General features: G+C 37.8%; 3 protein-coding genes across 5 annotated transcripts; 1 reads left to right on the top strand and 2 right to left on the bottom strand.

Moving 5' to 3' along the window:
* Nucleotides 1–11,966: 11,966 nt before the first annotated feature.
* LOC127646889 (ubiquitin carboxyl-terminal hydrolase 10-like) lies at nucleotides 11,967–45,920 on the bottom strand. 2 transcript variants are annotated; one of them, XM_052130839.1, is made up of 15 exons: nucleotides 45,672–45,920; nucleotides 34,269–34,337; nucleotides 33,298–33,343; nucleotides 32,894–32,953; nucleotides 30,845–32,011; nucleotides 27,316–27,407; nucleotides 27,099–27,208; nucleotides 26,418–26,476; nucleotides 26,233–26,336; nucleotides 25,660–25,756; nucleotides 24,352–24,532; nucleotides 22,031–22,196; nucleotides 20,676–20,820; nucleotides 19,751–19,816; nucleotides 11,967–16,112 (listed from the first exon to the last, which is right to left on the bottom strand). In XM_052130839.1, the coding sequence occupies exons 1-15, from the start codon at nucleotides 45,693–45,695 to the stop codon at nucleotides 15,925–15,927; spliced, it is 2,574 nt and encodes an 857-aa protein (XP_051986799.1). In that variant the 5' UTR covers nucleotides 45,696–45,920; the 3' UTR covers nucleotides 11,967–15,924. The 2 variants fall into 2 exon arrangements, with proteins under 2 accessions (XP_051986799.1, XP_051986808.1); XM_052130848.1 differs by lacking the exon at nucleotides 32,894–32,953.
* LOC127646901 (MARVEL domain-containing protein 3-like) lies at nucleotides 42,619–53,654 on the top strand. 2 transcript variants are annotated; one of them, XM_052130873.1, is made up of 5 exons: nucleotides 42,619–42,752; nucleotides 48,549–48,684; nucleotides 50,358–50,640; nucleotides 50,768–50,856; nucleotides 52,754–53,654. In XM_052130873.1, the coding sequence occupies exons 3-5, from the start codon at nucleotides 50,417–50,419 to the stop codon at nucleotides 53,359–53,361; spliced, it is 921 nt and encodes a 306-aa protein (XP_051986833.1). In that variant the 5' UTR covers nucleotides 42,619–42,752; nucleotides 48,549–48,684; nucleotides 50,358–50,416; the 3' UTR covers nucleotides 53,362–53,654. The 2 variants fall into 2 exon arrangements, with proteins under 2 accessions (XP_051986833.1, XP_051986822.1); XM_052130862.1 differs by having other exon boundaries at nucleotides 50,399–50,640; nucleotides 52,754–53,653.
* Nucleotides 53,655–61,697: 8,043 nt separating this feature from the next.
* Nucleotides 61,698–143,422, bottom strand: LOC127649234 (PH domain leucine-rich repeat-containing protein phosphatase 2-like). Its single transcript, XM_052134246.1, has 19 exons — nucleotides 143,283–143,422; nucleotides 138,437–138,714; nucleotides 126,614–126,747; nucleotides 103,035–103,225; nucleotides 100,181–100,306; nucleotides 94,484–94,638; nucleotides 89,375–89,521; nucleotides 84,661–84,891; nucleotides 75,867–76,069; nucleotides 75,032–75,092; nucleotides 74,657–74,752; nucleotides 72,466–72,621; nucleotides 70,268–70,468; nucleotides 69,712–69,874; nucleotides 67,983–68,113; nucleotides 67,673–67,786; nucleotides 64,596–64,790; nucleotides 63,891–64,122; nucleotides 61,698–62,966 (listed from the first exon to the last, which is right to left on the bottom strand). Exons 2-19 carry the CDS (start codon nucleotides 138,706–138,708, stop codon nucleotides 61,698–61,700), a joined length of 4,077 nt encoding a protein of 1,358 aa, XP_051990206.1. The 5' UTR covers nucleotides 138,709–138,714; nucleotides 143,283–143,422.
* Between the last annotated feature and the right edge of the window lie 757 nt (nucleotides 143,423–144,179).

The raw sequence follows: 144,179 nt of genomic DNA, 5'->3' as shown, positions 1-144,179 counted from the left end.
TCAGGATAGGAGTCCCGAGGTTGTGACATGGAAATAAATTGAATTATATTAGCACAGATGCCATTACATTTTTTGCAGATTTATAAATCATGATCAATGTTTCAGGTTCCGGCAGACCTAACTAAAGCAGCCTAATTGTGTCGTGAAGGATAAATTAGGTGTATGCCTGGCTAAATAGATGAGTCTTTAGTCTAGACTTAAACACAGTGAGTGTGTCTCCATCTCGAACAGTGTTAAGGAGACTATTCCATAGTTTAGGAATCAAATAGGAAAAGGATCTACCTACTTTTTTTTATATTATAGGAACAATTTTCAGGCCAGAAATTTGTGATCGTAATGATCGTGATGGAATATAGCATGGTAGAAGATCACTTAAGTACTGCAGAGCTAGATCATTCAAAGCTTTGTATGTAGTTTAAAACTTTTTTTTTTTTAAATTAACAGGTAACAATGTAAAATGTAACAATGATAAAATGGGGCTAATATGATCATATTTCTAGTTAGCACTCTGGCTGCTGCATTTTGAACCAATTTAAGTTTATTTATTGAACTTGCTGGACATCCTCCCAGTAATGCATTACAATAATCTAGTCTTGAGGTCGTGAACGCATTAATTAGTTTTTCGGCATCAGCAACAGATAGAATGTGTCGTAATTTAGCAATATTTCTTAGGTGGAAGAATGCTGTTCTACAAACATTGGAAATTTGAAATTCAAATTACATATTGGTATCAAATATAACACCCAAGTTCTTCACTGTTGAAGACGATGTAACAGTACATCTATCAAAATATTTAACGACTTGTTTTTATAGGTTTTTGAGATAGTATCTCTTTGTCGGAATTGAGCAGAAAGACATTTTTGGCCATCCAATCATTGACTTCATTGATACACTCTACTAATTTGGAGAATTGTGAAATTTCGTTGTGTTTCAAAGAAATATAAAGTTGTGTATCATCAGCTTAACAATGGAAACTTATTCCATGATTTCTGATAATATCTCCCAGGGGATGCATATATATATAAGTAGAAAAGCAGAGGCCCTAAAACTGATCCCTGTTGCGCTCCATAATTTTGTTTGATTTGACAATTCCTAGTTTACACATACAAAGTGGTAGCGGTCTGCTAAATGGACTTAAACCATGCTAATGTATGTCCACAAATGCCAATATACACTGGTGGCCTTAAATTTGGAATAATGTACAGATTGTGCACTTATAGAAAGAAATCGGTACTCTTATTCACCAAGGTGGCATTCTACTGATAACAATGTATAGTCAGGACATTAATAACATGAAAAATTACGATTACAATTTGAAAATAAATAAATAAACTAATTCAAAGACAGCTTTGCAGATCCTTGGCATTCAAGCTGTCACTTTGTCCAGATACTCGGGTGACATTTCACTCCACACTTCCTGTAACACCATAGATGTGGCTGTCTTGTCGGGCACTTCTCACACACCTTACAGTCAAACTGATCCCACAAAAGCTCAATGGGGTTAAGATCCATAACACTCTTTTCCAATTATCTGTTGTCCAATGTCTGTGTTTCTTTGCCCACTCTAACCTTTTATTTTTGTTTTTCTGTTTCAAAGTGGCTTTTTCTTTGCATTTCTTCCCATAAGTCCTGCACCCCTGAGTCTTCTCTTTACTGTTGTACATGAAACTGGTGTTGATCGGGTAGAATTCAATGAAGCTGTCAGCGGAGGACATGTGAGGCGTCTATTTCTCAAACTAGAGACTCTGATGTACTTATCCTCTTATTTAGTTGTACATCTGGCCTTCCACATCTCTTTCTGTCCTTGTTAGAGCCAGTTGTGCTTTGTCTTTGAAGACTGTAGTGTAATTTCAAAAGTTAATTTATTTGGCCTTTTCAAGCATTGATAGCCTTCAGTCCTCAAAACAATGATTGTCTGATGAGTTTCAAGTGAAAGCTGTTTCTTTTTTGCCATTTTTGACCTAATTTTAACATTAAGACATGCCAGTCTATTGCATACTGTGGCAACTCAAAAACAAACACAAACACAATGTTAAGCTTCATTTAACAAACCAAATAGCTTTCAACTGTGTTTGATATAATGGCAAGTGATTTTCTAGTACCAAATTAGCAATTTAGCATGATTACTCAAGAATAATGTGTTGGAGTGATGGCTGCTGGAAATGGGGCCTGTCTAGATTTGATCAAAAATGACTTTTTTCAAATAGTAATGTCCTGACTATACTTGTGATCAGTTGAATGCCACTTTGGTGAATTAAGTACCAGTTTCCTTCTGAAACAGCAAAATCTGTACATTATTCCTTTTGGCCACCAGTTTAATTATCTAGCCTATTCAACACGATCTATTGTGTTGAAAGCAGCACTAAAAGCACAAGAAGAGAAATGCTGCCACGATCTGATGATAAGAGCAAGTCATTAGTAAATCTAAGTGCAGTCTCTGTACTGTGATGGGGTGTAAATCCTGACTAAAATTGTTCATATATACTATTTCTCTGTAGAAATGAACATAATTGGGAGGACACAACCTTTTCTAGTATTTTTGACATAAACGGGAGATTTGAAATCGGTCTATAATTAGCCGATTTTCCAGGAACAAGTTGTGGCTTCTTAATAAGCAGTTTGATAACTGTCATTTTCAAGTTTCTTGGGACATGTCCTAAGGATAGAGTTAATAATATTAAGAAGAGGTTCTTAGATTACAGGGATTACCTCTTTTAAGAGCTTAGTTGGTATTGGATCAAACATACAAGTTGTGGCTTTTGAATTAGATTTGTTAGCTCTTCATGACCTGACAGCAAAGGATTGAAGTTGCACGTGAGGAAAATTATGAGACACTGAAGATTGCATAATTCCATTGTGATACTGATTATTTCAATTCAGTCAGTAAATTTTGCCACTGTACTGAATAAACACTTAGGATTGTTGTTGTTATTTTCTATGAGTTTGCTCAAATATGCTGACCTGGGACCTGATCATTCCATGCACCGCGAAATTCCTCTAAATTTGTACTCTTCCACTTGCGCTCCTTTTTCCCAGCTGGTCTCTTGAGAGCATGAGTGTGATCGTTGTACCAAGGTGCAGGGCTTTTTTCTTTCTTTTTTTAATCGAAGGGGGTCGACACTATCAAGACTGCTAGAGATGACTTTATTTATATTTTCTGTTATTTCATCAAGTTCTTCTTGGCTTTGGGGCTTACTGAGTGTATGAAATAGATCTGGAAGATTATTAGTGAAGCTATCTGTAGTGGTTGGAAGAACTGTTCTACCTGAACGATAGCGTGGTGTAGATTGAGTAACATTAGCTGATCGCAGCATACAAGAAACTAGGTAATTATCTGAGATGTCATCGCTCTGCGGTAGAATTTCTATATTATCAACATCAACTCCATATGACAGATTTAAATCTAGCGTATGATTATGGCAATGAGTTGGTCCCGTCACATTTTGTCTGACTCCAAGCAAATTGAGAATATCTATAAATGCTAATCCCAATGTGTCACTTACATTATCAATTTTAATGTTGAAGTCACCAACAATTAAAGCTTTATCTACATTAACAACTAGATCTGATAGAAAATTTGCTAATTCACCAAGGAAATCAGAATAAGGTCCAGGTGATCTATATCTGACTGTGTCACATTAAGCATTATAAGTTCAAAAGACTTAAACTTATATCCTGTCCTCTGAGTAACACCAAAAAAACTTCACTGTAAATTGTAGCAACACCTCCTCGACCCTTCAGACGAGGCTAATTTTAATATCATTAACCTGGGGGAGTTTTTCATTTAAACTAATATAGCCATCTGGTTTAAGCCAAACAGAGCACATCCAAACTATGATCTGTAATAATTTAATTTACAATCAGTGCTTTGGTTGAGAGTGCTAATGTTTAGTAGCCCTATCTTTATTACATTTACCTTAAAAAAAGATATATATATATTTTCTCCAAGTTTGACCTTAACCAATTTTTTTTTCTAAATGATTTAGTGAGGGGGTTTGTTTGGTAGTTTGGGGAACAGACACAGTCTCTATGTGATATCTAGGTGATACAGTCTCTATGTGTTGTAGTTTATGTGACCTGTGTGACGTCTCAAGGCAGCTAGCAGATGTTCGGATTAGCCAATTTTCTGCTTCCTGACCTGGGCCCCATATGTCAAATACTATCACTATTAAGACTATGTCCATCTCTATTTAGCAGGTCAGGTCAACCCAAAAACTCTACCAATTGTTTATAAATCCTATGCAATTCTCCAGACACCACTCAGATATCCAGCCTTTCAGTGACACTAATCTACTATAAACCTCGTCACCACGACGACCACTAATACGAGAAATAATGAATAACTGAATTTAATTTGAATATGCTGTGCCCATGTACATGTGCTTTACACATGCTCTGCGCATGCATAAAGTGCATGGAAATATAATCAAGTTTTAAATTGTGAGTGCACCTAGGAGACTGCAAATGGTAAAATGTATAGTGAAAAGGGACTGTTCTGTTCTCACAAATAACTGATCACATTGCTTCAGAAGACATGGATTTAACCACATGAGTCATATTGATTACCTTTATGCTGCCTTTATGTCCTTTTTTATGCTTGGAAGTGTTGGACTCCATTGAGTTACACACATCTTATCTCAATCTAAATATATAAATATTGCGATATGGCAGGTGTGGGTGAGAAACAAATGAAGTCCTTTTTTATTGAATTCATTTCACATTTTTCACCCTTTCAAAACTTAAAAAATGTTAACACTTTGCAATAAGGTTCCATTCGTTAACATTAGTTAATGCATTAGGCATCATGAACAATTATATATATATATATTACAGCATTTACTCATGTTTGTCAATATTAGTTTATAAAAATACAATTGTTAATTGTTAGTTCATAGTGTACACACCAATGTTAACAAATACTACTTTTGATTTAAAAAATGTATTACTATAGACTGAAATAACACTAACCAAGATAAATAAATGCTGCAAAATGTTCATGCCAACTAATATTGTTAGCTAATGTTAACAAACGAACCTTATTGTAAAGTGTTACCAAAACTTCCCTTATGAACACCTAGAATAAATAATTCTCTAAATGTTTTCATAGCTAAGCAATGCTTGGCCTTGAAGAAAGTACAAATTAGAATTGGGTCTTACTAGTAAAATAGTACATTAAATACATAATGTTCATTTTGAGTTGTGAGAGCTGTGCCAGGATCCACACTGTAACATGTATAGTAGAAACAATTTGTCTGTTTTGAATATGTAGTTCTCCTTGGGCTGAGGCACATGTTTAAGATTCCTGTGCACTCCAGACTCAATGCCTGCAGTTTGTTTGAGGGAGCTGGTTTCAGTGCCAACTCTGGATAGGGAAAAAGGGGAAATGCTCAATGTCAGGCAAATGCGAATTTCAGTATGTGATGGTAAGCAAAAGCAATTTATTGTTGTAAGAACATGTAAAAGATTTTTCCTCTTTCAAAGACAGCATTCTTTTCTTTAAGCTCTATTCAAGCAGCCAAGATAATCATAAAGTACTGTAATACTACATCATTATAATATCATCAGAGCCCATTGTATAACTCTGATGGTCAGTTTTCAAGTTGCAAGTCAGCAAAATTCCAAGGAATCTCTTAACTTGAAATGCAATCCGAACATCTTTTCATCTTTGGCTTGCTTAGTTGGGGACTAAAGCAAAAAAATAAAAATAATAAAAAGAAATGAATCAAATAAGGCATGATTGTCAATTAAGTTTTTCAATGGGGACATTAATAGCATTAGAGACACTATGATTTTCTTTAAAGCTGGTTTGAAACGATATGCATTGTGAAAAGTGCAATACAAATAAAAATGACTTGACGTTCCTTGAAAGTAATAAATACTTAAATATATTTAATAATACAACTAAAGATCTCTTAGTTATTGATTTCCACTGAAAGTATTTAGATTCATCTCTCAGTTTATGAATGCACATTTTCGGTATAGTTTTGACCAGAGAAGTCTATGGAGCTCCAGCATTATGAATAAACTCTAACACAATTTCAAAAGTATAACCATTATACTTTAACATTACCCAAGTTACCATGACACTGGTTTGATAGAATTGCACATCTGTCTATGCAATGTTATATTCATTATTTCAATTCTTGTTAGGACCATGTAAACTGGTAACATTCTGTTGTCTGTAGAAGGATACCAAGAAGGAACATGATTTAATTATCTGTAACGCACTTTAAACATGGAACAAACTCCGCCTACAGGAATTTTGTAGAGGTTATCCTTAACCAGAAGAAAAGTGGTCCCACTTGCAATGGATGATTAAGGAAACTTAAAAGCTCCCATCTAATTTTTTTCACCTTAAGAATTCATGTAAATGCTTTATAGGAATATTCCTGGTTCAATAGAAGTAAAGTTCAATCGACAGCATATGTGGCATGGCATAATATTGATTCCCACAAAAAATTATATTTACTTGCCCCTTCTTTCTTTAAAAAAAAAAAAAAGAAAAAAATCAAGATTACAGTGATGCTCAATAGAGGCGAATGGGGCAAATCCAAAAACATTAAATTACTAACCTTTTTAAAAGTATAGCCACAAGACATAAACAATAAGTGTGTTAACATGAAAATCACTTACTAACCTTTTCTGTGTAAAGTTATATCCATGATGATGTCAACAAACCCTAAAAACCCTTTTATAGTGCTTTCAATAAATTGTTGTGACTGTAGTTTTATCAGCTTGTTGCATCTTTTTATATGGTTGAGAATTAGGTTTAGGCATACAGGTGTGGTTAGGTGCTCAAAAATATAAGTGTAATCTAAATTAAACGATTGTGACATTTACCTGCCTGTTACACATTTTATATTGTGAGGTTTAGGTTTGGGGTTGAGTTAGGGGATCTAACATATCAATAATATACAATAAAATGTATCTAAAGATCTCTTTTGCTGTGTTACTCATTGGCTACCACTCCTTGTGTTCCTGGGACAAAATGACCAGCCCATTTAAATAGATTATGAACCTCACATAATCCACATTTTGTCATTAACTATTGCATTAGATCTTTTTTTCAACTTGATTTCTAGTAACTAGAACAGGTTTTGTACCTCTTTTTTATTATTATTTATTGACAATAGGCCTAAATTACCTGAGCTAATGCAACTGCATTAAAAAAACATTTTTTGTGGATATTTTTTACTATATGAAATACCATACATACAATTTTCTGTCCTGCTTATCACACTATTTTTTATGTTTTTTTAATGTTGAACCAGAAATTATTATTTTATATATTTTATTTTGTAAAAAAAAGAAAAAATATATAATAAACTGGCAGAAAGTCACGTGTGGTGTTCCTGGTCAAAAGATGACTGGCCCATTCAAATGCATATAAATCTCTCATAATGAAAATACTTTTACTAGGTATTGCATTAGATCTTTCTATTAACTTGATTTCTAGTAATTAGATTTTGTACTTCTTTTTGGCACTTATTGATAGTAGGCTTCATTGACCTGAACTTATACAAGAAAAAGCCTCTGTATATCAGTAAACATTGTTCCTACTCTTTGTGAGAATGTGGAAGTTCCCAAAACACATTGTTATAATATTTGTTCCTGTGGAGTCAAGCATACTTCAGATGCGGCCCAGGATATCACAGGGCGTGTGTGTGTGTGTGTGTGTGTGAAAGTTCCCAAAACACATCATCATAACATTTTGTTCCTATGGAGTCAAGAAAGGTTCATAAGCTGCCTGGGATGTCAAAGAATCAAAGCGGGTGTGTGTGTGAGTTAATGTTCAAGCAAGCACACATGCACATATGTGCTCATCTAATAGTTGGAAAGGCTCTAAAACAAATCTTTTTTATTTTTTGTAACCTCATCCATTCATTCATTCCTAATTGCCGGTCATTTCTGACCACCGGGTACATCACTGGTGTGTGTGTGTGTGTGTGTTTACATGTCCAAACACACACACACACACACACACACTCACTCACCATGCACCCTCACATGCCCTTTGGATTACCAGGCAACCTCTGAACCTTAGTAAAAATCACATAAAATTTCAGAGCTTACCAAGGAATCCAAAGGGTGTGTGTGTGTGTGAATCTATGAGTGTGCACACATGTATGAGAACTTTGAGTGCAAGTACACATGCACATACTTTATGTGCTCATCAAATATGGTTGGACAGGCTCCTGAACACTCAATTTTTGTTTTTGTAGCACTGCCTATTCATTTCCAATGGCCGGTCATTTTTGACCGGGAACACAACAGGTGTAACAAAGTGAAATAAAACCTAGAATATGTCAAGAAAATGGTCCACATATATTGTGTGTGTGTGTTTTCAGATGCCATATGTAAACAAAGTCAAGAAATCTTATCCCAATTGGATTAAAAATATGTTAAATAAATGCAGGATCAAAATGACTGCGACACAACATACAGGTTAAACATGCTTAATAAATCTGAAGATTTCCAAGCTTGTGATGGAATCTGAGTGGAAGGAATGACAACATATTCATGATGAGGGTAAAAGTCGATATGGTGACGCTTTTTTTAAACTGCGTGACAAGTTAAAATTATTTTCTGTGGTAATCAGCAACATACCACAGATTTTAATGTTTCCAGTGAAACTGTACAACTATATAGTAGGCATTGTATTTTGAGCACTCTAATATGTGATTATGCACTGTACAATCATCATGATATGTACAGTTTTTGTCACAAAGCTAAAATTGTAAACTGTAAATATGAACATAAACATTATTCCACTACAACCAAAAATACGCACCCAAATATACTATGAACACTAAAGATTGCTTGCTTTGAAAAACATCAACACATGTAAAGATTGAAATCAACGCCAATGGCTCCTATACCATTATCACAGCAGAACAATTTTTACTACATTTAGGTGGTCTCTTGCAGTTTCCTTCCCCAAGTAACATCACTATGTTTAAAATCCTCAACAGTCTGATGGTATTAACAATGAAATTACAACATTTGATTGCATGTTTGAGAGCAATGACCATACTTGCGTTCCTACAGCCTCAATGAGATCACCTTTACAAAACAAACAAAGAGGCCACCCAGCCCAAAAACGGCACACTGGACTAGCAGGCAGCCAATTAAGCCACAAGTGCAGGCAAAACGGTCAGAACGAGAATATAAGCACAAAGCAGAAACTTTATATAACTCGGAGCGGGTTACAAAAGCAATTTTGAAATTCATCCTTCTTTGGTTAGTCTACAATACATGCTAACGGGGTACTATTTAATGTTTGCTTGAGGTTACGAGGCACAAGGCCAATAGAAAGTGGGTAATGCGCACAAAAAAAAAATGTGTTTGTACAAACTCGTTTGAAAGTCTCTGGACTGATCTGATTTAGAAATAACTCTTCGCCACAATTTATTTTGTTTTATTTGAACAGTTGACAAAAGAATTAAGATGGCTGAAGACCGGGGATGGCACACAGCATACAGAAAGTACAGTGCCGTGATTATATTGAAGCAAAATAGTTATCCAACACCTATATCACCCATGTGAAAATCTAACTGCCCCCTTAAACTTATTAGCTGGTTGTGCCACCTTTAGCAGCAACAACTGCAATCAAACGCTCCCAATAACTGGAGATCAGCCAGGTCAACAACACTGTGGTGGAATTTTGGCTCAATCTTCTTAGAAAACTGCTTTAGTTCAGACACATTGGAGGGGTTGAGCATGAACTGCCTGTTTAACCCTTGTGCATCCTTGTGGACATTTTTGGCTTTTTCAGTTTTGGTTTTTTGATAACTTTGTCTGTGTTAATGCTAACTGCATAACATTTTCCACAGGTGTGAATATTTATTGGAATTTTAATATTTCACCCTATTTTCTTTAAAAAAATTTTTTTTGCACTAGTTACACAAAATACTCCCTCTTAGCGTCGTTTTGGACAAAAATGCCCCATTGAAACCCATTCAAACTGCAATTTTTAATCCCAGTGCCATTTAACTATAAAATTATGCAATCTTGTTTAACATGCTTTCATTATGTTGGCAAGGCTTCAAAATTTACATTTTAAATATTTTTTACCAGATCGTGCCATTTTTTCAGGTTTGGCATATCATCGCTTTTGTTGTTGTTTTCTGCTGTTTTTGGCTTATGCATATTATAGAGCCAATTAGATACATTATGAATATATAATTGTGTGAGTGTGTTGGTATGGATTTCAGAGTGTGGTTTGTATGTGTCTGAGGCTCTAATAATAAAAATAAAAAAAATTCTGTTTAGCATTTATTAAATTGAAAATAATTATAATTATTATATTTTTTATAAAAAAACAACAGTGGCATTATGTAAACAAACCGGCGTAGTGTTAAATTCTGAAAATAAATGAATGTTTGGTAACTATGATTAGAACTGATTCTGGTTAAAATATAAGTCAGTGAAAGTAGAAAAAAATATTATTCTATAATATTTTTATGACACTTTTTTGACATGGCCATTTCTGTCCATTATGGACCTAAGTGGTAGCTTTTTTTTAAATCTGATACTGCATAAAAAATATGAAAGCATCAAAATGAATGTTGTTGTTAATCATTGACATATCCGAGGCTCTAATAATCAAAGAAAAACAAATCTGCTTAGCATATATTAAATTGAAAATAATTACTATTTTTCATTTTTTCCTAAAAAAAACAACAGTGGCATTATGTAAACAAACCAGCGTTTAAAGGGTTAAAATTCTAAAAATGAATGAATGTTTGGTCATTATGATTAGAGCTGATGCTGGTTAAAAAAATTATGTCAGTGAAAGTGGGAAAAAATTAAATCTATAATATTTTTATGACAGTTTTTGGACATGGACATTTTTGTCCATAATGAACCTATGTGTAACTTTTTTTAATTGATGCACAAGGGTTAAGGTCCTGTTACAGCATCTCAATCAGGTTTAAGTCAGGACTTTGACTAGGCCACTTTAAAATTTGTATTTAGCTTCTTTTGAGCCATTTTGACCGAACGCTCTCCTTTAGGATTTTCTGGTAGAGAGCAGAATTCATGTTTCCCCGCAATTATTGCAAGACGCCCTGACCCTGAAGCAGCAAAGCATCCCCACACCATCACACTACCACCACCATGCTTGACCGTAGGTACGATGTTCTTTTTGTGGAATTTGGTGTTTGATTTACACCAGATGTAACGGGACCCATCTTCCAAACAATTCCACTTTCGACTCATCAGTCCATAGAACATTCTCCCAAAAGCGTCAAGGATCATCAAGGTGTTTTGGCAAAATTCAGACGAGCCGTAATGTTATTCTGGTTTAGCAGTGGCTTTTGCCTCGCCACTCTTCCATTTTTGGCCAAGAGTCTTTCTGATAGTGGAGTCATGAACTGATATTTATTGATGCGAGAGATGCCTGCAGTTCCTTGGATGTTGTCCTTGGCTTTTCTGTGACCTTCTAGATGAGTCGTTGCTGTGCTCTTGGAAGAATTTTGTCAAGTCTGCCACTTCTGGGAAGGTTCACTACTATGCTAGGTTTTTTCCATTTGGAGATAATGGCTCTCAGTGTGGTTCTTTGGAGTCCCAGAGCCTTTTAAATAGCTTTGTAACCCTTCCCAGACTGATATATTTCAATCACCTTTTTCCTCATCATTTCTGGAATTTCTTACATCCTTGACATAGTGTGCTACTGGGTAAAACCTTTTAGCCAAATTCATACTGCTGGAAAAGTTCCATTTAAGTGTTGATTTGAACAGGACTGACAGTAATCAGGCCTGAGTTTGTCTAGTCCAGCTGAACCCCATTATGAATGGTGTTTCATAGATTTTGGGATTTAGTAACTTAGGGGGCAAATAAGTTTTCAGACATGCCCAGTTGGTATTGGATAAAGCACTGTATTTAACTAAAAATCCCCAATGCATCATGTTATCAGCAGACACAAGGGTTAGGAAGCACAAACTGAAAAGGCAGACATCTTTGAAGCTATACATCAGGACTTTCCCTGACCGATATTTATTCTGAAAGAAGAGAAAGAAACTGTCTCAAAGGTGGCACTAATACAAGAAAAACCTTCAGATCTTCACCTTGAAACAGAGGAGAGTAACAAGACATGAGTGCATCAGTTATGACCAAATAAAGTCAACACATTATAATCAACACTTAGGAAAGGTGATTTTCTGAATGTTCCTCTTCATGATGATAAGCATATGTCAACTGGTTTCAGGTAAAAAAAAAAAATTTAAAAAAAAAACGTATTTAGTGGTATATAATGTATGAAGACATCAAAGTTTGGGGGAAAAATACTTTTACATTTTATCTTAGAGCAATTATAAGAGGCAACAGTGTCTATTAATTCAAGTTATGTCCTTTGGTTTCACTTGGTGTGGTGGGGACACACTCCTTGTGTCCTGTGGATTCAAATAAAAAAATTAAAGTTCAAAAGGACACATGGGTAAAATATTACTCAGCATTTGTAATTACATAAAGAACTGAACAGAAAATACAAAATATCATGTAAACCATCAAAGTCTGACATTTCAGGATTATACAGATTTGGTGGGAGATTTAAACTGTGTTCAAGTGCCACTAGGATAAAATAAGCTCATTCAGATGGATGTGAAATTTATGGTTGTTTTTTTTCCCAGCTGTGGGAAAGAAAAGTTCATTCTAGTCTAACTGGTGGTCAGAGACAGGACTGTGCGAAGAGCTCAGCACAAATGATCCCTTCCCAGAGGCTATGAACCCCACCTTTTACAATTGCAAAACGTGTGCATGCTTATGTGGAGTGACCTACATCTAATTGCATGTGTAGAAAGTTTGGATTTACCAAGAGTAAGCCTGAATCAATAAAAATTGAATTAAGTAATTTTCACCCAAATATGAACATTCAGGCACCCTTATGTCGTTCCATCCAAACCAGACTTTCTAAAGCAGAACAGCTTGAATATAGCGGGCTGTAATTTCAACATAATGGTGGAGGATAGTGAGTCAATATGAAGCTTAAAAAAAGAACACGAATGTCCATGCAAATGTGACAGTCAGGCTTGAAGTCTTTAAGGATCTTTACTTAAATATGTTTTGAGTAATTTTTCCAGTGAAAATGTGGTTCACAAGTACAAGAGAAAAGCTTATTCACAGTGGCACACCTTTACATGGGAACTCGCATTGTTTTTCACACTGCAACAATTCAAGCCTCTTCTCTCATCGCTCAAAGGTGCAAAGTACATCAAGATTTGCACTGAAAAGTGACTTCAATTTTAGGTTCTCTCCAAAACCGTTGTGTACCTTCTATAAGAAGACTTCAAATTTGATGCATGAGTCGTACGGATTACTTTTAAGATACTTTTGGGTCCTTTAAGCATTAAAGTGAGGCACTATCCACTGACAATGCATTGACCAGATGGACAAAGACATTTATTGGAACATGTCTTTGTTATGTCGTTTGGTACAGGTTTGGAACAGCATGAGGGTGAATAGATTTGTTGGTGAACCATTCCTTTAAAATAACTGGGGAATTTTGATAGAGGTCTGATAATCATTTAAAGGGGTAAGAGAAGTTCTGCTAATTGCTGCATTAGTTATTAAATAGATATAAATTATCTTGGTCAATTGTACTTTTATTTTATGGAAATGTAAATTTTAATAATAATAATAAAAAAAAAGTCAAATAAAATAAATATGGTCAAGCATAGTACTTGTACAACTTTATTCAATGTTGTGCTTTAACCTTGGGTCATTTTCTTTCAAAACATCAAATGGAACAAACGGAATGAAGGAAAAAAAAAAAAAACTCAACATCAAAAATCAACTGAATACAATCAGGTATAATATTGATGATGATGCAAGGTCTCCAAAACAGACTCAAACATGATTCATTGTTTGTGCGCATCTGTGGTTGCATTTAGGTAAGAGTTGGATATCACCTCGTGACAACACAGCCATTAGCTATAGGAGACATTTCTTGCAACCCATTCTGAGGTATTATCCTCAGAGCTGCACACAAAGCCTCAACATGTACAATACAGGCTGACTGCTTGGAGCGGGCTAACACACAGAAAGGGAAGCTGACCATATTGTGCACCTGTCTCAAGACTGCTCCCTCTTTATACTTCGCAGGAGTGGCTCAGTTCTTGCTGCTCTACTGACATCAAAAGGCAGCCAGCAGATAAACATATTCTTATGATACAGAAATGATCTAACAGAAGAACTAATGAAAAATGTGTCAAAAATAAATGTGGGTTAAAAGAATAGTTCTCCCCAAAATGAATTGTCAACTCAATTTACCTTCATTTTTATTTCATACCCATACAATTGTTCTGTACTATCTTTAACACAGTGGTAGTCGATAGTGACTCACTGAAAAGCCTGAAAAAGACACAAAAGAAATGCAAGTACTCAATGTGACTTGTGTATAATATTCCAAGTCTTCTGAAAGTATATCCTAAACATCCTACATTTTAAGAAATTTTCTGGGAATATCTTGATTTCTGTTGAGCATTTATAAGAACAAAGAGACGCTTGTTCAAAGAGGCACACATGAGAACTTGCGTTGTCTTAGTCATAAACCCTAATCTCATCCTATGCTTTCAAAACACTTTAAATATGACGAACAAGTTACTATTAAGTGGGTCACCATCAGCTACCATTGAATTCAAAAGACAGACCGAAGCAATCATTGAAATCCAAGATGAAATGAGATGAAAATCTCCTTTTGTGTTCCTTGTATGAAATATGAGTTTGGAACGACACAAACAGAATTTTTATTTTTGGGTGAACTACTTTAATGTTTATGATGGAATCTCAGACATCATAGGTATCTTATCAGCATTAAAGTGTGTGTGTGTGTGTGTGTGTGTGTGTGTGTGAGAGACAAAGTACATAGAATGCCTAAAGAACAAGCGCAACCCAGGAAGCTCAAGGTGAATGCCACCAAGATTCAGATTTTTGCATTTCCTTTTTATAATATTTTTTAAAACTTAAATATCCGCAACAAATGTGCAAAAAGCACATTCTTATTTTTATTGACCAGTTTTATATGCACAAAGCTTTTTTTTTTTTTATCATTTATATCCTAAAGCGCATTAAAATGGTAAGATAGTCATTCTAATCCTACACCCAAAAATCACAGAGGTTCTCTCAAACAAGAGAACCTGCATTTTCTTTCTCGTTTTAACACACCGCAGCACCCCTTCTCCAGCCGGATACCTTATTTTCCCCCACGACTCATGTAATTTAGATCTGAAAGTGTTAGGATTGTGAGAGAAATGGGGGAGAAAGAGAAGTTGTTGGTGGAGTAGAGTGTCTTGCTTCAGGAGTCGACAAACTCGTACATTGAGTTCTACACAAATATCGGTAGCTTGCTGGTGCTGGGCCTCATTTATTCTCTAGTCAAGAATTTAACAGGCCCCACTTCACTGCTGACAAATCCCCTTGCTAAAAGGCAAAACACATCAGATTTTTTCTCTATGCCATTTAAAAAAAGTAGATTAAACAAAAAATGAATAATTTTCTCCAGCAGTCCATCAGTTTTCAGCCTCAACTGGTTTGAGTTCTTTTGGTGGGTGTCCACTTGGGCCAGTCAACATGAGGCTATGGACATTAGCAGTGCTTCAGGTCTGTCTCTCAAAACCGTAGCCTTCTCCAGTGCTAAATTTCTCCTCTTAACCTCTTCCAGACCATGCGTGGAGGGGCGGATGCCATTTCGTGAAAGTCTTTAGATACATCTGTTGTCTTTTTCTCTCTTGAAAAAAATAAAAAATAAAAATAAAAATCAGAAAAGCTGGCTCTCAGGAACAGCAGGGTTGAGGGAGGAAGGACAATCGTGAAGTTGGGCAGTGTTCTTGTTGAGACACATGTGGGTGTTTGTGTGTGTGAATGGGTGCATGTCTGTATGTAAACGTGTATGTGTGTGTGCGCATTTATGTTGTGCGTGTACAGATTCTACAGCAGGTCCACTCGACGGTAGTACAGCAGATAGGCAGTACGCTCTGCAGTCTGCTTCACCACCTGGTGCTGATTGATAATCTTCACCGCCTGGTCATCAATGCGCAGCCAGCCATTCAAACCGATGTGGAAGACATCTGTAGTGTAGTGGCCACCCGTGACACTGTTCCCATGGTGATAGACGACTGTGGAAAGACAGGATGGATCATGTTAAAAAAAAAAAAAAAAACTATAGATGCTTCGGTACCAATTCAATATTAGTCAATAGATTGAACGTACGTGCAAGTAGTATCTAGAAATATCTAGTATCCAGAAATGGTCTTCACACCATTGTTTTTAATTAGTTTATATTAATATTAGGAATGTCAATTTAACATTAATTTAGGGAAGACAGCGTGTCTCAAGAAACTTCACAAGTGGCGCAGCCACACAATAAGAGGCAGGACGTGTTCTTGACTGCTGGTACAACAAAATTCAGGGATCGAGATGTGATTATCAAAGTTTCAAACAACTTTTAATATCACACTGTGTCCAAAATAATTGCGGCATTTATGACAATGAAATCCAAGTCCAAAAGCGTCCGTCTGACACAAATGTACACAGACCAACAATTAAAACAATTGTGTAGAACGCAGGAACACTGCATCCTGTGAGATAAGGACAGATTGACTAATTCAATTGCTGTCGACTGCAGGCTTATATTTAAAGGGAATAGTTTACCCAAAAATTAAAATGCTCTCATTATTTACTTACCCTGATTCCATCTCATTGTGTATGACTGAACGTCTTCAGCAGAACACAGAGCTCGGTCAGGTCCATATAATCAAAGTACTTTGACGGTCCATGTCACATTTAGGCAGCATAAAAGTAATCCACATGACTCCAGTCGATCAATTAATGTCTTCTGATGTGAATCAATAGGTTATATGTAAGACAGTCGATAATTAAAACTTTAACTTCAAATCTGTACTTCTGTCCAGGGCTCTGATGCTGTTTGAAGTGGCCGAACTCTCGCATGACGTTCGTTCTTCTGTTGTAAATAAGCTCCTCTTCCGCATTCTTGCGTGAACTCGCCGATGCGCTTGCATCACATGACAACTGATCGCTTTTTAAAAGTTAATGTTTTAATTATTAATTTATTTTTTTACACAAAAAGGTATCAATTTGCTGCTTAAAACATTCATTGATCGACTGGAGTCACATGGATTACTTTTCTGCTGCCTAAATGTGACTTTTGAACCGTCAAAGTGCTGGCACCCGTTTACCTGGAGGTGGTCTATCTTCTCAAAATCTTAATTTGTGTTCTGTTGAAGACAGACAGTCATACACATCTAGGATGGCATCAGGGTAAGTGAATAATGAAATTATTTTCATTTTTGGGTTAACTATTCCTTTAATGATAAAATAATCAATATATTGAACAAGGACTAAGACCAAAATGTTTTTCATTTTGGTTCGTAATGAAAAACATTTCAAAAACTGTATTTTTCCGTTCAGGTTTAGTAGTTCTGCAGCCTCCTTTCCAAATGGTTACCGGTTAGAACATGATAAAAAAAAAAAAAAAATTTAAAAACGGTTAATAACGTTATTTTTAAAATGACAATTCTCTGCGCTAAGGAGTGGGTGAAATACTAATTGCAGTGTTACCAGATCTCACAAGAGAAACAAACAACATGGTCTGAAAAAATAAGCCCAAAATAAACCACTTGCCTCACCAAAATAAGCAAAAATGAGTGATTATATTTTCTCTGTGTCATAAACTTAGTTAAATAACAGTTTTGTATAATTTTACAGATCTGCTCAGTCAAAACCCGGCAGCATCATATCTGTATTAATGCATCATAGCTAACAATAATTCAGTGAAGACTTGGAAACAACTGAGAAATTTACTTCATACCTCTAATAATGTTTTCCTTGTATCTGGATTAAACCATGCATGCATATGTAGTAATTATACATAGTTGTTAAAAAGTTGTTCTTGCACAGAAAGTGTCATCCACAATGGTCAATTAGGCAAAGAAATGTTTGATGCAGCAGGATCAAAGCATATTTACATTTTTTCGGGCAACATGAATTGGTGTAGTTCCAAAAACTTCGATAAACCCTTTGACCTTTAGTTTCATAATGGATGCCATCACAAAGTGGACAAAGACAGGCACACAGCGCTTTTTTCCATCTGTTTCATGGTTTTATTTATTTGTTTGTGACTGAAGTGAAAAAGGCCCAAGTTTAGTTCTTAAGGACTCAAGTGTGAACCCTCAAAGAATAGCTTTGTTATTGACAGAGCATGGGCAAAATATTACCAAACTTAGCTAAAAATTAATCACTCCGATATGATTAAAAAAAAGTTCAAATCGGAACGTTTTTCAAAATAAATCGCAATTTGACTATCCAAATCTTGCAGCCCTACAAAATACATAAAGAATAATTGACGACGGACCATTGAATTGTTGAAAAATAATGAGGTGGTAATGCGGTCACAACGTGCAGCACCTCGGGTGTGCATTATTTTTCAACAATTTAACAGGACAGAGTCAATTATTCCGCTTATACCACGGTTACCACACCTTAAGACACAGTTCAAGATTTTATCTCCAGAAATTCTGGTTTTCTTCCTAAAACACTCGAGTAACTACTTTCTTCCACCACAGATTTAGCATCTTACCATGATACAGCTTAATCCTTCGTTGCCAATTTGAAAACGTCACGTTGCACCACTTTACTCGAGGACTTACTGAGATGCAGGAGTGCGCTGACATGACGACTTGTTCCTATCAAATTATGTTTGGGCCTTAAGTGTGTGCATTACGCGTATGTGTGTCCATGAGTGTGGGAGTGTGTGTGAGAGTGGGGGAGCATGAGGGATTTTACCCACAGATATTTCAGATAATACAGAAACAGTGGTATTGATCAAGTGTTTCTAGCTATGATACAGCTCAAGCGTATCAAACATAATTATCGAACTAGCAATGAAGGATGCTCTGCTTTTGTGTGCGTGTGTATTTGAGAAAGCGAAACTGTACTTTTGAAGTGCTTTCTACTATAGCTATGTGAGGCTGATTAGAGCGAAATACATTGAAACATTCAAAGTTATTTCAGATAATTTAAATGTTGCATTGATCAAGTCATGGGTGGGGGGGGTGGCTCTATTTGTTGTTTACGAATAGAGTCTGTGTGTGCGCGCACGTACGTATGTGTGAGAGAAAGTGATATAGAATCGTTATGCGTTCAAGAACTGGAACTACTTCATAGCTGTGCGTTTTCCTTGAAAAATAATTGCACACCTTAGAATGTCCGTGAACCAATCAGAAGCAAGCATGCAACAGACCCATGGTATAAGCATTTTTATTAAACTTCAGTGAGTAATTATTTTTAATTGTTTCTCAGTGTCATTCAGATGTAAAATGTTGTCCAGATCGCTACTGAAGTACCACACAGTTGGCACGGTCATTACCTTTTACTTTCCTCAGAGCTAATCGGGATGGATCAATCCAGATAATTTCGGTAATTTTAAATAGCATGCAGGGTTGGACTTCCACTTGATTCTCAAGAATGAATAGTTGGAATTAAATAGATGTTAACAAAACTACTAGTGTTCTTTTTAATGTGCCAGTGTTTCCAATAAGACAAAAAGCATCCTGAAATTTTAATCATCTCTCATAATGCATTTGCAGGAGCTACCTGAAGGGAACTAAACCAGCAACCTTATACCATAGATAATTCACGATTCTTTGTCCAACCACTAGACATTCTGTGAACTATTTATTGGTTAATTAGATCAAAGAAGAATCCTCCTATTTTTATCAGGGGATTAAACACATACCTGCAAAGAGCCTGTAGGTTCTTTGGCCTTTGAAGGTTTTGCTCCGCACTCCCTGTGACAAAAGATCTGAAAAAGAATAAAAGAAAAAAAAAAAAAAACACACCATGATCAACAGTGTACCAAAGAGAGCTATTAACATGATCTATTTGATCGTTCTGAGAAAAGAGAACAAGCATTAAAAAGGGAAGAACCTCTTAGTATTTGTAGCAATTGTAGTAAATTGAATCCAGACTACTTTTTTCAGCAGAAAACCATTTATAATAGAAAGGGCTTTGTGCTGCTCCCTCATTAGTATTCTTGTTTATTTTGGTCATGTTCATATTTTGTGGGGGGATCGAGTCTCTTTGAGGGGTGTCGCATTGAGAGCAAATGCATGCAAACACTTTCAAACTCACCCCACTGCAGAGTAATGACTGACCCAGTTGGAAAAATACATTAAAACATGAAGGTTTCTCAGGGGGAACTGGGTGAGAGATCGCAAGCTCTCAAATAGAGACTAGGCTTGCACTGTGAATGAGCACACAAGAGTCAGAATGTTGAGACCAGTGTTCCCACACTTTCTGACCTTTCCAATCACTTGTCATTAGTAAAGGAGGTTGTTTGTTTTTGTTGTTGTAATAATTCAGACCGGTCTGCTAATGAATCATTCAGACTAACTTGTGAACTAGTTCAACTGATTAATTGAAAAGAACTCAGAAAGAACAATTCATTCACACATCACTAGTTTTAATATACACAGGAGCAGCATCTAGTCGATCATAATTAGAACAATTTCCATGATTAAGATCTTATTAATTCCCCAGACTTCTTTAGGATTTCCCATGGTCATAGGAACCCTTTAAAACTCCAAAACATCTAAACAAGGAAATCAGATAAAGTCATGTTTTAAGAAATATATTAGCAGAGTAGTTTCAGCGACAAATACCTTTACTGATCTCTAGATCAACGGGGTATTCAATATTTTTAACCAGTTTTTGACATCCACCGGTCTTCTCAAAGACAAATCTCTTGAGGTGAAGCACCAGCACTGGGGGAAGCTCTTCAAGAGTCATTCTGCGGCTGATCTCAATCTAAAAAGAATCAAGACAAACAAACAAACAAAAAAAAGAGCCATGACTCACAAACTTCACTACTTGGCATCATCTCTACCTTCACTTCAAAATAGAAAGAATAATTTTACGAAATGATAATACACAGCCATTAAAAAGCCATCATCAACCTGCTGCAACTAACCACTCAGAGAATGCAAGAATCCTCAGCAAAAAAAAAAAAAATGTGGCAACAAAAGGAACCGTAAAGAGGGATGAAAGGAAGCACTGCAGGAAAGCTCCTCTGAATTTAGTTATGTTTTTAATTTAGTTACATTGACAAATATCAGAGCAACTGAAGATCAGAACTATGGCTAATTAGCGTGTTAAATATACCGGTTTTAACGATTAAGTGTCGATTAGTTGCTTTTTGGAACCAAGCGGTTATTGCAAAAATCAATGTCGATAGTTTTTTTTATTTTATTCCTCCGTGTTCACAATTATAAATGCAAAATGTTACAAGTGAACATATATAATTGACAAGCGATCGCTGATTATCTACTATTGATGAATGATGATCTACTGTTGATTAATTACTGCTCATACAGAATTTATTAGCCGTCATCACATTGTTTACTTTATAGTAATTCTATAGTAATTCATTGTAGATGATCGTAAGACTCCATGTGTTGTTTCACTTGTGTTTGTGTGAGCTGGAAGCATTTTAAATATTAATTTCATTATTGGGATTTTGGTTGCACAATAAACAAATCTGGGATTACTCATTTTGGACTCTTGAAGCCTATATGCCTGCACCAGTCACAGTAAGGAATGACTGAAGATTTTAATTTTTTTACATTCAATAAATAGATCTAAAAAAAAACTATCAGCGATAATTGTTATTAGCCTTTTCCACCACCTTAGTTATTGTATTGGCTAAATCAATTATCAGTCGACCTCTAGTATTAACAGTTACCATAACATTTTCTTTAATGCTTCAAGGGGTCAAAGATGATGACAAACTATGAGGCAACTCCACAACTAACCAGAGTCAGGCTAGAAGACCTCAGGGCTAATAATACACACCATTAAAAACACACATGCTTTCATTCAAATAAATTCATTGCGGCACTCAAACACGCAGGTCCTGCCAGTACTCCTACACATGACACTCTGAACATAAAAAATAAAGAAAATAAATGCTCCTTTTAAAAAAGGGGGTCAGAAAATGTGCAATGTTATTGATTCACACCTCCTGCTTGGTCTTAGTGGTGTAGCCCTGAACGGACTCCCGCGCCACCAGTACCTCCAGGGCCTCCTGGACTGTGCGGACCTTCTCTGATTGGATGTCCAGCTGCAGCGTGAAGAAGGGCTGCAGGGTGGCAGATTCTTTTGAGCTCTGCTGGTACACCACAGATCTAAAAACAAAAATAATGTTTTTAAAGATGTGGGGCATGTCAAAGGGGACACCCGGTTGTCACTGTGAATGACATTTTAAAGCATTCTTTAGATACAACATATCGAGAGAGCAGTGCTTCCTACAGGATTCTGTAGAACATTTTGTGCCATATAAAAAAAACACCATAACCAGGGTTTGAAATTAACTTCTTGCCTCACCGAACAACATGGCTAGTAGTTTCCAAGGCCACTAGCCACTTAATATAGTCACTAACCAAAACCACCAGCCATGCAAAAAATTATAAAGGTATCCATCTGTAACTCGGGGTCTGAGGTGCCAACTAACCTCTCACAGGGCCTCATTTAACTTAGACACCATGTCTCTTCCTCATCTGGGGTTTGACATCTCTTAAGAACATTTTGTATGCTCATTCTGAAAAGAGGGTAAAAACTAGGGATGTCAGTTTCAGCTTTTTATCTTTTAATGTTACCTCAGACTGCTAATGATAGCTAGTGAAGTCATAAGTAGTGTAACGTTATGCCAATTAACCTAGTAACATTAATTTACGTTAAATCATCATGATCGTAACTTCGGCAATAATATTATCTGTTGTACACTGATGATGATAAATTGTGTGTGGAGTAGTGTATAAATGCAGTGGATACATTTAATGTTAGTTAACGTTAATTACCTTAAAGATTACCTCCTCAACCAAAAAACGTTAGACTGATCCAGGAATACGCCAGTGCATATATTTGCGAGTGTGTGAGCGCGTGTTTACAGCAGCGGGTGAGGAGCTGACTGGTGCACGAGAGCACAAAACACAACCTTTTATTTTATGTTATTATGAGACTGAGAAGTGCTAAATGTTTTTGGTTCATTATGAGACTGTGGCAAGGCAAATGAGACTGTGGCTGCCTGCCAGAGTCTAGTCAGTTAATGGGAAACACTGTGTAACTGCATGCATTTGTTTGGACATTTTATTTGAACAAGAATTATATTAGTTTAAGGACACAAGCTTGATGATTTAAGTCACCTTTACAATATCTAAAGGCAAACATGGCCATTTAGAACAGGAGTAGGTTACAGCAGATTAATATTTTGTCCATAATTTATGGAAGTTTTGATCCCTTCATTAAATGTACCATTGTTTAACTGGCATTTGCCATAATTAGCACTTGTGTGTGGGGGTCTACAAGCTTTGCAAAATGATCAAATGGTTTTGCCACTAGGCAAAGTTTGGCAGCTGAATTCACCAGTGTCACAGGTGACACAAATTGATGGTCAAGTGAAACAAATTGAAAACACTAGGTTTAATTAGTTGGTAACAAAACCGACAAGCCTAAATAGAGAAATAAAATGAGCGACAAGCTTAGTGATGACACTGTCGAATGCAGTGGGCATCAATCTCAGCTAATTTAAATAAGTAAACCATTTACTCCAATCCCCTTCTCAAGAGCAGGGTGAAATGTCAAAAACAAAATGAAATTGTAGGACTTTAATCAAACTGCCAATGTACAAGTGAATATGCTTCTAGGAATCTGAACACACTAAACTGCATAGTTTTGAAAACAGAAGCAAAAGAAGTGCTTAGCTACTCAATTAAATGTAACATCTGGCAACCAAGGAATCCTTCTCCAAAGCAATTTGTGCCAAAATTCAGGTGAGAAGTGTGCCAAACCATAGTGAGAAAAGGCTTCATTTAAACCTTGACGCCCTCACATGTTCAGGCGTCTGCTTTTCTGCAGCCACCCAATTTCAGGCGGCAGTGGTGGTGGTGAGGAGCCACAGGGCTTGTTATTGTGCTGTGGAGAGGTTAAGTGAGACAGTGGGATTGTTTGTAATGGCTGTAGCCACACAGCTTGGAGGAGCATCAGGAGAGCAGGATGGGTTGAAGACGGCACCACACTGGCCAAGCTCTTGTGTCATCCCAAACCATGCAGCACGAGCCAATGAAAAGAATGCCAGACCCATTCCTGGCATAATGGTTTCTTTACTTTTCCACAAGTTTACTTTTCTTGCAAACGTGCAGCGGTTTTGTCCATCTCAGTGATTTTACGTGCCAAAGAGGTCAGGTGTCTCATGTTGCCACTGTTATGAGGGCTATGACCCTACAATATCAAGAAGTGTCTGGCAACAAAGAAGAATTCTGAGATGGGTTTCAACAAACATACCTGATGTGGCCGCCAAATATGTCTGTGATGGGAGTGCGGATGAAGTCTGCCTGACGAGTAATGGAGGTTTTGTTTCTGGGTCCAACTTGTTCCCACTCATCCTCACTGCCCTCTTCCTCTTTCTCAGCAGAGTCTTCCTCCACATCTGGCTGAGACTCAGGCCCATTTGGTGTGGGGGCTTCTGCTCAGAGAAAGGGAACAATATTTAAGCAATATCACACTTGTAATGAATATCAGCATGGCTGAGATTTGACCATGGGCACAGAGAATCATAGCGGTGCTTCTCTTTGGGTAGAAGTTTGCAAGATGGGTTGTTTTTTCTGTCATTACCGGGACATGCTTCCATGTGATTTTTTTTATTTGTATTCATAACATCTAAAATGTCAATATTAATTTCCCTCTGCTTCTCTATCTATCTATCAAATAAAATATTACAATTCTTAACTGCTCATCTGAAATTCCTGAGTTTCCTCTCCCAGAAAACAACTTATTTCTATGAACTCCTTTAACATCTCCACTGACTCCACATACGAATCGTACCATATTTCATGTTTTCAAAATTCATTTTTGTGTGTGTGGGGGGAACAGACCTACAGACTGAAATCGCACATGTTGTCAGCCACTGAATGTGTCTTATGTGACAGGTTTATTCCTGCAGGGGGCGCTTGACAGATAAATAGATAATTGAAAGGATTCGTACCTGTGAATGGAAATCTGCCACAGCACAATATATAAAATTATTCTAAAAAATAATTATCCAGAAATAATAAACGACTCCGATTGGCCCAACCCAGCCAGTGCTGAGAAAAGAAACAGGTACCACGTGTCAGAACTGTCTACCTGCTGTTTTGCATTTAAATCTCAGAACGTTTTATCCCTTATTGGAGAACTTTACACTGGATAGTATTTTTTTTTTTTTTTTTTATAAAAACTGATAATTGCAAGATTCATACATGTGAATGGAAATACACCTCTGCATTGTCTATAAAGGCAATTTTAAAAATCCTCATTCAGTAACAGTAAACAACTGTTTGGCCCAACCTAGCCAAAGCTGAGAAAAATAGCAGGTACCATGTGATACTCCCATCTACGCAAGCGTGGACTGTGCAACACTAGTTGGGCGACACAAACTCGTAAAAGGAGGACATCAGTTTTTTGTCTGATTATGACAGACTCACAGTCATGCAATTGCAAAGTATGTCATACTAAATTTTCAGCATTGAGTAAATAAAGTTTAAAAAGAGAATATACAAAATAAGTGAATCAGCGGCACGCTGATTTCAGTGCAGAAATCGAAAAGGAACATACTCTCTTGTGGAGAGATAAGCTTCTTCAGTGCCAACATTTCCTCATGCAGTCCGTTTAGTATGAAACCAAGGTACTCCTCCGCATCCTCCTGGCGACCCTGAGAGAGAGAGAGACATAACTTAATAGTAAGTGTAAAACTGCAAGTAGCCAGCCTTCCTCCATATCCCACACCTGAGACTACACTTGATGTTCTTCAACATCCGGAAGACTGCATCCACCCATTCAGATTCCCTAATGGCTGAAGAACACATAACTGAGGGCTTATCTTTCTGCTTTGATCCCATTCATTAGAGGGTTCAGGCAGACACTCGTTCCTCCACATTAGTGTATGTGCACACAGATACAAACTGAGATAGAACAGGAAGGTCTTGTCCTCAGGCATGCTGACTAAGATTGTCTTTAATTTAGACTTCATGAGGTTCCTCCTTTAATAAGCCTGTTTCATTGTCAGCAAGGCAAAACTTAAAACCCTAATCCCCAGTTACAAGCAATAATAGTGATGCTTGTCTAAGCAAGTACCACTAGTGATTGCCTTTAGTGAAAACGGTTCAGCTTCCCTGCTGCTTGCCTCACCTTCTCAGAAAGGCTTGATTTGATGAGGGTGAGGAGTTTGTAGATATATGTGGGCTCAAACGGAACACCCGGTCTAATGTCTTTCACGGTCTTCTCTCCAGCAGCTGCAAAAGAGAGATATTAAAGCATTTGTTACACAACATTTTTAAAGATGACTGCGTCTTGAGTTGCCGAAGAGGCATTACCTTGCTGTTTGGTCTTGGAAGGGACAGGCATATTGCTGAATTCATTCACAAGCCGGACACTACAAGAGAAAGAGGTCAGGAAAAATACATAACCTATAATAAGTGGTTTGGTGGCAGATGAGATTATAGCAATACTAAAATTTTATGCAAGTTAAAACCTTTAATTACATTTCTATTCAAATGTTTTACCATTTTTTTTTTTTTTATATTTTACAGATTGTGTGCTTATTAGTCATGTAAAAAGCAGGAATAACACCATTACAAATAGGTTCTGCATATAGGTTACCTGACATAACAATTAATAGTATTGGTCATAAAAAAACAATAGTCAATCACTGATTTAAAAACTTTCTCCCATTCCATCTTAATAGACAGACATAGCTATAGACATTGGGCATGTTTAGGAAAAAGTTTGAAAACAGTCAATTTTGCAACTGCGTTTAGAGATGGATGTGGCACAGAAAATACACATTTCACCTTTAAGATAGTCTTTTTAACCGTTAAATGTGCTTTGTGGTGTAGCATACATCATGTTCATATAAACGCATTGAGTAATAACTAGGAAAAACACAAGTCAAAAATGCAAGCATGAACACTGTATCCTTCCAGATGCTACTTCTGTGTACAAACTACACAGAAGGATTTAGGACATCACTTTTGAAAATGTGGCCTGGAACTTACAAGTTATCCAACATAGGTGTGGACGTGCAGGGTCTCTGCGTCTCACTGAAAAAGTGAATAGACTTCATCAGATGATACATGGGGGGACACGCAATCAGGGCCTGCAGGGTCTGAAGTTCATAGTCAAAGGCAAACAAACAGGACGATAGTAGCTTGAACAATTCAGTGACATTCAAACATCTTAAAAATTAAGAACTGAAGCAAAAGAAAAGGATACAGCATTGATATAGCACCAGTTTCCCTTGTTTATCAGTCCTCTTGGTTGCAAAGACACTGGTTTGTGTATCAACTTCACATTCTCGATTAGTTCTGATGGAGAGGAGATATGTATCATACTTGTGAAAGAATAATTATGATGTCTGAAACAAGTGGAAAAAGACAATGTTTTGTCCATCACTCCCATCTTGCGTCAGGTGACTAAATGAAGACCGTACCATGCCTAGGAAGGGATACTGAAACAATCTCACAGCTCCCATGGTAATGTGGAAATAAGAATTGATCAGTTTGTTAAAAGAATTTACTTGATGCAATTTAAAGGTGGCCTAAATTACCAGATTATGTAATCTCACCAAAAAGGTCAACTCTGTCATGGTTTACACACCCTTGATGAACAACAATGTTACACTGGCACATGGAGGTTAGCCAATGAAAGTAATTTACATACAGGAGTCTTAAAAAGGTAAAAAAAAAAAAAAGAGTACATTTAATTCTAATAGCAGAGAGGGTTGAAAAGGTCACAAAAGTACATTGTCTGTTTGTCATGCATGAAACCTTTAAAACACTTGTTTTACAATCACCATTTTAAGAAACATGTGTAATATATATATATATAATTTTTCATAGATAACTATGTACAATTTCTTCATCGTTGTATTTTTTATTATTGTTATATGAGGGGCTTTCTCAGCAAACATTTGTATATTCGATTAATCGGGACACCATGTGATATACAATTTAGACAGATAAGTCAGAAGTTTATATACACCTTAGCCAAAAACATTAACACTCTGAGAAAACTTTCCCCGTCTTTGGTCAGTTAGGATCACTACTTTATTTTAAGAATGTGATGCGTCAGAATAACAGTAGAGAATAATTTATTTCAGGTTTTATTTCTTTCATCACATTACCAGAGGGTCAGAAGTTTACATACACTTTAGTATTTGACGGCATTGCCTTTAAATTGTTTAATTTGGGGTCAAAGGTTTTGGGTAGTCTTCCAGAAGCTTCTCACAATAAGATGCTGGAATATATTTTTTATATATATATATATATATATATATATATATATATACACACACACATAAAATATCTATCTAGGTATTTCAAAACAGAATCATAAAATCTTAAAATTGCATCTGCATTTGCAACCGCATCTGAAATAGTCGTATAAATGTCATCAATCAAGCCAACACACTTCTTATGCAATAAAACATGCATTAACCCAGGCGAAAAATGCCACATAAACCAACTTTAAGATCAAATGTGTATCCAATCAAAATATGGCAGGCCTGTACAAATCACCAGGCAGCTGTAATTTAAGTGTCTGTGAGAGATTTGGATATTTTGAGGAGATTTGGAAACCAGTAACAGAATCTTAAAAAACAGGAATTGCACAAGACCATCCACATTTCAGGAACAACAAAAGGAAACCTACAGAAAGATTTAATGTAGTGGAGTCACTTTGTTTCTGTGGTCTTTGGCTCAGGCCATTGTTATTTGGCTACTGTTCATTCAAACCAACACAACATCGTGTATTATAGTGAACTATTTACAATGACAGATGAACACTTTTTGATATAACTGTAACTGTATGAGTAATGGTCTCAGGTGAAGCTTGTGTGTGGAAGGAAAAGATCCCTCACTATTGTACTACATACGGACAAATTGAGATTTTCATTAGGTTTAATTCTGAGCACTGATTTAAATAATATGCATCACCTTGGTGAGCCTTTCCATAAGTTTGTTGTGAAGAATTTGAACAGCAGGAAAAAGAAGTGCAGTCTTTATAAGCACTTTGAGAAGAGGCCTTTAAGAACCTGTTGTAAGTATTCAGGACCCACAGTGAGGCTGATGAGCATTCTGATCTCCAGATTATGTTTATGTTGCTGCCATCTTGTGGACAGAAGTGTAGATCACACACACACAAGTCAAGTAGTGTCAAATAGCCCAGGTTCAATACAAGCATCTGTGATATGCTGTTGATTACCTCAGCCAACGATTTGAACCCACAGCATGTAAAAAAAAAAACACACCGAGGATACTTCACTTAAAATAGTATATGGCACAATTGTATGCAGATAATGGTCAACACATTTGCTTTTACAAACCAAGGGATCAGTCTAAATTGTCTGTGCATTGACAGCATGCCACAGAGGCAGTCCATAAATCATATAGAACCCAGAACATTACTTATAAGAAGTTGTTTTCCATGGTATTAGATTGAAGCTCTACAATTTAAAACTGTCAACTTTGGCCCTATTCAAACCTGGTATTAACATCAATCACAGGTGATCTGATCCTAAGTGGACAGCTGTGAAAATTTCAAGAGACCCTCCCCCTCAAAGTTTTTGTGCATGTCAGACAACAACAAAGTACTAAATTACTAAAAGTACTACAAATTACTAAAGTAACTGTTGTATTAGAGCAGCCAAGAACAGAGATACAGATCATGTTGCTTTTAAATTGTATTCCATGTTCAGTGTTAAAGAACTCATTTACAGGGTCGCTTAAAGTCCACCAAAGATGACAATTTACTTTGTTGCGTTAGCCGCTCACACTACAATGTGTTCATATGCTTCTCTGACCACCTCTCTCATGAACATTTTGGACCCTTAGTTTTCACACCTGTATTTAGCATTGTCCACTTGTGATCGTATCACCTGAGACACGTGTTAATGTCAGGTCTGAACAGGGCCCTAAGTTCTAGTGTTGACACGGTACCAAAATTTCAGTAGTTGGTTCAGTATAATAATGTATTATTTTGACGTGCGTTTATGACAGAAGTTTAACTTCTCTAGAAAACTGTTCAATACATGGCCCAGTGTGATTACGTAAATATATGGTCTATATGTAATACGTACATTTCCCGAGCTTCACAGTGGGTTAGTGCGCTGCTCTCATACAACGCAAATTATTCTCAATGTCTGTAGAGTTGTATGAGCGGGCTGCTTCACACATTCACACAGCTCGAATGCAGACAGATTAAGATTACAGCCTTTGGCGGTTTAATAATCACACTGGGACATAACACGATTTTATTTTGATTACTTGTGCATTTCAGTGTAAAAGGAATAAAGCACATGCTCAAATAAACAAGGGAGCAGGTGTCTAAGACAGTGTGCGGGTACCGGATTTAGTCAATGCTCTTTTCTATAGGTACTGAGGAAACACTGGTATTGTTACATCTTTTTTATTTCAGTACTGATACTTTTGACAATCCTACTAGACTGTTGAAATCAACATTTTTACCTAAGTTTGTGTTAACACATAGACAGGGGCTTCAACCTTTGACATGTGAACCAATATCATGTGAAAATGTTCACTGCATTATATTTGTATAGCTTTAACGTGAAGTTATGTCCATCAATAGAGTGTAAAATTACATGAGGGTGATTAAATCATGACAGAATTAAAATGTATGGGTGACTGCTTTCTTTAAACGAGCTTAAAAAACAAACAAAAAAACTTTGGGATAAGTATCTTAAGCATTACTTTCTTTGTAGCTTTAACTTGATCAAATATTTTACCTGCCAATTTTGGAGCCATAGGGTCTTCGGACACAGGGACAGGGCCCTCGCGCACTTCGTTGGCCTTCTCGGGCAACTCTGAGGCAGCCGGAGTGAGCTCAACCACAATAGGTGCACTCTTCACCTCAACGTAAGCCTGAGGACATCCAGGAAGAGGTTTGGAATTGTGGAATAGGCTGGCCCAGGATTTTGGAGGGTTGGGCAAAGGTGCTGCAGGGGTAGCAGCCGAGACTACCTGCTGGACTTCAGAGTCTAACGGGAGAGAGGTGAATGAGGAAGCGGACTGCTCCTCGACTGTTTCAGACGAGTCTCCGTGTCCGTCTGTGGCTCCAGCAGCCGGAGCCATCTCCAGCACTCCGTTAGCTTCCCCTGAACCCTCGGCCGCCCCCTCATCAGTAGTAGCAAGAATTTTGGTGGCAGTGGGGCTGGCCACAGCAGCAGAGGGGGGAATTGGAGATGGTGGAGAAGGGCTGTGCCCTCCATTACCCAAGAGTACTGGGCTCTCTAGAGATGGGGGTTCTGCATGCTGCTCTGCAGTCCTGGCACTCAGTGCCTCCCCACCGCTTTGAGATGACGAAGATGAAGACAAAGAAGCTGCGCCGTTTCTTTCTGACAAAGAGGCAGCTCCACTCGTCAAGTCCAATGTGGAATTGTCATGGCTATCACAAGTCCTTTGATGGGAAGGAGGAGCTGAGGGAATGAGCTCAGTTCCCACTAGCACATCCCCCACCATGTCCTCTATGCCCGAAGCATTTGGAGTGTGTCCGTTAACCAGCCCTGACCCCCCTATACCATCTGTGGCCACACCGGTGCTGTTAATGTTGGAACCTTCCAAATAGTTGTAGTATCCCGGTGGCCGTTTTTTCTTTTTCTTTCGTTGTCCCAAGCCACCCGAAACCCCATCCATGTCTGAGCAAGCCTGATGGTCGCCCAGGATTGAGGTCTCGGAGTTAGCACAGCACAGGGAGTTGAAGTCCGCGCCATCAGGGAAGTCGGCAACCGGTCTTTCAGCGGGAAAGGCCTTCTTAGATGGTTGGCAGCCTAAGATAAACTCAGGGGCCTGAGGATTAAGAGTGCTTGACACTTTGTACAGAGAGTCTGTCACTGCCACCGGCTCCGCACACATTACCTCATCCACGCCAAACTCGATATGCTGGTAGTCCTCTCCTGCAGATAAAAACGTTTCAGTCAGGATGATGGAAAGGTAAACAGGATCTACCAAACTGAGGTTGGCATTCATACCAGTTTTCAATTTTCAATCAAAAAATGTAAATTAAATTTCTTAAAGCTAAAAATTAGTTGTAAAATAATATGTTAACTTGATGTTATATGGAATTAAGGTGGATTATATGCATTGCATTTATTTACCATGCATCAGTTATATTTATCAAATACAAGGGGTCTGCTTGTAAACACAAAAGTGGTTGTGGAACTGAACTGTGCAGACTTTAAGCAGTAAAAGGACAGTTTAAAGTGAAAAGTTAGTGAATGTCACAAGTGTACTAGAGTACGACTTCATTTTGAGTCTTAAAATGTGCCCAGTAATCAGCAAAATCACAGCAATCAGAAGTCATCATGGGAACGCAAGTTCCCAAGCAATGAACGAATGAAGATTAAAACAACGTCCTCAGTTAGTGTTCATATTAGGAGTTATATTTAAAGCATGGATGACAAACTGTTAAACAGATAGTAGACAATCAAAGGGAGTCTCGATTTCTGTGGGGTGTTTTTTTTTTGTTAGAGGTAAAGACGGTCAATGGTTTCACATTCTTAATCTACTCGAGAAGTGATGGATTTTGGGTGAGAATTTCCAGAGAAGTACAAAAGTTTGTCATAATAGCAACCTGCCAACTCAAACCACTGCAGGAAGATGCATTTATCTATGCACCAAAGAGAGAGACTCTTGGCACCCAAGCATGCAAAGCTCCACAGATTAAATGGACAGGCAGGAATGAGAAGAAAAGTTGATAAAGGGGAAGGTTTAGAAAGCTGTCAGTGTTTAAGACTTGGGTGTATAGTAAGGCGCAGTGTAGTGGACCGTAAACTCACCGCAAACCTGCCGTCTCAAAGATTCCATTATGTAAGGCACAGCAGGAGTGCAGTAACCTCCTAAATAATTGATACAGATGAGGATGAAGGTCACAAGTACCCGAGAGGGCAATATGATACGGTCTCGGGACAGATTAATAAGACTACAGAGATGGGCGTATAGTCTAAGGAGGTTTACATATGATGAGGCTCATTCACAAATTAAGGATTAGGATGTAAAAAGGGACAAATGAAATAATTATTATTTTCGTGTGTGTGAAGATGTCAGCTATGATCAATGAATAAAATGTTATTAAAAAGAAACTGTGTGTGAGAGAGATTATGTACGAGTATTTCTGATTAAGGATATCAACTATAACTCATCTTATTTTGAGAAAAAGTGCAATATTCAGGTGAGGCCTTACCTGAGGGATGACTCAAGCAGGAGACTTTATCATTGAAGGGGGGAAGCTGATAAGAAATTTGCATGAAATCAAACACGGTCACGTGAAGTTAATAAAAACACGCATTCAAACAAAACCTTCATTTCAAGATCAATTTAACTGCATGTTATCTGAACTTATAATATGTACTTTGGAGTGAAAGTACAAAGATTAATTCATGCAATTAAAACAATCTATCAGAGCTTCCACTTTTTTAAAGAAATATAAATACCCAAAAATGTTAATTATATTATTTACTCACCCTTAAGTAATTCGAAGCCCATATCACTTTCTCTTGTGGGACACAACATAATACATTTTGAAGAATGTTGTAAACAAAAAAGTCATTATGTTGGGGCTTTCAAGCTCAAAATAAAATAATAAAAAGGTAAAAAAATGCACCATAAGAATCACAAAAGTAGTCTATATGACGTGTGCTTTATTCAAAGTCTTCTGAAGACCTACAAAAGCTTTGTGTGACAAACACACCGATATTTAACTTATTCAATGCCAATTTAAAATACGTTTTTAAACAATTGTTATTGATGTTTGTCCAAAACATCGGTGCATCGCTATTTTTTCACTTTTTGGAGCTTCACATCCTCCGTTAACTTCACGCTTTCAATAAATGGAAAAAATAGCTCTGATTATTGAACATCTTTTGTGTTCCACAGAAGAAAGCCATACAGGTTTGGAATGACGGGAGTAAATTATGATCATTTTAATTTTGGGGCTAAACTTGCACTCAGAAAAGGATGTGCCCTACATGACATGCAGTTTTATAAACTGATAATAACAGGTGAATGGAGAGACTTATTCATTATTTAATTTGGTAGCAGATGACACAGAAATGGAAATCCTTCTAAAAACACAATTTTAAAATGCAAGACTAAATGCACACAAAAGCTTTAAGATTTATAAATGTTTTTATTGTTTAATATAGTTGTTTTTACCTCAACATAACAGCGGGGAGTCACAAAGAACTGATTGAACTCATCTGGGCTGAACTCCCCGAAGATGTACTGTGGAAACAAAACAAACAAAAGTACATATTTGTTAAATGAAACTTAATGATAGTATTGATTTTGCATGCTTGTAAATTTGCAAATACAAACTTTTTAGCATCAGGGCATGACATAACATTGCACCGGGTTAACCGGTTTGGCATCAGATAGTGTTTTGGGCTATTACAATTTTTAAGTTCACCCCCTCTCCTTATTTGTTAAAAGGACAATCAAAGTACTGTGTAAGAGTAAATTAGGATATTGCAGCCATCACTATAATGATTGCAACATCAGGTTGGGAGAAAGTAAAGAGCAAGTTATAAACTGATGAATCATGCAGCATGGCAATGTACAGTTGAAGACAGAAGTTTACATACACTTAGGTCAAGTCATTAAAAGTCATTTTTTAACCACTCTACAGATTTAATATTAGCAAACTAAAGTTTTGGAAAGTCATTCAGGACATCTATGTGCATGACATGAGTAATTTGTTCAACAATTTTTTACAGACAGATTGTTTCACTTTTAATTGACTATCACAATTATCCAGTGGGTCAGAAGTTTACATACACCAAGTTAACTGTGCCTTTAATCAGCTTTGAAAATTCCAGAAAAATAGCCAATTAGCTTCTGATAGGAGGTGCACTGAATTGGAGGTGTATCTGTGGATGTATTTTAAGACCTATCTTCAAACTCAGTCAATAGTGGACCTCCACAAGTGTATATATGTGGATATATTGAAGCAAAATCTCAAGACATCAGCCAGGAAGTTAAAGCTCAGTCGCAAATGGGTCTTCCAAATGGACAATGACACCAAGCATACCTCCACAGTTGTGGCAAAATGGCTTAAGGACAACAAAGTGAAGGTATTGGAAAGGCAATCACAAAGCCCTGACCTCAATCCAATAGACAATTTGTGGGCAGAACTGAAAAAGCGTGTGCGAGGAAGGAGGCCCACAAACCTGACTCAGTTACACCAGTTATGTCTGGAGGAATGAGCCAAAATTCCAGCAACTTTGTGAGAAACTTGTGGAAGAATTCCCAAAACGTTTAACCCAAGTTAAACAATTAAAAGGCAATGCTACCAAATACTAACATTTTATGTGACCTGACCTACTGGGAATGTGATGAAAGGAATAAAAGCTGAAATCAATTATTCTCTACTATTATTCTGAAATTTCACATTCTTAAAATAAAAGTGATCCTAACTAAGACAGGGAATGTTTTCTACAATTAAATGTCAGGAATTGTGAAGGAGTTTAAATGTATTTGGCTAAGGTGTATGTAAACTTCTGTCTTCAACTGTAGCTCGCTCATATCACTCCCCACAGGCACTCACTCTGGCCAATGTGTAACACACCGTTTGAGGGTAAGGCATCTCCAAGTTACTGAATATATTGGCTTTTACATTAATAGCTTTGATAAAGTTATACAGTGGGCTGACATTTCATATCCTTTTATCTGCATTTTCTGGGTGTTCCTTATAGCAAATATAAAATTTAAGTAAGGTTTGCAACATTTTTTAGAAAACACAAAGAAAAAAAAAAAAGTTATTTTTCTTTCAGGACAAGCAATTTTTTACTCAAGTAAGTGAAAGACAAATGTATTTGTCCGAAGGGCAAGCATATAACAATGCTTAATGTCGAGCCCTGTAATCTAAAAGCTAATCTAAACCAGCCATTCCATCCAGTTTTTCGAGTTTGGAACATAAACCGCGCCACCACGAGGACCAACTAAGTAGTGGGAATTGGGCATTTCAAACTGGGATTCCCTGCATGCTGCAAAAAAAAAAAAAAAAAGATCGGGCCGATTCTATGCAGAATTGGCCGATCAAAGACTTAACATGAAGACTGGCCATTTTAGAACAGTGGCCGATCGATCGGTGCACCCATAGATTTCATGCCTTTCATATCTTGGTGCTCCATCATTAGTCATAATGCAGCACATTTGACAAGGCAGAAATCGCAAAAATGCTTTGTGTTCCATCTAGAGCTGGACATTAACGGGGCTCTGGACAAACATGCACCCGAAATTCAAAATATGAGGTCAAAAAATGCCCTCGCAATGATTTTGTTGTTTTGGCACTTTATTTGTTTCGTGCTGTCCGTTATTGTCATATTGGTGCACCTCTACTGAACAGCTAATGGTATTCAGACTGCGGAATGCCAATAAAAATAGTATTCTACCATAAAAATAATAATAAAAAAACCAACCGCAGTAGGAAACCCATGGTGGGCAGCTCAAAAACATGCAGCATGGTAGATAACCTGAGTTTTCCCCGAAGGCTACAATTAACTTAATCCCAACAAGCACTAACAGAGTAACTGCGAGACTCACACACTGCCCACTGACAACCGCTGCACTGTTGCTCAGTCATACCAAACACTACACCCAGGGTTCCCACTCTTTTCAATGCACAAATTTCCAGGACATTTCATGCACCCAAGTGTAATATTTAAGTAAAATACACATGCTTCCATTTCAATTAGGGCTGCACAATTAATCAAAATAAAATTGAAACCACAATATGACCTTGTGCGATTATTAAACTGGAAAGGACGCGGATTTAATTAAATATTTTACTCTCTTCAAAGTTTATTTGCGCTGCAGTCCGTATTAAGTTAGAGCATTGTTACAGTGTTTTCAGAGCGGTTCTGCACTCCACATCATACTTAAAGAGTAACAGAAGTGCTCCGAGTTCGGTTCAGTTTGCTTAAATGCGCTAAACGCTTTATTTACACTAAACTGGCGCGTCCTGTGTGAAGCGTTTTTTTTTTAAATTATTATCATCTGCGGTAGCAGCATCTCGGTAGCAGCATCTCAGTCTCCGCAAGGCACAGGTATCATAATAATGCAATTTCAATGAAAACTTTGATTTTCATAATAAAATAAATTATTAAACATTACAATTTCCCCCAAACTGCGCTAAGTTACAGGATCTTCTCTCACTTAAATAACTCTCAAAATAAAGTGCTCTGTGACTGGAAAGAGGTAGAAATAACAATTAACTGCAAATTAGTTGCTTTATATAACAAAACAGATTTCCACAATTGTTTTTATAAATGGACATTTTTCTCTTTATTTCTAGGCCTAGTCTAAAAAAAACTATTCCAAAGATTACAAGCCTATGAACAAAACTGAAGTGTCCAATACGCTCAACATTGACATTAAGCTTACGTTAGATGTACAAATATCGGTTGTAAAACTGATTGCTGCTTCGGGATCGGCTTGTAACCATACCGGTCAACACTCCCGTTTTTCCCGGGAGTCTCCCTTATTTCTCACCCATCTCCCGCCCCCTCCGGTTTTGTTATTTCTCCCCAAAAAACTCCTGTAAATAACATCAATAGATTATTATTCCAAGGTTGTCCGGTTGCCAGATCTTGTATGAAATGCATCCTACTCACACAATCAACACATCATAAAAAAAAAAAACACAACACCGTTATCTACTTGGGATCAGACGATACTGAGATTTCCGATATCGGAAGAGAAAATGTGGTATAGGTGAATCCCTAGCAAAAAGCCCTCAACTTTTATAAACATCAATCACTTTTACACATTAACAGCTCTTCTGCCCTTTTCTCTACATAACGAACAAGGCAGACTCACATGCCGATGCCCAAGCAAACAACACCCCCCCCCTCATTCAGTCAGTGCATGCATGTACCAGGTCATTCAGTTTGTTTATAACTGAGAAGTTTCACGATTGTCGCTTCACACTGGGCACGCACTGATGTAGTCAAGCACACAATCTAGATTCTCAAATTCTCATTTTAAAACATTCTGACATTTCCAGATTTTCCATGAGCATGGGAACCCCGACAATAAAATATAATGGAGTGAAAGTTGACTTTTCAGCAGTAACTTCATGGACATGCTTGTCTTTTGGATGCCTGAAAGTGTCAGAGTTTATAAACTGAACGCCCCAAATGTGCACATAATCCTCTGGCCACATTCACCACTAGCTGTATGAAAAGGGAGAAACTGCAGTTCAAGCACATGTAACTGTTCGCAAATAACCATCCTACATTGCTGAAACTGCACCATAGAGGGACAAACAGCAAGCAGTAATCCAACAGCCACTGGACTGCTAGTTCAATCACAACAGAAAGAATGTCTTTTTGCCCCTTTTCAACAGGCGTGCCTTACGTACCACACTAAGCTCCCACTCTCCATTCATTTGGAATGGGGATTACCACAAATTAACCATCTGCATTATTTCAACATATTCTGGTGACACACACACACACACACGTGCTGTACTGAATGAAAATGAGCCACAGGTAAAACTCTCAGAACAAATTTTAAGTATTTTTCCCAAAACAAAAATCCCAAAAAGGGAGATTAACTACTAATCCAAGGTGAATCACAACATTACAAACTTAAATGTGAAGCAAAAAAGTAGCTATTTGAAAAGCAAACAATAGGACAACGGTACAAGACTGTGTACTTAACGTCAATGAGAGAATGAAAGACAATCCCATGAAGCATTATGAATGACGTAATCTAATGAAAAAAATTTCAAACTTAAATTTCAAGTTGTTGATAAGCATTTATTACAAGTATCAATATATTTTAAGTCTATTGCAAAATATTTAGATATAATTACGATGATTTTGCTGAGGTGTACGAAATACAAAAGAGGACATAATCAAAATATACTGCATAATATTTTGTACTTATGAGAAGACGCGCTGGTCAATTCAATGAAAAAATGCTCAGAATGTGCATCTGTTCTTCCTTCAAGTTACCGTAATAAGCTTAGAAAAAAAGCGACTTACAGAGCCCTTATTACAGGGACAATCCCCCTGGAGCAACCTGGAGTTAAGTGCCTTGCTCAAGGACACAATGGTGGTGGCTGTGGGGCTCGAACCAGCGTCCTTCTGATTACCAGTTATGTGCTTAGACCACTACAATCATAATCATTTTTAAATGTTGTGTTAAGTTGAAGATAGTTTTGAAGACCCTGTGTTCAGTTACATTCAGTTGTGGTTCATCTAGACGTTTGTGTGTTTGCACGCTTCTCCACAGCGTAGAGCGCAGTCTATGCCCCGGACAGAAAGTCCCGCTGCGCTCTGTTGGAGTTTGTTGCTGTTGTGATTCATGCTTACTCCCATTTAACTTAAACGAATCTTAAACTTCTTTCTGGGAAAACTGCAATGGAACGCCACTTTATGTTGGAATTTCAACTCACGCAGATATCTGATTTCACTGAGACGCAGGTGTCACAAACATGTCAGCACCAAAGGAGATTTACAGTCTTCACTTTTATTAAATAATATACATTGAGTCATCTGCATTATATGACAATAAAACCTGTTTAGCAAACGTGTGCAGAGACAGCTTTCAAACAACGGTGGATTAAACTTTTTGATGATTGTAAACCTGTAAAACAAACGTTATCATGCAGCATCGTTTATCAGTTTGGTTGCTATGAGACGTCTCAGTTGAAATTCAGTGAAAAGTCACATCAAGAATTTTCATTTTCAATCATCGTTTTTATGATTGATTATTGCGGTCACTTCAGAGTACTCGGTTACTCAAATACTCGTGCCCATCCCAAATAGAAAACAAACATTTACTTTAGAAACACAGTCCCTCAGTAAAGTTGTTCACTCATGAATATTATAACTAGGCTTACAGAAATAAGGTGTTAAGTTAGTTTGATATCCCACCATTATTTTGAGTTTAGAAGTTTCTAGATGCTCAAAAATAAATATTCATTACAAACCTGAAATGCAACAACTTATATATAAAATTGTAATTAATATTTAAGAGATATATATAAAAATAAAAAAAATAACAATGAACATGTACGTTGGTCACCACCGAAGACCACTTTTGACCCAAGAAAAACCCTGCACGCGATTAACAACCTCAGGTCTGTCTTTAAAGGTTTATGTATTGTTAAAAAAAACACCATTGTGTCCTTGAGCAAGGCCCTTAACTCCAGGTTGCTCCGGGGGGATTGTCCCTGTAATAAATGCACTAAGTCGCTTTGAATAAAAGCGTCTGCCAAATGCACAAATGTAAATAAGAGATCCTTCTCCCTCATAGAATTGTCTTCAGATTTGGTCTCTCTTAGCATGTAGTGTTACCATATCTGAGAAAGTCACTGTGGGCAACACAAATCACTATGGCTGCAACTAACGATTATTTTGATAATCGACTAATCTAAAGGATATTCAGCTACTTGGGCAAATATTGCAACGATTAATCATTAGCTCTTAACCAACTATTCAGCTTGTGCACTGACTTAAAAGGTTGTAATAAACATGCTTACTAATAAGGAGGACAAAATCAACTTTTAAAAAATACCTCTAAATTACATTCATTGAATTAAAGGGGGGAATAAATGACTTAAGTTTAATTCAAAAAATCTAATTGTATTTTTAGTCTTCCAGTTTTCCATTATTATAATTATATAAAAATCCGTAAAACAAGATACATTAACCTGACAACATAATACATTACAAAATAACATATTCAGACCTGCTTTCAGAGTGTGCACCTTGAATAAGTGAATTTCGTATACAAGTGTGTTTTTTTTTATTCGTTTATTCTTCTGACAGTGCAGTAAAGACAAAATATATTTATATTCAAGATACATTCTCTGAAAGCAAGTCTAAATATGGTATATGCTGCTTCAGGTAAATGTATCTTGTTTTAAGGATTAATACATTTTAAATATTTAACACATTCAACACTCTCAGACCACACATTTTTCTTCTGCAGTATAGCTGCTAAAGTAAATGCACTTTAAGAGTTTTAGATATTTGTATTGGAAAACAAGCCAAAACATCCACAAATCAAAAAAGTATTTTTTGAGTTGTATATAATGGGCGAAGACTCTCTCACCTTTCTGTTCACTTCAATCCATCTATAACTCACCAAAAACAAACTCTTAGAGCTGCATATTGCCGATTTCATATTCTTCACAATTAGATACACACCACATGCAACACATACGTATTATGATTCACTTCACGCTATAATTTAACTGGAACAAGCACGCACGAGGGACGAGAAAAAATAAAAAACTCCACAGGAAACCAAAGAACATTACAGCTGGTTAGACGATAGGTGGTACTATGGGGTAATTTTTGTTAAGCAGGGTTAAGCCTACACAATAAAAGCAAGACACCTTGGTTTAAACTTTGAACTAACTAAAAGTTCAAATGAAACAAAAAAAATATATGTGCGGGCACTTTATAGGAGTTAGAATCACTGCCGTTAATGTCACTAATTCAAGGTGAAGAAAATTTCCATGCCATTGCTACATTGTGCAGTACACAACATGCAAAAGACATCTGACAAAACTTTTCCAGGCTGTAAGGTAGCATTACACCAGCTGCATCCAAGAGCATTGTACACAGTTTCTGCGCTCTATCACAGAGCTTGCACAGAACCCAGCAAGTTATAACATACATAATTTGTTACTTTGAAAGACTATGCATATCAATGACAAGACTATATTAAGTGTGCGTGTATAACTTCATTCAACTTGTGCCAACTTATTGATTAATCATGATTTCTTTGTTAAAACTTTCATACCCAGATTTCATGCACAAACACATGAGTATGCACAGTTAGTGAAGGAGGACTATCGTTTTGGGATGCCACGCACCCAGAATGCCAGCAAATAACAGCTCACTGAGCTTCTAAAGCAGATAAAGCACTTTGAGTGTGGCCATTGGCTACCAGACGTTTTTTTCATATTATATAATACTCTCTCTCTCATATACATATATATATATATACACAACTGAGGAATATCCTCGAAACATGGCACATACTGCCACACCCAGAATTACAATACACCTTTTTACTCTAGAACCCGTCTCCCTCGATTTCATTGGAAATATCCCATCCAGCATTGCACAATCCTTGCTAACAATGTTTTGCCAAGTTAGTCACACACCATTAATAGTTACACAGGCTAACCAAGCTTGTGCAGAATTAAAAGTATGAACCGTTGCCAAGGGAGTCTGAGGGCGTAGAGCAGCATAGATATCAAGCATGCACTCGAGTAGTTCAGAAACTATTGTTTATGCCATGTGGGATTTCAACAACGTTGTGAATTTATTCAAAATCACAGCTAACTTGACTTCTGTTTGACATTTGTGAATGCAGCGGTAGAAGCATTTAGCTGACATCATAATAAACCACAGCTACGGCTGCTTTCAAGCCGAACAAACTGCAGCTGTGTACGTTCATAGCTAAAGAAAGAAATAACTACGATTACAGTGTTTCCTATAAATTACATAGACTGTGGAGGCTAATTTGTCCTACCACAATTTCATAATGAATCGGCATAATTTTTACACTTCTCATAATAACATAAAAGATGCATAGTGTTGTGTTTTGCAACATTGCTTCAGCAAAGCACTCTCACTCGCAGTCAGCATCTGGGGAGCAAGTTCAGCACAGGTAACCACTTCTGCTTTATTTCTTTGATGGCTCAAATGTATACTCTAGTGTAGTCCATTTCTTATTTTGACCATTTGTGAACTGTGTTTAACTCGGTCTCGTTTTCCATGCTTTGTGGGTGTGACTTATTGTCATGTCATCACCATTCATATCTATACAACCAAAGTGATTAAATTACTACTAGAGCACAAAATTGTTTACCAGAACACAAATTTCTTCCTAAATATAGCCTCTTAATTTTGCTCACAAAGTGCACCAGATTGATGCATTTAAATTGATTACGGGGTAGCATGCCCCTGGGCCCCCTAGAGGGTCTGAAGTCCACCCACCACAGCCTCACAAAATCCTGTGGGAAACACTGGATTAATTATGATATGTGAACAATAGTGACATTCATCACAACAACAAAAAGTGTCTGCAACAGTAATACTTTTTTTTTTTTTAAACACATTTAAAATAAAGAGTCACTTTGCATTAGCAGAAGCTTATTCTGTGTAATAAATTCCAATTCATCAAGAATATTGACAGGCAGTGTAATTACCTAATTACAGCACCTAGTTTAAAGAATAGATTCAGTGGTGGCTCAGTGGTTGAGGCTCAGGGTTACTGACCAGAAGGTCTGGGGTTCAAGCCCCAGCACCACCAAGATGCCACTGTTGGGCCCTTGAGCAAGGGACAAGGCCCTTAACTCCAGGTTGCTCCGGGTGGATTGTCCCTGTAATAAGTGCACTGTAAGTCGCTTTGAATAAAAGCGTCTGCCAAATGCATAAATGTAAGGGCCCTTACATAGTCAACGTGAGCTACGCAAGCGAGTGACGCGAGCGACGTGCTCCCTTTCATAGTCCGCAAGCAGACGCACGTGTCATGGGCGATGCGTGAAATGCAATACACCGCTCCCGCAACAGGGGGTAGTAGAGTCTGGTGATATTAGTAGAGTCGGGTCACGTCATATTCAGACCAAAATGGCAACTGAAGAGGAGTGCATATTGCTGATTTTATATAGGCGGCATCAAAGGCAGCGCAGAGATAGACGGTGGTATGTTCGCCCTTTAAATCAAAAAAGGGATCAGGATGGTGAGTTTGTGTCTCTGGTGCTTCCCATGCGAAGCATGGACGAGGAGAGACATTTCCAATATTTTAGGATGTCGGCGCCAAAATTTGATGTATTGCTATCAAAAGTCGTCCGCTTTGCCCCCACCGACACCGCGTAGTATTGCGCGCATCGGTGCGTCGCGTATCAAAAACTAGGACGACACATTTGGCTACGCATCGACGCATAATGGCGGCCGAAGCGTAGCGAAGCATAGCCTTTCAGACGCGTACGCGTACCGATGTGTTGACTATGAAAGGGCCCTATATGTAAATAGCACACATAACAGAATGAATGAATGTTACATTTATACAGCGATTTTTCTGACACTACATTCAAAGCACTTTACACAGTGAACAAGGGACTCTCCTCAACACCCACCAGTATGCAGCATCCACCTGGATGATGCGATGGCAGCCATAGTGCGCCAGTACGCTCACCACACAACAGCTGTTGGTGGAGAGGACAGAGTAGAGTGATAGAGCCAATTAATGGATGGGGATTATTAGGAGGCCATGACTTAGAAGGGTCAATGGGGGGGAATTTGACCAGGACACTGGGAACACCCCTACTCTTTAGGAGAAGTGCTCTGGGATTTGACCTCAGTTTAAGTCTCATCCGAAGGACATTGCCTTTTTACAGTATAGTGTCCCTGTCACTATACTGGGGCGTTAAGACCCACACAGACCACAGGGTGAGCACCCCCTGCTGACCTCCATAATACATCTTTTAAACTAGTTTTCCACAGGTCACTCATTCAGGTACTGGCCATGCTCAACCCTGCTTAGCTTCAGTGGGCAACAGGGTAATATGGCTGCTGACATAATCTGATAATAACCAAAAATGCATGCAAAACGTCACAATCATTAGGTGCTACGCAATTAAGTCCTGCAAGCTGCATCCAACTTAGTGGAAGTGACTTACACTCGACGAACACACATACAACCCCATTCAGAACAGTAAATAGATTGCATTAAATAATGCAATGACATAGTACTTATTCTGTATGTGGATATTCAAATGAGCTAATGATGTAGCACCTATCTGATTAGAGTTCACATGCTAGCAGTGTCAAACTTCAAAACCTGTCATTAGCCTTTAAAACCAGTCTGTGGTTGACGAAGTGACAATTAAAATATAAGTCGTTTATTGAATAAACACATTAAAACACCACATGAAATAGTTTGAATGGGGTTGAGGATGGAAAGCGACACCATCCCCAATCAACAGGCCTATTTCACTACATTAGCCGCACGCCACGACTTTATATCAACTTACTTTAAAGACAGCTGATATAAACACACTCACGTACAGCATTCGGCCGAGTAGACACGTAACGTCTGATAGAAATGTCAATTAAAGCACGCCATGTTTACGCTAAGGGAAAACATTTGCACGCAAATAATCGTTATTAACTGAGCACGCGCGCATGGTCAGGCCGCTGCAGCAGCGCGAGCTGGTGGGCCACAAACACACTCGTGGCCGAAAAAAACTCACATCACGTAAACACACACACACACACACACACACAAGGCCTCTTGACAGCTGAACATGGCCGTTTAAGCGTGCTGATAAAGCCTGCCCGAGTACGAGGGAGCTAGCTAGCTGAAAGTGAGTGGTTTGAATAAGCGCGTGAGGCGGAGGGCCTGCAACCATGCTGCTGCTGATTCAATGAGCTCTAGTATAAAGGTAGCACACTTCACAACGACACATTACACTCCGACAGAAAGTACAGTAGAGGACAAACACCGACTTTAAAATATAGTACGATCCAAATGTTAATGATCTGAAATGACAGCACATGGAAAGAGCTAGAAGTCATTCCATACCTGGTTACTGTGCGCAGAAGCCATGCTCCCGGTGATATTTCCTCAATCACAGGATGAATACTCTCGCGGGGAAAGGGGGATAAGGTGAGTTTGTAGTACTTGGTATTACCAGTAAACACCTACTGCGACATGCTTTCCATTTTGCGATGGTTTGTCACACAGTGGTATTACTCGGGTTCAGTGCCACTACTTCAGCATGTCACGCTGTTTTCTCCACCGTCGCCGCCATCTTTATCTCGCGCCTTCTGCTGCCAGTGGCTCGCGCACGCGCATCTACTCAGCGAGCGCGTGAGTGCTTGCGTCGACGTCTGACCAGGAGGGCGGACGCACCAAAAATGACGCGCAAATTCAAACTTCCGTTCACTATACAATCTCTTAAACTCATAAATAATGGCAAGAATAACACATACAGTGTTTCTCGTTCTGAATTAGCATTTCTGTTATTTATTTATATATTTTTACCATTTTGTTTTTGTAATATCTGTATTCTATACAGATATTCTATACAGATTCTATACTATACTCTATATTTGGCCTTTTCTTTTTCTTCTCCAATATTTCTTAAATGCTGTGCTCACTGATCTTTATGCAAGGTGCAAATAAAAAAGTAAGCTTTGTAAAAGCTTTGAACGGTAAACTTTGAACAAAAATGTAAATGTAAGAAACAGATGTGGTTGCTGATGCATTCTCACTCTTACTTGAAGATATATTATTATGGTATACAGATTATCACATTTCTGTGTAGTAAGAATAGGCCTATTATTATGTTTGCAAAATATTTTATCCGATTTTTCATAAAATCCCCACTCTTTATTATATTGAAATCCCTGTGCAGATTGAAAAATCAAATCACGTAAGTTGTTTGATTCGTTAGTAAAATGTATTCATTTTTGTTGTGTAAGTAGCCTGTTGATGCTCTTGTACTCTTTATGTTATTACATTTATGTTTTGTAAAATTACTGTATTTTTTATGCACTGCCTTCCTCAACAGATTGGCTGTTTCAGTGTGGTTTCATGGATATATTTCAATATTAATAAATACAAAAAGCTAAAAAACATTTTTTTTTTTTTTTGCATGCCATTAAAGGAATATTTCACACAAAAACTGAAAATTCTCTCATCATTTACTCACCCTCAGGCCATCCCAGATATGTATGACTTTCTTTCTTGCTGAACAAACAACATTTTTAGAAGAATTTCTCAGCTCTGTGGGTCCTCATAATGCAAGTGAATGGTGGCCAGAACTTTGAAGCTCAAAAATCACATAAAGGCAGCATAAAAGTAATCCATACGACACCAGTGGTTCAATCCATGTCTTCAGAAGAGATATGATAGGTGTGGTTAAAAAAACATCAATATTTAAGTCCTTTATTACTATAAATCCCCACCTGCCTTTGACCAGCCCTGACCAGTAGATGGCGATATGCATGAAGGATGAGAATCACCAAAAACAAAAGAAGAAGAATGGCAAGAAGTGAAAGTGGAGATGATATCCGAATATCCATACTTCCCTACTATATAATATGCCGAAAAAATTATGCCAGAGGTATAGTATGTCCGAATCCATAGTATTCATAAGACAGTAAATGAGAAATGCCCGGACGTCCTACTACTTCCGGGGAATCCGAAGTGTGGATTGGTTGAACACTTTCCTATCCCACAATGCATCGGGAGCTGAGGAGACATCACGTTCAAACGCTGGATTTAAAACAAATGGCGGAACAAACTGCAAGGCATGATGGTCATCCTGCAAGATCGGTTCAAACTGAATTTTCAATATAAATGACTTAAAACTTGAGTTACTAACTACCCTTATTTCTTAGCCCCACAACTTTTAGCCTTTCAGAGCTATTCATTAATCAATTAAAATGTTCAGTGGCTGCTCGGATATGTTATGAACACTATGTTTGTGCAATGTCCATCTTCCTGAAGAAAATAAAAAAATTGGGTTTTAAACCAAAACGATATATATATAGCCTATATATATATATATATATATATATATATATATATATATATATGAATAACATAATTAGCCTACCGTTGCCAGACAAAATACATGAAGCCTACATAAATTGTTCCTTTGCAAACTATGCTAAGAAGTACTACTAATATAATATATACTAATATACTACTTTGAAATGTCCGTTCCAGGCCGGAATATCTGTTAGTGTTTTAGCCTGTGTGATCCCGCCCATTTCCCAATAGTATACCCCGGTTGCCAGATTCGAAACAAGTTAGTGGGCAAACACAGCGCGCTGCAGCAAGCAATACATCCAGCTAACATTGACAGAGATATAAAAACTCCACATGAGCTGGTTTATAATTTGCAAACAATAAAAAACTTTGCAAACGTATACATTAGCTTATAAGCTTACAGTGTTAGGGCTCGTCGCTTTCCATCATCAGTTTGCTCGTTCCTGTTGCGTGTACTGTACCTGGCAACCGCGTGAGCTTCGAGTCTGGGGGAGAAGTGGGCGGGGGAGACTACTCCCTCCAATATTTTGAATTTGGACTGCAGCGGTACCCCTTTTAAACGCTTGATGTCAATGTTACATATTTGTCTTTTAAATTTTTTTTTTGTGTGTTTGTTTGTTTGATTTATTTATTTTTTTCCCTGCAGTTTAAAGTAATTTATAAAATGAAAGCAATTTATAGCCCATTTCTTTCTTGCTTATGTGGTATTTTTTCTAATAAAACTAATATATATATATATATATATATATATATATATATATATATATATATATATATAGTTTCCATTTTAAAATATTATCTTCAAAATAAAATACACCAATTTGCCAATTATAAAATCCCATTTTCTCTTAAAAACCGAAACTTATAGGTAATGGTTTGTTCTCATGACGTCTTTTTAAGGTGGAGTCAGAATCGGACAGGTTTCACAGGTGTGCTGCTGCTGCTACATTACAACAACAATAGTATACGCTCGCATTGAGTAAAACTCTGAAAAACAACTGATTGCACAGAGATATCCATGTTCATTTAGTTACAGGTAAGATGCGGATTAATTAATCTGTTTATTACATGTTGTGCGAAACCTTGTACAGTTTATTTTGACTCTTTTCAGCCCGCATTCAGGAAATGTAAACATCTTGAAGAGGAAACATTGAATAAATCAGAGAATATTCCATCCGATCTAGTTTACTTATTGGACTCTTAATTTATATAAAACAATAACCAGCTCAACAATATCTGTTATAATGTAAATAACGACGTGTAGGTTTATCTACAGTGCATCCGGAAAGTATTCACAGCGCTTCACTTTTTCCACATTTTGTTATGTTACAGCCTTATTTCAAAATGGATTAAATATATTATTTTCCTCAAAATCCTACAAACAATTCCCCATAATGACAACGTGAAAGAAGTTTGTTTGAAATCTTTGCAAATTAAAAAAAAAAAAAAAAAAAAAAAAAATCACATGTACATAAGTATTCACAGCCTTTGCTGAATATTTTGTTGAATCACCTTTGGCACCAATTACAGCCTCAAGTCTTTTTGAGTACGATGCTACAAGCTTGGCACACCTATTTTTGGGCAGTTTCTCCAATTCTTCTTTAAAGGACCTCTCAAGCTCTATCAGGTTGGATGGGGAGCATCGGTGCACAGCCATTTTCAGATCTCTCCAGAGATGCTCAATCGGGTTCAAGTCTGGGCTCTGGCTGGGCCACTCAAGGACAGTCACAGAGAGTCATGTAGCCACTCCTTTGTTATCTTGGCTGTGTGCTTAGGGTCGTTGTCCTGTTGGAAGATGAACCTTGGCCCCAGTCTGAGGTCCAGAGCGCTCTGGAGCAGGTTTTCATCAAGGATATCTCTGTACATTGCTGCATTTTCATCTTTCCCTCGATCCTGACTAGTCTCCCAGTTCCTGCCGCTGAAAAACATCCTCACAGCATGATGCTGCCACCACCATGCCTCACTGTAGGGATGGGATTGGCCAGGTAATGAGCTGACACTTGCCATTCAGGCCAAAGAGTTCAATTTTGTTTCATCAGACCAGAGAATTTAGTTTCTCATGGTCTGAGTCCTTCAGGTGCCTTTTGGCAAACTCCAGGCGGGCTGTCATGTGCCTTTTACTGAGGAGGGGCTTCCGTCTGGCCACTCAACCATACAGGCCTGATTGGTGGAGTGCTGCAGAGATGGTTGTTCTTCTGGAAGTTTCTCCTCTCTCCACAGAGAAACGCTGGAACTCTGTCAGAGTGACCATCAGGTTCTTGTACACCTCCCTGACTAAGGCTCTTCTCCCCGATCGCTCAGTTTGGCCGGGCGGCCAGCTCTAGAAAGAGTCCTGGTGGTTCCAAACTTCTTCCATTTACAGATGATGGAGGCCACTGTGCTCATTGGGACCTTCAATACTGCAGAAATGTTTCTGTACCCTTCCCCAGATCAGTGCCTCGATACAATCCTGTCTCTTCTTTCACGTTGTCATTATGGGGTATTGTTTGTAGAATTTTGAGGAAAATAATGAATTGAGTCCATTTTGGAATAAGGCTGTAACATAACAAAATGTGGGAAAAGTGCTGTGAATACTTTCCGGATGCACTGTAGTATCCTACTTGATGTCAATATCCGTGAGTTTCTAGTCAAATGATTATATGAGCAAAGATTTCTCCTATGTTTTAAGTCTGGATGCATCAAGTTGAAGACATGCCTAATTTATTTCAGTGTCTGTCTATCATCTCTTAATTCAATTCAAAACAATCAAGAATACTGTATGCACAAAAATGCCAGAGTCAAACCAGCATCACCACACAAGGAACAAAGACTACTCGAGCCAACAAAGGAGAGATGGAGAGAGAGAAGGGGAGCACAGACATGAGAAAAGATACAAGGAGGACAGGAGAACACCTGATGGGGAAGACAGATCACACAGACATAAACAAAGGGATGGTTACACTGACAGGGAATCCACTCTGTATGAGGACACCTATAATCATAGTCGGGGAGTGTAAGTGATTGTAATATGCTTCTTTCCACCTACAAAAATACACAGAGAATGTTGTTATTCCGATCCAGGTCTAGAAACATGTTTCACACCGTGACTTTCTGCCATGATTGTTTTCATATTTCTATAGGCCCAGTACGGCGACGTCATACTATGATGATGGTGAACCACAACATATAGGGGCACTTTACAATCTAAGATACATCACCACAAGCAGAGGTAGGCCCATATTGATGTTACATCAGAAGTTTGGAAACATCTACTCATTCCTTGTTAGTCCAGTTTTCCACATTTCAGATTAGTAAAAGTAAATCACAAACAGAAGATTGGGAATTATACAATTACCAAAAAGTTAAACAAGTCTATCTTATATTGAAATTTCTTTCTTACATTTAAAGGGACAGTTCACCCAAAAATGACAATTCTCTGATGACTTACTCGCCCTCATGCCCTCCCAGATGTGTATGACTTTCTGTCTTCTGCTGAACTCAAACAAAGATTTTTTTAGAAGGATATCTCAGCTCTGATGGTCCATAAAATGCAAGTGAATGGTGACCAAAACTTTGTAGCCCCAAAAATCTCATAAATCATCATAAAAGTAATCCATACAACTCCAGTGGTTAAATCCATATCTTCAGAAGCGATATGATAGCTGTGGGTGAGAAACCGTACAATATTTAAGTATTTTTTACTCTAAATCTCCACTTTCACTTTGAACATTTGAAAGTCACATGTGGTGCCTGTTTAGATTCAATATTACATCTGAAAGTGAAACTTTTAAAGTGTTGATGTAGAGATAAAGGGCACCTATTATAGTTTTCTAATTTAGTTTTAAAGGTCTCATACAATAGATTTACATGCATACAAGGTCAAAAAAACACTTATTTTAATTGCAGCATTACCTTTTTTTTCCCCCCAGTGTCAAAAACGACTCATTCAATGATCCATTCTAAGCATTATTCTAACTTTCAGAGAGCCTACTCTGCTCTGATTGGTCTACTGCTGTGTAGTCTAGTGTTTGAGGGTTGGTCAAAGCTGTTCATGAGCAGCCAATGAAGACCAGAGGCAGGTTTTTTTGTCACCAAATTACATGGGTTACATGTACATTTATGTATTTGGCAGACGCTTTTATCCAAAGCGACTTACAGTGCACTTATTACAGGGACAATCCCCCCGGAGCAACCTGGAGTTAAGTGCCTTGCTCAAGAACACAATGGTGGTTGCCGTGGGGATCAAACCAGGGACCTTCTGATTAACAGTTATGTGCTTTAGCCCACTACACCACTTTAGCCCACTACACCACCACTACTCTTAGTTAGTACTGGAAGTAAGTCTGAAATTACTAACGACTCATTTCAGGTGTTCAGAATCGGGTCTTTCTTTTGGGAGTCAATAACTCTTTGTCGTGATTTTTGAAACTTTGCAGACTTTTTTTACATTCACAAACGGCTATATAACACACTACATGAAGGATAATATTTGAGAAACCATAATAGGCACTCTTTAAATATTGTTCTGTTTCTTACCCATGCCTATCATATCGCTTCTTAAGATATGGATTTAACCACTGGAGTCTTACGGATTACTTTTATGTTGCCTTTATGTGATTTTTGGAGCTACAAATGTCTGATCACCATTCACTTGCATTGTATGGACAAACAGAGCTTAAGTATTCTTCTAAAAATCTTTGTTTGTGTTCTGCTGAATAAAAGTCAGACACATCTGGGATGGCATGAGGGTGAGTAAATGTATGAAAGTGAACTTTCCCTTGTAAGCATATTTATTGCTTATTATTTTAAAAAATAATAATAGATTATTCTGCACTACTCGTGCATTTTCTTTTCAGCTTTTAATGAGACTGTTGTTTTATTATTGTCTCTGGATGGTTACACCACATACATTTATTTTACATTATAAGCCCCAGAAAATATATAAAATTACTTTGAACTCTGTAATTAAAAACATGTTCACAATAGAAGAGGTGTATTCAGATAATTGTTTAGTTTGAATCGTACTGGATAGTTTTGAATCATTTAATAAATTGGATTCTGGACAAGACGTCAGGGTCACTTCATTGACCCATGTATTTTTGATGCTCCGTTTTAATCTCCTGTAGGCATCTGTCAGGCCATGGAATTCGCCTTAAACCTGTTGATTGTCATCTGCGCTGGAGTGCCCTATAGTAACACTGGCCGGTATCAAGACATTGCCAGTTTGGGCGGTTTGTACCAATACTATTATGGAGGAGCCAATGCATTCACTGGAGCAGAGGCTCAGAAGGTACAGCAGCTCGATGATCAGTTCTATCAGCTCAAGCTTCCCCCATACATCTTCAGCATGGCATGTGGAGGGGCATTAATGGTTTATGCTGGTGCCATGTTTGCTCTGGGAGTGTTTCGTGTACCGTACCGTTTCCCTCCTCTGCTGCTTGCTGAAGCCTTGTTGGATGTGCTCATAGGTATTGGTTTTATTCCTGCTTTGGCCTTCTACTTCATAAAGCTGCAAGAGATCTACAAAAACCCCATCTGTAAAGAGAGGGAATTGCTGTACTCGAGCAAAGGTCACAGAGGATTTGAGTGCAATCTTAATGGGGCAGACATAGCAGGGGGTTTGTTTGGTGCTCTGGGAATTATTATTTTTCCCATGAGTGCCGTGCTGGCCATCAGAGCTTTCATAAGAGTGCGGAAGATGAAGCAGAGACAGACAGAAGACGGCAACCTCTGAAGGGCATTTACACCGTTTCGTGAAGAGATTAACAAAAAATTTTATCAGCATTAATGTGAATGTTTGGTTACTGTTTATACAGAACTTTAAACGGTCAAACATATTTTATATATAGATATTTTTATAAAGTTTTAATGCATTGATTTTGTCTAGTAGATATTTTATAAGCAACCATTAGAGCTTTAGAAATTAAGAAATCTAATTATTTTTATATTATAATATGATTTCCTTTTGTCTTTTTTTTTAATCACACATGAAGTACTGTTACTATTTTTCTATTCAGTTACTCTACATTCTTGGCTTGACCGTAAAGTGTCCGATTTGATTGATAATAAAAAAATTAACACAAAAATTCTGAATATTACATTTTTATTATTTATACAGATTTATCTGTCTTCAATTTTTATGTGCATCAACTATCCTATTAGATATTACTATTTTTATTGAAGGAATATTTTGCCCAAAAGTTTTATTTTCTCATCATTTACTCACCCTCATGTCATCCCAGATGTGTATGACTTTCTTTCTTCAGCAGAACACAAAAAATAGGTTTAGAAGATTATTTCAGCTCTGTAGGTCCATAAAATTCAAGTGAATGGTGACCAAAATGTTGAAGCTCCAAAAAGCACATAAATGCAACATTAAAGTAATCAATACAACTCCAGTGGTTTAATCAATGTCTTCTTGACATTGATTAAGCTCCATTACACATCCTAGCGCCACCTAACCCTTGAAATCATGCCTAGTGTTTGCAATAGCAACATGCTCATTGAAAAAGGAGTTATATTTTGATCTGTTCTCTCCCAAAACCAAATTGATAGTTTTAGAAAACATGGATTAAACCTCTGGAGTTGTATAGATTACTTTTGAAGCTCCAAAAAGCACAAAGGCAGCATCAAAGTTTTGGTCACCATTCACTTGTATTGTATGGACCTACAGAGCTGAGATATTCTTCCAAAAATCGTTGTTTGTGTTCTGTAGAGGAAATAAAGTTATACACATCTGGGATGGCATGAGGGCGAGTAAATAATGAAATAATTGTATTTTTGGGTGATCTATTCTTTTAAAATGGTATAAATTGATATTTATTTCTAGAAAGGAATAAAAAAAAGTGTACGCAAGCCTTTAGGTCAATAAGTAAGAACTTTGGTGGCAAAAGACATAATTCACAGTAAAAAAAATTTATTGCTACTTGGCTGAAAAGTTAATTAAAAATACAGCTTTTTGCTCAAAACTAAGCATAGCAGCATCTCAAATGAAACAATGAGTCATCACCCACTCTAAAAATCAGAAGTAGTACAGTCCTAACTGACAAACAGCAAAAGCACTCGCATTTAGTCCTTTTACTAAATCATTAAATCAACTCAAATGATCTCCTAAACTAAATACAATTAAATCATTTAACATAATGAAAATATTCAGCAGTTAACTGCATGCTAAAATAGAAACTTAAAAATATAATATACATTATGCTTCAAATATTAAAACAATTTCTTATAAACATAAGTTAATATTTTATACAAATAATTACATGATAATATATTCTTTATTTATATATATATATATATATATATATATATATATATATATATATATATTCATTTATATAGGACATGCTTCTCACATTAAATACATTAATTAGTATCTTCAAAGATAGTACCTTGATGGGTGACAGTTTACCGTAGAACCCTTAAATCCTTGATTCTGCACTGGAGGACCTATACATTTGCATGAAACGATGTACAAAAATAAACCTCAGCTTCTTGGCATTGACAGGAATTATAAAGCATCTCTTTTTAAAAAAAAATACATAAATGATGAAAAGATCAAGCTTTGGTCACATGTTGAACAACAGGAACCTCCGTGTCTTTCCAGATTGATCCATGATTCTGTGCAAAAAATGTCAGTGAATATGCCAGATAAAACAATGTATTTTTGCTTCCAAGCAAATATGATCTGTCATATGGTAAAACCCCAATCACAGTCTCAATGAACCTGACAAAAGGACTCCCACTCACTGCATAAATGTACAGATTTTTGGATGCTTTCATTAAATAAATAAAATAAAAATAGGCAAATAGAGTCCAGTCAATGAAACTGTGGAGTACTGAAGAGAAGAGGATGAAATGCATTTCAGATTATCACATTGGATTTAACATGGGTGGTCAAACAGTTGCTCAGGACTTGCTCAAAAGCAAAATCAATGCAATTGTATGCTTTAACTACCTTTAACAAACATACCTTCCAACATTACTCGTCATTCTGTCGTCATAAAATATTTTTACCCTCTGAACACGATAATTTTAAAGGGAAAACAAAATAAAGCTAAACTGAGACCTCTTAATTGTGTTGAAAAAGTTTCTCTTTGTTCTGAATAACAGGGATCCTTCAATATTTAAAGGGTTTTGGTAAAAAATAAAATAAAACAAAAGACACAAAGATTTAATTTTGTGAGTGCACAAAGCGCAGCGCTACGCCCAACGACCATTGCCCAAAGACTAAGTGAAATGTTCGTGCCAGAACAAAGTGCAAGTGGCTGTGGGAGGGAGTTTTTGCGCTATCTGTGGGTGCATGTGCGCAAAATGTGGGTGTATTGTATGTTAATCCAATGTTATTTTCCTGAGAAATAGGTCATTGCACTAAGATGTTTTAAAAGTAGGTCTGTTTTCAGCACAAAGTCTAAACTTAGTACCTACATTTACAGTTTGGAGATTCCACCAGCAGGTGGTAATAAAGTTAATGTGCAAAATCTAAAAATATAGTGGGACATCAAATTATGTACCTGACAATCACTTTTGTAGCCATACTTCAAATTTGTTAGATTTGTGTTAAACTATCTATATAGGTAATGGTTTATTGTTCAATTATTATTATGCTTATTTACAACTTTATTTATGATATAATATATATTGGTATTTTCCACCTATTATACTAAAAGGGGACAGTGAAAGAAGTAAGTCAGGGTAAAATATTTGGATTTGGATTATATTTTCATTTCGTTTGAAGTGTAATTTGAATTTAGGCTTTTTTGAAAAGGCTCTATAGATGAAAATGATTAATAATACTTACAGAACTTTCTCTATATTTTGATGAGATTCACATTTTCCATGTGTATTAAAGGATCATGTCACTGTCATAGAAATATGCCATTCAACAAGGATGCAGATAATGCACGAAAGAACATATATGTTCATTATTCTATTCTTCTAATTCATTGCGCACAGTCACTTTACACGACAAACTTCTGATGAATGTGCTGTCTTTGTTTATATCGCTGGTGTTTGACAGAGAATGGACTATGTAATAGCATGAAGAAGGTGCAATAACCGGAGAAGAACCTCAGAATTAAATTGCGCTTTATGTATCCCATTAGAAACACATTTGCGCCTACACTTAGCGCATGCTTGCACGAAAATACAAAAACATAATATCCATGCCCACTGACTTTGCGTGTATGGCTTATGGCATAGCGCTGCACTTAGCGCTAGCACTTGTAAATAGGGCCTGTAGAGAATTCAATATTGTGCTGGACTGGGGAAGAAAAAAAATTGTAACATTTCTGGAAGCTTTGTTTATATTATTTTTATATATAATATAAACATATCTAAAGAAATGGTATTTGTCCATCTGATGCCACAAGATAATTTGCATTGCTCAACTAAAATCCACTGACCTGCACTGGTAAACAAATCAATCTAACTCACACATATGTGGGGAAAAAATCAGACTTGCTCCGTTTAAAAAAATTAGACCACCAAAATATCTCAAAAACAAAATGTGTTCATTGGGAATGGGGACCCTGGAATAAGTGTGCTTTGTACTCTTCCTTTAAGCACTTGATTTTAGAACCAACTCTGCCATACCATTGCATCTTGAAAGATGATTGTAAACTTGATGGATAAATCGATATATCTTAAGCATGATATCAAATAAATTTGTATCTGACTCAACGTGAACTTTTCAATCTTCGCACAAATGTTTAAAGGGTCCAAATGTGGCAAAGCAAGCATTCCATATAATGATAGCTCAAGAAAGAATACAACAACGATATATAGACTATTGAGAGCACTGCACTTCACAACTGCCACTCACATTTGATGCACGTTGCACACATTTAGCTATGACACAGATATGCATCACGTTGGGGAAATAAAAAGGTCTAAGGTGCTCTTGATGGTAATAAAGTGGCATGCTTTCTCATTACTATTGTATTGCGTTATTACTTCCCATTACTATGAAGATTGTTACACCTAATGTGAGTTTATGCATTATTAGGGATGAAATGGAGTCAACAGAGTAGACTCATAGAACATCTTACAATCAACGCAAATATTCAAATGTCTTGAACTCTTCTTCTTAGCACAGTAGGAATCTGCATGTTTGTGCCTCAAGAACCACATACGTATATCATCTCAACCAGGCGTAAATAAATAAGAAATATTTAACTTTCACATATGACAGACTCACTACAAAATAAATTGTGTTGGGTGAAAAGATGCCATAATTCATAGCCTAGTGTTGTTGGGTTAATATGCATTTAAACAAATAGCTAAAATGTAATCCTTGAATATGTCTATGTCTATATAGATACTCTGAACTATGTACAAAGTGCTTATACAGTGAAACCCCCTTTTAATTTAAATGATTGTACAACAATATTTGATGCACTTAAGTATACAGCTCTAAACAATTTTCAGTTAAGTCAGTCTAGGTGTATCATTTCTAAATGTACTTCATATTTATGAACACAAAACCTGGAACGGAGTCAGCTACAATGCAGGATTATAAATATGTGATGTGCTTTTTAAGATGGTCTATGAACACAATAACAACACACGCCACAGTGAGCTTTAAAGCAAATGGCGAGGGAAACCTGGAACAAGCAGGTTCAATGGAGGCCGCCCAGTTTTAAGGCCATGACAGAATAAAACATATGAGTCACGTTGGGCTGCTCCAGCCATGCCACTGGCTTCAACTCATAGTAGCACCAAAGGGACAACTGAAATACTCATAACAACTTGACTCTCTTCAAATACCATGTATTTTGGCACAAGAGCTACAGCTTCTGGTCGGTAGCTAAGTATAATATCAACAAACGACTCTCAGAAGCTTTGAAAATGCACAAAATGACATGTTGATGATAGCAGACTATCAGTTAGTTCTTTTTAGATTAGGAGACATGGCGGGTTTTACTAATACACACAGTATAGAAAACACAAATTTGTGGGAATGTTTGGCACAAAGAGCATTCATGTGATTATGAAGAATGCAAAGAAAATATTTTAAATAAATAAATAAACTAAGTCAAACACCCAAAAATGTCCACTAATAAAGGATATTTTATGCTAAATCTCTTTCGTTTGAACTCTGGGATGCAACAGCTTAAAAGTAATATCTGAACACATACACACTTTATCTAATTTTAAGATTGAGGCCATGTCCACAAGAACACGATTTTGGTTGAAACTGCATTGATTTTGCAACGTTTACGCCTCTTATCCACACTGCAACGGCGTTTTCCAACACCAAAAACAGGGGCTTTTGGAAATTCTCACCTTTAACGGCATGTATGGTTCCGAAAACAACCTTTATCATCCATGGAACCTTCCTATTGCACCAAAGGTTATTTGTAGTGGAAAAGGTTCTTAGACCAGGGGTTGATGCCAAGGACCCCGAATACGACGATCCCCTTGCGAGGTACCCCCTATGTGATAAATATACTCAGCATGATATTATAAAGACATTTTGTTTGTGGCATTGTATTAAAGCCAAAACAAATCATTTAAAAATGATCCTAAATATATTTACTATTTTTGTTTTGTGTCATAATTTACTTGCACGGCATTTTTCACAATAAATTTAGTTTCTATTTCTATACAACTCTATTACTTAGAATTTTTGTTAAACGATTTTCAGATTTGTATTTACTTCTTATTGTTAAAAACTATTGCTATAAGTTGACTCCAATTTGAATAAAACTCGTGATTTGAGACTGAAATGGTAATAATGTCAAATTATGGCAACAATTTTTACACTTTAAGAAACTTTTTGTCTCTGAAATGTTTTGCTGGCCCCCTAGCACCCCCTTCCAGCCCCCTGGCTATTTGTTCAGGGGAACCAAAAATGGTTCTTCTGGCATTGCTGCAAAAACCCCTTTTTGGAACATTTATTTTTAAGAGTATTTGGGAAAATCATGACATGAGGAATCTGGTGAAAACATATTAGTGTGGATGTGGCATAAGTCTTATGGATGATGTAGAAATTCTAAAATGGAATGTTCAATAACATTAAGCCAAAGTTGAGCTTTGATTTCTAAAATTTGAAGTGTATTAAAGTTTCGATGACCACATGAACTGTTGCTCCCATTTACACCTAAATACACACTATATAAAAAACTATATTTAACCAATTACAAAAATGCATCTAAAAATGTATAAAACTGGTAATACTTTACAATAATGTTTTATTTGTTAACATTAGTTAATGCAATAGGTATCATTAACTAACAATGAACAATTGTTTTTGTAACAGCATTTAATGTTCTTGGTTCAAATTAGTTTATTTAAATACAATTGTTCACCATTAGTTCATAAAGCATTATAATAAGCAACATGACTAATGTTGACATGTAACTTTTAATCGTAGACATATATGTTGAAATAAACATTATCCAATTTGAATAAGTGCTGTAAAAGTATTGTTCATTGTTCGATCATGTATATAATGATTAATGTAGTAAACTAATGTTAAAGAATACAACCTTGTTGTAAAGTGTTACCATAAATATGCCCTTGCACTTGGTTTTAATTTGCTAATTAAAAAGCATCTGGAATGTAGCATAATAACAATCTGCATGAACAGAACTTCATCATTATACACAACAAGCCTAAAAAACAACACTGTTGTTTCCAATGAACACCACTAGATGTCTCCTCAAACCATGAGCACAGAGTTTTACTGCACAGAAATCCCTGATACTGTGATTGTGGCAATGGCACACTCAAATGACGCAGTAAGAAATGATCTTCTATTTCTTTAGGCTCCCCCTGATTAAATATATAATAAAAATATTATCATCCTGTTTACTTATATGGTCCATACATGGCTAAAATAAATTCATACACACCCACACACTGCACAATACATACTGTAATATAATTTGCCCTGTACCTCTTCACACTAAAAATAAATTGAATGTCATCATATTTCACTCACATTAGCGATTCACGTTTTGTCCTTGATAATGAGAAAATATCCCAATCTCACTCACAACAACAGCAGAACTCTTTCATACAACTGCAAAGACCCAATAACATGGTCACATCCTGATACATTACAACATGGGCTCTGTCAAGCAGTCATGGCACACTCAAAACTTCAAGTACTCTAAACAACCCCAGACACCTCGAATTATGGATTCAGACAAGTCTGTGAGGTCTTTTCCGGTCCACTAAAAGACCAAAAGATGTGAAAATGCTTCAGATGGGCATTGGATGAAACAAGAACAGGAAATGGAGGGTGTTTTCTCACACTCTGACCTCCATCAACCCACTCTGTCTGTCAGGGTTTGAATGAAATGGGTTCATTGTTTGCTTCTATTGTGCAAAGGGTTACAAAGCGGTGGCGCTATTCTGTCAACACCCCCATGGCTTTGTCTGGGAGATACTGTATGCAGGCAAGTAAGGAGATCAGGGAAAGTGGAGAAAGCTCTGGTATTTTTTTAACAAAACATCTTTCCACCACAACCACTCTTTTCCATTAATGGAGCATTGGATGTTTTCATCAGGTTGGATGGGAAAGTGATCCATTTGACCCTCCACTGAATAATCCCTCACGGACTTCAAAAGTGCTAAACACCACTGACCAGACACCATATTGGAAGGTAGGAGAGAGATACTGCACATACACCAGATTAGTAAAGGCTCAGAGAACCTCAACCATCTTCAAGAGGCACTTTTCTCAACTTTTGGTCTCAGTTTAGCTTGTATCGTTCCACCAGAAGGCAAATGTAATCTTTGAAACCTATTTTAGTCAGTGGCTTTTGATATAAAGGGCAATATCGAAAATGAGCTTGCACATGGTGATGTATGAGGTACTCCAGTTCCATGCTGTAGTTTTTGGTCAGGAATAGCTCATGTATTTCCTGAAACGTGTGCCCACTTCCAGTCTGTGGCCTGGATGCATATCAGCCCAAAAATGCACATGCAGGTCACCCACGCATGATGACAACGCTAAAGAAGAACTGGAATTTTGCGAAGGCAGCAAGAGCGTGCTAGCCTCTTTGATGTGGCACAATGATGTGAGGATGTTCCGAAGCCGCTGTCCTCAAGCACCGACTACAGAGCTGTGTCGTATACGTCCTGTTTCAGGATGATGGTGGGATGGAGACCAGAGACGACTGGGTTAGGGTGGTCCCAGTTTGGGTCTCTTGCTGAGGGAGGTGTTGAAGCAGGTGGTGGCCCTGGAACTACAGGGCTCTGGCCTCTCAGCTGCTCTCTAACATCCTGTTCCAGACTAGGGGGTATAATCAACTGGTCTTCCGGGTCTTGCTGTGCTGGTGCAGCAAAATATCCTGATTTCTTTTTGGGTGCCTCGAGTGCTACTTCAATGATGTTGTGGCTTTCCTCCAGAGCAACTACGGAGCCATTGGAGAGCTTTTTCCCAAAGAGGCTGGAGGTGGATGGGGACTTCTTCAGATCAGAGATCTCTCGACCACACACCGCCAACAAGCAACCGTTGGTGGCCGAAACCACCACACTGTTTTGTCGGCGCATTTTGTTGTTGGGATAGTCCGATCCCCGAGAGTCATGACGGCCGTCCTGGTCTTTAGGGCTTTCAGGTGGTCCAGAGCGCAGCTGGAAAGCACAGCAATGAATATCCACCTCCACTTCGAGTTTACTCCCGTTTGAGATGACACCCTCTAGGGGAGCCTCGTCATCACTGTCCAGCCCATTATCAGACTGGTTGCTAGAGAAGGTGGCACTGGAAGGTTGCCGTTGAAAGAGAGCTGTGTGAGTCCCAGGCCCCAGGCTCGTCAGTGGCCCCGTGTTACACAACGTAAGAGGGTGCAGACTACAACGACGTTCTGGACGTGCATTTGGCCCTGAAGAGGGGTGCTCATCCGAGGCCGTGGACCCAGCCTCGCTGCCCACTTCCGAGGCCGACATCTCGCTGTTCAACTCTGAGGCAATACCACAGCTGGATGACGGGGTGGCTGGATCAGCAGGGGACACAGAAATTGGTAAAGGTGTCAGAGCAGGTGGTCCTCGGGTATCTGTGGTCAAGAAAGAAGGCTCGCACGTACAGCTGTCTTCCCCAATATGCAAAGCTACTACTACAGCTCCAACATTATCCCGACACCCATAGCTCTGCGCCAGCGTGCATAGCTTTTTGGCAGCAGCGCGGGGTTCTCTGACGGCAAGCACAGTGCTCACTGCCTCCTGGTACGAGACCTTCTGGAAGAGTGCTTTGTTTCCAAGGATCAGGAACTCATCTTGGGAACACAGAGGCTTGGTGTGCACCCAGGGTTTGGGAAGCACCCAAGGAAAAAGGTAGGAACAGCCAAGTAACCGCGAGCAGCATGTCACCCCACTCACCTTGTTGTCCTACAGCACAAAAGGATTAAAAGACAATACAATGAACACAAATAAGCTTTTGAAAATAATTAATCAAAGTCATGCTGATTAGAGCTTAGGCCTGGGTGATATTGAAATGTTGATGATATAATTTATATTTTCTTGTTAGCAATATAAAAATAACCAACATCAATGTTTATAATGTCTTTCAAGACCATTCCTGTAGACTAGTTTTGCTTCGTTTTTTTACTTCCATCTCTGATTTAAATCTTGGTAGCAAAAATTGCGATAAAGCTTGGAAGTTATTTAAGTGAATATGTTCTTTTGAACTGTCCAGTTAAAAATATTGATTCAGTGATTGATCATTGCTCAAATATTTTCATGGAAGACCCCATATGGTATTTTACATACTTAAAAAAAATAATAATAATAAAATAAAAAATAAATAAATATATATATATATATATATATATATATATATATATATATATATATATATATATATATATATATATATGTAGGTAATTATTGCTGTTTATTACTTTTGATTCATATATCAGCAAATATGAAATAAAAATGATTAAATGTCATTCTTCCATGAGCTCATATAGTGAAAAACTGTGGTACATTTTTTGGATTTCACTGTACAATTTCTTCTAGCTTTAAACATTTTGAATCTATGAGGTATCAATGGATGTTTAGAAAAAAATTATTGAAAAACTAAAATTAACCCCTTTATGCTTTTCAGAGAAAATACATAAATATCAAGTTATACTGTAGGGCAAACCAGGGCTAGTTGTCACTTTGATATATATATATATTTTTTCTTTTTCTTTTATAATTTTTTCTTTTTGCTATATCATCCAGCCCTTGGGTTAATAACTGCCAAAAAGAAAAACAGAGTGAAGCATTTGCCATTTCGCTTCAAGGTTTGGACTGAGAGAAAGTCAATACCTCAGTGATGATAGCTTTAGCCATTTTGATACGCTCCATCTCCTCAGCACTCTGTTCTAGGCTGAAAACCTTTGACAGGGCGAGAGGTTGCCCATTACGACACAGCACAGCCTGACAGGTACCAACATTGGCCACAGTGAGGCTGAAGTAGCTGCCCAGTTCGGAGGACTCACGATGGATGTAGCAGAGCAGAGCAGAAGCACCGAGCTTCTGGCCTGCCATACCAAGTTTCCTGCAAAAATATGCAACAGCAACAAGAGAAACACTTTTATTATTCATGTGGCTAAGAATCTGGACCAAAACTCGGTGTGAACTAGTTGTATGTAACTATTTATTCCCTAACTATTAAATAAGATAAATAAGGTATTCATTCTGTTGAACTTCATGTTAGGAATTAAAAATACATTAGGGCGAGTAAATTATCACATAATCTTCACTTTTGGGTGAACTACACCTTTAACAAGCATTATTACATAAACTTTACATATTACATTTAGTAATTAATTTATTACAAAAAATAGAAATTTCTTATTTTTCATATATATATTGATATTTCAATCAATTAGCATGAACTACTTTCTGTTAAGCACATGTAAGTGAAAATATATAGGCCTGGAATTGTAGGAGAAGCCTAAAATTGTGTTTTCTGACCTTTTTTCATATATAAACACTTACTGTAAGTCAACTTTAGTATGCAAAACACACCTATGAGAGGTTAGGAAAGTGTTGCACATGTACACACTGTCCACACCGGAGTGCTGTATTTCCTCTGCCAATACATCTCCCATGGTGCACTGCAGAAGCCTGGAAATTTCCTCATTACGATCCCCATCAAAAATCCCGTAAGCAGCCTCCTGACTGTCCCCGAAGCGATCCACAGCCAGCACAGACACACACAACCTGCCACCCCCCAGGTGAAAAGACAAGATATCATCAACCACAACAAATGCTCCTCACAAAAACAAAACCCAAACGAAATGTTACAATGTGTTCAATATCATATAACAAATACAATTAATTGAATGGTAATGTATGCAAATATATAGGTACATACACAAACTCTCTTTGACAAACACACTAATGCACCCCACCTCGGTGGATGAAGAGTACCAAGTGGATGCAATATTTGAGACTGTGGAGGTAATGCCTTTCACAGGGGGAGCTGAGCACACCGAGGTCACATTAAACATGTAGAAACTAAAGGGTTTAAGCCTATGGGAAGCATGTAAACCAGATCCCCCACTGCTTCTTGCCCTTGGGGAGCTACTGTGAAAACCAACAGTAGGATTAAACTATCTGAGAATTCTTAGCGTTCAAGATATTTACTTATTTACTTAGTTCACCCAAAAGTTAATATTTTCTCATCATTTACTCACCCTCATTCCATCCAAAATGTGAATGGCTTTCTTTCAATCAATCAATCAATCAAATTTTATTTGTAGGGCGCCTTACAACAGCCAAAAGGTGCACAAGGCGCTTTCCAGTAAAAACATCAATAGACAACAGTATATAAAAAACATAAGTGTACATAAAAATAGCAATCTTTCTTCTGCTGAACACAAACGAGGATTTTTATAATAATATCTCAGCTCTGTTAGTCCATTCAATGCAAGTGAGTGAATGTTGGCCAGAACTTTGAAGCTCCAAAAAGCCCATAAAGGCAGCATAAAAGTAATCCATTGACTCCAGTGGTTAACCTGTTAATACACAATCCTCCCGCACGCGGTGGTGATGTCACTCTGCTTACATTTAATATATAATTTACCATCTATAAATGTAATTACTGTTAACAAATTATACATTTTTTCAAAGGTCTAAGGGTTCAACATTGATATCCGATCTCTGTTTCACGATAGCAATCGTCCAGAAACAGCAATTTAGTTATTTGTACCAGGAGCACAAATGAAAACATGCAATATGAAAACAGGACTTCATACCTTTGTTATGAAATCGCGATCGCCAGATGAATCCAGTTCGCCACACTTGGGTCAATTGTCCATGACAAGCGTTCATTGAAAAACATCCAATAGCACTTTTTGTCCATAAAAGTGATAAATCTGGGAAATATTGATATATTCTCCATTGTTTACATGCGATCTTGCCTGAAAGAATTACCCTTTGTCATCGTTCTTCAACAAACTATGCAATCTGAGCAGCATTCATGTTGTAAAACTGTATATTATTGTATATATTAGAGTCTCATAAACAAAATGAGCCTGTCTCCAAAGTCGATTTTTAAAAATGCGGCATAGTTTTATTTATAATAGCCAAGCAGTGCTGTCAGATTTTGCGTAGTCTTGAAAGGCGGAGCCTTCATTTTACTCTGAACGCTTCAAGTGATTTTACAGAGACAAAAGCTTGACCTCATTTTTTGTTAGATCATCTTCAAATTTGAAACGTAACTTCTTTAGACTCGTGGCTTTGAGAACATTGTATTTCTGGGTTGTTTTGGCACTTTTATTATTGTTTTTTTAGATTATAAAAACATGTTCAGCACAAAATATTTCCATTACTATAAAGTTCAGCTTCTCTAACTTAAAAAAATACATATATTAATTCTTGAAACTTGGGAAATAAAGCCCAAAGTGTCTTCTTTCAAAAGATACTACAACTGTGTCCATAGTCCACAGGGTCCAGTAAATACAACCATTTATACATACATTCAGGTATGTCATTTTCACATGGTTTGTGCTCAAAAAGAGGGTGCGTATGAACAGGTTAAATTCATGACTTCTGAAGCGATATGATAGGTGTGGGTGAGAAACAGAAAATGTCCACTTTTCATTCTTCTTTTTTTTTTGTCAATTCACATTTTTCATGTATATCGCCATCTACTGGGCAGGAGGAGAATTTATAGTAAATTGAATATTGATCTGTTTCTCACCCACACCTATCATTCTTCACACCTATCACTTCAGAAGACATGGATTTAGCCACTGGAGTCATGTGGATTACTTCTATGTTGCCTTTAAGTGCTTTTTGAAGACTCAAAGTTCTGGCCACCATTCACTTGCATTGAATGAACCTACAGATCTGAGATATTATTCTAAAAATCTTTGTTTGTGATTTGTGGGGAAAAAAAAAGTCATACACATCTGGGATGGCATGAGAGTGAATAAATGATGAGAGAATTTTCATTTTTGGGTGAACTATTCCTTTAACTCAGTGGTCAACTGATAATGGTGATATCTAGAAAGCAGAGTTGTCAATGGCTTGTATTAAGCAGATATAAACAGTATATACACACAAATATACTGTGCATACTGTATATATGATGTAATATGATGTTAGTGAATGAGAAAATAGCTGTAATTAAATTTAATACTTCAACAATTATTTATTTTATACAATATTAATTCTAAATTTGCTCAAAAGTATTTGCAAATAGAAGATGTGCATTGTAAAAAAAAAAAGGTAGTTTTGTGTCTGAATTCTGATTGGATAAGCCACATTTTAAGCATGGATGGGAATCATAAGGAATTTAATTTTCATTGTATTTACTTTTCTAAGCAGTCTGTTACCAAGTGATGAAATCTGTTCATGTTTTAACAGAACAGATTCTTTCAAATGGTGTGTTCACTTAATTAAAATATTTTATTAATTAATTAATTTCTATAAAATGGAGACAGATGTTCTGGAGGTTGCTAGGACATAGTTTAGGCATTGCTAAGGTGTTCCTAAAGATTGTATTACCCAGATATAACATATCCAAACAGCCCAAATACACAAAAACACTAATTCTTTCCATATATGTCAGTCTCATGTCTCCAGCTGTTGCTCACTTGTTTCTTTGACCACACATCTCAGCATAGCCGTGATCCCACAGGGGGGGCGAGCCCTGAGCATCTCCTGTGGTCACAGCTGGCTTCTGGTCCAGCTTCAAAGTACTTATATTACTGGAAGAGATTGGAAGACAGAGAGAGAGAGAGAGAGAGAGAGAGAGATGGTAGACAAGTGGGAGAAAAATAGCAATTAAACACCTGGTTCTGACTGTATCAAAACAGCTTATTAATATTCATCAGTTGCATAATGAATAGAGACAGGTTTGTTTGACCTGTCCAGTACAGAGGACTGCTGTTTGTAGTGGCTCACCTGAAGAGGTTGAGGGTTTTATGCTCCAGTATGAGGCTACTGTTGCCGGTGAGGTCCAGCTCTTGCAGTGTGGAGGGCAGAGAGTCCGGCAACAGGATTTCTGTCTGTTCATTACAGCTCACATCCACTAGCTACACACACAGCAAACACAGCACATCATAATGGATACATGCACTTAATAATGTTCACTTCGATGTCTGAATGGGGTGCTAAATGTGAAATAAAGCATGTAAAAAAAAAAGGCTCAATTTCAACAAATTTATCTAATTAAGCATTTAAAGGAATATTCCGGGTTCAATAAAAGTTAAGCTCAATCGACAGTATTTGTGGCATAGTACTGATTACAACAAAAATGCATTTTGACTTGCCCTTCCTTTTCTTTAAAAGAGCAAAATCCAGGTTACAGTGAGCCACTTATAATGGAGGTGAATGGGGTTACCGTTAAAATACTCACTTTTTTAAAAGTATAGCCACAAGACATAAATGGTATGCATGTAAACATGAGTTTAGTTTTATAAAATCACTCACTAACCTTTTCTGTGTGAAGATCTAGCCAATTTTACAACTTCGTTGCCATGACGATGTAATGTCAACAAACCCTAAAATGCTAAAATGACTTCAAAACTTTACAGCTCAAATAACACATGATTTTTTAAATAATTAATTTGAGCACTTTTATAAAATTATAAGCTTCACATTTCTGACTTTAAACCCTCCAAAATTGGCCCCATTCACTTGTAAGTGCCTCAAAGTAACCTTGATTTTCACTTTATTTAGAGAAAAGGAGGGACGTCGAAATTCATTTTTGTGGTAATTAACATTGGCACAAATGCTGTTGATTAAGCTTAACTTGATTTGAACCCAAAATATTCCTTTAAAAAAAAAATCACATTTATGAATTAATGGTAAAAAATATATAAAACTAAGTATTAAATGAAAATGTAAATCTTTTATATAAATATCCTTTAATATATTATAAAAATAATATATTTTAATATTTATATATATATATATATATATATATATATATATATATATATATATATATATATATATATATATATATTTTTTTTTTTTTTAAATAATTGTAATTTTTTAAACAAATATAATTATTAAAAAATATAATTATTAAAAATTAAATTATTTAATATTTATATATATATATATATATATATATATATATATATATATATATATATATATATATATATATATATATATATTTTAAAATAATTTTAATTTTTTAAACAAATATAATTATTAAAACTATGTACATAAAAATTATTTAACATTTAGCTGATCATTCAATGAGGTGAAAAAGTTTTGAAAATTCATTCACCATTGATCAATTCTGCCATGGGGCATCACGAATTTGCATGTTCAAATGTTTAGCAAGATTTCTTTTTAGGTTTCACATTTAGATTTAATATTTCTCTTTAAGACTTCAGATTTAGATTTCAGATTATGATATACATTTGCAGTACAAAATCATAAATGTATAAAAAAAAAATGACAATTAATATGGTTGATACAACAGTTTATGTCTATACAATTATAGCAGCTGTTGGTTCATATAGATACAATTAGATGAAATAAATATAAAAATAGATGAACTATGCATTTATATTGTTTATATTGCTACCTCCAAACTCTTTGGTTGACCCTTAAGATCTTTACGCATGTTCTTTCACATGTCACTTCATCGTGTGTCACATAAACACATACGGACCTTGATCTCGGGCAGGCTGAGGACCTCAGGGAACACACTGATATGGTTGGAGTGGGCAATGAGGGTGTGAAGTCTCTTACAGCTGGACACAGTGGAGGGGATCGTTTTCAGCTTGTTCCCACTCAGATTCAATTCCTCCAACACCTCCAGTTTACTGAGTTTGCTACAAGCATAACACAGAGGCTTATTCAGAGAGGGACAACAGCACTGCAAAAGGGATAGTTCACCCAAAACAGAAACTTCTGTCATCATTTACTCCTCTTTGTGTTGTTCTAAACCTATATGTCTTTCTTTCTTCCATGGAACACAAATTAGCTTTAGTCACCATTTACTTTCATTGCATAATTTTTACATCCAATGAAAGTGAATGGTGACTGAGTCTAACGTTCTGCCTAATATCCCAGAAAGTACGATTTTTTTGTTTAACTATACAAATAATATAATGCATATTTTTAGGGTTACATATGCTTAAAAGAGTTAGGATGTCAAATTTCTCCCTCCCATCCCAAAAGTGGGAGTATATTACATCAAGGTCTCCTAATTAAGGTATAGGTACCTAGCGGGAAAGGACAGCAGTTGGTTATAAGCCATATGCAAGACACGCAGGTGCTGGTGCCCAACCAGTAGAGCAGCGCTGTTTTCATTCAGGTTATTTCCTGTGAGATAGAGCTCTTGCAGGGTGCTGAGGCTCTCTTCTGATTGGCTGCTTGGCGGGATTGTCTCCAGTGCATTGGCGGACACATTCAGATACTTTAAACTAATAGACAAGAAGAAAAAGACAAAGTTAAGCGATAAGCCCCAGTATATTCATAGCGAAGTTCTTCTTCGTTCTACGCTCAGAGCCAAAAAGGAGCTCGAAACTGTTTGCAAAAAAGACACCTGCCACGCCACACCACTGGGGGCGGCATTTAGAAGAGCATCTAAATATGAGGATGCACAAGTCTACATGTAAAAATGTAACTTATGTGACATTAAATGTGTTATCAATGATTCATACCTTATTCTATGAGTAGAATTCACACAAGATCAGTAAATGAAGCTGTTTTAACTACTCGATGAAGATTTAAAGTAATTACTCTATATATATATATATAAGCAGTATATCAAACAACAGAGTGAATGGGCACTTAAAGAGTAATTCAATAGATTTGATTATTTTTGTAGGCTAATTAAATAAATAAACAAATATTGGAAAATGGAACTACATGAACATTCATACAGATGTAGGTAAGTTTGGCTAATAACACGGCACAACGGTGCGTTTATGTTGACTGATGTAAACCGACTGAACAACGTAACAGAATTAGTTGTTGGCCTCAAAGTAGGTGGAGCTCCAGGTCAAAACTACTGATGACTTGGACCAATAGCAGTAAAAAGGTGTTTAGTAGCTGGTACAAAGTTTTCCTGAAAGTCTACGCTGACGAGCTGTTACTTACAAACCACCAAACTAATAAAAAAAAAAAACAGCTCAATGGGGTTACGATCCATAACACTCTTTTCCAATGATCTGTTGTCCAATGTCTGTGTTTCTTTGCCCACTCAAACATTTTCTTTTAGTTTTTCTGTTTCAAAAGTGGCTTTTTCTTTGCGGTTCTTCCCATAAGTCCTGCACCCCTGAGTCTTCTCTTTACTGTTGTACAATAAGCTGGAGTTGAGCAGGTAGAATTCAATGAAGCTGTCAGCTGAGGACATGTGAGGCGTCTGTTTCTCAAACTAGAGACTCTGATGTACTTATCCTCTTGTTTAGTTGTACATCTGGACTTCCACATCTCTTACTGTCCTTGTAAGAGCAGTTGTGCTTTGTCTTTGAAGACTGTAGTGTACACCTTGGTATGAAATCTTCAGATTTTTTTACAATTTCAAGCATTGTATAGCCTTCATTCATCAAAATAATGACTGACTGATGAGTGTCTAGTGAAAGCTGTTTCTTTTTTGCCATCTTTGACCTAATAATTGACCTTAAGATGAGCCAGTCTATTGCATACTGTGACAACTCAAAAACAAACACAAACACAATGTTAAGCTTAATTTAACAAACTAAATAGCTTTCAACTGTGTTTGATATAATGGCAAGTGATTTTCTAGTCCCAAATTAGCAATTTAGCATGATTACCAGAATAATGTGTTGGAGTGATGGCTGCTGGAAATGGTGTCTGTCTAGATTTGATCAAAAATGACTTTTTTTCAAATAGAGATGGTGCTGTTTTTTTTTTTTACATCAGTAATGTTCTGAATATACTTTGTGATCGGCTGAATGCCACTTTGGTGAATTAAAGTACCAGTTTCCTTCCAAAACAGCTAAATCTGTACATTATTCCAAACTTTTGGCTGCTAGTGTAGGACACAATCAGTGTTTGGGATTGATGGTTGTCTGTGCATGTGTGATAACTGTATTTAGAACTCTAAAACTGCACTGACAAGTCTGTAGTCTGTTCACCACGTCACTGGTTGTGGGAATATCCTAACAGATCATATAAAGTGCTAATTATCGCTTCCAGAGAGTTCCCTGGTTTGATATGTTCCTGTAAAAGGATGCAAGATGTGATAAAGTGTTCAAGCAGCAGGACTGAAGACCCACAGAGCAGAGAGAGATGCCACTTCAGCCTGCACTGCTCCTGTCATATACAGCCAGTGCAAGAAACAGAGAAGGAAAAACTGAGGGAGAAAAAAACTCTTTGAGAATGGGGGAAAAAAGAGAGCACAGCCCGGAGAGCAAAAGGAACAGAGAGAGGACAGAAGGAGGGAGTGACCTACTTTAAGGCCTTGTAGAAGAAGCTCTCTGGCAGTTCTTTTAACTTGTTGTGCTGCAGGTCAAGTGTTTCCAGCGGTATGTGGTCGAGCAGGTCAGGCAGTCTCTCCAATCTATTGTTGCCTGCCAGCAGTTTACGGAGACTCAGACTGCTAAGTAGTCTGAAAAGGAGGGATATTGAAAGAATTAAATGAAAGGAATCGGCCTGTAAACATATTCAGTCTTGAATGAGGCAAGAAATCTTGACAGCAAACAAACAATCAATGCACAGCTGCCACCCCTAAAACGAAGCGTGACATTTTTCCAATGTTAAAATACTTTCTCCTATACCAGTTTAATATGCAGAAAGAACTATAAGTGAGCCATTTGTAGGTTGATTTTCACAGTAACTTTGTGCTGTTTTCACAACTTTGCTCTGTAGGTCTGAACAATCAGTCTAGCCAAGCACAACAATATTGGCTGAGTTTGGGGTAGGACTATCTGTTTGACCAACCAATTACAGGGGGAGTGTTCAGGAAACCTGTTTGAAAAGAGTGAATATTTTTGCAATTCCATTCGGTGACGCTAGTAGTGCAGAACTTACATCAGCTTTAAAGGAATACTTCACCCAAAAAAATGTTATTCTGTCATTATTTATATACTCTCATGACATTGTAGATGTGCATGCAGTTATTTTCTCTATGGAATGCCAAGGGAGAATTTTTGATGAATTTTCATTGAGCTCTTTGTCCTACAACGTCTAGAACAAAAACTAATTATATTCCGTGTTCAATACAAGTGAATCTCAATCAACAGCATTTGGGGCGTATGTTGAAAAATATTTAGACTTGTCTATCCTTTTCTTTAAAAAAAAAAAGCACAAATCTGAGTAACAGTGAAGCACTTACAATGCAAGTGAATGGGTCAGTCTATAAACCTTATTATACTGAATGCATGTTAACATGATTTTAGTGTGACCCAATCGCTTACTAACCTTTTCTGTGAAAAGCTGCCATGACAACAGCAAGTTTAAACCCTAAAACCACCTTAAAAACTATGATTTTAAAAACTTTACAGCTCAAATAATACAAAGAAGAATGAATGCTGTTACTAAATTATATGTAAGCTTCACACTTGTGCCAATAAACCCTCCAAAAACTGGTCCCATTCACTTCCATTGTAAGTGCATCACTGTAACATCGATTTTTACAACAAAAAAGACGGACGAGCCAAATAATTTTTTGTGGTAGCCAATAAATCACAAATGCTGTCGATTGAGCTAAAGTTATATCAAACCTGGAGTTTTCCCTTAAAAGTTTGGTCTGTTCCTCACACACAGCTATCACATGGCTTAAGAAGACTTGGAAAATGGTGCACAAGCCATATGACTACTGATTTTTGTCCTTTCATGAGCTTGAAAGCTGTGGTTACTATGAACTGCTGCTATATGGAAAAGATGTATGTGAATCTGATTTTGTGTTAGGGTTAGGAAACTGTGTTTGGAACAACATGCGGGTGAGTAAATAATGACAGAATTAAAACAATTGAGAACTATTCCTTTAAAATACCAACACGGTATTTTAATGCAAGGCAGAGAGTGCAACACTACCAGTCTCAAATCGGGCACAAACTTCCATTTACATCACATTGCTTTGAGATGGCAGAGAGGCTTCATCAAGCGTGTGCTGATGAACACTTTCCCATTTCCATTCAGAGGCACCATCTGACCAGACACACTTTAACCAACTCTTTTCATATACAATGGGCAATTTCTGTTGAATAAATAAGTACAAAATGCTGACATTAACATCCTGGGGAGAAGTAGAAATTTTATTTTTATCTTGAAAGTGAAGATGAAGTTTATGCCTGAACACACACACACACACACACACACACACACACACACACACACACACACACACACACACACACCTATATAAATGGGGACATAACATGTCATGTACATCAACTGTATCTATGTAAAGTTAATTATAATTACTAGAGACTAACCCTATCTGCTTCATATATGAAATGACTTTACTAATTGAGGACATCCCTGAAAGTCTCATGGTGGGGACTTTCAATTGACTTCTTTTGTTGTTAGACTAAGCTCTTGACAGATTTTAGGATTTATAATCCTTGTGGGGACATTAGGTCCCCACAATATACTGTAGGCAATAGGCAAAACCTGACCCACAAACACAAAAATGCTCGCACCTGGCTGGGAGAGCAGACAGCAGATTACGGGAGACGTCCAACACCTCAATCTTCCTGCTGTCACACACCCAGTCCGGCAGGTATTCCAGGAGATTCCTGCAGGAGCCAGGAGAGATCGGAATAAACTTAATCCCATTTAGAAGAGCGTATTCAATTTGTGAAAGTGTATGCGAGGTTAAGGGCATGATTGGTATACAATGAGTCTCTTGTAAATGAGTTTAATAGCATTTAATCATTGTTTTAACATGTGTATTGAAATTGCCTGTGTCATTTTATGCAGCAATTTCAATTCAGTGAAAATAAAAATTGTCAAGGCAATGTCTAGCTACCACGCTACATGTTATGAAGGATTACATGGATCAATATATCCCTTACCTTGATAGGTCCATATGTGTTAGTTGGCTGGGAACAGGGTAAATGTTCACTGTGGTCAGACCTATAGAAGATAAGACAGTAACAACGCTACAGTCCTGATACATCAACTGTCGCAGTGATGTAGCATTTATTTTAACTGGGATGGTACAAGTCCTCTTCACATTTCAAAATGTTTAAGTTCCTCCCCCCACTTTTTTGGACATTTTCTACATTATATCTTAATAGTTTTGGACACTGTATGAAGAATTTGTAGCTGGACACAGATAACAAACCAGTCGCTTCATCAGTGAACTGAACAAATGCGCAAGGGGTAAATGGTAAACAGTTATCTACCACTGCAAGCACCAAATGCTTTTCGTCAGGGACTACTGAGCCAACAAAGTCAAAGTCATGTTAACAATCATTTGCAGAGCACTGAACAAAACAAGGTTTCTTTTGGAAACTATACATATAACCAAGCAGACAAAAGACACAAAAGTGAGGTACATGAAGCTTTATATATAACTGGGCATATCTGCATTGCAGTAAACTACAAATAGTAAATAGGACTCAGTAAGACAATATTTATACGACAGTGATATAGGATATATATGAGTTATGTGTTACAAAACGTTACGAAACTTAACTAATAGCCATGAGCGAAGCTGATTAAGTTTTATAATGTGCCCCCCTACTTTTCAGATCGATCCTACACCCCTGATCTATAGATGAAGGAACAGGAAACTAGGACAAGTAAATGGTGCACAAGCCCATGACACATAAAGAGCAGTAGTGGTCACAGGAATGTTATTAATAAAAAATACAAGGCTTCAAAATGATATTGTGTCGTACTCACGGTTGTTATTGGAGTGGAGCGTGCGTAGAGTGAAGCCGCTGAGCGTGAGGGCACCAAGCTGGTTTCTCTGACACTGCAGGGTCTCCAGATTGCAGGCAGAGCTCAAGTCCAGAGAGGTCAGTTGGTTGTCTCTCAGGTCCAGTTGGGCGAGATGTTTTAAGGGCTCCAGAGTTTCACTTTTAACACAGCGGAGGCCATTTAACCTACACACAAACAACAGGCCTTATATTCGCCACAGACCATCACAAGATGAAGAAAAGCAAAAGAAAAAAATTTGGTGTTGGACAAACAAACTGACAGACAGATAGATGGAAGAGTGGAATATAATTCTAAGATAGTAGGACATTAAGACGATAGTGTCCACTGTGTCTTTAAGAATAAGTAAGTAATTTTATGTTTGTTTCATTGTTTGCTCTCATTTATTCTATGAGTAGAATTCACACAAGATCAGCAAAAGAAGCTTGTTTGCTCCTAAGACAGCTATACTCACTACAGTCAAGCATGGATGCGTGACGTTTTTGTTTATTAACACTTCAGAAAACAAGACATGGCTGGTCACCATGAGGGGACGACCCATCTCATGTACAGTAGACTAAATATTTGGATGTCTATGTCTGGAGTCTTCATCTAATGGAAGTCAAGATCATTTTAAACATTGCAAAATATTTTACAAGATATTAAGTTTACAACTTTTTTAATAGGAAATGATCATTTAGTGAACATTTAACACTCAAGTCAAGTGGTTTTTATTGTCGTTTCAACCATATACAGTTAGTACAGTACACAGCAAAACGAGACAACGTTCCTCCAGGACCATGGTGCTACATAAAAACAACAAAGGACCAACACAGGACCACATGAGACAACACAACGAAATAAAATACCTATATAAAATACCTATATATACCTATATAAAGTGCACGTGCAAACATGTGCAAAGTACGGGACAGTACAACAAATGTCTGACAATGAACAGGACAATAGACACAGTGCAGCGCCGACCAGTACACAGTAGTGCAAAAAGATAACAGTTTCTAAAAACGTAAACATAACATACTATGAGATAGTGTTCTATGCACATTGCAGTTATTGAGGTAGACCCTCTCATTGTCTTAGGGTCCTTTTTGACCCGGGACAGGAAAAGAACACTTTATGAATACTGAAAAGTGTTTGGTACTGGAACCAAACGTTGTGACTTTGACAAGACCATCAAAACAAACAAAAGAAAAAAGAAAATGCATTTTTGTATATGATTGTTTAATAGAAGAAAAAAAAAAAACGATTTAAAACAACTGTTCCTTCCATTGTCTTAATGGGTCAATTTTGATGCATATGGGAAGATTGAACCAGTTGTAACCTTTCACTTTTACCGTCAGGATGTTATTCAGCTTTAAATAATTTTTTGTACATCTATGAACCAAATTTCATCTAAAATAGCCCCAGGCATTTGATCGGCTAAGTCCAAAAAAGCAGGAACATGTACAGAGCAAAGTGGGGGACAGCGAAGAGGAGGTATCATTTTGACCAGCTTCGCGATTTGGATTGTAATATGATAAATATTGGGTCATCTCAAACCGATGCTGTTATCTCATTGTTTTTCCGCGCTCACAGCCGCTAGATGGTGCCATTAGCTCGTGCAGTGCTGACCGAAGCAGTTAATGCAGACTGTTATAGGCCGATATGACATGAAAGGCAACATCACAATTTCAACATTTTTAATTCACTCCATAATGCTGCAGATATCCTATTATATACCAATGTCTCAGAGGTCAACATTTTCAGAATTTAAAGAGATTTCCCTCAACATGTACTTTTCCTGTGCTGCTTTTACAACTGTCACGCTGATTTTTCCACATTAATGTGAAAATGCCAATGAATAAAAATAAGGGTGCCGACCCCTCTAGAATAATTTCTGGATTGTGCCTTTAAGTTTTTACAGAGAGCGTTCTCCCAAAAACTCATGTTACATCTGTGACCCACGTTAATTTTCTGATCTAAATGGGGGTAAAATTTGTCTAGACTGAACATTTTCAAATGTCTGCACTGTATCTGCAGGGTTTTATGATAATACAGACAAACTGTTCGCTATATGTGCAGATAAATTTCACAATTTCACTGCAAATGTCACATCAGAAACGCAGGAATTGCAGCTAGTGATTTTTAACCTGTCAGCAACTGAGGCAACGGTTCAAACCGGTTTTGTATCCAACCACTTTCTTCCTCTTGATGAACTAAAATAACCCTGTCTTACTTGAATGAAGTCCTGACAGTGAAAATCAGGAGCCTCCGTCTCGCACATTCTCAACAACTTGTGTGTGTGTAACGCAGAAGCAGCTGTGAAGTTTGTGAGGGAAATTGTTCTGAGGGATGGTTGAATGAAACTTTTTTTGGGTGAAAAATGCTTAGAAAATGAACCGGACATGACATTGTCAGTAACATGAACCTTTGATGTAATATTAATGGATGTGCAAAGTGGGCCCATTTTGACAAGGCCATAGGGATTCATTATGGCTGGTCCTAATATTGTAACTAAAAATGTACATTGTTTTTCAACAAGCAGAATAAAGCAGAAATTACTGTAATACAGTTTAGAGTTTTACATTTTTTATTTTTTTTTTGTCCCAATTTTGTAATGCTCAATTCCCAATGTGCTTTTAAGTCCTCCAATACGGGTGGCGGAGGACGAATCCCAGTTGCCTCCGCGTCAGAGACCGTCAACCCGCGCATATTATCACGTGGCTTGTTGAGTGCATTGCCACAGAGAAATAGCAGGTGTGGATGCTTCACGCCATCTACCGCGGCATCGATGCTCAGGGGCGGAGCCAGGAGTTTTTCAAAAGGGTGGCCAGGCAGGGGCAAGCGATCAGTCTGTGATGGCACAGAAATGTTCGGGGAGCATTTTTATATTGGACTGTGGGTGACACCCGGGACAGAGATGTTTGGCGACCTTGGTGTGCGCACATGTTAAGTTTGTACTTTTGTACAGAGATGATTTCACCTCTAAAGAACTAAATTGTGCCAAAAAATGACAAAAACGTATTTTCTAAAACAGCAATTGCGAGTGGGGAGGCCAATGGCCACGTCCACCCCTGGCCACCCCCTAATTCCGCCACTGTCGATGCTCAACTCACCACGCGCCCCACCGAGAAGGAACCACATTATAGCGACCACAAGGAGGTATCCCATGTGACTCTACCCTCCCTAGCCACCGGGCCATATTGGTTGCTTAGGAGACCTGGCTTGAGTCAGTCAGCATGCCCTGGGACTCGAACTAGTGAACTCCAGGGATGACAGTCAGCATCTTTACCACTGAGCTACCCAGGCCCCCCTTTTTTTTTTTTTTTTTTTTTCGCTCGTTTCAGAACTCAAAACTTCCTCCTCACTGCAAAAAGAGCATTTGTTGAAACCATGCTGCCAAAACAACTAGTTCTCTACTTCCTCCACATCTGACGGCTTCCACAACAACAAATCCACGACAACTTTACCTTAGCACTTCCGTAGCCCTGCCCAGTAGTGGCTGTGCAGTGAGATGGCATGGAGAGATCCGTTCAGTCAAGAGCAGAGAGCCAATCATAACAGTGGGCATTTACGGTCAAGTCCCAAAGAAGCATCCATCCATCCATCCATCCATCTTCAACTGCTTATCCGAAGTCGGGTCGCGGGGGGAGCAGCTCCAGCAGGGGGCTCCAAACTTCCCTATACCGAGCCACATTAACTAGCTCTGACTGGTGGACCCCAAGGTGTTCCCAGGCCAGTGTGGAGATGTAATCTCTCCACCTAGTCCTGGGTCTTCCCCGAGGCCTCCTCCCAGCTGGACGTGCCTGACACACCTCCCTAGGGAGGCGCAGGGGGCATCTAAACCACATCAACTGACTCCTTTCGACGCAAAGGAGCAGCGGCTCTACTCCAAGCTCCTCACAGACCCTATCTCTAAGGGAGAAGGCCACCACCCTTCTGACGAAGCCCATTTCGGCCGCTTGTACTCACGACCTAGTTCTTTCGGGTCATGACCATAGGTGAGGGTAGGAACGAAAATTGACCGGTAGATCGAGAGCTTTGCCTTCCGGCTCAGCTCTCTTTTCATGACAACGGTGCGATAGAGCGAGTGCAATACCGCCCCCGCTGCCCCGATTCTCCAGCCAACGCCCCGCTCCATTGTCCCCTCACTCGTGAACAAGACCCCAAGGTACTTAAACTCCTTCACTTGGGGCAATACCTCCTTCCCATCAAAGAAGAAGCAGCACAAAAAATGGTCAATGATGAGGCTGGATCATGTTTAACATACATATTTGTGCCAAAAACATTAGTAATACTATAAGTGAACCTCATGGAACATATTAAAATAATAAAAAAAGGCATGTCATGAACCCTTTAATGGTTTTCAATGCGGGTTAAAAATGACCTGAAACACAAAAGTCGGGTGCAGTTTCTTAATACAATAGGAGGGTTAAAATGGCTAGTTCAGAAAACATCCGATGTGTGTGTGTGTGTGTGCTGAATATTTTGTGTCCAGGCCTAGTTGGAGATCTGAACTTGTAGGTCAGGGTTGGGAGAACCAGCAATGAACTTCACAATTGTTCACCTATGTTCTGGTTCACCTCCATCTGTGTAAACAAAGCATCTTGACCCAATTGTTTCCTTTTATTAGAGGCGACACATTTCACTAATGACTATCGGCGTCAGACGATAGGGGCATTGAACCTTTCTGCTGCTCTAATCCCTCCCGTGAACTCGAATTCCCACTCACATCTGTTGTTTGCACTCATGTGAGATCGGTGAATATTCAAGGAATCTGAGAAGGGACCCTGTGTCAGGAGCACTGGGATAATCCAGCACAAAAACTCAAAGCTTGTTCAGGTGACAGACGCCTCCCTGTTTCCTTCAGTCACTCCTTCCCTCTGACTCTGTCAAACGAGAGTTTCAGACTGCATGCGAGTTCCCACGACAGCTCAAGATCTGCTTTATGAGCCTGTCTGGATTTCTAATCCACAGCAGGTGCAGTGAGTAACCAGAAAATCCACAAGCCTTGGTGAAAACGTAGTCTTTTTGATCTGTTTTGCCGTTGCAGTTATTTACAAGTTGCTTATTAATTAATTACTACCCTGGGTAAAGTATAAACAGTGTGAAATAAGAAAAATATAACCCAAGATTACATATATCAAGGGTTTAGAACCAGCCCGAGTTAACAATTTAAAGTATCAAAAGCCCTAAATTGAGTCTCAGACTATGAGTTGTGATAAAAACCCACAGCCAGTTAGAAGACAATGATTTTATGAGAAGGCTGGTCTTTGATTTGATAGAGAGAAAGAGTGACCTGTGAGAGCAGACTGAGCTGTGATTTACTGATAGCTGATTTTATTACATTACCACTGTGTATTGATGCTGCATTATGCATAAAGTCTGAGCTGAGAGTAATAAAATACAGACAGGTGACAGGCAGGAGAGAAACAGAAAGGAGGAAAGGAAAGAGATAAAGGCAGCTAAAACCAACAGCATGACACACAAAGATAGAAGAGAGAGAGAGAGAGAGAGAGAGAGAGATACGGCGCTTTCCAAAAATAAGATAAATTTTAATGTCAAACCATTTAAAAAAAAAAAGCATTAGAGGCAAAAAAAATAAAATAAATAAAATATATACACTCACCTAAAGGATTATTAGGAACACCATACTAATACTGTTTGCCTTAATTCCTAATCGTGGCATTGATTCAACAAGGTGCTGAAAGCATTCTTTAGAAATGCTGGCCCATATTGATAGGATAGCATCTTGCAGTTGATGGAGATTTGTGGGATGCACATCCAGGGCACAAAGCTCCCGTTCCACCACATCCCAAAGATGCTCTATTGGGTTGAGATCTGGTGACTGTGGGGGCCATTTTAGTACAGTGAACTCATTGTCATGTTCAAGAAACCAATTTGAAATGATTCGAGCTTTGTGACATGGTGCATTATCCTGCTGGAAGTAGCCATCAGAGGATGGGTACATGGTGGCCATAAAGGGATGGACATGGTCAGTAACAATGCTCAGGTAGGCCGTGGCATTTAAACGATGCCCAATTGGCACTAAGGGGCCTAAAGTGTGCCAAGAAAATATCCCCCACACCATTACACCACCACCAGCCTGCACAGTGGTAACAAGGCATGATGGATCCATGTTCTCATTCTGTTTACGACAAATTCTGACTCTACCATCTGAATGTCTCAACAGAAATCAAGACTCATCAGACCAGGCAACATTTTTCCAGTCTTCAACTGTCCAATTTTGGTGAGCTCTTTTTCCTATTTGTAGTGGAGATGAGTGGTACTCGGTGGGGTCTTCTGCTGTTGTAGCCCTTCCGCCTCAAGGTTGTGCGTGTTGTGGCTTCACAAATGCTTTGCTGCATACCTCGGTTGTAACAAGTGGTTATTTCAGTCAAAGTTGCTCTGTCTATCAGCTTGAATCAGTCGGCCCATTCTCCTCTGACCTCTAGCATCAACAAGGCATTTTCGCCCACAGGACTGCCGCATACTGGATGTTTTTCCCTTTTCACACCATTCTTTGTAAACCCTAGAAATGGTTGTGCATGAAAATCCCAGTAACTGAGCAGATTGTGAAATACTCAGACCGGCCCGTCTGGCACCAACAGCCATGCCACGCTCAGAATTGCTTAAATCACCTTTCTTTCCCATTCTGACATTCAGTTGGGAGTTCAGGAGATTGTCTTGACCAGGACCACACCCCTAAATGCATTGAAGCAACTGCCATGTGATTGGTTGATTAGATAATTGCATTAATGAGAAATTGAACAGGTGTTCCTAATAATCCTTTAGGTGAGTGTATATATATATATATATTTCTTTTCTTTCCCTTCTTTTTTTATAGAAATACAGTAGATGTAGCCTATTAGATAAATGCCTTTTAGAACCTTTTGAAAACTTCAAACAAATATTATTAATTTATATTAATGTTAATAAAAATGTTATATATTTTTTTTTTTTACTTTTATTTTAATTAAATTTGTTTATATTATTTTTGTTTTAATTTATGGCAAATAAGTTTATAAAAAAAAAAAAAAGTAATTTGGAACATTTTTCAGCATGGTGTGAAGATGGGTAAATATTTGAATTCCTGTAATTCAACCCTGTAACCAAATTATTTAAAACAAATAATAATAATAAATTATCAAACAAATATGTTTAATTTTATTAAAAAAATTTAAAGTATATTTAGATTTGTATTTAATTTTATTTAATTAAATTTGTTGAAATTATTTTTGTTTTAATTTATGAAAAGATGATTAAAGCCCACAAACCAACATTTGTGCAAAAGAACTACATTCTAAATTATTCAGCCCTTACTGAGCTTAATTTAGGCTAAATTTGTAACCCTGTAACTAGAGGTCGACCGATAGTGGATTTTTACCAATACCAATAACTAAGTTTGGCTGCACCTACCGATAACCGATTAAATCAACCGATATTGTTTAAAATTGATACTGAATGAAAAAATAACACACAAAAATAACATAGTGCTGAACTTTATTACACAAAAAACAGTTCTGACTGAACCATGAAAATGTATTACACTTTTTTAAAAGAAATACATATATAATACATATGAACTAAAATTTTATAGTCAGCTGGTTTTTAAATTAACGTTGTTTACTTAGTCCACAAGAGGGCCCAATAAATACATAAACCATTCTGCACCGTTATATTACTGCATAGAACATTCCTATCCTGGCTGTTAAAAATAGAGTTTTAGTCGGTCCATATTCTCGAATGTTAAGTCAAAAGTCAAATGACGGGGGAAACGTTGCAATAGACATTTCACATGGTGTTACACTCCTACTACTCCAGACTCAAGCTTCATAATAACAGCCAAATACCACATTGTTTTTTATTCAGTATAATTGTATGTAGAGTGGCAAAATTCACAGATAGCAGTGGTATTCGGCTGAACTCGTGGTGAAGCGGCTCAGTATACATATCTGTATACATACCTTTTCGTTGTTGAGGTTTAAAATGCACATCTGAAGTGTTCCACTCCATGCAGTGAAGTCTCACGTGTCAAAACAAACACCACAAGGCATCAGTGAAGTGATAGTTTTATTTCACCTCTAGAGGACGCTATCATTCTGTATAATGACAGCGGACCCTTCCTAGCTGCTCCAGCATCGGACGCAATGGGGAAAACTATCGGTGTGGATTTTTGGAGATAACCGATAGTTCCAGAAATCTGTTGTCTGTGCCGATTAATCTGCAAAACCAATATATCGGTTGACCTCAACCTGTAACCCCCTTTTTACACATTTTGTTTTTTAATTTTGATATTTATTTATTACTTGAAACTAATTACTTGAACTAATAAATTTGAATTATTCCTTGACCTCCACACACAAATGCTCTTGACGTGCACATCCACTGATGCTGTTTCCAACTTCTTCTCCTGTTGTTCACCAGCGATTAACGACACCTTCCATCTTTGTGATAGCAACGGCCCAGATGTGAGTGTTGCCACTTTGTGGACTCACTAATAAGTGCAAGTAATTACATGCAAAGACTATATGTAGAGTACAAGAGGTTAGAAAAATCGGCCGCACATGTACAGTGTCAAGCACTCTGCTGATGACGGAATTTACATCACTCGCCACGTACATAAAAACCGAAGCACACTTTGGGCTTAGGTTTGACCTCCTAAGGTTGACGATCTTTATTTTCTGCATCTTTCACTGATCAATTGTTTTTCAGGAGTTCAGGCCCTATTTTGTACCCTAATATCGAAAGAAACAGAGAGATGTTTTTAATGGCTTACCGTAAATCAATACTCTTAATGTGAGTCATTTGAAGCAGGCTGCACAGATCCAGGGTCTCCACTCTGTTCCCAGCCATCGTTAACTTGTCCACAGCACAGAGCTTCTCCACCACACAGGGTATGTGAGGGAAATCATTGAAAGAAAGTCCCAAGCTGCATAGCTGCACGAGGCTGCCCAGCTCCTCCGGTAGAGAATCCAACCGATTTCCATCCAGAAACAGAGTCTGTAAACTGAAGACAGAACAGTTGTTGATTCAGAGAATACTGTATGAATTCACACAGTACTATTTAATACAGTATATGATAGAAATAATGATTAATGAGAAGTTATCAATTCTGGTCCATATGATAAAATGTATTGATATAACACTGATAATAAATGTATTGAAAAAATTCACACTGAATCAGGGTTCCCACAACTCTGGTCCAATGAATTTCCATGATTTTTTCAGTTCTTCTTTTACCGTACACTGACTACTGTATAAAGGATTTATACAAAACAAATGTTTAAAAATAACTTGAAAGAGACTGGACTTTCAAAGAGCACTTTCTTGCCGATAAAATATTTAAAAGCGGAGCATAACTGGAAAATGTACAGTAAATTTATAATACATTTCCATTACTTTTTCATGACGTTTTAAGATTTTATTATTTTCATGATTTTTCCAGACCTGGAAATCACATTTTTCATATTCACTGATATTTTAAAGTTTTCAATGAACATGGGAACCCAAACCCAGCTTTTTATGCTTCAAATGAAATTAAGCATCAACACATTCTAATGTACAGTAATAAAAACAGATACATTTATTTTTTTAAACCTGACAGAAGATGCCATTAAGTGAACCGTTAAGTGAACATTAAAAAAACAAATAGCTCCAACTCTGAAATCCGATTGGATGAGCCACAATAGCAGTTGCAAAAAACTGTAGCTGATCCTGTATACACACACACGTGGCCACAATACAGTTGAATTCTAAAGGAAAGTTGATACATTTATACTAACAATTATGCTCTCAATATTACTTGGCGGAAGAACTGTTTATTGTTGTTATTAACCAAATGATTGGTGTCTATTGTCATGTTTCTGTTGCTGCTTCGAATTGTGCCTAAGAACACCCTTTAACCATGGTAAAATCACTGTAATGCAAAGCTTCTTGTGTTTTTTGGTATTTATAAATAAAGGGAAACAAAGACGTTTGCCTAGCGTGCGTTTACATACAAAAACAAATGGATGGTTGCAGAAGCGTTTGGTGTGAACAGCCCCTTACAGTAGGTGGACATCTTTGGTTGTTGTGTCTTGCTCTCTTATAATTGTTTCTCAGATAAAGCAATGAGGTGTTTAAATGCTTTTTCAGGAAACATTTTCAACTTAGAAAGTGTCTCGAGATCCTTGCGTTTGGTTCGAGTCTGTTGTGTTCTGTCTGTTTGATCATGTTATAAGATTGCAATATAACCCTATTCTGCAAATTCTAAGACCCTGTTTACACATGGTATTAAGATGCATTTGAGGATATCCAACCACAAGTGGTCAGCGTTAAATACAGGTAGAAATGGGTTTAATACGTTTTGAGAATCGATCCCAAAAACAATAGGTTACTCACGTAACCCCGGTTCTCTGAAACATCGAGTGGAGAGATCCACCTATGGGAAGGGCATCCGTACCTGACCTCTCCAGAAGCATCCAATTGCACCAAGTCTGGCTAGACAGACAGAAGCGTGTGACCTATGCTCGGTAAAGACCCACCCCCTTACCTAAGAACATATAATGACCTGCTGCTCCTCAGTAAGTATATCCAAGCGGGGGGCAAGCTTGGTGGATCTCTCCACTCAATGTTTCAGAGAACCGGGGTTACGTGAGTAAGCTATTGTTCTCTTTCATCATCTCGTATTCGAGATCCACCTATGGGAGACATTGACAGCTCCCCTTTTGCACAATACACTCACAGTGAGGTCCTGCAAGCAAGTTAAGGGAACGGTCGCCCCAAAGAGGCGCCTACACGTCTCATAATCACACACGTGGCAACCCTGAAGCACACAAGTGATAACGGTGTACAGGTAGAGCATAAATAACACGTTAGTGACACAAACATAAAAATCAGCCCAGCAGCATACAGTAAAGACAACACCCAGGCAGGAATGTTAATGCATGCTTGGTGACATAAATGTGCACGGCCAACCGGCCCATAACCCCCTCTCCCTCTCTCTCCCTCTCTCGCTCGCTCTCGCTCGCTCTCTCTCTCTATATATATATATAAAGAAAAGGAGCTAACAGAGGAGGGGCTATGAAGAACCCACCCCCAAGATAGAATGAGCTACCGGGGTCCTGGTAACATCCAGCCGGTAGTAACGTACAAAAGTATGGGGAGAAGCCCAGCTGGCAGCAGAACAGATGTCCTGCAATGAAACTCCGCTGAACAGAGCCCAAGAGGTGGCCAAGCCCCTCGTGGAGTGGGCTCTGATGCCTTCTGGAGGCAGCACTCCCCTAGATTCATAAGCCAAAATGATAGCTTCCACAAGCCAATGCGAGAGGCGTTGCTCAGAAATGGGATTCCCCGAGTGAGGGGGGGCCCAAGAGATAAAGAGCTGATTACTCTTAACACTGGTCCTATCCAAGTAAGCCCGCAGGGCACAGACCGGACACAGACCATTCAGCCTCTGATCCTGCGCAGATGAAAAAGGAGGAGGGTGAAAAGCAGAAAGCTCCATTACCTCACACGAGAATGCTGGGAAGCATTTTGGCATAAAGGCTGGGTTAGGCTTAAGGAAAACCTTATCTCCACTAAGAGAGAATTTAGTGCACGAGGAATGAACAGAGAGTGCATGCAGGTCACTGACACGTTTAGCTGATACTAAGGCCAGGAGCAACGCTGTCTTGAAAGACAGTAATTTTAGGGAAATGCTTCCCAGGGGCTCAAAAGGTGGCTGACATAAAGTCTCAAGCACCATAGAGAGGTCCCACTCAGGAACAGTTCTCCTGTGAGAGAATGGCGGGCACCCTTCATAAATCTACGAATGAGGGGGTGCTGCCCTGCCATTGAGCCGTCAAACCCAAAATGACAAGCGGAAATAGCCGCAAGGTAGACCTTAATAGTGGAAAAAGACCTGCTTTTATCCATAATGTCTTGTAAAAAACACAAAATATCAGAGACCGAACACTGATATGACATGGAACCACGCACATCACACCACCCTTCAAACACTTGCCACTTCCAGTCATATAGGGACCTTGTGGAGGAGGCCCTAGCGTTCTGTATAGTGGCAACCACCCGTGGGGGGAGCCCCATCGAGCTTAAATTTGTCCTCTCACAGGCCAAGCCCAAAGAGCCACCCTGTCCGTGTGTGGGTGATATATCTCCCCGTTCGCCTGAGACAACAGGTCTGTGCGTAGAGGGAGGGGCCACGGTTGGGCAGCTGCATAACATGTGTAAACGAGGTCTAAAATATCCTGATAAGACTCCATTGCAGGCCATCCATGCACACTCAGTGCCCTCCTGATATGAGCTGAGCAGTAAAACTAGGTTGATTTCTATGCTTGATTTATCTGGTAGCATAACATGCACGCCTGCACTTCATGCATTTTAGCGGATCATTTAGGAGACAAAAAGAACTTCGCTTGAAAGGCTCTTTTGTACCACACTTGAATGTAGCCAACTGTAATTGCAGTAGCAGTGCTATAAAGTACTGAATATTTTAAATATAACCATGCAAATCAATGGGTTATTTGGAATATAACACATAATCACACTCATTAAAATTTCGTTCTCATTGATTTTGTACAAATGACCTGGCAAGGTCCTTAAAAAGAGTATTTCACCCAAAAATGAAAATTCTCTCATCTATTCTTCGCCCTCGTGCCATTCCATATGTGTATGACTTTCTTCTGCTGAACACAAAATGAAGATTTTTAGAAAAAAAATCTCATCTCTGAAGGTCCATTCAGTGCAAGTGAATGGTGGACAGAACTTTGAAGGTCCAAAATGAAACTAAAGGCAGCATAAAATGAATACAACAAATTTTGTCATACAAATCCAGTTGTTAAATCCATGTCTTCAGAAGTGATATGATAGGTGTTTCTTACCCCACACCTATCATATAACTTCTAAAGACATGGATTTAACCATTGGAGTTGTATGGATTACTTTTATGCTGCCTTTATGTGCTTTTTGGAGCTTCAAAGTTCTGACCACCATTCACTTGAATTTAATGAACAGAGCAGAGATATTCTTCTAAAATCCTTTGTGTTCTGCAGAAGAAAAAGTCATACACATCTGGGATGGCATGAGGGTTTTGGCTTTGAAGCCATCTATGTTAATGTACTCCTAAATGTTGGCAAAAAAACTTTTAGCACATATACACATTTAACAGGTACAGCCTTTTCCTTCCAGGATAATGGAACAAAAATACAGATTTTTGTCCAATCAAATGCTCTCTAAAATGAGAAAGTCCCTCCCCTTAATTCTGCCTGCAAACCGATAAGCAAATAATGTTTCATGGCTGTCACATAAATTAAATCCTATTGGCTATTTAAAAAAAATTAAAAATGGACAGGAACTTTGATATGTTCTGACCCGATCTTCCAGTTTCAATAGTAAAAATGTCTACATAGGGAAAAACTACTCTTGTCATGCAATTTCATTGGTTTTTAAAGGTGTAGAAGGTCATGTTTTTCACACTAAGGTTGTTTGGTGGCAGTCATGTATTGTGTGCTGACCTCTGAAGGTTGCCAATGTGGGAAGGGACGGCACTGAGACCGTTGCAGGAGAGATAGAGCTCCGTCAACGTCTGGATCTCACACACTGATTCCGGGAACACGCCCAGCCCATTGTGAGAAAGATTTAAGCTCCTCAGCTGTGCAAATCTGTGGAAACATTCAGTGCTGTAAATGGACAAGCTTATTTCTTGATGATATGATTCTATCATGAGAAATGAGAAACACTTATGCATAATGGATTCAAAACAAATGCACTTAAGAGTCTTTAGAAGAAGAAGAAGAAGCCTGCCTTATGTAATGACATTTAAATTGATGTATTTAGCAGACGCTTTTTAGCCAAAGTGACAGGGCATTCAGCATGTGTGTTATCTGGGAATTGAACCCATGACCATGGCGTTTCGATTGCCATGCTCAACCAGTTGAGATGCTTATACTGTAAAATCTTCCTGTTATTATGTTGGCTTGACAAAGCCAACATAATGTTATTCCACAGACATGGTTTGAGGGTTTTCCAAAATCCATAAACCAAGACCAAAATGATCAGTTCTAACTCCTCCTAGTGCTTTAAAGCTATATCCATGAATTTTGGCACAGACCTTCAGACTGTTCGGACTCCAGTTGCTATGTCTTACGGTTTTCCCATAACGAACAATCAAAAATCCCACAAATCCCATAGACTTATATTGACAAAATATTCTAACAACACTCAAACAACTTGCTAGAACACCATTGCAATGCCTAGCAACCATGCAGAACACCCTATCAACCAACCAAAACATGCTAGCAATCAGCCAGAACAGCCTGGCAACACCTAGCAACCAGCCAGAACACATTAGCAATCACTTAGTAATGCATATTCTGTGTGTGTGTCTGATTGCATAAGACCTATAAAATGGAAACTTTTAAAACTATTTCAAACAAGACTTTTTTCATGCCAACATAAAAGCTAACATGTTAATATTGCTTTTGTATCTCAACAAAATGTCTCCATAAAACAGTTTTACCACAAATGCTTAAATAAATATGACTGGTGGGCAGACATTGGCTGTGAACAAAAACACTCACTTGTTAATGAGTTCTATTTATAGTGAATGTTACAGAATAAAGGGAATAGCGAGCGATTTCAAACTGTTCTGAAGGGAAACAAGCAGTTGATTACAGTCACCTGTGATTGGTCAATGACTTGCGGCAGCCACGGAAATATAAAACATAATAATCTTACGTGCTGTGGGCCACAAACTGTCCTGCATGACAATGCAATTGAATTCTTGTGAACGAGACTGACAAGTGGGGGCGTCTGTGTTTTGCCACCTAGCGCCTCTTTCCCTATCCCAAAATGAAGAGGGAACTCACGGTTACCACATCCCATGTATAACCGCATTTACACGCTTCTAATAGATCCTTTTATTCTATGACTGTGCTCGATTAAAGATTGATCTTATCTGCCTGTACATGACATTTCATCTGTAATTATGAATACAATAAATGTTATCTTTACATTGTACGCATGTCTATTACACTTACTTTATGGTTTATCGTCTGTTTGTGTTTTGCGTTAAGTCTTTATGATGCATCAGACATTCTAATTCCATTTATAACATATTTATATCTATAATGCATATAATGTAATACATATATATATGCTGCCACAAATATAAGCCAATCCTCTTTGACCTAAACGCATCCGTGACTCTAGTGCACAAGTTTGGTGCATTTTTGTGCTGCCTAAATTAGGAATGTTCAGTATAAAATTTGAATCTTTTTATTTCTGAAAATAATATGAATTATTCCAAAATAAGCTAATGGAATCGTGAACAAATTTGAGATTTCACGATGCATCGGAATCGTTCGGTAAAAAATCATAATCAAATCTAATCATTGTCAGAGCAAATCGCTACAACCTTAGTTACCTGGTAACATTTTTTTAAAGGGAGTGTCTTGGACACTAACTAAAAGAATGTTGTGGGTTCAGCATCTTGGCAGGCCACTAAAATATCAGTATAGCACAAAACCTGAATATCAATGGCTACAGTGGCTATATCTGGATGTGCGTTTTCATGCCAGTGTGCTGGAAGCCTGTTAAGTGGGCCTGCCAATGAATGATGTGGAAGGCAGATAAGTTAATGACACAGCCGTGGCAGTGTCTGACTGACTCAGAACATATGCTGAGCTCTCATGCATACATCACCCTCTAACACTACAGTACCATCATCCTACGCATCCTGTACCACCTACCACACACAGTTACTAAATATATGCCACAGCAGAGATGAGCAGGGAGAGCGATAGCTAGAGAGAGAGAGAGAGAGAGAGAGAAAATGGGAGGCGTAGAGGGAAAAAGAGCAGAAAGGAGAGATGAAAAGTAGCAAGCATGTGAAAAGGCTCTCTTCAAGTAATAACATGGCAGAGAAGGTCCTTTCATTACACCACAACAAACCAATTCTATCTGTCTCTCTTTGTCTAAGTGCAAACTTTCTCTCGCACAAAAACTGTCATGAACAGGTTCAGGCCATATTTCAGCCCAAAATCAAATTGGAAAAAAAAATAAAGAAGAAAATGCATAAAGAAGATAAAGCCTATTTTGAAGACCAATAAGTGACATTATTTTCAAGACAAATATACAAGTTTCATTGTTTAGCACAATTAAACACATGCCCCCTCCAGTTGACTATAGTGTATTGTAATGCATATACATCTTAATGGAATGGGCAGGTAAAATCATCACTGATCCCACATGCTACCTGTCCCGAAAATCTCATTCTCATAACCGTAAATTAAATCAAACTGCTATATTATTTAAATTGTAACGTACATTTGTAAAGTAAAATTGTAAGTATACATCATGGTAGTATTTGTTGTACTGAACATTTTTGACACTGATTTTATTGTAAAAAAATTATAATTGCGTCCCGAAAGGATGATTTTCTTTCCTCTAGTACACTGATACAGGAGAATGAGATTTTGCTTAAAGGGATTTTTCACCCAAAAATTTGAATTCTGTCATAATATACTCACCCTAATGTCGTCGTAAACCTATACGACTTACTTTCTAATGTGGAAAAATCTTGAATACCACAAAGAAATAAATTAAATTCCTCCATTCTTTTCTTTAAAAAATATAAAATTGTAAAAAGTACAAATCTGGATTACGGTGAGGCACTTACAATAGAAGTGAATGGGGACAATTCATAAAAGCAAAATTCTCACTGTTTGTTTTAAAGCCACAAGACGTGAATAATATGCATGTTAACATGATTTCATAGTGATCAATGTCGTCATCGTTGCATGACGACATTACGCCGTAAACCCTAAAACCCTAAAATGACTGTAAAAGCTAAATAATAATACACAAGTGTTAACAAAAGAATGAATGTAAGTGTTTTTTTTACTTTACATTTCTGCCTTTAAACCCTAAAAACCTGGCCAACACCTGCTGTTGATTGAGTTGAACTTTTCTTGAACCTGGAATATTTCTTTGAGGAAAATCCTGAACTTAGAAGCAGTAGATAGTGACTCACTTAACTAGCTTACCAAGCTTAACTAGTACACAAATGTTTCATAAAAGTAGCCCACATGGCTCCTGCTTCATATTCCCAGTCGTCTAAATGCATACGATTCATTTATCATTGAAAATCTTGTTGTTTGTTGCACTTTTTTGAGTGCATGAGAAGCTCGTTCACAGTGGCACATAAGAAATAATATCATACGTGTTGGAACAGCATGAGGGTTAGTGACTTGACAGAATTTACATTTTCAGGTGAACTATCCCTTTAATTGTCATGAGAACGCAATTCAAATGTCACAATGCAAAACATTTTAATTGTCCTTAAAATATAGGCATCCTTTATTATACAAAATATAATTAATTTATTTTTTTCCATCTGACATATGAAGCAGACAGTACAGTTGTGAGAGTCTCCAATCTATCCTCATCTAGTCTCTTTATTTCGCATACACAAAACCGTTTTCTGTGTGTCGCTGTCTAATAAAAAACATACTGATTTAAAACCACACTAATCATAGTTGATTATTAACATTTAATAGCATCATCCATTCTACAAGTTCCCATTTAGTGATGGCTCTCGTTGGTAGTGTTTGCACAGAAGGGCTGTCATTGACACAAGTGCCATGAACAGAACAAATAGCTGTTGGATTTCGAGTCTGTTTGCATGGCAGCACAGCAAGAGATCACATCCTAACGAAACAACAGCCTAAATTCATGTACTAGTTTGAGAAAATGGGCCCTATTTTAAGAATGCTACATCTTATGAGGCAAACATTCATGCAATGTCAGTGGGCATGGCCTTGAAGTTTTGGTATTTAATGCAAGCATGCGCTAAGTATTAGGCATTAGTGGGTTGACGAAATAGTGTGTGCATAGCTTGAGTGGGCTGGGTCAAGCACAATTTAATTCTGAGGTTCTTCTCCGGTTATTGCAGCATCTGGGTCCTATTATACAGTCTATACCCTGCCAAGCAATGTTGATATAAATGAAGACACCCCATTCATAAAAATTCGGTAGCGTAAATGGGCTGTATACAGTGCATTAGAAGAATAAAAAAGGGCCATTTATCTCTTGTATTATTTGTGTGTGTGTCTGTGTGTGTGTGTGTGTGTGTGTGTGTGTCCATTAACTGTGTCCTTGTTAAATGTCAGGCATATGTCTATGTCAGTTAGTGAAACGCAAGGAAAATGAATTGGATGTAGGCTGCATTAGATGATAAATAATTTAAGTATAATTAATCATATTGATATACTGACACAAAAATCAAGTTTAGTATTAAAAATGATCAAAAGCGCTTTGATATCATCTGCTGGTGGAATCCTCAAACTGCAAATACAGGACCTGATTTTAGACTTTGCGTAGAGATTAGACTTGGTTTGTTAAATGTCTGAACACAATTATCTATTTCTCAGGAAATTGTCCAGTTGCACTTTGCAGCACTTCATTAACATACAAAATACAAAGTTTGCATGCATACAGCCACATATAGTGCAAGCACGCCCACTTGCGCTTTGCGCTGGGACAAAATTACACTTGAAAATAGCGGTCTCACTGTTTGTGGTAACACAGATGTGCATCTATACATATAAATCCTGCATCTTCACCTGTTGAAGTTGATGAGTCCTCCAGGGCCATCCAGCCTCATGAAGTTGTGGCGTAGGTTGAGGTGCGTGACATCCTGGCAGTAGAAGAGATACTCTGGCATTTCCTCCAGACTGTAGCAGGATAAATCCACAAGACTTATCATCTGAGACACCACCTACACACGTGGCGAAAAAAACAACTCACTAGCCTAATCTACAGAAGCATATATATATATATATATATATATATACATACATACACACAGATGTCACGTCCACATGGTGTTAGACTGGACACAGTAAAGTAAACCCAGAGAGCTTGCCTGTGCATTACAATGGCTTTATGATGGTTACGGGGCATTGTTAAAATCAATACAACGTCTCAAGTGGCTTATTGCTTTTATAAAATGGCAGTAACAAAAATATGATAAAACAATTAAAATAAATGAATTACATTAATATAAAATGTACATTTTAATATACACTATAAAATAGGATTATAAACATAATTTTTATAAAAATCACAATAAAAAATTATTCAACCAAGTAATACAGTATAGTTTATTAGCCTAACTATAGGCACGTTAATATATTACATATATGTGTGGTTACAGTTGTGCATATATATTGCTATTACAACAACTTTGAATGTAGCTTATGCAATCAGATTTTAGGGTTGGAAGGATCCTTTTTATGAGGATATATAAACACATTGTTTGAGAACTCCTGAAGAGATGGCCAACTGGTGTTGGATCAGTGAATTGAAGCACACTGTCAAATCAAAGTCTATGTTATTACATCACTGGATCGAACTCAGAGTGAGCTGGTTAATTCTCATGGATATAGACAGTGGGATGGACTAATGCTGTCTGGGTCAATGACGTCATGCTCGTTGTTGTGTCTGTATCTATCAATATATTAAAAGAAACATTTAAATGCAGATGACTTGAATACACCTCTGCTAGATATTTTTTGTCGAGCATAATATAAAAAATGTTGAGGTGAGATAATGTCTAGAGATCATTTGGGGGGTCATACTTAGTGTAAAGATTCTTTGAAAAATTATGTTAAGTAGTTTGGCATATTTATTTATTATTATTTATTAAAAGAATAAGTTGTGAAGCATATTTGTTTTAAAGTAAATCTTAAAGTAACCCTAACCCTTTTTTTTTAAACAATGATAAAGATGTGCACACTGTAAGGGAATATTGAATTACCTTTTAATTAATAATCACTTAGTTATATAATATAATATTATTATAATATTACTTTTTAGTTACATCACTTGACATCAAAGTCATTAAAATAATATTTGTTTTCAATACAAGTTTTAATTCAATAGACAGCATTTGTGGCATAATATTGATAAACTCAAATAAAATCTCATTCAATGTTACACTAAAGCAGTGACAATGGAGGTGAATGTGGCCTGTCTATTTACATTAAAATACACACTGTTTCCAAGGTACATCCACTAGATGTAAACATTATGTGTTAACATGATTTTAGTGTGATAAAATCATGATTTACCAGCATTAAGGCATTTACCAGATTAATGAGTTCACCAGCGTTATACCGTCATGACAACAAAGTTGTAATAATGGGCATAACTTTACACAGATAAAGTTAGCAGGTGATTTTATCACACTAAAATCATGTTAATATACATTTATATACATTTATATACATTTATGCATTTGGCAGATGCTTTTATCTAAAGTGACTTACAGAGCCCTTATTACAGGGACAATACCCCTGGAGCAACCTGGAGTTAAGTGCCTTGCTCAAGGACACAATGGTGGGGGCTGTGGGGATCGAACCAGCAACCTTTTGATTACCAGATTACCACTTATGTGCTTTAGACCACTACACCACCACCACTCCGTTATGTTAATACATATTGTATCACGGGACTGTTGAATGCTTGATTCTGATTGGTTCACGGACATTCTAAGGTGTGCAATTATTTTTCAAGGAAACGCACAGCTATGAAGTAGTTCCAGTTCTTGAACGCATAACGGTTCCATATCACTTCGCCAAATTATTTCAGTTATTTCAAAGAGTCCTACAGGCTACCACAACAAAATAACCAATTAAAACAAAGACACTAGTTAAGTACATTGGAAAAGGATGACAAACAATGTCTATAATATCCAACATTTATTTCAATTTCGATTGAAAAGCGCCTCTTACTTTTTTACTCTTGTCTCACCCACACACATTGAGACTCCAGTCACGACTAACAAATAGAGCCGCACTGCAGCGACTTGATCAATACAACAGTTTCTATTATCCGAAATAACTTTAAATATGCAAAACTTTTTATGTTTCAGTGTATTTTGCCCTAATCAGCCTCACATAGCTGTAGTCGAAAGCACCTTCGGCTACCCCTCCCCCTCTCACACAAACTCTCTCAGGAGCAAAGACAGCGCACCCCAGAGACTCACTGGGATTGTAAACAGTTGTTTAGAAAAGCTGTACAAGAATGGTGACACTCGCTACTGCTGAGACTCAAACTTACACTTTGGCAATCAGAAGCGATGTTATGCCTGACGAGAGGCACTTTAAACAGGTAATTCAACATGATGTCTCACAGTTTCTCTTTTTCTTGCTCACACACACACACACACACACACACACACACACACACACACACACACACACACACACTACCTTGTTACTCCAATGGTGAAAAACAGCGTATCCTGTGTTGATAGTTCTAAAGTGATATTTTCGAACTAGCAACGAAGGCTTGAGCTGTATCAAAGCTAGATACACTTGATCAATACAACAGTTTCTATATTATCCGAAATATCTCTGGGAAACACCCTCGTCCCCCCACTTACACACACACACACACACACATACATACATATACGCATTATGCACACACTTACTTGTGAGTGAAAAACAGAGCCACCATGTCAGCGCACACCTGCATCTCAGTAGGGTGGAAAAAGTTGTTACGGTTTACATCAGAAATATGACGACACTCGCTGCTGCTGAGAAGTGCTTAAACTTACATCTTGGCGATTTTGAAGCGATGTTACTTATTTATTTATTTATTTATTTTCAAGCAAAAATAGTGTGACAACAGAAAAGATACACAATAATAATAACTTATACACTTATGCTTGAAAATGGAGTGGGAAGAAGTAAAACTTATTAAACCCCACCCCAGTCTATCAAAGAATTTATACAAACAAAAAATAGCTGCTTCCTTCATCAATAATCTCAAAGAGAAAATAATAATAATAAAAAAATAAAAAAGAATAATAATAATAGTAATAATAATACCTCATTTAGAAACAGTGGTTGCACAAGTCAAAACCACACATTCATACCATACATATTAATAATATACAGATATTTCCACAGGTAACAATGATAATCAAATACCAACAATGGTAGATGGAATACCACAAGGGTAACTAAATAATAACTAATCCAACAATCCACACAACATGAATACAATCAAACCACAATGTCATTGTAATGGAACCAGACCTTTCGTTTGTAAAGACGTTTGAAAATTGTGAATGCCTTGACACTGCTTTAATTCAAGCCCCAGATTATTCCACAAAGTAACCCCACAAACAGACATAGAAAAACTCCTCCTGGTGGAACCCGCCATTGGGACCACAAAGTTTCCTAATCCTCTCAAACTGTACGAATGCTCCTTATGAGAAAAAATATTTTGAATGTTCACAGGTAATAAATAGTGATACGCTTTGAACATGAACTGTGCATTATATAATTTTACAAGATCCTGCATTTTTAATAGCTTTGATTTAAGAAAGAGTGGATTTGTGTGTTCGAAATAGGCGGCCTTGTGTACAGTATAATTCGTATAGCTCTTTTCTGTAGCAAAAAAAGTGACTGTATTACATTTTTGTAATTATTGCCCCATACCTCTACACAGTAGGTTAAATATGGCTGTATTAAAGCACAATACAGGGTATGGAGTGCATTATAATCTCTACTTATTATGGCAAGGCTTTTGGAGACTTTAGTTGTAATATGTCTGATGTGGGCATTCCAACTTAGCTTGTTGTCTATCGTTACACCTAAAAAATTTATTTCCTGAACATTTTCAATGTGTACTCCGTCTATCTCAACCAGTTTCTGCGAATCAGCTTGATACTTTCCAAAAACATCACTTTGGATTTATCTAGGTTTAAGGATAATTTGTTTCCATCCATTTCCATCAACTTCTGACGAGAGCTGCAATGAAAAAGGTAATCCCAGAAACTATCTATCTCAGTTTATGAGTTTCTCTCTTTCAATCCCTAAAAAACAAACTAATACACACATGCACAAATGCACTACCTTATTACTCCAATAAGTGCTCCAGTAAGCAGCACAAGCCTCGATATCCTCCATTGCTAGTTCTAAAGTTCAATTTTTGATCTAGCAGCGAGGGCTCGGACTGTATTAAATCAAGACGCTGAATCCGTGGCAGAGTTTTAGGGACAAAAATTAGAAATTGTCTGGAGATAAAACACTGAACGATGTCTTAATGTGTGGTAACCATGGTATAAGTGGAATAATTGACTCCAGCCAGATGAATTATTGAAACATAATGCACACCCGAGGTGCTGTGCATCGTGACCACATTACCACCTCGGGTGTGCATTATGTTTCAATAATTCAATGGCCTATCCTAAATTATTCCTTACTAATGTTCAAGTTTTGAGGCTATACTTTTGAATGTGTGTGTATTTAAATGTTTATGGATTGGCCCCATTCACATCCACTGTCTTCCTGTAAATGCAATTTTTGCTTTTGTATTTAAATAAACCAGGGACGAGTCAAAATAATTTTTATGGTATTCAACATTATGCCACAATTTCTATTGATTGTATCTACACAATCAATGTATTGATCTACACTTGTATTGAACCCGGAACCTTCCTTTAAAATTGATACTTATTTAAATCAAAATTTCTTCGAAAACAAGCTACCAACAGGAATAAAGAAAGAATAAAGACTTCTAAGATCAAAATGCATGAGCCAAGCTCTTGGTAAACAATATTCTTTCTATGAAAATAAGATTTATATTGACCACAGGACCCGATTGAAAGACTTTTATTATGAGCCGATCCGACTGCAAGGCACAACAGCTGCATTATACTGTAGTGATGCACATTAACTAGTGCCCAGACATGCAAACATACATTTTCTCTCTCCCTCATCTATCATGCCACCTCAAACAGCCCTTTACCTCAGGATCACCCTCTCACACAATTGTTCTGAACGGGTTTTGCATTATTCAGGGAGTTTCTGGTGTACGGGAGTTAGCTGTGCTCTCTAGAGATGGTCGAAACTCATTAGACTCAGGGGATGCAGCAAGAGTTTGGAATGCCAGTCATTAACACAAATGAGGACTAACAGAGCACAGAGGAGCCAAATGAGGGTGGAACACTGAAAAAGAGACTTAGCAAACATACCAATTCATGAAAACAAAATGTGTGTGTGTTCCTTTAAAATACAAATAAAAACATAGACAGCTGTTTCAGCAAAGCTGTGCACTGCAGGTAGTGGGTACAGAGGGCCCCTTTATACAGAAAATATTAAGACATACAATCTGTGACAGAGGGATTTTATATAAAATAAAAAATATAAGGGACAGAAAACCCAGATCCATTGTAGAATCCTTGTGGGTTCCCTCATGAAATCTTAATCCTTGTCTAGATTAGATAAAGCACTTGCACTCACTTTAGAAGCTTGCCGATGCCAGCGCTGGTAGTCGGCCAGCGTGTCAAAATTAACGTAGTAGGTCTGGGCCTGTGGGCCAGCGGAGCTAAAAATCAGACAGTGCTGCCTCCTCTTCACCTCCTCGACCTGAGCAAAGAAAGGAGGAGGTCAACTATGAACTGTGTCAGTGATGAAGGCACTTTATGCTTTGTAATAGCACATCTAAATTTGGTGATTAAAGGAAAATTCTGTGTTATATACAAGTTAATGCATACGGACAGCATCTGTGGCTTGATGCTGATTAAAACAGACAATAATTTTAACTCGTCCTATAAATTAATACAAAATAACAAAAAACACATTTACAATAATGCAGTTGAAATTGGCAGTCGAACAACATTTAGGAGGGTTTAAAAACAGAAACGTGAAACTCTTACATGAATTCTACAGTTAAAAAAATCCCCAAAAAACATTGGATAGCTTGTGTTAGTTTTTCATTCAAATATAGTGACTGACAAATATATAGTTGCTGTTTAATATTATGTTTATTAATGTTAAATGGTACTTAAAGGGATAGTTCACCCAAACATTTTAATTCTCTCATGATTTACTCACCCTAATGCCATCCCCAATGTATATAACTTTCTTTCTTCTGCTAAACACAAGCAAAGATTTGTGAAGAATATTTCAACTTTGTTGGTCCATACAATGCAAGTGAATGGGTACCAACATTTTGAAGCTCCAAAAAGCACATAAAGGCTGCATAAAAGTAATCCATATGACTCCAGTGGTAAAATCCATGTCTTCATAACCGATATGATAGGTGTGGGTGAGAAACAGGTCAATATTTAAGTCCTTTTTTACTATAAATTCACCTTCCTGCAAAGTAGGTGGCGACATGCACAAAGAATGTGAATCGCCGAAAATGAAAGAAGAATGTGAAAGTGGAGATTAATAGTAAAAAAGGACTTTAATATTTATTTGTTTCTTACCTACACTTATCGCTTCTGAAGATGAGGATTTAACCACTGGAGTCATATGAGTCAACTTTTTGGTACCCATTCAATTGCATTGCATGGACCAATAGAGCTGATATATTCTTCTAAAAATATGTTTTTGTTCAGCAAAATAAAGAAAGTCATACACATCTGGGATAGCAAGAGGGTGAGTAATAGGGCTGAAATGATTAGACGACGTTATCGACAACAATAAAAAACTGTCGACAAAAAGTTTAATTGTTGAATAGTGGTTTGATCTCATTTAACATAACATAAGATCAAATGAAACTAATGATGACGCGTGAGAGCAGCACTGCAGCTCGTGCCTGACTGAGGAGAGGAAGAAAATAGTTCACAGTCCAGACACACTCTAAACTTTAAAAACAGCTTCAGGTGATGTAGATCGCAAGGTATGAGGGAATTATATAAAATAAGTAAGATACAGAAGCACTCTCGTTGTGCAATAAGCAGAGCTGGAGCTGCTGCTTCGCTGAAGCAAATTTGCATGTCAAGCGTCTTTAAAGGAAACACCCTGGTGTCCTTTAATGCGGTTATATTTAATGCGTTACAGCTTTATTAATGTTCAAATACTAAGGAAGCAGGTCATGTAATAACTCCAAACTCCAAAACTGTCATTTCTCTGTGTGTTCATCACCTCTTCTATGAGTTGCATGAAGCGTCCCGATCTAAGAGGGAAAGAGACTGAATCTGCACCTGGCTGATGCACACTCCATCACGGGGACACTCGTCCCTCGAGCATGCACACTTGCTGCAGCTAGATTATAACGTGATGGCTCACGACTTATTGAGTCATAATATATGTCACTGTGCATTTCTTATTGTGAAGAAATATGTGGCAATGTGCAGCTTTATTAATAAGACAGAGTTTGTTTTTGTGAGTTTAAGATGGATTGAAGTGAACAGAAAGGTGAGAGAGGGTAGTCTTCACCTGAGAAGCAGCATATAAGATATTTAGACTTGCTTTTTATATGCTATATATAATATACTGTAGTAGGGAAGGTTCTTCTGGGTCAGGAGACAACGAAGCGGTGCAGGAAAGTGTTTTAATTTCCACCTTCAGGGTTCCTGGATTTCGGGATTTATTTATGGCATTATTTTTCAGAAGTGCCGAAAACTATTGCACAGTATTGTATGTTGTTTTAAGGATTTTTTGACTATTTTAAATGCAAAACAATACAAAAACACTTGATAACAACAGGAGTTTTTGCAGTGAATTTTTTACTGAATTAAAGTATTTTATTTCCCTTAATTCAGTGAATGTCATTTAGAGGTATTTTTAACCTATGACCTATTTTTAACAAGCTGAATAGTTGGTTAAGAGCTAATGATTAAATGATGCAATAGATTGCATAATAGTCGAATAATCATTCTAATAATCAATAGATTAGTCGATTATCAAATAATTGTTAGTTGCAGCCCAAGTTAGTAAATAAGAGAATTTTTCATTTTTGGGTGAACTATCCCTTTAATACATTTAAAATGAATGATTAGATTTATCAAAACATGCAATGTGTGATCAGAAAGTAATAAGATTAGATTACCAAAATTACATTAGGGATTACAATTAAATCATGTAATTTGTAATAATTGCATAAGTAATCTACTCAGCACTGATTATTACATGTGCTGCATGAGGCTGATATGATAGAATTCCTTACCGACCGTGTCTATGCAAAGCTATAAAAAAAAAAAACTGAGCTAAAAAAAGTAAACCCAGTAACTTCCACTTGGTACCTTAATGTGGATACCAAAGTGTGAGATGGAAGCAGCTGTGTTGATGCATCTGCACTCTGTTATCTGTTCCCCTCCTTCAGAGCCTGCAGTGAATGTGTATGTGGGTGTCTGTGAACCCCTACCTTCCCCCCGACCAGGGGCAGGATATGCATCTTGCCGGTCAGACTGTCCTTGACAGAGGCCACAATAAGACAAGTCCCGCACAGGATGACCTGCCGCTCTGCCCATTTATGGAGCTGTGTCTTCCCCTTCCGGACACTGAACACACCCTTCAGAAGAGTCCGCTCTTGCTGGTCAGCATTAACTGGTTTCTCTGTGCGCGCACACACACACACACACACACACACAGTAATCAACCAGCTGTCAGTAACAGTATAGACATTATTTATCAAACCAGAAAAAATGTGAGTGGTGCATGCCTGTGCAAAAGTCATCACAAGCTACGGTGTTCGAGTGTCTGCTAGGTCAAAAAAAGACAAAGGACAAAAGAGCCAGCCTAAAATTTCTATGATATTTGGTTGCAGATATGGCTGGGGTACCTCCTTTAATTCAAGTCTATGGGATATTTTTTTAACCATTTCTGTTTTCTGACAGGAGAAAATCATAAGTCTGATCGCTTAGAAAATGAATATGATACCTCTCCTCAATAATCCAGTTGATTTGAGGAAGAATTCATGTCCACAGCACAGGACAAAAGCCAAAGTGTTGTCTTAGTGGTGTCAAAACACCACTAAGACATGTCAGCCGATACACCAGCCAGGCAAATAAATCAGCCAACATTTGCCCACTTTGAAATTATCACCATCAATTGATTACCATACTTGCATGGCCAACTAAAAGAAGCATTAGGGGGTGTTCACACTTAACGTGTTATGCATCTGTCCACACAGTTTTCAATACATTTTCTATGTAATCTTTGTCCATTGTTGCACGTCTCCTTATTTTTCAGTATCTAATAAAGGGGCTCTATGTTTTTTTAGATGCTGTGCAAGTTAAAAAGAACTTCAACTGTTAAAACACACCTCGAGACACCTGCGTTCAGTTCTATTCATTGCGCTGCATCTGGCTTTTTTTAGTGCAAGAACAAGTTCGGTCTAAATTTTGCCTTTATTCTCCCTTGTGTCAGTTCCAAATTCTAGTCACTTATTGCACAATTTATTTTTTTAAATATTATCTTACATCTTTATATAATATATCAAATTACATCTAGTTTATATTTAAAGGGGTCATAACATGAGGAATCAAATTTCCCTTGATCTTTTGACATATAAGAGGCCATTGATCTAGAAATAACATACTTTAAGTTTCAGAACTGAAAACTTCCTCCTTAATAGAAAAAGATAATTTATTTAAACCAGGCTCCAGAAACGGGCTGTTTGGAATTTGTGGAACTTGTGATGTCACAAGGACCCAATACATCTGCACATGACTGCCTCTTCAGCAAGACAGCAATGCCTATTTTTCATCATTGCACCCTTGGCTCCGCCCACTGGTGCTCACTGCTCATTTACACCAGTGTAAAGGAGAGGGGGCCTGTCATGGGAGATTCATCTACACCAAATAGGACTTACATAGGACACCTTCATGTGCCTACATGGATTTAAATGTTTTTCTACACAGGATGAATGGCTTCATCTCGCGCCGCATTTAAAAGATGCAATGTCAAGTTATAACTCTAAAAAGGAGCCCTCCATTATGTTTCATTCAGCTGTGCTGTTTCTTGCTGTTTTGAAGTGTCCTGTTTTGTTTTGCACCCATCTGTACTATTTGTACTTGTTAGTCTTTTGTAAAAATGCACTATATGGGCGTCTCTGATTGTTTTGATGTGTTTCTGGCGATGTGCGCCACACCTTAAGAGTGGTACAAGCACAACTTTTAAAAACGTGTCTCATTCTGCTGCTGCCGCTGACTGGGAGAAACACAAGCCTTTCTGTGTGTAAACAAACACTGAAGATGTGAAGACAGCATCTCTGCTTTGACACTGAAGTCTTAAAGGGCCAAAGAGTTCAAAACCGAGCATTTCAGACAGAAGGCCATATACAGGGTGGAAAATTATTATATATTACTAAATTATTGCTGTTTTGGTGCAAAAATTTTTTTTACTAACATTATAAGTGGACCTCAGAGAAGATAATAAAATAAAAAAAGAGTATGTCATGACCCCTTTCAATATAAAATTGCATGAGCTTATCTCACATATATATCAACAACCCCACTCCATGTATATTGGTCGACAACTACTGATAATACTCTTAACATACAGGAGAACCACCTTAGGAGTGACTGTCTTTATAACACACATGCATACAGATACATGTGTGTATGGTGTCCATACAGTATGTAATGTGAAGTGCGGCCCTCAGTGGGACATCAAAAAAGGATGAATAGGGCTGCCAGTAAATTATGTCATATTTATTGGTTAGCTCATGGTGACACACACACACACACACACACACACACACACACACACACACACGTGGTGGCCCACTCAATAACCAATAAAGAGTGTTATTGCAGAATAGTTTCCAGAGCTTTACAAAAATATATTTATATTGCAATAATTATGTTCTTGTTGTTAATTAACCAAATTGTATCACATATTGGGTGGAAACTTAACCTCAGTCCAGTATGTTAAAAACTATATGGATGCACTCATATGGAATTTCTGGGTTGATACCAATAACTAAACTTTTTTGTGTTTTAACCTTTTTAACTGGAATGGCTAGCCAAATAATGAAAAACTTAAAGAAATGAAATAAGTGTCATTTAAAAGCTTGGAATCTGGACTTTCGATACATATAGGTGATCAAACCATCTCTTAGCCAATGCCTTTTAAATTGCTAATACGTTAGAAGGGGAAGAAAGGGACACGAGCGGTGCCAAACAAACTAAATAAATGAAACAAAACACACTCTAGCTACATGCCCTGCCTAAACTACTCTTGCTAGGCAAACACAAAACGTACAGCGGGTGGCACTCACTCCTAAACTAAAGTGTCTAAACAGTTATGAAAACCTGCATGTGAGAACAATGTATATCATGTGACCTTACCTGTCCACTTTCCCCAATGTAACAAAAATAATGAACATTATGAAAATATATAACCAAATAACAAATAACAACAAAGATTAATAAGCAAAACAGGACAAAGAACATACAATATCAAACAAAAATGAATGGATCGATTTTCTTGCAAAAATGAACTGACAGAGTACAGTAACACAGCCGGAGCTTGCGCAAATGGGTTTTGGCTGGGTTTTAAAGTTGCCGATCTATAGAAATTGGTGGAGGAGATGATGATGTCAGAGGGGACTCCAACAGAAACGACCAGTGGGAGATGTCTAGAAGGTAACAGAATACGGAAAGCCTGAAACAGCACTGAACGACACACACGCACACATCTCATATAGACACACACAGGAATGTAACAGTCTTAACTAATGAAATACAACAAGCAAATGAGTTTCTCACAAACTGTAGCAAGTATTTGTATGCAACAACCCCAACATTGTGTTTGGGCTTGTTTTAATCGGAATCTAGTCATGCCATTTTCCTTGTTCTCTGAAAGGAACATTCTGGGTTCAATAGAAATTAAGCTCAATCAACAGCATTTGAGGCAAAAACAATTTATTTAACAAGTCCTTCCTTTTCTTCAATGGAAGTGAATGGGGGCCAATCTGAATATTTTAAAATACTCACTGTTTCAAAAGTATAGGCACAGGAGGTAATGATGACTTAATGCTGCAAACCCTAAATCCCTACAATGACCGTAAAAATTATGATTTGAATGACTTTACAGCTCAAATAATACATTAGTTTTAACAGAAGAATGAATGAGAGTGTTTTTATGAAGTTATAAGCTTCTCCCCTTTTCTCCCCAATTCCCAATGCGCTCTAAGTCCTCGAGGTGGCGTAGTGACTCACTACGTGCCTCAATCCGGATGGCGGAGGACGAATCTCAGTTGCCTCTGCGTCTGAGACCGCCAATCCATGCGTCTTATCAAGTAGCTTGTTGAGCGCGTTACTGCGGACACATAGCGCGTGTGGAGGCTTCATGCTATTCTCAGCGGCATCCATGCACAACTCGCCACGAGCCCCACCGAACCACATTATAGCAACCATTAGGAGGTTACCCCATATGACTCTACCCTTCCTAGCAACCAGGCCAATTTGGTTGCTTAGGAGATGTGGCTGGAGACCCTAGGGGTGGTAGTCAGCATCTTTACTCGCTGAGCTACCCAGGCCCCAATTTGTAAGCTTCTTTAAACATTTTTGCCTTTGAACCCTCCAAAAATTGGCCCTATTCGCTTATTTTAAGTGCCTCACTGTAACCATTTTTTAAGAAAAGGAGGGACGAGTTGAGATTCTTTTCTGTGGATATCAACATTAGGCCTATGCCACAAATGCTGTTGATTGACCTTAACTTGTATTGAACCCGGAATATTCCTTTAATGTTTAATGAAGAAATACGCAAAAGTGACAGAAATGGTTCCATAGTGATTTTTGTAATTTTTAATTTAAAGAATATGACATATTTTCAACAAGCCCAAAAACAATGTAACATTGTACATAGATCTTAAAATAATTCCCATAGAGAGCAACATGGCATGCAAACTCATGGTAGAAAGAAATCAATAACTGTGCAGAATCGCTTATGTTCCTACTCAAGATTCACTCGCACAAAGTCACACACCTCGGAGGACTTTTCTCAAGTACTCTTAAGATGCAACAGTCAGTGATGAATGAGTAAGGCATTTGACACCTTAAACTTGCTTCTCTCAATCTAAATACATAGCAAGCACATGCTGCAGCTCTTCTTCACCACCTCTAAAATGCACATCAAACACAGTAATTGCTGGTCAAACTAACACAAATGCCAAAGCAAACTTTTCATCCCTTCCATCCTTCTATGTCCTTAACTTCAGATAGAGCAGTCTGAACACAGATGTGTTAAAACAAAGAGAGTGTCTCAAGAGAGTTGGCACCCGCCTACTGCTTTTTTTTTGGAGCACTTCTGAGGCAGGGCCCAGCGGATGAGTCTGAATGAGTGGGCACTGTCTAGAAAGCTGCTAAGGAACAGAAAATGGAGCTGACACTCAGACAGGACTGGTAACCTGGTCACTGGGCTTCCCTCATGACAACTCTAGCTCAGCTGGACCAGTGAGAGGGTTTTTGTTTAGGCATGAGGGTCCAAGAAACATCCATCACACACAAAGCACTAAGACTGGGCAATTAATTGAATATTTACAATATACAGTGGGGGTTCAACAGTCTAATACCACATTGCAAATAATACTGAGAATTGATTAATACTTTATATTTACAACAGGAAATAAACGTTTTAGGATTTTGATAAAATGTAAAACACCACATTTTTCAGTTGGAGTTTGCATTAACCCTCACCCACTCCTCGGGTCATGTTTGACCCTTTCATTTATTTTTGGGGGGATTTTCTCCCCAATTTGGAATGCCCAATTCCAAATGCGCTCCAAGTCCTCGTGGTGGAAGACGAATATCAGTTGCCTCCGCGTCTGAGAACGTCAGCACGTGCATCTTATTATGTGGCTTGTTGAGCACGTTACCACGGAGACCTAGCGCATGTGGAGGTTTCACGCTATTCTCCGCGGAATCCACAAACAACTCACCACTCGCCCCACCGAGAGCGAGAACCACATTATAGTGACCATGAGGAGGTTACCCCAACATGACTCTACCCACCTTGGTTGCTTAGAAAGCCTGACTAGAGTCACTTAGCAAGCCCTGGATTTGAACTTGCAACTCCAGGTGTGGTAGTCAGCGTCTTTACTCGCCAAGAAACCCAGGCCCCCTCATATTGTTTCTTTAATAAAAATGGTATACTTTATCTGCGTGGTACAATTCTTTGTAACTTTTCCTCCACTTGTTATCTGATCACACACAAAAACAATCTGGACTTGATCCTAAGTCTAAATGGTCATAAAAAAAGAAAAGAAACACTTGTGTGATTGAAGTGTGATTGCTTCTAAAACAAAGAGTGCACAATATAAAAGTTGATTTATGATTGTTAATCTGTCCCATTACTTTTGGTCCCTTAAATACCTTGTAAATACCCTCAAATTAAAGCTGAAAGTCTGCAGTTAAAGCACATCTTGTTTGTTTCATTTCAAATCCATTGTGGTGGTGTATAGAGCCAAACAGATTAGAATTGTGTCGATGTCCCAATATTTATGGACCTGACTGTAGATTGCAAGCATTAAAGCAAATATTTTAATAGCTAAAATGTTGATAAAGTTGGATTTGATTCATTTTTAATAATAATACCTTTTATTTATAATGTTCTTTTCTTGCACTTACAGTACACATAACATACAGCAGCAACCACACACAAAAGATTGCCTCTGAAAGATTTAAGTTTGCAGGAGGGCTGCTGAAGTGCAAATAGATTGACAGAACAAAGAGAACGGGAGGGAGTGTAGGGCACAATAAGACTGCAAAAATGCTCTGGTACAATACCATGAACTGCTTTATACATTAAAATGAGAGTTTTTAAAATCAATATGAGCACGAATGGGAAGCCAGCGCAATTGCGAGAGCACAGGGGTAATGTGTAGACATGGTGATGTATGTGTAAGAACACGGGCAGCAGAGTTCTGAATATACTGAAGCCTATTTATGGTTTTTGCTGGTAAGCGAGAAAAGAGGGCATTGCAGTAATCCAGCCTAGAGGTGATAGGCATGGATAAGCCTTTCTGCATCAGCCAGAGAGTAGAAGGGCCTAAGTTGGACAATATTTATAAGGTGATAAAAGGCTGTTTAGGAAATATTTTTAATGTGTGCATCAAATGTCAACTGAGCGTCAAAGATGACACCCAGGTTTCGCACTTGGGAGGAGAGAGGCACAAGGCTGTTGTCAACCATCAATTTGAGATTTAGGTCAACTTTACATGTAGCAGCCAATGAACCAATGAGCACAAGCTCAGTTTTGGAACAGTTCAGCTTCAGAAATGATGCTGCATACAGGTACTAATTTCATGCAGACACTCCGTCAGCACAGTTAAATTGTGGTTAATATCAGGGCCAGTATTGATGTAGATTTGTGTATCATCAGCATAGCAGTGATAACCAAGGCCATACTTCCCAATAATCTGCCAGAGGGGAATCATATAATTGCTGAATAGAGTGGGGCCCAACACTGACCCCTTTGGAACACCCTAATGTGTTTGCCACTGGTATGATTACAGCTATTTTGAGTGTAGGGGGAACCAATCCAGAATTTAATGTAGAGTTCTCAATTGAGGTGATATGAGGACTAATAGATAGAAGACAGTCCTCGAGAACAGATGATGGAAGGGGATCAAGAATACAGTTAGTTGAGTTCATGGACATAATGGTTATGACAATGAAATCAATATTGACCATTGCAAAACTTGAAAATCATGAGTCACTGGATTTGTTGGTAGAATCTGAGGCAGCTCAGACAGAGGGACAAAATCTATTGAGTTGTATATATTCTCAATCTTACCAATGAAATAATTGAGAAACATATTACATTGGTCAACAGATGAACAAGCAGTAACATTGGCTGGTTTAAGTAGTCTATTAACTATCTTAAATAATACATTCGGATTATCTACCCCATCACTAATGATTTTAGAGTAGTAATCCTCACGTGCAGCATTGAGAGAGTTATGATAATCAGTTTGGTGTTGAACAAACATATGCCTATGAACTGTTAGTCCAGACTTTTTGTATTGCCGCTCTATTTGCCTACCTCTGGCCTTCAGTAAACGTAACTCAGTTGTATACCAGGGACATGGTTTCCTAAAGGTGACAACATGCTCTCTCAGAGGTGCAAATTCCTCCAACATAGTAGACAAAACAGAATTATAGTCCTCGACTGAATTGAAAATTGGAAGCACAGAAACAGAATTAGAGAAAAGGTCTTAGTCCATGTGCTTGATATTTCTAAATGTGATAACACGTTCAATCAAAGACTTTGAAGTTGAAGTGTTGAATTCAAAAGTAATGAGCTTATGGTCACTTATACTCATTTTAGTGCTGTCCACCGACTAAATAGCAATACCAGCGGAGCAAACCAAATCTAATGTGTGTCCTAACCTTTGAGTAGGAAAGTTGGCATGTCGGGTAAAATTAAAACCATCAATAATTTCCAAACAATTGACAGCATTAACACAATAGAGATTGTCAACATGAATGTTAAAATCTCCAGTTAATACCATAGCTGAACAAATAGGACTTAGAAGTGTCAACAGTTCAGTCATTTCAGAGAAGAAGAGTGGGTTAGGTTTAGGAGGATGGTAAATTAGCAGTACAAGAACAGACAAAACACCATTGATTTTAAAAACCAAACATTCAAATGACGAAACAGAGTTAGCAGCGATTTCAGTGATTGATACATCAGATCTGGAAATAACAGCGAGTCCACCACCTTTACCAGTTGATCACGGCATATCAATAAATGTATAACCGGATGGGGCACACATAAGGTAGTCATTGTCTTTATGCCACGTTTCACTGAGACAGAAAACATCAAGGTTTCTGTCTGTAATAATGTCTGAGAGGAGAGCCGTTTTATGATTCAGTGACCTTGTATATAAGTGTGCAAATCTTACAGTACTGCGATGCATAATCCCACAACGCTTGTCAGAGTGAATTTCAGGATAACATAGGTTACTAGGACAAATACCCAGGCAGATTGAGTAATGACGAACCGAGCGCCTACGATTCGACCAGGATACGGTGATGCCAGCTCCAGTAATGCAGCGTTTCTGATGAGAGCCTATGTGTATATAACTAGGCTGAAGGAAAAGTTACATGGAGCGCAAAGTCTGTATAACACTAATGTCAGGACGGGCATGATGTAGCCAGGAGAAAAGTTCAGAGAAGGAGTACCTTATCATAGTGAGATCCATTTGTTTAATCCACTGCTTTGCACAAGTCCCTGATAGAAGGAAGATGCAGATGTTCCAAATAGTCAGAAAAAAGCCGCATGATGACATCCATCAAAATCAAAGCAAGGCAGAAAGCCCTATCCAGACTCAGAAAGCAGCAGCAGACCAGGTCAGAGAGACAGTAGCACATCTGATCCAAGTGAGGTTTGAACAATAAAATCAAATTATAACAAAGCAACCCAGCTGCAGAAACCCCAGATGCAGAAAAAGAAAATTTTAAATGAAGATTTGAAATTTGAAAACTAACAGTAAAAACAAACAAACAAACAATAAGAGTGGAGAAGCGGCAGCTATCGTTCGCAGCGTCCTCTCCGAACAGGAAACAGGATTCGTTCTCAAATCAAGGCAAGTTTCCTCTCTGTATGGCATTTTACGTGCTTTAAACTTTATGTATTTAGACTTGGTCATATCATGCGTTTTTACTGATCGGATTGCTATCCGATTTAATAAGCACATTCCATTTAGACTTGGCCACAATAATGTCTAGACCATATAGATATAGAGCTGATCTTCTATTCCCATCTTATATGCAAATAAAACATATGTTCACTTTTGTGATTATGCTAATGCAGTGTAGCAAAATAATATTATAGTAAGACCTTTTGAAAAAACCTTAATAGTCCTAAAAACAGTCTTCATTTTCTTTAAAGTATACAATAAAATATATATATACCCTGAAACGGGGTAAGGAATGGGCTGGAACCGGTAGAACAGTCAACGTAAACTTTAATGACATAAATGAACTCAAATCAATTTAAACACAAACACATAGACACAAACTAACACACAGTGGCCGAATGCGGCTCTCTCTCTCTTGAACTGGCACCTCCGGCTCCTCTTTATCCCCCTCCCGGATGATTAGCCCGATTCAGGGCCCGGCCCCACCCACCTCCTCATCTCACTCCTCCATCTCCCAATTCAGGCCTGGAAAACCACTGGGATGACATACTCCCCTCACCTCCTTTCTTAGAGGGGAGGTGTTGCCCTTCCGGCCGTGCCTGCCGGCAGGTCTTACCCGCCCTTTTGGAGCACTGGAAGAGGGGAGGGGGAAAGGGCGAGGTGGAGCGACATTGAGAGAGAGAGAGAGAGAGAGAGAAAACTGACTCGCTGGTGACCTCTGGCGGACTACAGCACGCACCTCCCCAGGCAGATTGTAGTGAGTTCTCCAACCCCTGGTGGATGGAACGGCTCCTCCCCTTTCTCGGCAGATGACAGCGGTTCCTCCGTCCCCAGGCAGACGGCCACACCCAGAGATACAACAGTTGCACATGGGGGTGCAGTTTGTTGCAAAATCCTGTGTTTCCACCAAACTATTTCACTTAGTGCAAATAGCCTCTGCCAATAAATAAATACAGTAGCACTCTAGTGAAATAAAGCCGGAGATGCTGTTCCACTAAGCAACACTTTCATGTCGAGCGACTTAGAGTCGTCGGAGATTCGTCAATAATGAAATGTTTTGTAATGTGTTCACCCCTGTCGCCGATTCCTCGTGTAATTTGAAAATGCTACGACTTCAATGACAAGACAGACAGATGTGTAATATGAACGGTACCACGATCCAACGTCTTTGAAAGTCGTGTAGTGCGTAGGAGGCATAACTCATTAACCAGTTTAATGCCTCTGCCACATCGTGAAAAATTGAAATATGCCCGCTTTCCTATCAGCAGTTGACTCCAAATAAATCTGTTGTGGCTGTCTTGAGTTTCGTCTGAGCAGTGTTGGGTGGAGTTAGTGTAAATAGCTTCTGCCAACAAGATAGGCTATTTGCACTTAGTGTAAATTATTTATTTTGTATATACTCATACTTTGCAATCTACATCACCTTAAGCTATTTGGAAAGATTGGAGTGCATCTAGACTGTGAGTGTTGTCTTCTTCCTCTTCTCAATCAGGCGAAGGCAGCGGTGCTCCTCCCGCACATCATCAGTAGAGTTTGACGTGATCTCATGTTACATTAAATGAGATCACATTTTTTTTATGTTGACGTTGTCGATAATGCAGACTAATCGATTCAGCCCTAATTGGGATTCTGTGGCAGGACCTTAAACAGGAAGTCCATGCTTGAAAACCCTCCAATGTGGCTGAACTAAAGCAGTTCTGCAAAGAAAATTTGCCCAAAATTCCACCACAGCATTGTGAAAGACTGATCTCCAGTTATCAGAAGTGTTTGGTTGCAGTTGTTGCTGATAAAAGTGGCACAACCAGCTATTAAGTTTAAGGGGGAAGGTGATATAGATGTTGGATACATTTTTTTACTTCAATAAAAGTTTTATGTTATATCTCATTTGAATATTTAAAAACAATCTAAAACAGAAGAAATAAGGATGGGGGCAAATACTTTTCCACAGCACTGTATAAGGCTGCCTAGTCAGCAGACATCTGACCACACATCTTTGCCTCTTCTGACCGGATGACCACCGCTATGACTCATGAGATTCAGTGACTCAAGAACTAAATCACACACCAATGTCAAAGTGCTGACGCCAAACAAAACAAACCACCATCACAACCACACAGACTAAGCAATCCCCTTCGGTTCAGCCAATGGGAGGAGACGCTGGGACTGATCCAGTGTGACCCAAACAAGATCAGCCCCAAAAGAGAAACAAATTAAACTCCCTACAGATTAATTTAACAAAAAAAGGACATTGCCTGGAGATAGACAGCTTGAATAAAGTCTTGACCAGATAATAACCTTAATCGCTGATGTGGATATAAATGTGGTTAACTTTAAGAGACGGATAGACGAGGTCCGACGTGGAATCATCAATTCAAGCACTCCGGTTTAGGGTATAAATGAATACATGGGAATCACGTGTGAATTGTGTGATACATTAACATAGACATTTCAAGAAGTGGAAAGTGTATATGATGTCATATCTTAGTTAATATTACACTTGACAAGCTCCAGATGAGCACAATTAACAGAGACTGCAGTCGAGACCACGCCCATCCAATCGGAAATCACAACGTGCTCATTTTTATTCATAAGGTTTACACTTTAGAAATATCGGCTGCACAGATTCTCAAATTCTTGTGTTTCTTGGATAATCAGGTCAAACGAATATTTTTATATTATTCGGATGAATCCGTTATTCGTTTTGAAGTCATTATTCATGTCTTTCCGAATAAGGTATTCGCTTCGGGCACATCCCTATAAATCACACACCAATGCCAAAGTGCTGATGCCAAACGAAACAAACCACCACCACAACCACACAGACTAAGCAATCCCCTTCAGTCCAGCCAATGGGAGGAGACACTGGGACTGATCCAGTGTGACCCAAACAAGATCAGCCCCAAAAGAGAAACAAATTAAACTCCCTACAGATTAATTTAACAAAAAAGGACATTGCCTGGAGATAGACAGCTAAAACCACAAACTGTAAATACATGAATTAAGGGAAAAGACTGCAGCAGATTGCAACTGGGATGAATCCAGACTTTAAAAACATCTTTTTTGGGCAACATCCTTTCAAATGACTGAAGGGAGGATAAAACTAAAGGCTGAAATGGAAGCCTATTCATTCAACAGCAAATTTCAGGAAAACAGTCTAGAATATTTGTAAGTTATATTTCACCCCAAAATCAAAATACAGAAACAATAAATTATACTTTAAATGAAACTCCTCAAAGAATATAAATATCGAGTTGCAAGGGTGTCTGATGAGAGGTTAATATATATATATATATATATATATATATATATATATATATATTAATAGGTAAATATTAACTTTTTAAACTTAACGGTATTCAAAGCGCTTTACACTGTGACTCATTTACCCATTCACACACACATTCATATACCAATGGCAGCTCTGCAGCTCAATGCAAGGTGCTAGCCTACCATTGGGAGCAACTTGGGGTTCAGTGTCTTGCCCAAGAACACTTCGGCATGTGGAGTCATGTGCGCCGGGATTCGAACCACCAATCCTGCGATTAGTGGCCAACCCGCTCTACCAACTGATCCACAGCAAATTCACTCATTATAGATATACAGGTAGTCCGCCCCCACTCACACCATTGGTTGAGTAATGTTGTTGGGGCACGTCTAAGCGGGTCGCTCTAAACAAACAGGAATTTTATAGTGCCACATAGAAAATGCATTTACAGTTTTCGAAAAAATTAATCTCTGAATGACTTGTAGTTGTCTCTGCATGTTAAACTGGGATAGGAGAAAGTATTTTAACTAAAAAAAGTTACATATATCAGCTTTAATACTGTGATCGGCATTTTGTGCCAAGAATTTGTCTTCTTTTCTAGGATCTTTTTTTTTTTGCATCACGCACAAAATCACACATACACTACAACCCTAATGAATAAGCACTAGCTCAGACCTTGAAGTATGACATTGTGGCCACTGAGAGTAAGTCATTGGCAAATGTGTATGAATGGGGCCTGGGTAGCTCAGCAAGTATTGACGCTGACTACCATCCCTGGAGTCACAAGTTCAAATCCAGGGCGTGCTGAGTGACTCCAGCCAGGTCTCCTAAGCAACCAAATTGGCTCGGTTGCTAGGGAGGGTTGAGTCACATGGGGTATCCTCCTCGTGGTCGCTATAATGTGTGGTTCTTTCTCTCGGTGGGTCAACAAGCCACATGATAAGATGCGCAGACTGACGTCTCAGACGCGGAGGCAACGGAGGATTCGTTCTCTGCCACCCGGATTTGAGGCGAGTCACTACACCACCACGAGGACTTATAGCGCATTGGAAATTGGGCATTCCAAATTGGGGAGAAACAAATGTGTATGAATAACATGTGTATGAATAACATGTGTATGAATATTAAGGTGCCCGTTTTCAAGAGTCATTATGGTAGTAATTTATACTCGCTGTAGAGTAGACACGGAAAGGACAAAGGTACAGCAAATGGATTTAAAAACTAATTAAACAACAAATAAACATGCAAACACAAATCGGAGTTGTGACATATAATGTGTGGAGCGATAGAGACTGCTTGAGCAATTATGCGCACTTTTCAGTTTCACCCTGTCCAACAATCTCTGTGTTAATCAAACATGCGTGCAGAGATATACTGTGTGTCGCAATACCACTAATAACAGAAAAAACCATTTAACCTTCAATAATGGGAGTTGCTTAATAATTAGTGATTTGTGTTACAACAAAATGCCAAAGAGTGAATCTTCTCTGTTCACTCAATGTTAAATCATATTGAGCTTGGCTCTCTGACATCATAGCAAGTGATCTGGAAAAACACTTTCTTACACAAGGGCTCAAACTCGGCAACCATTAAGACCACAGAAACAAAACACACTTTTATCGTGAATCTCTGCTAATAGAACAAAACTGTGGATAATTGATTATGCACCAAGATACATTTGCAGCCACCAAAGGCACCAATATAAGCTTTCAGTGTGGTAAAGAAGCCAGAGCTCTCTTAGATGAAGAAATCCTCCATAATTGCATGAGAACAACCTCTCTGAGAGCAGATTAAAGCCATAAGTCGTAGGAGCAGTAATGGAGGATGCCTAAATGTCCTCCTATCAGGACTTGGAAGTGAATCCTCAGCCTCTACTGTAAGTGGCTGGCAAACAGCAAAGATGTGAATCATCCACAATGGAAAAGCCCTCAGTAAAGCGATTTGTCTTAGTCTCTGGGCTCAATCCCTCTGATGATGGTTTAACTATCATGTAAAGTACCGTGCAGTATAGTCTCACATAGCAGACTAACTATAAACAAAATTACATAACGTTAATTTCCAAGGAAACAAATTCATACAAGTGCTTGACCAAAATAATCAATGAAAAAACACAAAACATTACCACATAGTTGTTTACTATTTTGGGAGCAACAATGTGAAAACAATTGCAGAAACATTTGTAAACTTCTGTAATCTGAATTTCTGTCTGTAATAAGTAATAAGTACTTATTATCTCAAAGACATAACAAAAAAAAAACAGTTGTGGTTATGGATATCTAGTTTACTCGAAGAGCCCTATGAAATCCATTTCATTTTTCTTTCCAAATTCCATTTTATTGTTTCCTAAATTCTATGTTTTCCATTTAAGTTTTTCTGAATTCCATGTTTTAAAGTTTAACAAAAATGTACACATCAAAATGGTGTCTAATCAAATAAATTCTTAAAACTTTAAAGGGGTCATGACATGAGAAACCAAATTTGCCTTGATCTTTTGGTATATAAGAGGTCTTTGTATCATTAAAACGTCCTGCAAATTTAATATTTTAAGACGTCCTCCCCATTCTAAACGAATCATTTATTTAATCAAGCTCAAAATACAGCTCGTTCTGGATTCATGGTTAGAAGTGACGTGTCGGTTAGAAGTGACGTAACAGCGTTTGCATATGACCGCCTCCAGCACAAGATAACTCACGCTTTAAGCGCAAGACAACTACGCTCATTTCAGTATCGCCGTGCGCCTCACAAGTGTTCAGTCGATGGACAGCGAGCTCTGACAGAGACTACTTGTGCACAGGAAAATTACGATGCCACACAGATGTGCTGTTCCTGGCTGTGGTCAAACAAAACCTCTGAATAAGCTGCCGAAAGATCCAGACGTCAGGGAAAAATGGATGCAGTTTATTTTTTGCGGACGTCCCAGTCACGGCAGTGTTAACTTAAGCGTTTGTTCTGTACATTTTAAGGATGACTGTTTTGAGAACAAATCTCAATATGATGCTTTCTTTGCCAGAAAACTGTTGCTCAAAGATAAGTCCGTGCCGACTATTCTGGGAACAATGACGACGCAAACTGTAAGTAATCTATTTTAAACTTTAAACTACTTTTTAAAGCGCAATTTCATTCATTATGAATAATCACAGTGTTTTTACTTAGTTTACTTGCATATTGTTCTGGCTGGGGGCGTCAATAATTGATACATAGGCACTGACGTTAGCCAATCATAACAGTGGGCGTTAACACTGAAGTCTTAAATGGAAAACGCCCCCAAAACAGACTGTTTGAATCAGAGGATGAGAAACAGGGTGGGAAAAGGTCATAAATCACTAGATTTTAAAAGTTTTTCTTAAAAAAAAAATATATTAATACTATAATTGCACCTAAGGGAACATAATAATACAATAAAAAAAACATGTCATGACCCCTTTAAATCAAATGAAAATACAATACATTTCCAATGCAGTAAGTGCATCCATTGCTTAAATATAAATATGATGTATTTATTATTATTATTAATAATAATATATTGTAAAGTAGTAAAATATTTCTGTCGTAATTTCTTAAATTTCACTTCTGCATTTATATCAAGCTTATGTTTGAGTCATTTGCAATTTAATAATTACAGTAGGGCATATCACAATTGTATTAATTGTGCATCCATACCATAATTTATATTCCAAATATGTCACATTCAACATTTAATTCCATTTTTAAAATAGAGTTAATTCCTGTTGACGTTTTCCACACTCGGGAAGTCAAAATGCCCTATACTTGCTACTACATGCCTCAAACAAAACTCTGAGTATCTTTCAAAGATTGTATGCCACAAATCTGGCAAACTTTCATGAAATTAGTTCTTCCTCTAAAACGCTCACTGCAGCACCCCGGTAACTAATATGCACCATACACTGGCAAAAACCTGTGTACCCGACTCCCTACGTTATGTAGAAACCAGCCAGCTCTTTAACAGAAACATCAGACTTTCTGTGAACAGACTGTGTGGGTCCATGAAAGATCAGTCTCCAAGAACAAAGTATTAAAAAAAAAAAAAAAAAAATATTTAAAAAGGCAAATTCACAATCTATTTGCAAAATTGTGACAAAAGCATTTAGCTGTGTTGGCAGATCAGTATGGCTTCAAAGAGCTCAGCCTTCATCAAAGAACAAAGTCTTGAAATTATTTCAGTTTAAAATAGATTAAGTCCGCTAACAGGGGGAACCAGTAGGGGCTGAAATACAGGTTTGAACAGCGCTAAGCCCTGGTTATAATAAACATATGAAACAAGGACCAATATCAGTAATATAGTCTGACTTTGAGAAATGCTGTTAGTGGCATTTCCATATCACCTCTAAGCCCTTATGTATAAAGGAAAATTAATAGTGACTCTAAGAGGAAAAGCACACTCGGCTTGAATGAAACTTGAATTGATAGTAAAACTGAGACCCAACTACATTGCAGCGAGAATTCAAATCCCTGATCTGGTTATGAATGGGATATATTGATTTCTATTCTGATAAACATTTGTCTTTCTATCAGTTACCCAGTGTTTTTACTAATCCTGAGGCAGTTATCTTATTATTTCTAATAATTATTTCTAATAATTATTTCTAATAACATATGGAGATCACATTCATGTCACAAGTTAAAAATACATGTTCTAACACTATTAGTGTTGGTGTAACTTCCTATTTCCTCAAAGCTTGCAACTGTATTTATTTAAAAGCTTCCACCACAAAAGGTTGATCTCAATAGCCAAGACATACAGAACATTCAATACATTATTAACAAGCAAAACATTTATTGCCAAATATGTCATATGCCCTCTCCGGTTTGACTTTGAGGATTATAGCAGAGTGCTCATCTCATAAGACCATAGATTCACCAATACAATCAAACAAAAAAGATCTAAGAATTATTTCCATGGTCTTTATATTTGTGGATGGATTGATGGACAGACGGATGGACGGACACATTAGGATGGTGTATTGATCCAGATTTTTGGATTCAAGAACGATTCTCTCGATTAAGGTTCATTTTGATATATTCCAGCTATAATGTCCATTTTGCTTACAAAATTATTTTCTGCACATAACCTAATAAATATTCATGACAGAAGCTAAATTGTCCCCACCACTTTTTTTTTAAAGAAAGTGTCACCCAGTGAGTCAAACCCAAAAATATTTTCTCAACATGCAGTGAAAGGAACTTCACCACTATACTACACCAGCGAGTGAAATCTGAAAATTTGGGAAATCTGAAAATTGTCCAGCAGTTTATTTGCATTGAAGAGGGTTTATGCATAGAGTAAAAGATCAGTCTTGGGATTTTAAGAAACAATATCGAATTGTTAAATCAAGATGACGATTAATCTGAAAAGGGATGTGCAAGGATGGTTGATTAGTCGACTAGTCGTGCAACAGTTGAGTAGTCAATTATTGAGGTCGACTAGTAATTTTTTAAACAATAAAAAATAATTAAAAGGTTTTTACTTTTTTAATTTTAATATGTAAGACAGCGTATTAATGTTTGAATTATTGTAGTTTAAATATATATTTTTAAAATCACAAACACTATTACAATTAGTATAAATAAGAATAAACATTATTTTCATAAATCTGACAGCATATCTCATATTTGCTGCAGGCGCTAAACGGAAAACAAGCGCTGTGTGGACAAAGTGGGAACTGATGTAGTACAATGAAATATTTGCGAAATAATGTCAAGAAAATGTTAATAATGCTTAGAATGTCAAGTATGCTCAGTATATATATATATATATTCATGCATATCTATGAACGCTATCACGCCGATTGTATGAGCATAATGCAACCCACACACTGTTTTGGGAATACTGTGTTCTACAGTTTTTACTTCATTTATATTAAAATCTATGAATTTTACTTGTTTTACTCGTTATGTAGTGGAGACACGAAGAACAAAAGATGTTGGAAAAACATGCATTTAAGGGTGAAAAACACCGCTACAGCAAACAAAGCAGCAGAACAATTTACTATCAGACTTTTCGGCTAGGAGCAATGTTCCTGTTGTTTCATATATTATCCGTAAGTCTTTATTTTAATGATATAGACACTTTTGTGTGCAAAAAAGTTGTTATCAAGCATATTTATTTTTTGAATAGCTAATCTGTTATCCTATTGAGGGAATGTGCTTAGAATATATAGCCTATTATTAATGAACGCGCCTGATTGGTGTCTTTTGGAAATTACTCCAGCCTAATTATGCAAGGCTTCATTGAACGACTAGTCGACTAACCATCGACATAACCCACCGAGTAGTCGATTGTAAAATTATGTTGTTTTGCACATCCCTAATTTTTTTTACCCAGCCCTATGTATAACCATAAAAAAGACACACAAAAATATACATAATTTATATAAATTATAATTCACTCAAATAAGTTAACTGGAGTCTGAATATGTATGCATGTGCTCCAGACATGTCTCAGCTTTGCTAAACTCACAGTTTCTCTGTCTGCTCTCTGAGCATTACCCCTGAAAAGTTAAGGCAGATCACAGATCAATACCTCATTAGTGACTAAATCCAGCACCACACATGATTTATTTAGCCATAATGATGGCCAGCAGTTCCCGTATCCAGCGGGATTTCGGTGAAAACAAAACGTATAGCTCAGAAGAAACACCCGACCATGCGAGGTGAATCCAGTCCAGAACTCACCACCCATGTCATGACCCCAGGTCTGAGGGCCTGTGTTTGGATTTTATCGGATCTTATGTCAGTGTTTAGAGATGTTAACTCCCTCAGATTATTCCCTGGCCACAACAGGATTTTCAAAAGCGGGGAAGGGCTGAGGAAATTGGACAATCTCTTTTCATTAAAAATATACTCATAATACTCTGTAAAAAGGTTTTAGAGGAATTTTAAGAAAAGTTTCTTCTCAGAATACAACAATACAATTTTAAAGGGGTAACGTGTCAATAAAAATGTAATTTTCTTTGATCTTTTGAAATGAAATAGTTTGACATTCTATGAAAATACACAATAACTTTCAGAACTCAAAACATCCTCCAAAGTCCAATAGAAAGAATGCTGAAAAAAACTACTTTTCTAAACTGAACTTTCTGACAACAGAAACCCAAAACATTAACACATAACTGCGCACATTTTACATCAATTGGTGTCAAGTAATAAGTATAAAGTCAGGTGTATCAGGGTATATCAGTATGATCACAACATCACCGTGCAGCTGGGTACAACTACAGTATCGCCTTCCAAAACGGTCAGAAGTCTAGGGGTTATCATCGATAACAAACTACATTTCACGGACCACATCTCAAAGACCACATGATCATGTAGATTTACACTCTACAACATCAGGAAGATAAGACCTTTCCTCTCTGAACATGCCAAACAACTGCTTGTTCAATCACTTGTCATAACTAGACTGGACTACTGTAACGTTATCTTGCAGGCCTCCCTGCATGTGCAATTAGACCTCTGCAAACGATCCAGAATGCAGCGGCACGTCTGGTCTTTAATTAACAAAAGAGAGCGCAAGTTACACCACTCTTTGTCTCTCCTCACTGGCTGCCGGTTGATGTATTCAATTCAAGGCTCTGATGCTGGCATACAAAACAGTCACTGGGTCTGCTCCAGCATACCTAAAATCATTTCTGCAGAACTACACGCCCACCAGAAGCCAGCGGTCGGCTAAGAAACGTCGCCTTGTCATACCAACACAAAGAGACACCAAAACATTTCCACGAACTTTCAGTTTCATCGTACCACATTGGTGGCATGACCTTCCCAACTCCATCCGTGAAGATGATTCACTGTCTGTCTTCAAATACGACTTAAAACACATCTTTTTCCATGAACACTTAAACAGTAACTAAAAAAAAAACTAAAAAAACTGCACTTTCTGTTTTGAATATTATTCTGATGCTAGTGAAACTTTGTAATATGGCACTTTTGTACCACTGTCTCCTTAAGATGATTCGCTTATGTTTTCCGATTTTGTAATTCGCTTTGGATAAAAGCGTCTGCCAAATGAATACATGTAAATGTAAATCAGTATATCCGGATACCTAAAAACCAGAAGGATGAAACACTTTTTTTTTATTCCTGGGAGTCTACATCACACAGGATCTGACTTGGTCTCCCACCTAGTAAAGAAGGGCAAACAAAGACTGTTCTTATGGAAGCTAAGGAAGGACCATCTGCCCCTAAGCTACTCATTAGCCGCTTTTCCACTTTAGGGCCAGTATCCATTACATTTGATAGAAAGTAAGAAAAATGAGTCCCTTCATTTCACTTAATTAAAACCTCTCAGTGACTGTCTGAACTTTTACAGTGACACACACATTGCTTCAATGATGGAGAAAATTATCTGCAACTATACTAACAATGTCATCATCTCACTAAGGGTTAGCGTTACTCACACCAGAGAAAAGAGAGGTTATTGCATCATCTGAACTATTTGCCAAAGAAGCAAAGCATTTTGATATAGCAGTACCTTCAATGCCTTGAAATGTAAAATAATAGCAATTGAAAAATCAATAGTTGGCGGCAGTAGATCAATGCAACATTGTGACAGTGTGATTACAAAACTATATGGTATTGATCATCCTCCACACATTTGAGAATTAGGGATGTGTGTTTGGGGCTTTGAGAACACCAAGCATACAACACTATTCTGCTACAGCTCACCTGTCCCTGAAGTCACAATGTACAAATGAAGGGGATGCAGGCCATCCATTCAGCCTCGGTGGCTATATATCAGGCGAACATGCTGGGCTGTAGCTCACCACTATGACCCTGACAGGACCTGAGGATGAGAAATGGCATGTCTCCTTTCCCCAGCCGATCTGACAGATGGGCATTTACACACTGCCCCAGACGAGGGAGAGCACAGGGGGACTTAAATATACCGGTATGTCTGGTATGGCAAGGGCAGTGTGTAGGACTCCATGTTGCATATGTAAAAAATGTACACCATGTTATATAGATTTTTAGGGCTAAAAGCCTATAATTATGTAATTAGTGGTGCTTGTTAAAGCAAGTATGTATGCAAGTATTTTATTACAGCTTATACACAGGGTTAGGGATTTAATCAAACCCCTAACCTTAAGCATTAATCTTAGAAGCATAACTCCTTCCGCACTGTTTGTGCTACGGACTTAAATGATGCCTCAAACCATGCTGGCTTGTGAAAAAGAGATGTGCTTTTAATTCTCTAAGCGATCAGACTTGCAATCTTCACCTGGAATATGATAAAAGGGGCAAAATAATCACATACTGTACACTTACATTGAAGGATGGAACGAGCCATTTGTAGGGACCAGAATTACATACTGTAGAAACCTAGGCTCTTTTCACATAGGCCAGTGAGCAGCCACCTAACAACCTAAGAAGCACTCAGAACGCCCTAGGAACCACACAGCAAGATGCAACACCCTGGTAATGAGCTTCAACACTGTAGCATCTTGGAGGCAAGTTTTGCATGGGCAAGCATACCGTGTGTATTTTATATAAACACACACAGTATACACACACACACACACACACACACATATGTAAACGATGGATGGATGGATGGATGATATGTGAAGAGGATGCAAAGAAGAGAATAAAAGTAAATTAAATTATGTACAATTTATTACTTGTGTAATTATTCTTGATAGTGATCACTAAAAAATATCTGTTGTTGTAGTGATTTTTAAGTCACTGCAAAAATGGCCGGTGGAAAAAGGGTAGAAGGTTTGGATTTTACAGGAGGTGGTTATATAGGATGTTTTCACCACTTTGAAAAATTATTTTTGATAAAAAAAATTTTGTGTGTTTTAATAAGTGAATAAAGTATCCTCACAGAATATATATCAAACTACTCAAGTATTCCCAGCTAATACCATCCTTTTACCATGGTATTGTTACTGTAGTTTTGCAAGGGATAGAAAAGGGAGCAAGTGGAAAGTTAAAAATGTAGTAGGGCTCAGGTACAGAAACTTTAGGGAGGCACTGGTCAAAAATGGCATCAAAAATCCCCCAGAATTCAAAATGTAGGGAAAATATATATTTTTTCATTAGTAACATCTGATTTAGTACTTCATATTCTATAATAGTTAGGTATACATACAGTATTAAGGAAAAAAATAGGAATTGATAATTGATTTAATTCTTAGGGTAAGTAATAAATTATAAGTCTTGAGCATTTGTATTCAAGAATCGATAAAAGTATTTGACAAATGTATTGCACACAGTTTATGTTTTAAATGGTTATAGAAAATATGCCCTCATAAAGTTAATAAATCCCATGAACCCCCTGCAAATATTGCCCCTTAAATGTAAAAGTTCATTTTTGACACAGCTGAAGCTTATTTTGAACCAGCTTTTGCAATCTCAAACAACCAATAACATCATCAAGGGAAGGTTTGTACATGATGGCATGCTGGAACAGAAGTATAATTGGCATCCTTTGAGTGACTCATGAGAAAGAGCTAGAATCAAACACAACCCCTTCAACACAGATGTTGACATACACTGATGCCTGACACTAGAAAAATCCCATTATTCAGCACTATCATTTCAAAGAAAGAATAGGGAGAAGGGTTGTATACTAAAATGCACCAGATCAGAGGGGGCGGCAGATTTGTGCCTTTACAGGAATAGTAGACTACACCCAGTCACAAGGAGAACGGAGCCAAAATAAGTGCTCACACAGAAACAGAGGCTGATCCGGTGGACTCTAGAAGTTTGCTCTGGAAAGACAGCAAACTGATTACAGAAATCTGGGCTTTTGGTCAGGTCAACAGATATAACATTCCAGTGCCATCATTTGGAATTATCATCAATGTTTAAAATGTGGAAAATTGTGGGAAAATTAAGGTTACCGCAACTTCCGAATCAAATACATTTGGTAAACATTGACCACCAAGTGACCGACAAGTCAGCTACTTTCTGTACGGTGAGTCCAATAGTAAACATGAGTGGCTGAACTCGATTCGATTTTGGCACTCTGTGTGTTAATTTTGGGCCTGAGCTCAAGCCAGCAGTGGGTAGGTAACGCACCACACAGATGCTCTGGACAGGCCTCACATGGGCCACAACTCACCACTGTAAAATCGGATCATGCAGCTGAGGTCTGAGTTGGCAGCTTCCTGCTGTACTCGGAGTGGGTCTTCATAACCCATGGCAGTCAGATAGTCATAGACCATTTGAAGAGGACGCTCGGAGGGGTCCAGCCTCCTGAAAACAGAACAAAAGACAAGAGATAGGAGTCAAATCTGAAAATCGGAAGAGCCTGGATATATATACACGAAATGACAACTGAAACACGACCACACTGAAATACAACTTTCTTAAAACGAGAATTGGAACGTCATTCACCAAGTTCAACATATGCCCTGATCCTTTAGAGATAGACCCTTTAGTTAACTATTTAGGTACATGTGTTAATGCTGGTGACAAACTGATACATCGACCAAGCCAATTAATCCGGCTGATACTTGGCCATATTGAGATTACCGTCATCAGCAGATAGGGCTGTGTAAAAACACTGATTTTCCAATTAATGACAATCTTCATTTGAATAATCCTGACATCGTTTTCTAAAATCCTAAAATAGTTATTTTACTTGTTCTTTAAAGTTTACTTAGGTTTTGGGCGTGTTGATTATCATCTCTGTTAAATAAACAGAAACTGAACTGAATAGTTTAGGCCATGCTTCCGATTAGCTGCTATTCTATGAAAAAAAAAATAATAATCATGGAATTAGCATCTAATAATTAAAAAAAATAACACACGTTCAAAAGGGGGCAAAGTACAAACGCAAACTGCAATTTTCCACATACAGTTGAAGTCAGAGGTTTACATACACTTAGATTGAAGTCATTAAAACACATTTTTTTAACCACTCCAAATGTAATATTAGCAAACGATAGTTTTGGCAAGTTGTTTACTTTGTGCACGACACAATACATTTTCCAACAATTGTTTACAGACAGATTGTTTCACTTTTAATTGACTATATCACAATTCCAGTGGGTCAGAAGTTTACATACACTAAGTTAACTGTGCCTTTAAGCAGCTTTGAAAATTCCAGAAAATTATTTCAAGCCTTTAGCTATGGAGCCAAATCAATCTCATTAATAATTCACGCACAAAAAATGATTCACACATGCGTAGACATTTTCACATGCATGAAACCTAATTCACGTACACAAAAAAAAATAAATAAATCACGTGCGTGAAAAAAATATATATTCACAAAAAGCTACTAACATGCGCAAAATAAAAGTATGCATACGTAAAATACATTTTACAAACGCAAAACATACTTCATAGATATACAACTAATCGCAAAAAGTTTTGAATGTTTAAAATGTACGAGTGTATCCATGAATCTGAATTCACGTGTGAATCCCCTTGGATTTGTGTGTGTGTGTTTTTGAGACTTTCCTGGCAGAGATCTCTTCCCACGTGGGTCTGTCGTACTCTTTAGCCAATCAGATGCGAGCTTAACCAATCATAGCATAAGCCAGTGATTCTGTGCACCTTTTGCGCAATATGGATTAATTAGAATGGAAATGAAGCCTTACTTTTTTTTTTTTTTTTTATTAAGATTCAAACAAACAAAGTCAATGTACAGTTAAAACTACAATAATACCAAAAACAAAGGTTGGGATTTACTGTACTTACATTTATGTATATGAAATTTAGCAAAAATTACAATTAAATTTATAATATAGTATTCTTTCCTTTTATTTGAGGGGATATTAGTAAAACCAAATATAACGTTATCTAAACATAAGGAAAAGGTGGGTTCAATGTTATCAATTATAAATCTGGTCAAATCTTTCCAAAATGTCCTTACATGAGCACAATGCCAAAATAGATAAAGCAAAGTCTCAGGCAATGTATTGCACAAAGAACAGTTCAAATCAATATCCTTTTTAAATTTAACAAGAAAAATATGAACTGGGTATTATCAGTGTAAGATTTTGAAAGTTATTTCCTTAACTTTATTTACTAATAAATATTTGTTTGGTAAAGCCCAGATAATAAATAATTCCATAATAAACCTTCCACCAGTCTATTCCAATAAACAGTTTGGCATAGTGACAATGTCTTTATGAAGTAAGGAATGGATAGTTTTATTAATATTTAAAACTCCAGGGGCAGGAAATGAAGCCTTTACATCAGTAATCCAGCATGGCGAACGAAGAACAGGAAGCATGGGTAAGTGAAGTAAAATGTGTTTGGACAATAATGTATTGTGACTGAAAACATAATGAGGACAGTATTGATACTTTTATTGAACAAATAAAATAGGCAACTTACTAATACTGAGAAATAAATCTGAATATGTATGTGCGACTCTAATAATAAAAACAACAATAATAATAATAATAATAATAATAGCAGCATTTACTTCCCGTTCTTCGTTCGCCATGCTGGATTACTGATGTAAAGGCTTCATTTCCGTTTTAATTAATCCATATTGCGCAAAAGGTACGCAGAATCACTGGCTTATGATATGATTGGTTAAGCTCGCATCTGATTGGCTAAAGAGTACGACAGACCCACGTGGGAAGAGATCTCTGCCAGGAAAGTCTCAAAAACACACACACACAAATCTGAGGGGATTAACACGTGAATGACGATTTGCACATTCAGATTCATGGATACACTCGTACATTTTAAACATTTGAAACTTTTTGCGACTAGTTGTATATCTATGAAGTATGTTTTGCGTTTGTAAAATGTATTTTACGTATGCATACTTTTATTTTGCGCATGTTAGTAGCTTTTTGTGAATATATATTTTTTTCACGCACGTGATTTTTTTTTTTTGTGTACGTGAATTAGGTTTCATGCATGTGAAAATGTCTACGCATGTGTGAATCATTTTTTGTGCGTGAATTATTAATGAGATTGATTTGGCTCCATATTTAGCCAATTAGCTTCTGATAGGAGGTGGACTGAATTGGAGGTGAACCTGTGAATGTACTTTAAGGCATACCTTCAAACTCTGTGCCTCTTTGGTTGACATAATGGGAAAAATCTAAATAAATCAGCCAAGACCTCAGAAAAATGTTTTGGACCTCCACAAGTCTGGATCATCCTTGGGAGCAATTTCCAAATGCCTGAAGGTACCACGTTAATCTGTACAAACAATAGTATGCAAGTATAAAACAAGTGCGAAAAGTGCAAATCAATCCCAGAACAGTAAAAGTCCTTATGAAGATGCTGGAGGAAACAGGTAGACAAGTATCTATATCAACAGTAAAACGAGTCTTATATCGACATAACCTGAAAGGCTTCTCAGCAAGGAAGAAGTCACTGCTCCAAAACCACCATAAAATAGCCAGACTACAGTTTGCAAGTGCACATGGGGACAAAAATCTTACTTTTTGGAGAAATGTTTTCTGGTCTAATGAAACAAAAATTTAACTGTTTGGCCATAATGGCCAACGTTATGTTGGGAAGAAAAAGAGTGAGGCTTGGAAGCCAAAGAACACCATCCCAACCGTGAAGCATGGGGATTGCAGCATCATGGTGTGGGGTTGCACTTCACAAAACAGACGGCATTAGGAGGAAGGAAAATTATGTGGAATTTCAAGCAAAATCTCAAGACATCAGCCAGGAAGTTAAAGCTTGGTTGCAAATGGGTCTTGCAAATGGACAATGACCCCAAGCATACCTCCACAGTTGTGGCAAAATGGCTTAAGGACAACAAAGTCAAGGTATTGGAGAGGCCATCACAAAGCCCTGACCTCAATCCGATAGAAATTTGTGGGCAGACCTGAAAAAGTGTGTGCGAGCAAGGAGGTCCACAAACCTGACTCAGTTACACCAGTTCTGTCTGGAGGAATGGGCAACTTATTGTGAGAAGCTTGTGGAAGGCTATCCAAAAGGCAATGCTACCAAATACTAACAAAGTGTATGTAAACTTCTGACGCATTGGTAATGTGATGAAAGAAATATAAGCTGAAATAAATCATTCTCTCTACTATTCTGACATTTCACATTCTTAAAATAAAGTAGTGATCCTAACTGACCAAAGACAGGGAATGCTTTCTATGATTAAATGTCAGGAATTGTGAAAAATGTATTTGGCTAATGTGTATGTAAACTTCTGACTTCAACTGTACCATTAAGTTTACAAAGAAATATTAAAATAATATAAATCGCTAGGTGTATAGAGCTAGGCGATATGAATAATATGCTTCTCATCTGACACACGCATCGTGTATCATGTGAGTGTCGTGCACACGAGTCCAACTGGCCTCCCGTTATTTACAGGAAAGCACAGAGTGGGATAACTCGTTCTACTTAATAATCTTTGAGCCAGGTAAAACCCTGAGAACAAAACGTCTCCGCAGAACGTGACCATTAAACTTGTTGTTAAAACAGGTGAGATGTCTGGTGTGGGTTTAAAAATGAAGCATGCATAAGAAAATTATGAAAGCCAAAAGATGCGCTCTGCATTATTTCGGTCATGTATTTTTTTCCCAGCAAGAAGTGTTTACATAATTTCAATTTATTTTCAATGTTTTACATTTATTTTTAGTCTCTAATTATCTTTGTTGTATTGCTTTGAGAAGATCTTGAGTTTGAGGAAATGTTATAATAATAATAATAATAATAATATTTGTCAACAACATATCAGACTAAAATGTGGCATAATGTGAAATTAAGCATTATGGTTAGAATGATTTGAAATCAAGTTGTAAGCATATGTTTTTCAATATTTTATTTGTCAAGTTCCAAATGAATAGAAAATTAAATAGTAGTATTTAATTTACTGACTGGTTTATCTAAAATAGTCATTTGCCTACAACACGTTTAATTAATATATAAACCAATTTTTATTGATTTAAAACTCACTTTGGTTGCGTCACATCATAAACAGCATTTTTATGACACATAACACTTCCTGAGACCACTGCATTCAGAGTTGTGCTCTGTCCAGCTGTGTTTAAAAACAAGAATGCTTCCTTATTGCTGCCTAATCAGTTAATGACTGTCACAGTCTGAGTTGGACAGTCAATCCTGTCTGTCTGTCTTAGCATGTGTTTGTGTGTGTGTCTGTGCTTCCCGCTCTCTCCTTCTTGTGTTTTGCAGGTGCCACATAGAGAACATCAGCTCTGTTGCCAGGACCACTGATTGTTTCTCCACCCAGCTCGTCACCAGCGCCACCTGACTCCAGTTACCTTACCCTATAAATCCTCTCCCTTGTAGTTTGTTCTTTGCTGAATTGTTTTTTGATGTTAGCTGTTTGTGCTAAGCTGTTTACCAGTTCCTGTCTGTACTTCGGTCTAGTTCTGTTTTTTAGGTAATAGTGTTTCTCTCCCTCAAGAGAGTTTTTGTTTGTTTAATAAGTCTCATCTCTGCCTCTCTGTGACTGGGTCCTTCCTGCAAACTTGTGACAGACTTAACCAATAGTGTATTATGTATGAAAGTGTCATGAGTCTCATTCGCTGAAACTAAGGTTAGGTTTAGATTTAGTGATAGGATTAGGTTTAGGGGTAGGTGTCGGGTTTCCATGGGAGTCCAAATAAACTTTATTGATAAATAGAAATGTCTCCAATGTGTGTATATATATATAGAGAGAGAGAGAGAGAGAGAGAGAGAGAGAGAGTATGTATGTGACTCCTTTGAAATTGCCTGCATTTATGTCGAAATTTGTCCAAAAATCTGGTTTGTTCGAAGTTACAATAATGATCAAGCACAATTTGTTTTAACTAATAGTTCAAATCCAGGGCGTGCTGAATGACTCCAGTCAGGCTCCCTAAGCAACCAATTGGCCCGGTTGCTAGGGTGGGTAGAGTCAAGTTGGGTTAACCTCCTCATGGTTGCGATGTGGTTCTTGCTCTCAGTGGGATGTGTGGAGAGTTGTGCATGGATTCCACGGGGAATAGAGTGAAGCCTCCGCACGCGCTGGGTCTCTGCGGTTGCTCAACAAGCCACGTGATAAGATGCGCGGATTGACGGTCTCAGACGCGGAGGCAACTGAGATTCATCCTCCGCCACACGGATTGAGGCACGTGACTACGCCACCCCGAGGACTTTGGGAATTGGGCATTCCAGATTGGGGAGAAAATCCACACAAAAAAACAAGTCTTAAAAGAATTACTGGAATCGTTACTGGAACTGTTAAGGAAACGGAATCGTTAAGAGGAACCGGAATTGTTAAATTCCTTATACTTCCCAACCCTACAGACATCCTATGAACATGGCTGAGCTGAAGCAGTTCTGTAAGAAATGATGCTCCAAAATTACTTCTGAACGTTGTGCAGGTCTAACGCTTGGTTGAGGTTATTGCTGCTAAAGGAGGATCCACTTACTTTTTCCCACCGGGAACCGGGATGTGTTCAATAAAGACATGAAAGAATATAATTGTTTGTGTGCTGTTAGATTAAGCACATTGTGTTTGTCTAAACTTTTGACTTTGATGAAGATGAGATCATATTATATGAACAATTAATGCAGAAAATCCAAAGGGTTCACATACTTTTCTTGCCATTGCATATATACAGTATATATATTGCATACGGTATATACACATTTACTTATATATAATCTCAGCATTATATCTGTGCCAGGGGGTTGCAGAACTCTCAAACTCATAATATAATTTAAAATTCCAAGTGGGCCTGTACAAGTTCCTGTTCTTGTACCCTAGCATTGAAAAGGCATGACAATACACAGGTGCTTCAGGTTAAGGTCAGACTTTCAATTCAAACATCCTGAAGCACTGACTCTCCCTCTGAGGTGGGTCTTTTCCCAGTCAAGCAGACAGGTAATATATCCATATCCATGGGGATCACGTCTAGTCATCTCTATAGTCAAACTCAATATCTCAAAATTCATTAAATTGTTTGTGTAAAAAAAAAAAAAAAAAACTGAGCTTCTGTCTGACAATATTCCCTCTAAACAAAGCAAATAATCAGTCTGCCAGTCTGACACGATGATCTGTTTGTGATGAAGGCATCCTGCATTTTATTAAAACTGTCCAGGCTCATAATCATCCACCTTGCGCTACGCTGCCTTTCTCCACCTGATTAAATCGTCATCTCATTCCACTGTTCTAATCCTGTTATGGCTCTGCATGGTGCTCTGAAGCAGATAGGCTTGTGAATGCTACAATCCCTGACCCATAACCTGGCACTGCAAGAGTGCAACTGCTCTGAGCTACTCGACCCCCATGCTAGCAAGCAGACCTGTCAGCTGCCCTCCTGTTTAAGCAGAGCTAGTGTTGGCGGCCTTGCTGCTTGACTCAGCTTTACCACAGAATTGGGCAAAGGAACAGGGCTTTGCAGTAGGGATGTAAAAAAACGGTCAACTAATCTTTAAGGAAGCATTGCACATTTTCCTGACTCAGACCAGAAGTGTTTTGGGGGGTTGTTTACATACACGTTTTTGCTATTAATTATGTCAAGGACCTTTTATGTTTTATGTACATTGCTTGATTTTGTACATTTGCTAACATCTTTTGCATTTCTTGCATTTGTTTCCCACCTTTTCCCCCCATTTTTCTTGTTCTTTGTCTTTCATAACTTTTGTAATGAAAGTTCAAAAATGATAAAAGGGTGTTTCTTCAACTTCAAGCACTTTTGGCACTAGCGGTTTCTAGAAAGTTATAACAATTGTCACACTCTCAATTTATTCTTTTAATTTGTCTAATAACAATCAGGCATGTGATCGGCTAAGCACAAAAAAGCAGGAAAATGTACAGAGCAAAGTAAGAGGCAGCTAAGATGCCCCCCCTCCAGTCAGTCATCATTACATTACATGTTCTTACAAGTGCTGACACCTCTTCATCGTGTGGCTAGTATAATTTCTAGATTGTGCCTTTAAGTTCACAGAGTTTTTACAGAGAGTGTTCTCCCAAAAACTCATGTCCATTTTTATTACATCCATAACCCAATTTTGTTTTCTGATCTAAACGGAGACAAATTTGTCTAGACTGAACATTTTCAAATGTCTGCACTGTATCTGCAGGGTTTTATGATTATACAGAGAAACTGTTAGATATATGTGCAGATAAATTTCACAATTTCACTGCAAATGTCACGTCAGAAACACTGGAATTGCAGCTAGCGATTTTTAACCTGTCAGCAACTGTGGCAACAGTACAAACCTGTTTTGTATATATATATATATATATATATATATATATTTATTAGGGGCTAAATTGTGAGGTGTGGTGCAAATGATGCCATGAAACATTTTGAAAATTGACAGAAATAATTTTCACACAATAAATATTGTGTTCACACAAAAAATGGTTTGTGTTTATTTCACTCTTTGTTTAGATTAGTTTTAAACATGAACATTTGTAAAAATGTTTTATCGATTGTGTCTGGGACCAGGCTAAAACGGTAAAATCTATTCATAGAAGACATTTGTAGACAATTGTACATAACAATAGACATTGTAAAAAAACAGACTTCGTCTAACAAAACGAAAACTTTAATAAAGTTTACAATAAAAAAAAAAAAATCAACCAATGGAAAGTGCCTGAAGTTGAAGAAACACTACAAATGCCATTCTAAAAAAAAAAAAAAAAAAAAAAGATGCATTCTTGAGTTCAAAAACAGTGCACAAAGTATTAGAACAGAATTCAACAGTCTCGAGATTTCTTTTTTTTACCCTAAAAAGGCTTCTGTATCCTCTTACAAACATTTAAGAGGCTAGGGCATGGAGAAATGCGTCGGTCAAAATTTTTGTGAGAAATATGGAAAAGGTCCCTGCAAATACTGAGAACATACGATTTTGTATTTAAAGTCTGGCATCAACACACAATATTTTTCTAAAAGTAAAAAAGGCACACGACCTCGAGGGAAAAGCTCCAATCTTTTCAATGTTATTTTCATGATTTCTACAAGCTATAAAATTGAAAATAAAAGCATTATTCCCGAAAAAAAAAGCAAACATGGAAGTGTACTATGTGGGCCCTAATGTGTTAGAAAATAACAATTAAATAATTTTCAAAGGTACCTTTATATGCTTGCCCTTTTTAAGGTTAAAACTGGACGCGCTTGTGGCGGGACTCTCGAAAACAGCGCGAGACACAACGCAGTGGCCAAAGACGTCTTTCTGAAAGGCTGTAGTGGCTTTAAAGGGGGTGAAATAAAACAAATGCAACTGTTCAGTTTAGGGGTGCAACAACTAATCGATAATGGAAATAATCGTCAACTAATTTCATTATCGATTAGTTGGATTTATGCTGCGAGCACGGAGAAGCTCGGTAAATGACTTCACTTTACAGCCCAGTGAAAATGTGTTGCATGATGAAACTCGTTTTAAAAAACGGAGACAAGCGGGAAAAAACCACGACCCAAGTTGTCCAGTGCATGGGAGCACTTATTAAACACTTCAAAGAAGATCACAATAAGCATACAGTTTAAATGTGCAGCGGCTGCTGCTTCAGGTGCATGAAATGAGGGCTTGTACTGTTGAGATTGTTTTGTACTGCAAAAGTTGTTGCTTTCCAGCACGTAACTTACATTTTACTGCTATTTTCTATGTTTTATAATGTATGTGCCTATTTTGCAAAACTATTTGTTTTACCACATGCGAGTCACCATTAAACTTCACTGAGCAAACGAGCGCACGTCAATCAAACTGTTTGCAATGGAGAAAAGGGGCACAATTATTATGATTAAACTCGTGCTACATCATACTTTGACTTCAGCTTCAATGTATTAAATTGTGCCGGATTTTAAAGTGTTTTAGATGGTTTCTCCTCAAGCGAGCGCATAATACAATGAGCAACTAGAATTTGCACTGCGTTTACAGATATTTGTACTATATTATACTGTGTATAATGCTGAATATGATGTTTGTATATATATATATATATATATAATTATAAGGGTCCTGATATTTGATAATCATCCTGATAATGCCAAATCTAATGACCTATTTCACCAGTAAATCTATACCATGGCAAACATTATTTTATTGGATAAACTTACACATAGTTTTGAAAAGAATAGTTTAGAAACATGTAATCAGTGACAAAACTATTTTTAAAACCTAGAATTTTAATTTAAAATACTTTATGTATGTAATCAGTGACATTGTACAAGCATATGTATCTAACATAATTATGTATTTTTCAGCTGGGCAGAATTATTAATATAATAATAATAATAATTATTATTATTATGATTATTATTATTATTATTATTATTATTATTATTATATTCTGGTGTCACTATTGCCCTCTGCTGGACTGATTTTTAGTCCCATTCCATCCCTGATGATCATTTTACTCTGGTGGTGGCGTAGTGGACTAAAGCACATCACTGGTAATCAGAAGGTCACTGGTTCGATCCCCACAGCCACCACCATTGTGTCCTTGAGCAAGACACTTAACTCCAGGTTGCTCTGGGGGGATTGCCCCTGTAATAAGGGCACTGTAAGTCGCTTTGGGTAAAAGCGTCAAATGTTTTATATGACCTGAAAGTAATTAAAACTTAATATTTCATGATTTAGGCTTGTGAGAGTATAGAATAGTGAATTCAGTACTGTAAATTTAACCAAATCCATACACCCTTTATAATTTCTGTTTAAAAACACAGGAAATAAATTTTTATACGATTAATCGATTATCAAAATAATCGTTAGTTGCAGCCCTTGTTCAGCTAGGGTTTTATCGCACTAAGGAGCCATAAACACAGGACGCGTTTTTGTGTCTGTGCTGTTTTTTATAGATTGTTTACAATATTTACCAATTCCCAAACCGGATATCTGACCGCTGTGACACGTCTTGATGCATTTTCAACGTTTCAAGCCATGAGCACATGGATTCTGTTGCATTTGTTTGCTCTGTTCAGAAGCACAGCTGAAGCACAGCACTCTGTCAGCATGCTAATTAAAGCACAAAAATATATATAAGAAGAAATGTAGATAAACTAGTCAACAGCACTAATTGACAAGCTGGTTGCTGGAAGACTAGTCAAACATTGTGATCCATCCCTACTTAGCAGTTGCCTCAGATGAGGACGACTGCAGCAAACAAAAGACACCTTTGGGGTTTAATAGTTCCTTGCTGTTTACCTGAATTGAAATAAATAGAAAACTAAGGCAGAAAGCACACACAAGCACAAAATCACACACAAACACTACATCAGCAGATGTCCCTGCGAGCTGCCCTAATGTGCAGGCTCCTCGCAGCTAATTCAGCTTAGCTCACTGGCTTTACCTCAGCTCAGAGCTGGAGTATTTCCTGCAAAATAATGTGATTTCAGCCATCTCTGCTGCAGCCCAATAATTCCCAAAAGGGCAGAGAGAGGAGAAAGCATAACTTGCTCATCTCTCTTTTATCAGGCACACCTTCACAATCGCCACACACACAGCAGACAGTGGACACTAGAAGACGGAGGGCCTTTTAAGCACACACATACACACAGAAGAAAGAATACACTCGCCTTAAGACCTCAGGTAGTGTTGCAAACACCTGCATATCTTGAGTAGTGTTTGCTAAGCAAGGATCACTTTAACTATTGCTCATATTTAGGTTTAGGGATTAAAACAAACCCTTAAGCCAGTGTACTTTGATGTGTAACTTGCCCCACATTGATTGTGCTACGGATATTAATGATACCTCAAATCACGTGGCTTGTCGAGCAGAGATATGCTATTACTTTTTAAGTGATCTGATTTAAAACAAGTGAAAAACCCTACTGAAGGAGGGACCTGAGACATATCTTTACCTCTTCACCTTTAACTCATGTGACCAGTTATTTGTAAACAATGAGCATGCAATTCACCTTGTCCTTTTTGATAAACACCTTTACTTGTATATTTCTAGCCACAAGCTGAATGCTCCACAGTGAGAGTTTGATCAGGTTGTATGTTCGAGACAAGACCCTGTCTAGCCAGAAAAAGACAGTTGAGTGAACACAAGTTTGTGTGTTACCTGATTAAGTCTCCGTGGAGCTGCAGGTAGAGACCCTGAACATCTCTTTGAGCACAGAGCTCCTCAATGGTGGTGTTGGTCGAGCAGAGGACCAGTTTCAGGTCCGGCTGGGCGGTGGAGGTTGTCTGGGGGCCCGATGCAGGGGCCTGAGGCTCTGAAGCCCCGTAGAGACACACGCAGCCTCGCTGAGCATCACCCTTCAGCCAGTCCCGCTCGCGAGAGCCAAACCGTGTCTTCCGGGTCACGCAGCCTCGGCTGCCATTCCTCTTCATGTTACGCTGCGGAAAATGATTTAGATTAGATGTTGCTTCATTGCAGGGTATTTGTTTTTTTTGTTTTCAACAAATGGTCAGCAAAAGGAGATGCTTAACCTTCAAAAAAATATTGATTGTTGACAATTGTATTGAGATCAAACTAGATATTATATGTGCTATTCCATTTTCTATTTATTTTAGATAAGGTGTGTCATTTTTGCAACCCTGTTACAAAAATGCGGAACGTCTAAAAAGTAATTAATGGAAAGGAGTTGTCGAGAACCGGCTTGACAATATAAATAATATTTAAATTATAAACTTAACCAAAAAGACAAACACAAACACACAGGTGTCAAACAGCTTTCTGTAAATCTCTCTCTCTCTGACGCACTGCAGTCTCTGGTCGGCCTTTATCCCTCTTGGGGGCTAATTAGCCTGATTGGGGCCGGGTGTGTGGAATCATGACCCGGCCTCGCCCTCCGCCCTGCCACATTCCTCCCTCGTTCTCTCAGGCCGGGGAGCCGGCATGACATACACCCCCCTCTTTCCCTGGGGAGGGGCGTGCCTTCTGCCCTGTCTGCCGGCAGGTCATCCCCGTCTACCTGGATGAGGGATGGTACAAGGGGAGGGAAACAAAAAAAAAAGTGTGGCACCTACACGCCATAACGGAGATCTTGCCAAATTAACAAAACATTTAAAAAAAGAAAGGGAAAGGTCAACACGGAGCGGCAGTGGGAGAGAGAGACACTTACTCGCCGGTTCTCTGATACGCCGTAGCTTGGTCCTCGGCCACTCCTCCACCCTCTAATGGACGACAGCCGTGCCTCCTCGGACAGATCGGAGGCAGTCCTCCAGCCCCTGGCGGACGGAACGCCCTGCCGCGTTTTTGGTGCAGGGTAGGGGTCTCCTCCGCCCCTGTCAGCGGTAACCGCTCCAGGCGGTTGGTTAGGAGACCCACATCACCTCGCGGTCGGCAGCCGTTCCTCCGCTTCCAGGCGGCCGGGCTCCTCCGTCCTCCGGCAGATGGCCATGGCTGCTCCTTTGGGGTAGATGTTAGCGCCGAGAACTCTACTACGGCGCAGCCCTCCTCCTTCCCGTGTTTCGGCACCAGTGTAAAGGGATTAATGGAAAGGAGGCGGCGAGAACCGGTTTGACAATATGAATAATAGTTTAATATAAAACTCAACCAAAAAGACAAACACAAACACACAGGTGTCAAACAGCTGTCTCTCTCTCTGACGCACTGCCGTCTCCGGTCGGCCTTTATCCCTCTCGAGGGCTAATTAGCTTGATTAGGGACCGGGTGTGCAGAATCACGACCTGGCCCCGCCCTCCGACATGCCACAAAAACATTTTGGGATATGTCTAAAAAGTGTTTAAAATCCTTTAATTTGTATTTATAGCAATAAACATTCAATTAGCATAAAACTAACCAAACAAAAACAAAACAATGTCAGAATGGGTAACAAGGTTGCAAGTAACAGAGTTACAGATTAAGCCTAAATGAAGCGGTCACAAAAAGTAATTGTCGAACTTATGACAGATGTATGGTTTTAAATGTTGGATACAGAATATTTGATGTGTTTAAAACAATTAACATTATATAATATTTAAACAATTCAAGTTATAGTTTTATCTAACATATCTAATTCTCTCTAGGATTTTGTGACTCTAAAGTTTTAAGTAATGGGACTCCAAAGTGCACCCTATCCATGAAAAGTGCCATGCAATAAATAAACGCCAGTAGTGCACTGTGGTCTGGTGAGAAATTATGACCTTCTAGAAATAAAACCAAATAAAGTATTTTAGGACCCAGTCAGTCATAGGAAATCATGCCCGTGTAACCACGACTGTCTGGCACTCCACCCAGTAACACTAAGCTTGTTTGAGAGACACCAGGCTTTGTTTTTGGTTGCAGAAAACAGCAGCAGCCCAAATATTTACTAAGGGCACGAACGCCCTGGAAAGATGTGTGTGCCGGGCCACTTCTGAGATGATATCAGGTCATTAGTCTGGTGAAGTCATGCTCTCATGATGCTCTGCCCTGCTTAAGTGGCCACTGCACACTGTCATCAGTACCAAATACAGCAACTCCGGTCTATCAGACACCATTGCATACGTCACAATAGCACCATAGTTTCCAACTGACTATGCTAGGTCCACGCGGAATCTGTGCACGCAGAACTCTGCAGATTTCCGCAGTATCAGTGTCATTCCTATTAAAAATCAAAGATAGTACTAGCATGTATAAGATGCTTTTTGGAGCGTCACAATTTTGGCACCCATTCACTTGCATTGTATGGACCTACAGAGCTGAGATATACTTCTAAAAATCTTTGTCTGAGTTCAGCAGAAGAAAGTAAGTCATTCACATCTGGGATGGCATGAGGGTGAGTAAATAATGAGAGAATTTTCCTTTTTGGGAGAACTATCCCTTTAATAACTCTCCTAATCAGATACTTCACTCAACTCATGTTTTAAATATTAAGGTAATAACTATGTTTTAACAATGATTAATATTGATAAATGAAAACATCATTTTGGATTTGAATTCTGAGAATAGTCCATCTGTTTGTTGTTTTGTTTTCCCCACAAGGATAAGAGTAGATAACTATATAACACATACAGTGCTCTAAATATAGACAGAAAAACTGTTCCAACCTCAGCAAGGTAACTGCTTATTCACCAAAGCTATTTTGGGAGGGGAAAAAGACAAAAACTGCCATTTCATTTTGTTCTGATAATCTATGGCTTGCCTGAAAAAAAAAAAAAGACAAGCACATTTCCAGTAAGCCTATTATGTGAGGTTTTTTGAGAAGACAATGTCAGTGGCATCATCACGTCATACAGGCTCAGGTGGCGTTCACACAGGATACATTCATGCGTTCATACTATATCATATCATTAACAGCTAGACGGGGCCAAAGATTATATAGCAGAGATGGGCCACTTCTATAAAAATGAATGGGAGAAATTGGAACAGTCATCCAAGGAGCTCTGAGCAGCCAACGGTCAACAGATGTAGAAAGGAAGTTCTGCCTAACAGTTAAAAGAGCCAATCACCTTTTAGATACAGACATCACCTGTCAATCAACTATAGAAAGCATGCGCATTAGCTATACAAGCTGTGAAAATTTAGTTTTTTTGTGTAATATGAGGTAAAGAATCACAATTTATTATTCCAGTGTTATCAGATTTGAAATATGGTCTTGGAGCGTAATCTTGACCAATCATTTTTTAGATTTTGGACATTCTCCATTCAAGTAGATAGGAGCTGCACTGGCATGACTGGAAAAAGTCTCCCGATAGCGTTCCAACGATGGCGACAGTGGGGTTGCTAGAAATACTTTGACGGAGCACAGCAGAATGGGACAAAACATAGGCGTCTCGAGATGCATTTTTAAAAGTTGACTAGCCTATTTTAAAAGGGGCCGTTCACACGGTTTTGTGTCCCAAAAATGAAAATTAGCTCATATTTACTTTTCTGAGTTTCTGAAGAATATCTCAGCTCTGTAAGTCCATACAATGCAAGTGAATGGTGGCCAAAATTTGTAAGATCCAAAAAGCACATAAAGGCAGCATAAAAGTAATCCATATGACTCCAGTGGTTTAAACAATGTCTTCTGAAGGAATCAAAACAGTTTTGGGTGATAACAGACCAAAATATAACTATTTTTCCACTATAAATCTTGACTTCAGCACTCTAGTCTCCTTGGCAACTGCTCATGATTTTAAAATTGATTACACTCCCTCGAGCTATCTGGCGCTCTGCGCGTGCATCAAGCACTAGGAAGTGTAATCAAACTTGAAATCACGATCGTGCCTAGAGACTGTAATGGCAAGATAAACGGTGAAAAGGGGTTGCATTTTGGTCTAATCTCACCACAAAAATTATTAGATTGCTTCAGAAGGGTCGTACGGATTACTTTTATGCTGACTTTATGTGCTTCTTGGAGCTTCAAAGTTCTGGCCACCATTTATTGCATTGTATGGACCTACACATCTGGGTTGGCATGAGGGTGAGAAAATGACGAGATTTCCATTTTTGGGTGAACTATCCCTTTAAAAAGAAGTTCTTTAGCTGTTAAAAAGCGTCTCGAGACACTTTGTCTATTACGCTGCGCCTAGCTGCGGATTTTTAGAGGTGTGAAAGGCCCCTTTTGACACGACGTCTTTAAAACGCACCGCTCAGGACGCGACGTCTATCTAAAGTATGTGTACTCAGACCAACAATTAAAAATAACGCAGACGGAACGAAAGAACGCGTCTGTGTGTGAACGCCCCTAACAGGTTTAAAATACAGTGCAACATGTCAAACGATATCGCAACCATTCTGATACAACTCATAACGAGCTATAAGAGAATCCGGAATGCGCCTAGCATGCCCAAGAATACTGTCTAGGTAGGCAGCTCACTAGATTTTGAGACACAGAAAGACTGTGCATAAGACAGAGCGACGGGTAAAAAGTGTTGTACAGATAATTGTTGATGCAGTTCACGGATTCGCACGTACTTTGGCCCTGCTGCTTAACAGCGATTGCGCTCTAAACAGCCGGGCAAACACGGACATGTAAGTCAGCTGGCTCCGATACCTTTAAAACGCGTATTCCCGTCCCTGCTCGGGCTGTCGGCGCGAAGGCTCGGTCTGATCCCGCTTCATGGAGCACCGGGTTCAGCGCTGGTCCAATGCCCGCCCGGCCATCCTCCACATCAGCTGCATTTTTACGCTCCGTCTCGGCACTCGGGAGCGACCGCGCTGTGTTTTTCTCGTCCTTCATTTCGCCTACATTTGATGTCTTTCAGCACCCAAATCCAGATGTGAGATAGCAATGGGCGACTGATGAATTCCAGTACAGGAGGCGGTAGAAAAAGCCCACCCTGATTTGATGAGACGCCATAACGGGACTGAATTGCACGGCTGTCAAATAAACCCAATTAATAAACAGTAGGGGGCGTGGCTAATTGTTATTCATAAAGGAAACGCCCATTCATGTATTTCCGTTACTGAATTATTCATGAGGAGACTTAAACCCAGGAAGATTGTTTGGATTGTGTCATGTTAGAGGGGCTGATTTGCCATTAATTAATTGTAGATTATATTTCCTTATATTTTAATCATCTCATAAACAAAAACAAGAGGATTTTGCTTCAGTTCCTGCAAGATAAGTCAAATCTAAAGTCAATTTAGACCCCTTTGTAGGTGTTTCTAATAAAAAAAAGATTTTTTTTATTACACTTTCTCCATCAGATTGTAATATTAAAATATCAAGTTTAATATTAAGAGTATTAGGTTTGTAAATATAGTTAAAATTCTTCGTAGTCACACAATCTTATCAAGAATCAATGACGTCCAGCTGTTAAACTTTAAACAGAACATATTTTGTAGTGTGCTATCTCAGTAATACTCAAATATATGCTTGAGAAAGACAGCTTGATGTTTTATTTACAATTTATTTCCAGTGAAGGAAACATTGTAACTCTCTCCCTAA

Source organism: Xyrauchen texanus, chromosome 1 (genome assembly GCF_025860055.1).
Source record: "Xyrauchen texanus isolate HMW12.3.18 chromosome 1, RBS_HiC_50CHRs, whole genome shotgun sequence".
Lineage (NCBI taxonomy): Eukaryota > Metazoa > Chordata > Actinopteri > Cypriniformes > Catostomidae > Xyrauchen > Xyrauchen texanus.
Note: the sequence above shows the minus strand (reverse complement) of the source record. Positions and strands in the feature narration are given on the sequence as shown.

Coding starts and splice junctions, on each gene's coding strand:
- LOC127646889 (XM_052130839.1), bottom strand. CDS start 45,695: ATGGCTTCTGCGCACAGTAACCAG. Junction 32,012..32,893: donor TTTGAGACGGCAGGTTTGCG/GTGAGTTTACGG, acceptor TTTTATCTGCAG/GAGAGGACTACCAGCATATC. Junction 27,209..27,315: donor ACTGGTGCTATATCAATGCT/GTATCCTTTTCT, acceptor TATGAACTTCAG/ACCCTGCAGGCCCTGATTGC.
- LOC127646901 (XM_052130873.1), top strand. CDS start 50,417: ATGCCAGAGTCAAACCAGCATCACCACACAAGGAACAAAGACTACTCG. Junction 50,641..50,767: donor TATAATCATAGTCGGGGAGT/GTAAGTGATTGT, acceptor ATATTTCTATAG/GCCCAGTACGGCGACGTCAT. Junction 50,857..52,753: donor ATACATCACCACAAGCAGAG/GTAGGCCCATAT, acceptor AATCTCCTGTAG/GCATCTGTCAGGCCATGGAA.
- LOC127649234 (XM_052134246.1), bottom strand. CDS start 138,708: ATGAAGAGGAATGGCAGCCGAGGCTGCGTGACCCGGAAGACACGGTTT. Junction 70,469..72,465: donor TTCTTCTACAAGGCCTTAAA/GTAGGTCACTCC, acceptor CTTGTCTATTAG/TTTAAAGTATCTGAATGTGT. Junction 64,123..64,595: donor ACTTTCCTAACCTCTCATAG/GTGTGTTTTGCA, acceptor ATATTTTTGCAG/GAAACTTGGTATGGCAGGCC.